The 144,179-nt window shown below is 48.2% G+C and overlaps 1 pseudogene; it reads left to right on the top strand.

The window, feature by feature from the left end:
- The first annotated feature begins 38,073 nt into the window (after positions 1–38,073).
- LOC125532810 lies at positions 38,074–93,158 on the top strand (annotated as a pseudogene).
- The last annotated feature ends 51,021 nt before the right edge of the window (positions 93,159–144,179 follow it).

Raw genomic sequence — 144,179 nt, forward strand, 5'->3', positions numbered from 1 at the left:
AGTTCGTGAGATCTTAGCTAAGTTACAACGTGGATCAATAGGGCAGAGATCTTCGCGCGCACCCTAGTGTTTGAACCTTAAGGGTTTTGCCGGAACCCGTGATCTAACATTTGGCACACCAGGTAGGGTTGCGCCGGAGTCTTCCTTCTGTCAGCTCGCACTCCACCATCTCCACGCCCGCTCCCCATGGCGGACGCCCCTCCAGCTGGATCTACCAGTGCCCACGGCAGCGCTCAGGGGATCCAAGCCCTTGCTCCCGCCTTGCGGCGGGTGCAGTGGCCACCCAAGTTCAGGCTGGAGATGCTGCCGCACTACGACGGCGCGGCGGACCCGTCGACTTTCCTGCTAGCATACGAGGAGGACGCCCTGGAAGTCGGGGGCGATGACAAAGTCATGGCCAACTGGTTCCCAATGGCCCTTGCGGGCATGCCGCGCGCTTGGCTCCTACCCTTGCCAGAGTCTTCTATCGCCACCTGGGAGGAGCTGTGCGGCCTCTTCGTCACATGCTTCGGGGAACCGACGGCCCCCATCGTCGCAGCTCTTCTCGCCGGTTCGCAAGCACCACCCTCAGATCGGCAAATCAAGCCGTACCTTCGCTAGATCGGCGTCGCTTCGAAGCGCCCGGGGGCTCCGCCTGGCTAGGTCGCGCCTGAGGCCAACCTCACCTTCGACTCGGAGGACCGTCCCGCCTCCACCATCGGTTCGGGTGCGCTCCCGATGCTGTGCGCACCCAACATCTGTCACGTATCAACACCAAGACACTCGTCGATGGCGGTGCCTTCCTCAATGTGCTCTCCGTCGAGGCCTTCAGCCCCTTCACGTACCGTTCGAGCGACTCCGCCCCAGCAAGCCCTTCTCGGGAGTTGGCAGGGGCCCCGCTCACTTCGTGGGGCAGATCCGCCTCCCTGTGACCTTTGGCACGCGCGACGACTATCACACCGAGCTCATCGACTTCGACATCGCTCGCATTGGCCTCCCATACAACGCCATCTGTCAGGGTATGGGGTCCCGGCAAACCCTTAAGGTTCGAACACTGGGGTGCACGCGAAGTCTTTCCGTCCAACCGATCTACGCTCTAGCTCACTAGGATCTTGCGGATGGACTCAATGAACTCACACCATAGAAGGACACAGGGTTTATATTGGTTCGGTCCACCATTGTGGTGTAATACCCTACTCCAGTGTGGTGGTGGTGGATTGCCTCTTGGGCTGATGATGAACAATACCAGGGAAGAATGGCCTCTTGAGGTTGAGGCGTTCTTGAGCTCGGTGAGCTTGTGTGTGGGGGGGTGGTCTCTCTAGCCCCGATCCTCTCCTTTTCCACTGTGGTGGCTAGTCCTCTTTAATAGTGGACCTGGTCCTCTTCCCAAATATCGAGTGGGAAGGGAGCCAACAATGGCGGGCTAATTTGAAGGGGGACAGCTAGTACAAGCTACCCTGACAAAAGTAGTCTTCGCCTGCACAAAGTTCTGGTGGTGATGCTGTTCTGGGCTCCAAGATGACCTCCATCTTGCAGTCCATGGTCTTAGTCTTGTTGCACCGAAATGGCAACCTTTTCCTGAGGCATTGGTACTCCGTGGCTGCGCTTGCCCCCTTTGCACCAAAGAGGAAATAAGGACGCTGTGCGCGTTGGCGCCCGCCTGGCGCCCGCCTGGTGTCGATCGTCACGGCTCACATCATGAGAGCCTCGTGAGGTTCGCCTTGCCTTGATATCTCCGCTCCTCGTGACCCTGCCTAGCTAGGCCACTCCTGAGGAGGTCTTGTGTCGACCGCCCCGCAAGCCATGGCCCCTCGCGAGGGTCTTGAATGCTTTGTTGGTGTAGATGGGTCGTACGGCCTACTGGCTCATCCACGCCGCGGGCCGCAGGAAGGCAAGTCTGGGGACCCCCATTCCCAGAACACCGACAGTAGCCCCCGGGCCCAAGGTGTGCTGGGGCTTGGCTTCGCGGCAAAGCCAAGGGTCAAGCTCGAAACGCCGCGGGCCCCCAAAGCCCGTGGCCTCGGTTGACGTGTGGCGGTTGATTGGACGTGGGCGTCTCCGCTTCCCCATGCTGCCTTTGAATCTGCCAGGCTATGCGGCCCCGCTTCTTGCACAGTTATTCTTCCCTCTCAGCGCCTGGCTTTTCCAAGCTTCCAATATCCCTGCTTCCTCGACGCCCTGCTCCACCTTCCCAGTCCATCCAGTGTTCCGTCCGCTTTTCTGCCATGGCGCCGAAACAAGCCGACAAGGGGAAGACACCTCTGTACTCGCCAAACGCACCTCCATCCTTCGAGCCGTCGCTCAGCCAGCCTCATGTGCTCAACGACGAGGCCATGGGCAAGGTGCGCCTGATGCTCGCCTCCAGCTTCAACGAGTGGAGAGAGACGCCGGCCTGGCCTGCGTCTCGCTCTAGCATGGTTCGGTCAGTCACCGAGATCCCGATCTTCATTGACGCCCTCTGGGCTGGCCTGCTTCCTCCCTTCTCCGACTTCTTCAACTTGGTGCTCGAGCACTATCAGATCCATATGCTTCATCTCGACCCTCAATTTGTGACCCTTCTCGTCGTCTTTGCCTTCGTGTGTAAGGCCATGGTGGGCATCGCACCCTCCGTGGCGCTCCTCCGCCACTTTTTCTCGCTATATCTCATCGGTGACCGGCAGAGCTCAGGGTGTGTGGGCTTTCAGGCCATGGTGGCAACGGTAGGCATGGGGATCGACTTCGAGCTTCCTTCATCCGCGAGCGAATTCCGCACGCGATGGGTGTTTGTTGATGCCAGCATGCTCAACCCTCTTCTCTAAGTTCCGGTGGGGCCTGCCATTCCAAACTCCGGCTGGGGTCACCAGAGGCTCGCGAGCCCCTACTTGGCCCCCGTCTGGGCCAGGCTACGGTGGTTGAAGGACCTTGGAGTGACTGCGCCCATGGTGGTGAGGGAGTTCATCAGGCGCCGAGTTGCCCCGCTTTAACGCCATTCCCGCCCGATGTGGGCCTTGCTCAGCGGGCAGGACAACATGAGGTTTCAGGAGGAGGGGCTTACTCTTGTTGCGGGGCAAACTATGCTCACGGTGCTATCCGGTGTCCCTCTGCCGGACGAGATGCCCAAGAAGAGCTGCATGTTGTACCGCAGTGAGAACAAGGTCACGTTTCTCGCGAACATGCCTTCCTTTGATGAGTGGGGCTGCGCCCACTTGGCTTGGTGGGGCCCTGCGAGAATCTCGTCATTGTAGTCCCCGTCCTCGCCGCTGTTGCCGAGCTCACCCCAGGTAATGGTGCGGGGGAGGGAGCTACAACAGGGGCCGGCAGCTCAGGTGCTGAGGAGAACCCGCCGAACAGTGATCCAGGGGTGTCATCCTTGGGAGCTTGCGACGGCCCTCCTAAGGCGCCAGTTGCTGATGAGACACGGCATGCGGCTCCCGAGGCCGAGGCTTCAGGAGCCTCAGGAGGTCGCTGCAAGAGAGAGCCGGGCTGTTTGCCGCAGCCGGGCTCCCCTGAAGCCATTTCTCTTGGCTTTTCTTCGGCTCCGTCATGCTCCTGTCGTCACGTCCAGCGCTTCAGTCCCCTTTGCATGGAATTCGAGGAGCTCCGCAAGAGGAAGGGATCCCCTAGCGGTGACAGCATCTTCGGACCGTTGAAGTGATGGAAGTTCATCGCCATCGACGAGTAAGTACCTCTCCTTGGTGATCTTCTATGTGCCGCCTTCCTTTCCTGACGATTGTCCCCTCAGATCCCCTTCTGCTAAGGCCACAAAATCTCCAGAGAAGCAGCTCCCTCTCATCCCATCGCACTCGCCAAGCTTCAGTGCCTCAGGCTCGGACGCTGCCCGCGGCGTGGGGTCAGCCTCGGCAGCTGGTCCGTCTTCAAGGCGCCCCGAGCTTACGCCTTCGCAGTCCTTCCTACGCGGCCTTGCTCTGAGCACAGCGGATGTGCCAAGGGATCCTCCCTTGGTCATGGTTGGTGGATGGCTAGCCTCGATGCTGGAGCCTCCTTCAAGCAGCGGCCTTGTTCGGTCCGGGCCCCTCACAAGGGTTAGCCAGTGTCTGGGGCCACGCCAGCCCCCAGCCCCCAACCGAGAGATGGCGCGCCACTTGATGCTCCACCCGCAGCACCCGAGGCGGAGGACGAGATGGGGCGAGCGTTCGAGCTCGAGCGCAGGCGTAGCGTGGTCCGCCACGTGCTCTTCCAGGAGGCGATGGGTGCGATGAACCGTCTTGGTGAAGAGCTTGCTGGCGTCAACTCGCATCTCGAGGCCGAAGGTCTTCGGTTGGTGGACGAACGGCGCAAGCTGCGAGTGGCCATCAACCTTGGCCGTTATCATCGCGACCTCGAGAATGCAAAGGCCAAGGCGTCCCTCATGAATGCGAATGAAGCCCACTCGCGGGCTTTGGAGGAATATCACGAGGCCGATCGCCGCCGCGAGGCTATGGAGGAGCGCGCGTGGGAGCTCCAGGCCTGGAGCACGTCCCTTGAGCTGCAAGTCGAGGCGTGCGGGGCCGCCCTTGCGTCGATGAGTGGTACGCCTTCGGAGGAAGAGGAGGTCCGGCGACGCGAGGAGGCGCTGGCCCTGTAGGCCGTGGAGGGCAGCCTCGAGCTCGAGCGACTAGAGATGAGGGAGCGTCAAGCCACTCAAGCTGAAGATGCTGTCGGGGCCCGCAAGGCCAGAGTCGAGGAAGAGATCAATCGCCAGGTGGCCATGGTTCGCGCCGATCTTGAGGGCAGGTACGGCTTGAGGCTGGAGCTCGCCGGACAGGAGGGCTCGGTTAGGGCTGCCGCCCTTAGGCCTAGGTTGGACGAGGCCGAGAGGCGTGCTGAGGCCACAGCTGCCGCCTTGGTTACGGTGCAGGCAGACTTGGCCTCTGCCCGCGCCGAGTTGCCTTCCCTCCGGAGACGAGTTGATGACGCTGAGGCCATTGCTCGGCAAAACAGAGAGGAAGTGCTCCAACGCCGAACCCTGGAGCGCGAGCATGCTCCTATGCTTCAGGATCTTCGGAACAAGGCCAACACCGCCTTGGGCTATATCTGCGACGAGAACGCCCCGACCCCTCACTCGAGTGACTATGCCAGCCACCTGACCTTCTTCACCGAGGTGGTGACGTGCCTGGAGGCTCAATCTGCTAGAGCTCGACAGCTTGTGGAGGAGAGGGGTCGCGGCCTGCTTCAGTGCGACTTCTCCCGTGTCTTCAGCCCCCTCCTGAATGCTGACCCCAACTTTGACATTGATGCCACCATTGCTCCTGTGCCCATTGCCGTCCGGGGTGACTTGGCGCGTTGGGTAGAGGATCATGTCGATGCGTTGGTCACGGCCTTCACCTCGGAGAACGATGGGGTGGTGGTCGTCACAGACGAAGGTGACGTGGTCAACAACGGCGATGGGGGCGTCACCGACGGCGGCGACGATTCCGATGAAGGTGATGATGATGCGAGCGACGCATCCCTGGATGACGCAGCGAGCGATATCTCTGGCTGATCCCATATTCTCCTGTTGTTTTATTCTACACGCAAAACTCGGGCGTGGCCCTTGCAAAACTTGTGAGAGCATTTTGAGAGGGGGAGCCCCTCGTGTAAGCAAATCGTAGTTTTTACTTTCCTATGCGATGTGGGTATGTGTCCTCGTGAGCTCGTGAAGCTGGGGTGAGTTCCCCGACATGAATTACCTTAATCAGCGCCTGCTTAGGTCTGGGTTGTGAGGCGATGAGTTCCTGAGAATCCTGCAGAGCTTATCACCCTGTTTGAAGGGGGGGCGGAAGGGGTGAGCACCAAGCGTAGTGCTAGCACGTGCTATGCGCGGTCCAGCTCGCGAGGAGCCTTGCGAGGGAGAGGCGACGGACATGAGTCCCGAACCAAACAGGATCCAGAAGGCGAGAAACGGCTCGAACGAGAAAAGGCACCCCCCGCACGCAACGATAAAACTTTAGTTTCAACTTAAGTCCAGAATCAGAAAGCAAAGCCACAGAAAGAGAGATCCAAAGCAAAAGGCCGCGTCCGGCACCTAGTCTAGTCTTCGGGTCTTCAAGTCTTCTCACCAGCGCAGAGCTAAGTGATGTCCACTAGGCGTGGGAGGGAGCCCAGGGCCTGAGGCCGGCGCTCCTGAGACTCCGGGGCATGTACAGCCCCAACTCATTATTACATGAGAGTGTCATGAGCAGCGAGCTTCACAGGCACCGGGCCTTCTTCACAGGTACTGGCCTTTCTTCATATCGCCAGACGAGGGCCCCGCCCTACGCCACTCTTGACCTCCTTTGAGCCGGCCGGAGACCAGGACGACACAAAGGAGGGAAAGAGGACGCCAGCGGTTCCCTCGGCAATAACGGGTCCTCTGCCGGAGGAAGGGTCATTGAGGCCACCACGACAAAGGGCCTACCTCCGGGTGTCCCCTGGTTTTGCATGCCTTGGGGAGGGGCCTTGCTCCTGGCTCCCTCTCGGCAGCCCCCAGCGTGTCTCCCTTGTTGAGATGGGTGCCGCTGTGCCGGGGTCGTCGATCGGTGCTACAACCTGATTCATCGGTAGCCCATGGTTAGCATAAGCCTGTTCTTGAGAGGTTAGTGGTACCCTGTAGTCACCGTCGCTGGCACGATCGCTGTTGTTCTCTGCTGGCTCTTGTAAGGCTTCGAATCATAGCACTCCTTCTCCCCAGTCTTCTCCAATGACTAAGCCAATGTCGTCCTCTGGTGCCTACCCTTGGTCCATCATGCGGGGCACGTAGGCTTCCGGGGCCGTCACCCCGAACACCTCACCGCGGTGCCCCACACTCCACATGGCTCCGCCCATGATGGCATCCTGGGATGATAATACGGCATCCAGCTGGGGCCATGAGGGGTGACGCTTGCGCTCCTGCTTCTCGAGGGCGGCATGGGGGGATTGGAGCCCCCTACACCGCCAGTCGTGCTGATGTTGGCGAAGCCCCTAGGCATAGTCGACGGCGCGCAGATGTGGTGAGGCTCGCCGCGCGACCTTGCATTGGCCTGGGGGGAAGTCGATAGCTGAAGGGTGGTGCTCCCGACACCGCTGCGTCCAGCAGCTCGGCAACACGCTCAAGTAGCGTGTCCCGTCCGCTCTCCATCAGCCTGCATCGCAGCAGCTCCATTCCCACTGTGAGTATCGCCCGCATGTTCGCTTGCTCCCGTCGTGAGTGTGGCGCCGTTACCGCGCCATGACTCGCTACTCTCGCCGCGGCTCGTGCTTGCCGCGGGGTGAGGGTGGACGATGCCTGGCCGCGCTGTCTACGACCGGCGGAGCTTGGTGACGCCCGCGCCGCCTGGGTGCAGGGTCGAGATCTTCATGGGCAGGTGGCGCCGTCCGGGCCGGCCAGGCTGCGCAGCGGTCGGATCCAGGTCTTGGGTCGCCAGACATCGTAGCTGGTGAACATCGGAGAGCTGATTGGTGGAGAAAAGGCTCCGGCGCACCCCTACCTAGAGCGCCAAATGTCGGGGTATGGGGTCCCGGCAAACCGTTAAGGTTCGAACACTGGGGTGCACGTGAAGTCTTTCCCTCTAACCGATCTACGCTCTAGCTCACTAGGATCTTGCGGACGAACTCGACGAACTCACAACACAGAAAGACACAGGGTTTATACTGGTTCGGGCCACCGTTGTGGTGTAATACCCTACTCCAGTGTGGTGGTGGTGGATTACCTCTTGGGCTGATGATGAACAATACCAGGGAAGAACGGCCTCCTGAGGTTGAGGCGTTCTTGAGCTCTGTGAGCTTGTGTGTGGGGGGTGGTCTCTCTAGCCCCGATGCTCTCCTTTTCCACTGTGGTGGCTAGTCCTCTTTATAGTGGCCCTGGTCCTCTTCCCAAATATCGAGCGGGAAGGGAGCCAACAATGGAGGGCTAATTTGAAGGGGGACAGCTAGTACAAGCTACCCTGACAAAACTAGTCTTCGCATGCACAAAGTTCTGGTGGTGATGTTGTTCTGGGCTCCACGATGACCTCCGTCTTGCAGTCCATGGTCTTGGTCTTATTGCACCGAAATGGCAACCTTTTCCTAAGGCCTTGGTACTCTGCGACTGCGCTTGCCCCTTTGCACCAAAGAGGAAACAAGGACGCTATGCGCGCTGGCGCCCGCCTGGTGTCGATCATCACGTCTCACGTCACGAGAGCCTCGTGAGGTTCACCTTGCCTTGATATCTCCACTCCTCGTGAGCCTGCCTAGCTAGGCCGCTCCTGAGGAGGTCTTGTGTCGACCGCCTCGTGAGGCTTGGCCCCTCGCAAGGGTCTTGAATGCTTTGTTGGTGAATATGGGACGTACGGCCTGCTAGTTCAGCAACGACGGGGGCCGCACGCAGGCAAGTCTAGGGACCCCCGTTCCCAGAAAGCCGACACCATCCTCGGGTATCCAGCTCTGGCCCAGTTCATGGCAGCAACCCATCCTGCTTACAATCTCATGAAGATGCCGGGGAGCCAGGGCGTCCTCACCATCAAGGGGGACGCCAAGGAGGCCCTGGCGGCGCTCAAGCTTGCCCTCAAGGCCGCGGCGACAGCACAACCCACTGACGCGGATACCTCCAAGGCCAAGGGAGCCGCGCCAACCAAGAAGAAGCAATGCTTCACTCAGGCCAAGGAAGAAACCAAGCAAGTGTTGGTCGAGGAGGATGGGTCCTCAGGGGCAACCTTTACCATAGGCGCCAACCTCGAGCCTGCTCAGAAGGAGGCGCTAGTGAAGTTTCTGCGTGCAAACAAGGGAGTGTTCTCCTGGGAGCCCGACCAGCTGGTAGGGGTCCCAAGAGAGGTAATAGATCGCCACCTGAAGGTGTGCCCCAATGTACGCCCTGTGAAGCAGAAGGTGAGGCGGCAGTCCGCAGAGAAGCAAGGTTTGATCATCCAAGAAACTCGCAAGTTGGAGGCTGCGGGTGGCATACGCAAAGTTTGGTACCCCGAGTGGCTGGCGAACCCCGTCATCATCCCCAAGAAAGGTGGGAAGGAGCGGATGTACGTCGACTTCACCAACCTCAACAAGGTCTGCCCCCAGGACCCGTTCCCGCTTCCACGCATCGACCAGATCGTCGACTCCACCACCGAGTGCGACTTTCTATGCTTCTTGGATGCGTTCTCAGGTTATCACTAGATCAAGATGTTGGTAGAAGATGTGGAGAAGAAGGCCTTCCTAACCCTGTGTTGGGTGTACTGCTACACCTGCATGTTGCTCGGGCTGCGCAACGCGGGCGCAACCTTCCAACGACTCAAGCACATCGTGCTGAAGTCCCGGGAGGCGGGGACCTTGATCCAAGAACTAGAGGAGACCTTTGAAAGCTTTCGTCAGGTGGACTTGCCGCTCAATCCGGAGAACTGCATGTTTGGCGTCCCATCTGGCAAGCTACTGGGTTTCCTGGTGTCCCACAGGGGGATCGAGGCCAACCCAGAGAATGTCAAGGCCATTGAAGACATGAGTCCACCACAGAGCCTCAAGGAAATGTAGAAGTTGGTTGGTCGAGTGACTGTGTTGGGGCGCTTCATCTCCAAGCTAGGAGAGCGCGCCCTACCCATCTTTAAGTTGATGAAAAAGAAGGGCCCGTTTGAGTGGACCCTAGAGGCTGACCAAGATTTTCAAGACCTCAAGAGATACCTGACCAGCCCTCCAGTGATGCTGGCGCCACAACGTCGCGAGCCCCTAGTGCTCTATCTTGCCGCCACCCCGTACTCAGCCAACGCAGCCCTGGTGACGGTTCAGGAAGAACACCAAGCCAAGGGCGCACCGCGCCATGCCATGCCTCCAGCAGAGACGGTGCAAGACCGGAAGGGCGCCACAAGGGCCGCAGCAGCAGCGGCAGACGATCAGGCTCAGCAGAACGACGCCCCCAAACTCACGGAGACTTTGGCAATCGACCAAGCGTCGGGGGCTCTACCCCCTCAGGAGACACCCCAGCTTCCAGAAGACTCAAACCTCGTCAGCACGCCTACCCTCGTCGAGCACCTGGTATACTTCGTCAGCATGGTGTTGCGGGATGCAAGAGCATGGTACCCCATGCCTCAGAAGCTCCTGCTCACGCTCCTAGTGGCCTCGTGAAAGCTGCGGAACTACTTTCAGGGCCACCCCATCAAGGTCTCCTCAGCTTACCCATTGGAAAGAGTGCTCAGGAGCCCCAACTCTGTCGGGAGAGTCGCAGAATGGAACATCAAGTTGCAAGCATTCCAGCTGGAGTCACTACAAAAAAATACACTTCCGTGATGATACGTGTTTGTCACAGTAGGTCGCGTTTTCTGTCATGCATGTACATCCATGACGATTTTATGACAGAATCAAGATAGTCATACCTGTGTTGCCGTAGAAGTGTTCCATGACATTACCAAAATTATCATCATGGAAGTGTCCACTTCCATGATGATAAATCGCGCGTCACAGAAGTGCTTTCGTCAAGGCTGACCAACACGTGGCATCCACCGTAACGGAACGCCGTTAAGCTATCGGGTCAGGTTTTGGATCCGATAACCCGTTAACAGCCCCGACCAATGGGGGATTTTCCACGTGTAAAATCATCATTGGCTGCAGGAGACACGTGTCAGGTCCGCGTTGGCACACGTGTCACTCATCCAATGGGCGAGACGCGCCTATGATATGTTGACACGTGGACCCACCCATCAAGTTTAAATGGGCTGGCCCAACTGAAGGCCCATAAGATTTTGCGGACCATAATGGGCTGGCTGAGCTAAAGGCCCACAAGATATTGCGGACCATAGTGGGCTGGCCCAGCTAAAGGCCCACAAGATTTTGCAGGCCATAATGGGCCGGCCCGGGTAAAGGCCCACAAGATTTTTCTGTGCCATAATGGGTCGGCCCAGGTAAAGGCCCACAAGATTCTTGTGGATCATAATGGGCCGGCCCAGCTAAAGGCCCACAAGATTTTGCCGACATTAATGGGTCGGCCCAACTGTAGGCCCACAAGATTTTGAGGACCCTAGTAGGCTGGCCCATTAACTGGCTGCCATGTTTTGGGCCAAATGCCGGCCCATATTTGATCCGGTGCATTAATGGCCTGCCACGCTCTGGGCCTATTAGTGGCCCATATGAGATCCGGCCCGTTAAAAGCCTACCACGTTCTGGGCCAAATTACGGCCCAGATTAGGTCCGACCCTTTAAGAGGCTTTGGGCTCAATTATGGCCCATATCAGATTCGGCCCGTCAACTAGACACTATGCTTTTTGCCCACTTGCTAAAGGCCCACTTAGTAATTCGTCCTGATATTAGTTTTGGCCTATTAAGGGCCCGTTTAACATTTCGGCCCTATATTAACTTTGGCCTGTTAAAAGCCCGTCATATAGTTGGGCCTAACTACGTCCCGGTTTGCATCCGGCCTGCTCGCAGCCGATATCTGATTGGGCCAAACAAGGACCGAGCCAATTTTGGCCTGTTAAAAGCCCGTGATTTGATTCACACAATCATGGGCTAGGGTTCATTTCGGGCTGCTGGCGGCTCGTGAGCTGTTCGGCAAGTTTCAGGCCCAACCTACATCGTGATTTCATGATGGCCCGATTATGAACCGTAATTTTACGGTTTGGCCAGTTTCCTGCGAAGACAGGATATATATACAGTAGAATAACTGCAGCACCATGAATAAGACAAACCTAGACTATACAATAAAGAAATTACGGCATATTAAATCGACTTGGCATCGAAGTTCGCCACTATGATAATAAAGCACAAGCAGACAGCAAATTACATACACTAGGCATCAAAGATCGCCACCAGTGCAAATAAACACACCGACAAAATAATATACAAAACCGACAGCACTTCAATAGAGTTCAAGAAAGTTTAGCCCTGCTTGGGAGCTGCAGCACAAGCAACTGAGCAAGATGATGCGAGCGTGCTTGTTCAACACTTATATCTTCCTCACTCTGAAAGATAAACAAGCAGACAGATGATAGGTTTTGCACATAAAAGTATCAGTGCTGACATTTCATCACATTTCTTACTAACGAATAAAGAGACATAGTTTAAAATTGCATTAACACAATATGGTATTGTTTAGGTCAAGACATGGCAGGAAATGACATTGTGAAGGAGTTGGCAGCTTCACGACACCACTGGATTATAGATCAAGAACTCATAAGTATCAATGGTTAGTGTGCTGTCAATTTATACCATTTCAGATTGGCAAATAAAGAGACGGTTTAAATAATAGTAGAATGATATGACATTGTTCATAGTTAAGACATTGCAAAATATGACATTGTGCTGTAGTGGGTAGGTTCACCACACCATTGGATTACGGATGAAGAACAGAAGCATACAGGCAGTGCAAAATAAGATCACTTGCTTTGTATAGTTTAATTTACATGGTATGAAGAAGGAACTTGGTTGTACAACTGAAAACTTAAATTGAGAAAGGACAAACTTTTGTTTATGAACTACATAATAAACTTTAAACAAGCATTTTGATGCAAACACCAAAAATAAACAGCTGTTGAAGTCATGCCTAACCAAATATATACAACAAAGTTTGAACTCTTGAGATGGACAAACTTACATTATTGGTGAAGACAGGCTCTATAAAGGCCTTGTCCATGCTGATGGGGGGGCAATTCAAGAATTTTACCACAGAATCTTCTTCAAAAGCATTGCCTTTATTCTACATTTTGTTAAGAGTAAATATAGACATGATAATATACGAAAAAATGGAGAATATTTAAGATAAGATGAAGAGTGATGCTACATAACCAAGTAGCTATAAATGTAAGTGCAATGATGCAGGAAAAAGGTACAGCCAAGAGCAATGCACAGCTAAACTTCTTCAGTACCAACCTTATGGTAAGAGTAAATATAGATCTGATGTGTAGAAAATGGAGGGCAAAGGAAAATAAGCTGCAAAGTGATGGTACATGAACAACTACGTGTCATTATAATTGCACTGATAAAGGATCGCATGTACTTACAAGAACAATGCAGAGCTAAAAAAACATTGGCATTGGATATATTCTACACTAATGTAACCATTCATACAGATCAGATAATTTGGAGCGAACAATTGATAAGCAAGCTATGATGCATACTGCTGTCACATAATGAACCAGGTATGTATGCAAGTACAGTGATACAGGACAACACGTACTAACAAGAGCAAAGCAGCGGGCAGCATATTTGCGATATCCTATCGTTCTTGTCAAACTGGAATTCTTCTTCGAGCAGATTTCCTGCAAAAAAGATCCGTAAGGCACATGCGGAAAAGTAAAAGTTCAAATTGTCATGTGATTTCATAGACAATACCTCATCCTGGGAACGAGACCAGTGCATAACAAGGTTTTTCCATTCAATGTCTTCTAAAGTTAGCACAGGAGACTTCACCAGAAATTCGTTTATAGACTTGCCATCAAAGTGTGATTTCCTCAGGTAACACCGATACTACTGCAATGCTTCCTTGAAAAGCACAAGCAAGCTTTTCTCGTCATGACTATCCAGATTGACCCTCGCCTAGTTATAACAATGTAATGTAAATCATTGATGTGTTCAATCAGCAGAAAACAGGAAAATAATAACCATGAATAATAGCACATACACGTAAGTTGGACAGGAAGATGTGAAAATGGTGTTTGTCTTCACAATAATCTTCCCATGATGGGAATATATGCATGTAGTCCCTAACAACATTGAAAGCATTGTCTTTTAAACTGGGAATAAATGGAATGGGGTTCCAATCTGCAGGAATTGGCCGTCTCTGGAGTTGGGATAGGTCTTCCGCCGGTGGACTTGTACTTTTTGTTGGAGTGGGATTTTTCTGTGGTACAGCTGGTGCTATGGCAAATGAAATCGGTATACCTTTTGCTGGAGTGAAGGTCCTGTGCGGTGGGGCTAGTGGTGTGGCTAGTGAAGTATGGGTACAGTCTGCTGGAGTCGGTCCTACGTTTTGTGTCACTGGTTGTACAACCAATATAAGTGGGGTGTTTTTTGATTTCTCCGGCACCACCATGTTTTTCAAGGACTTTGCTAGTGCTCCTTCAGGTTCGGCAATCACCCTCTTCCTTTTTGATGTCTGATGCACAAGAACAGCATTTGAGTGGAAAAACATGGTATGATGGTAGATGGAATATTTATTGATAATGGATGGGCATGGCATCTCGACATATATGATGAGTAAACTAAGTAGATGGCGGTGTAACAAAGTAGAAGAAATGCAAGACAACATATGCAAGATACCCGCAATCAATAAAACATTGCCAAATTAGAACAGGCATCCTGATGGGTGAACAGGATAGGCCATCTGCCTTTGACTCCTCGAGGTTAGAATATTCATTAGGATCATATTCTGAACAAGAATCAATAGGTGGGGAGCGTGTGAGTTTCATTGCATCCAGAATGGCACTCAATGCCTTGTTGCCAATTTTGTAAGTCATTGCAGTGTTTAGCTTCAAGAGTGGACTGCTGCTAGTGCGACACAAAGCAGCTACACAGATCATAGTGTAGATATAACGGGAAAACCTTAAGCATCAGAGTAAAATCAGCAAAGTGGAACTTGCTGGAATATATGTGCTAGTATTGCCGGTATGGCTAGAAAGGCTTCGGATACCAGCTCTCTTCAAGTGAAGGTGTGGTACTGTTAATATCAGTGTAACTCTCAAAGGCGACATAGCTCCCCGCATTTCCTTGCTATTCTTATAGTATTCAAGTGGGCAGGCCACTACAAATCCTATTCCTATGTTTACAAGATCCTACGAATCAAAGAGGCTCAAAGTGTCCATCACAACCGACCATATAGTCCTCTACACTGCAAATGTCCCTGCTCATCTTCAGTACAAGGAACATACTGTAGTACTATCATACTCCCTCCGTTCCAAAATATAAGTCTTAGTAGAGATTTCCACTATGGATCACATACAGATGTATCCAGATACATTTTAGAGTGTAGATTCACTCATTTTGCTCCATATGTATTCCATGGTGGAATCTATACAAAGACTTGTATTTAGGAACGAAGAGAGTACATATTAAAGAAGAACAGAAGAGGAACATGGTAAAGAAGAGCAAGCAGATTTTGGATAATAAAATGTGGTTGCACAGTGCCCACACATGATGAACCAGAGCGCATTAAGAATGCAACTCCCAGCTATCTCTCGACCATTTCAGGCGGTTGGATGAAGATCCTACGTCTCCTAACCCTTCTTCTTCCTTGTCTCTGATTCTTCCCATACAGAACACCGCACGGGCCGCCAGTCGGACCACCGGCCCCCACCGCCTGTGTTCCTCCGCCACCACCACCCCCCACCCCCGCCCCAAACCCCATCCGAGTCGAGTTTTCTTCGTTCGGAGAGGCCCCACGACCACCTGAGCCCCTTCGATTGCACAGGTGAACTCCGGCGAGCTCTGAAAAATCAACTGGCCCAATTTTGAAATTTAGTCTACTGAGATTTAACTAGTGTGGAATATAAAAGGGGAAAACCATAAGCATTGGGAGTATAGTGTTGAGAGTGCCATGGCGGATCTGAAGGTGCAAACTGGACAAAGGCAACTTCGCAACCAAGACAAGAAATCAGAGTAAAGCAATGGCGATCTATTTTCTTGCTGCGATAAATAAGTTGAGCAGATACGAAAGAGTACTGCCTCTGGTGCGGCGCCGTGTACGCATCTGCTAAGAATTTGACGGTGCTGCGGTAGCGATGGCTGTCGGTGGCGTGGAAGCAGATCTAGGAGGGTAGATGGTGGCGGCGGGGCGCGGTGGATGAGATGGTCGTAGGAGCGGCGCCGACAAGGTGGATGAAGCGAGAGGACGGGATGCAAGGATCCCGGTCCGAAGCCGTGGATGAGAGAGGTCGATCTCTTGTAATGGACGGCGGCGTCAGGGTATCAGCTCCGGCATGGTGGAGGATGGCGGTGGATGGGGTGGCGGACAGCGGCGGACGGAGGAGGGTGGGGTGGAGAGGGTGTTTTGGCGCCCACGGAGTACGAATGGGGAAAAGGGAGGTAGAGAGGAAGGGGGGAACCATGTATTCAGGGCGTGCTTGTCTCAAATGCGAGGAAATTTACAAACTTAGCCCCCGTTTCAAATTTCTACTACATCACAGCAACATTAGTTGGTTGGGGATAGGACGGTAATCTCGCATACACCGAATATTTGCCGACGAGAGTTTGTTTTTGGCGCCCACCGTGTATGAATATGAATCGGGGAGGGAGTCGATTTCGGTCGAGGACACACTTTGTTTTGGCGCCCACCGTGTATGAATCCGGGTGAGAGGCTGTTACGTCATGTTTGGGTGAAATTACAAACCTACCCCTATCGAAACCTATAGAAATCCAGCAGATAGGCTTTGCGTGGCAGGCATAGGCAGTAGTGATTTCCATCTCGCAGATTTTGGTTTCAGGCGGTTACTGCGACTTTCCCCGCTTCGTTCAAATTTTGCAGAGTGCATGTTACCATGCCAACTCAATTCGAATCTCGTTTGTACTCTATTTTTTTTGGGCGGGATCCATTTTCAATTGGAATTACATTCTATATACATCATTTTTTTAATATATACTTTCAAAAGCACAACACCATTTATACATAAATATGGTTTACAAATGGCATGATCTCAGATTCATAAGGTTGTATCCATCAATTTGGATTTTCAAATATTGGAAACCACTTTATGTTGAAATCCAATGTATGCATTGCTCACTAACTCTCTCCAATTAATGTGTGTTTCATGCGGGTTTTTTTACTTCTGAAACATGTATAATGTGTTTCACACACGCAACATATAGTGTAATCCCGTTTAGACATTAACTGTATATAAACCATGCATTGTTTGTAATTGAAGAATCTATGGATCACCAATATTGATAAACTATATAACATTACACGTGTGCCCAAATTCAAATGAATATGCATGTTTGATACACCAATTTGCGTTATGATATTATCAATGTCGTGATCTCTAGTTTAAATATTTGAATCCCCTTTAATCCAGATATTCATCTCATATAGCTATCACTCATGCTTATATAGGACTATCTCTCTGGACCAATACGCGTTCATCGTCTCTGAGGTATCTCTCGTGCTACCTGTATGTCGACAATGATCTTTTATCTTCGTAACACACTCACGGTACTCTCTCCCTCGACCTTCATCACTCTATCTCTCTCTAAGTATATCTCGCTCCCTGCTATGTGTCTCTACCCAGGATTCTCAATGTGGAATCTCTTTCTCTCACACAAACACAAAACTTTGTCTCCCGGGGTCTCATTTCTCTCTACTATTCCCATGTGTTCCACTCGCACACCCCTCATACAAAGATGTTTTTCGCTCCTTAGATATGAGAACCTACGACTCTTCCTCTTCAATATCTCTTTCTCACACACAAACACAAACTTTGTCTCTCAGGGTCTCATATTTCTCCATTGTTCTCCTGTATGTCGCTCACACACACCCTCTCTCCCTAGAGATATCTCGCGTTCCCTCGTATGTCTCTCTAGCTATCACTCTCATTGTGAACTATCTTTCTCTCTCGCAGACACAAAACTTCATCTCTATGGATCTCATTTCTCTCTGATATCTGTTTGTATGTGACTCACATGCACCCTCTCTCTATCTCTCTCACACCCACACACATAACCCAGCCTTCTGATCAAATCGACTCCTATCCCTAACGCACACTAGCTAGCATCTTTATCTTTCTATTTATCTGTTTCTCCATCAACCTTCTTTCTCGCCCTCACTCTTGATTCCTATCACGCACACTACATATGTTTCTCTCTACATGCAGTAAAGTGCCCTCTCACACACATATATAACTTCACCCTTTGAACTACCTGACGGTCATGTCCAACACCCAAACTAGTGGATGTCCCTCTAGCTAGCATCTCCATCTCTATATCTATCTACAGTTTCTCCGTCAACATTTCTTTCTCGCACGGAGTCTTGCTTCCTATCACCCACACTATATATGTCTCTCCATACATATGCATTTATAGGTTGGTCTCTTTTGCACAATCGTTGCACCTCACTCCCTCTGCTCGCCATAGATGCATGCTCCAGCCCACGCCACTATCTCTTAAAGACAAAAACGCATGCTCAATTGTCAGGCCTTCTTCCCTGCATTCTCACATGCATGCATACTGTCATACCGATCCGTCTCTCCCATGTCGTTGACCTTATGACTTATGTCTTCTTTCTTTTATCTCGATCATGCGCGCGCGCACACACACACATCCCATGTATACATGTATACCTCTCACACATGCACGTTCAAGGTCTCTATGTCTCCATACGTAGTTAATTACCCTCAATCCTAACGCCACATCGAATCGTTCTCCTCTTTTGTGCACATAACTTCCGCCTGGATGGGTAAACCACACACTCACACTTAACAATCTCCTTCTAGCTACCCCCCCCCCCCCCCCCCCCCCCCCCCCTCTCACTCTTCCCCTATATCCCCAAAACCAATAAGACCATCCCTTTGTTTAATTCCCGCCTACATGCACCATCGATATATAGTAGCCTTCCTCGGTGTCTCTCGAACAAACACGTTCTCTCGATGTCGACTCCTCTCACGCGCACACACCTTCTATTCCCTCCCTACGGGCAATTTCTCTCTCGCACCCCATCGTTGGTGGCCTCTGCCATACACATCACCTCTCTATGATGAAGCCATGCACACTTAAATTACATCCGCCACAGAGGACCCCGCGACACACACACACACGCACGCACCCCCCCACACACACACACTAAGACTCCATCTCACACACACATGCTCTAGGCGGAGCATTTGTTCCTACCACCCTTCATCCAACCTTACCCGTATGATAAACAATCACCTTTATTTACTTGCATAACGTGGACAAATTCCACTTTACTTTAGTAGTCAGCAAACTTATCATCTGTACCCTTATAAAAAACGAGTTGGCGGTGATGGTGTGCCTGCCATCTTGTAATACAGACCGTATGATCTATATCTGAGGATAGAAAGCAAACTATGATAATATTACAAAAGATACCCGCACCTCTCTCCACATCATTATCTCCTGCAACCTCATTGCTCAGCAATTAAGAAAGGAATAAGTCTCTGGAACAATCTAGCATGCATGGTGGCCGCTGCCACCTGCCGACGCCGTCCATCCCCATGCCTCCGCCCATTCCGACCACCAGTCACCACCACGCTCCACACCTCCTCGCCCTATCTCTCATCTTTCATTTTTTTCGATGACATTATCGAGATACCAGTTTTCTGATAAAATTCTCGAGATATCATTAGTTTTTACACATGGGATTACTCCTGCATGGGTCAATCACAACAGGTGTTTTGTAAAGAAATGCATATTGATGTTCCCTGCAATGCACGAGAATCTTGCTTGTAATTATATAACGCAAATCACGAGTAGGAAGTGACATTTTTTGACACAACCACGTTAACATGGCCACGTAAATCACTAGCTAAAGTAAATACCATTATACTTATATCCCGATGCAAAAGGTTGAGTACATGTCCGAAGAGTAGAGTCACAGACACGCACTCTGTCTCTCAGAATCTCTCTCTCACACACACCAGTTACGTGACGCCCACATAAGCAGACACGTATGTTACAATTTGTGCACCCGCGGGTACACGTGATGCTGCGCATTTATTTAAGCGGGAAGACAAACCCAAACAGTAGCTGCATTCATTCCCCTCCCGCCACCTCTTCTCTGGTCGCCATCGCCCGGTAGCCATGGGCCAGCCGAAGGTAACGACATACACCATACTCCCGTTGGAGTGGCGCTTTAATATGGAAATTTTAGTGGTCATGCCTGCATCTTTTTGTGCTAGCACTCTTATATAAGGGTTGACCGGTCACTTCCCGCGGACGTGCGCGGGCAGTGGAATAGGAAGGAGAAGGGAATCTGGCTGTGGAGTAAAGTTTTTTACCACAATTTCTTAGGAAACTGAGTGCAATAATTGAGTAGTTTTGCAAACTACCAGTACTACACCTGAAACGGTTCAAAACCTATACTCCCTTGCCAGCGCGCGCTTCCCGCATGAAACAGTCAGCATCTCCCTGGAGCGTCAGTGCCACATTAATGCCCGGCCGGAGTGGAGGCGACCTCTCACTGGCGTCGGCTTTGAAGTGGCGCGACGGTCGAGAGAGCGCTGCTTCCCAGTGCACGCGACTGCTCCGCGTCGAGACTGGCCATAGGCCCTATTTGGATCCATGGGTTAGAGTTAGTTTGAGCTAGTTGGGGCTCAAATAGCCCTAAAGTATCCAAGCATGAGGGTTTAAATTGGAGCAAGTTGCACCAAACCCACCAAAAAAAACTATCCCACCCAAGGGGTGCTAACTGAAGATAGTTCTCATTGGGACCACTGAAAAATCACTTTTATCTCTCCATGAAGTGCATTTATTGTCAATCTAACCCTGTCACCCAAACACCTCTTTGGCTACAGTTAGTTCAGGGTTAGTCATGAGTTAGTCTAACCTCTAGCTAAGTTAGAGTATCAAATAGGAGCAGTATAGGACATGCAACTGTCTCAAAGCATACAGGAAAATTTGTACGTGAAAGGATTTTTTTCTTTTTGAAAACGGAATGTGAAAGGAAATTTTTTTAGAATGCTCTTGGCATGTCGCTAACATGTGATAGTTAACCGACCTCAATAGACGGCAGAAACGCCAGCCCACCACACTTTGATAGAGATGAGGAGGGAGAAGCGATACAGGCTGCTGGATTACTAGAGATAGGTGTCGCACGGAAGCCAAGAAATTTGGTGATAGAATGGGTTAGCCATGTACTAGTATGATGTAACTACACTGGGCTATCATGTTTCATACTCTTCCAGTCCACTGTGGAGATGATTGGTTAATTTTATATAGTTGAATAATATTAAATATTATGAGTGCAGACGCTCCACCACGAGGTTCCTTGCTCCTACTCGGCTGTCCGAAATCTATGTTCTTCCACTCAATTTTTTTACGTGAGCTTTGTTCATCCTTTTGCCAACACGCGAGACATCTAGCATCAAAGTGCACGTGTTATGCAAGGATCGTTCCATCTATATGAAGAACACGTGGGACTCGAACTACGAGACGGACATGTACCGAGGAGTGGACGTACGAACCTGAGTAATGTAGCACAGTAAGTGAAGTAGAAAGGAACAAATGGTATGAACATGCGTGGCATATAGGGTGTGTTTGGTTGCATTCTCGTCTCAGCATAGTTGTTCCCTCTTCATGCATGCTCAACTCAACACCCCTATTCATGCATGCTTTCTTCATGCATGCTTCTAGTGTATTGGTGCTAAACTAGTGTGGACTCATGCACCCTCCATACACTCTACCAAACACCCAAAAGTAGGTCGAGAAGGGAACTCTTGGGCGGCATTTGTCTCTTACTACGTACTACCACTAAATGTTGTACGTCCAATGCACAGTGATGTTCTGGAGTAAGTGCCTAAGAACTCTACTACTACTATATTAGTTGGAGGCACATATTAAATTTTATATTTGTTTACGTGTATGCCCCGAGACCTTCCAACTAGACGTTTCTTTCTCTCCAGGTCGCACTTTGTATCGTTCATACCACTAAGTACTACTACGTGTGGTCTCCGACCCAGAAGTGGAAGAAGTGGAGATGCTCTACCACGTTGTTTTTTTACGCTAGGCTCTACCACGCTGTTCATGTCCCAGTCCTATCGCTGACGTGTGGGACATCCAGCACGTGCCGTGTTTGGTACCCTTTGTCGTAAGAGTTGAAACGCTAGCATTCATCAGAAATAAAAAATAATTATAAATCGGCAGCGATACTATTTTTTGTGAACCAATCAGCAGTGATACTATACCACGCGGTTTCCTTGTTGCTCGATATCAGAAAGAATACTTCCGTTCGCCAACATGTGGGACGTCGACCATCCTGGTCCACTTTCCATGCACGCAGAACTCTAAGGGAGAGTGACCTAGGTCATCGCGCCGCAATAACAATGACTAATGAGCCGTCAAATCACAGCCCACTTCCCACTTTGAAGTTGCTCGGACGAAGGAACCATCATGACTTCGTTGAATTCTGCTTCTTGAAGAAAACTACTGTACCAGCACTGCTAGCTACAGTAGTTACTCCAACAGAGGCCTCCTTTCGTTCATAGGATAGGAATATGAAAATCATAGGAAGTGAGATGACATGCATCTCAATTCCTATAGAGAAAGAGATGCCATTTGATGCTTAGGATAGGAATTTTTCCATTTAGTCTACGCTAATGTACTGGTAATTTTCTCTAAAAACTACAGTAGTAACTAGTAGTATTGGTACATGCTCGTACTCATACACAGACACACACACTAACTACTAGTACTACTACTTCTCACATGCTGGCCAGACGTCGTCATTCTCCTTCCCGGCTTTGTCGGCGACACCCCACCGTGCTTGGATCTCCGCCGACCTCTCCGCAGCAGCGCGTGCCTCCTTTTCTTTCTTGCGGTGGTGGGCCTCTCTTTTCTTGAGTGCTTTCTGACTTTTCCGCTCCCTCTGTGCGGCTTTGGCCGCCTCTTGCTCTACCGCCCATTCGGCCTTGGGATCTTCCAATTCCTCCCACACAGTTGTGAGGTCGCGAGCGGCGATGAACTCGGCACGGCGGGATGCCATCGCTTCCCTACCATTTTGTGTGCGGTCATGGGCGGCGAGGAACTCTGGGCGGCAGGATGCCATCACTGCCTTACCAGTTAGTGTGCGGCGCGATGGCAGAATGACGCTTGGTGAGAGCTCTGGGGTGGAGTGGTTGGACAACCGTATAGTGCATTGGTTTGTCAAGAGCTCAAGGACAGAAGACGAAGCAAATTTGGATTCCCCTTCAATCCTGGTCATTTATTACCGAGTAAAATGCATTGGCGGTCATCGAACTTGTCTTGATAGCTCACTTCGATCATTCTATACGAGATATGGTGATTATATGGTCATTGGCTCAGCGTATAGATCCGTATTTGTCTGGTTGACCAGTCAAACAGTCCGCATGCGCCTCATCAGCTCGTGTTCTTTATCTATCTACATGGGCCTACCTGTCAATGGAGAAAGAAATACTATAAAAACCAAAATTATGCGTATGTGGGGAATGAAACCACGGACTCGTCGCTGCAATGCACCCTCATCAGCCAAATGAAAATGAAATACTTTGGGCCAGACACTCACGCTCACGCTGTCAAAGCATGCTAAAGCATGCACGTCACCCTCTAAATCAAAGTACTGCTCATGGCGCAACGCAAATGGCGAGCCCAACACCTGCGCGCCCCGGCGGTGCCTGACATTACTGTTTAGACGTTTGATGGAGGCCTACGCGAACGCCGAGCATGTATTCACCTGGCTCAAAACCAATGGTCATACTCGGACCGCCTTTCTTATGTATATCGTCCATCACAACGACAATCTATAAAATAGCCTAAGCTAGAGAAGGTACTATGGTAGTATGGTACGGAGTATGTACTATCGTGAGCGACCGATCTTAGTGCCACCGCACACCGAAACCCCTTCCATCGCTAGCGCGTGCTTCCCGCCTGAAACGGCCACTGTCTCTCCAGAATGTCAATGCCGCATTCACCGAACTTAACTGCAGGTGCAATTGGTGTGTCACTGACATGCGGGCTAGATGCCCGTTGGGCCCACATGTCAGTAACCCAAACGCATCTGTAGTTAAGTCACTGAAGCAGCATCCGCATTCACGCCCGACGAACCTACTCCGGCGCCAGATGTCCATCCATCTGCCGCGGCTCATTGCCATTCACCCGCTATATTAACTTGAGCCCCAGCTCCCAGCCATAGCCAAAGACGCACACTTATTCTCCTCCGGTCCCTTCCTTCTGTCGGCACCACTTCAACCATGGCCTCCTAGTGCTCCGAAGCTCTCTTGGACGTACTGTCGCAGGAGCAGATGAGGGACATCGGCGGCTCCGCTCCGGGCGCGCTCCAAAGCTCTCTTCGACGTATTGTCGCAGGAGCAAACGAAGGAGATCGCCGGCACCCCCCCCCCGGTCGCCCTTCGCCGCCACGACCACGAAGCCAGCGCGCGTGCGCGGGCGCAGCCGACAGCGAGGAAGAGTAGTACATGGTAGGTCGCCGTCGCTCTGGTCCCGGGAAGGCCACTGCTACACCTCTCAGTCGCCGCCAAGCTTGGTGGGGTAAGCATCGGCGGCCGATTAGCCGCTTGACGGCGACGTGGAGGCGGAAATCTTCAGAACCTTGTGCTCTGTAGGAGGAGGTTATCGAGGCGGATGAGGAGGAGGCAAAGGCAATGGCCGGCTTTCTCGGGTTCATGGCCGGACATGGTGGTCAGGCGCCGGCGATCATTTAGATAAGGTTTACGGTAGGTTTTAGTACAGTTTGTGCGAAATATGTAATGAATTTCGTCCAGTTTGTAGGAAAAGTTTTAGAAATGTAATGTATTTCATCTGGTTAATTTGAAATTTGCTTTGTTTGCACAAATTTCGTCCGGTTAGTTCATATAGTTGTCGCAAGGTATGCGGGCAGCATCGGATGGCATCCATCAGTGTCCTTGGACAGATGCCGATGTAAATTTGTGGGCCAGCGCTGGAGATGCCCTAACTATCATGCTATAATCGCTAACAATCCTCCATTATTTGGCAGGGAACAGTTATCCCTTGATCAAAATCAGATCCGCGGTGTTTCGCACTCCTCCCGCGTAAGAGTGTAAACTCTTGCTTACATAAAAATAGAGCAAGTGGACGGCACTATAGCACGTCATATCACTCGAACTAGCCCGCCTAACGAGCGGGAAAGCACCGCCCTCATCATTTTGTTCTGGATTTCTATCGATCAATCGCGCGAAAATGTTATGCTTCGCAAGTTCTAAAGGAAAAGGCGGCACACTTACGACTCGTACGTGTCGCAACCCCGACAGTCCGGCTCGCACGCCGCTCACCAGAGGGGACACGCATCATCTTGCAGTTTCACTGACATGTGGGGCCATAATTGAATAAACCGTCGATAGCTGAAATATAATCACTCGGTGGGCGTCGACTGAGAAGAGAGAAATGGGGGAGGGAGAAGAGATCGCCCGCCCGCCGCACACGGACTCCAAGAAATATATGGTGATAATGTGAGGTGGGCCATGCTGGAGTCCGGACCGCTTCCAGAGCCCGCTCTCACCGCCCTGGCCCCTCAAGACGCCAGCTGCCCGCCGCATGCATGCATAGCAAGTAGTACTCCTTATGTGGAGGAGAGAGAGGCATTGACAAAGTAAAGGAGTGGGCTCTGCAAGATCCCGTCTCTACACGTGCTCCTAGGTATAAAAAAATAATTCTAAAAAAGGCATAAAAACAATTGTGTCTTAAAAAAGAAAGGTAAAAAACATTTGAGAGGAAATAGATAGAGAGAAAGTGAGAAAAAGATGTAACCTGGGCATTACATGAGGAAGGAGGGAGTGGTGCACATGCCAAGTTCACTGGGCTGCCGTGTTTCACACTCATCCGTCGTAACAGTGGAGACAATAACTTTCATCAAAAATAAACAATGAATACTCGTTGCTCATCCTCTATATCGGAAAAATACTTTCATTCGCCGACATGTGGGACGTCGACCATCTTGGTCCACCTGCCATGCAGAAAATTATCCTAGTCTACCCCTGTCGTATCGCAGGCCCGACCTTTCCCATTGTAAGTTGTTCGGACGAAGGAACCATCATGACTTCGTTGAATTCCGCTTCTTCAAGAAAACTTACTGTACCCACAAAACTGCTACCACACGCGAAGATTGGACGGCACTGTACCATGTCATATCACTGAAACTCACTAGGCCAAACTAGCCCGCCTAGGTCATGTATTTTGGAACGGAGGGAGTACGTCTCTGTACTGCTATGATTTTGTGTTGCACGTTCTCTGTACTTTTGCTATGATTTTCCTACCCTGTGAACCAAATGAGGCCTGAATGTATGTCGACTATTGTCGGATCGATCGCTAAGCCTAGAATTTTAGGAGCTAGGGCTATTGGTCGATCGACGAGGGATAAGTATAAGCATACCACGAGCTCATCAGCCCCAACATTTCTCTTCGGTGAGTGTTTTGCAAGTACTATAGCTTGCACAATAGCTAGCCTAGTAACACCGTGAATCATCAAACAATCCCTGCTGATATGATAAACAGTTCAAACTTACATCTAAGCATGCCACATATTACATCAAAAGCTGGTGAGGATACATCTGTTTCCATAACTCGGAGAGGGTTCGCATGATTCACTATCAAACAAAAGTAGCAAGATCCGCCCACACAAGACAGTGCACTAGTCCTAAGATGGTTTGATAACACGCATCGTTCTGGTAATTAAACACAGGGCAATGCAAACTACCCTGAAGGATTAGCGCGACCAACTATTTCTTGTCATTGATCTCTCGGGCAATGACGACAGCACGGACAGCGGCATGGGAATCGATTTCTGGGGCGATGTCCACAGGACTAACCGCGACATCGGAATCGATCTCTGGGGCGATGTCCACAGGATGGACAGTGGCATCGGAATCGATCTCCGAGGCGATGCCAACAGGACGGGCCACGACATCGGAATCATCAAGGACGTCCACCGGCACCTGCACAACCCTAACATATTTGCAAGCACATTGCAAATAATCAAAAACCACAACTATGGTAAAAAGCCATTATTTTTTACCTTGTGCAGCTCATCGGGGGATCTCATCCCTCCGGGGGCCATCTCCTCGTCCTTGATGGGGTCCATCACCTTGCCAGGGGAATACTGCTTCTCAACGGCAACTATCTCCTCAAACTCGGTCTTGAGCCTCACATAGGTGGCAATCGGAGTTCCTGGGGGAGGCACGGTGGGGCCCTTGCTGTTCTTCCAACTTTCTTTGAGGAGTTCGTCCGCTAACGTCCTCAACTCTTTGGCCAGTGCTTGTTTCTTGGAGTTCTTCGTCTGCATGGGTTGGCCCGCCAACATGGTCAACTCATTGGTCGGTGCTCGCTTCCTGGAGATCGCTATCTCCAGTGGGTTGTCCATCGGCAACTCTTTGTCGAGTGCTCCAGGATCCATCAATGAACTGACAAACAAAAAGCAATCGAAAGGAAACCACAATCGCGATGAAAACGGGAAAAGAATGGGATGTGAGAATCGGTTGGTGCTTCGCAAAAAGAAGATTCTTGGAATGAAAATATAGTAGCATAACTGATTCGCTCACCTTTCCTTCGTCGGTACAAAAGAAAAATGGCAGAAGTGAGTAGCCTAGAGTGAGGTTTTCTTCAAGAAAGTGAAGAAAGGGCTTGAACGAGCGTTCCAGTGAAATGATGGTTGCTTCATCCAGTCCAACTTGTAGGCCACCTTACCACTGCTAGTAAAGGTGTGGGTTTTGTGATATGATGGTTCATGATGGCCACACCAGGGTGACAGGTTTGTCTCGACTGTAGCACCTCGATGTGATTTGGTGGATGGCACACAGGCCCGGATGCTTTGAAATGTCCTGCATGTGCACCGCGACCAAGGCGGAGAGGAAAACGAGAGAACTACGTAATTAATGCGTCAGTTTAATTAGGGTAGTTTTGTAAAGTATGAGATACATTCCTCCAATCGCAAAATGCCTTGGTTCATGAGATTTGAGATTTGAGCCCTATAAACCGGAAGGGAGGGAGTACTGCACACGGTGTTGTCTAGTCACTTGTTGAAATCTCTAGAAAGGCAAATACTCCTTTCCGGTTTACAGGGCTATACAACTCCCTCAGTCTAGGTGTGTAAGTCATCTTACGAAAACCAAATAGTCCCAAAACATTTAGGCGCGGTGCATTAAGTTCTACCTTGTTTCTTGTTTCTTGACATATCAACCAATAAGAGATGAGAGGTGTGCATGCTTTTAATGACTTGCAATGGCTAGTTCATTGCATGCAATGCTATTAATTAGCAAATAAACATTGGTGACCCCAGGAGGAAACGGTGCTAAGCGCGCGGACCTATGCAGAATGAGTATCAACCAATGGATAATGGAGTTTAATTGTTAAACAATAGCAATTTTGTCTCATGCAAGAGCCTGGCTAGTACTCCAAGGAACCGCACCACACGAGCGTTCGCAACTGCCACGTTTGGGTTGTGCTTGGCTCTTCGCCTCTTCGAGAAGACGAACAATGATGTTACTCCTACTTCTACAGTATCGAATCCACTGCTGCATGTCCATCCACCTCGTGTGGGAGGGATAGCGTGTAGCGAAAGCTTCTACTTACTGCTCCTCCGTTTGCGTCTATGATAGGTGGGCCCAACAGGTGGTTGGCCCTCCTGTCGCGCAGCCAAAGGCAGGTTCAGTTAAGGCACCGGAGCTCAGTCCGCGAGGGAGAGGGCGTTGTAGTAATCAAATTTATTGGTCTTGTACGAGTTTACGCGACACATCAAAGCAATGCACTCGATATAAGTCTTTTTACACATTTCAAATGGGCTACTTCACATGTAGGAGTAGACATATTCTGCTTCATATATAGTCACTTGTTGCAATCTCTAAAAAGGCTTTTATTTGGAAATGGAGGGAGTACAACGCATGCATGCATGCCCTGACTTTCCTTTTGATACTTGCATGTGTTGATTTGATGCACCTTGCCAAATTTTGACTATAAATTTAACAAACCAAATTTTCATGCATGTCACAAAAAATTATGGGGCTGTTTGGATTGGTATAATGTCTGTCTTATGTTGCCACATTATTTTCCCACACTTGCCACACTTGCCTAACCTGAGTTGCTCAAATTTTTAGACACACTTTGGCTTGCCTAAGGGAATCTTGCCACAATTTTTGTGTCTATGATATGTGGGGTTCAGTGCTAATAAAAAAATTCTTGTCTTAGATGTGGCTAATAAAAAAGACTTATATTTAGGAACGGAGGGAGTAGAAAATATAAATAATAATGAATGTTGGGGCAACCCACGTTTTCGCTAATTTTAGCCGTGGGCTTGTTCACAATTTTTACGAGGGGGTGGTTGTTCATTTAATGGAGGGACTTGTAGTACCAGACTTGAACGATACAAAGTGCGACCTGGCACACCGTAACACCACTTGGAACAAGCGGGTAGCTATCCCAAAACACAATCAACAACTAAAAAACCGTGACCTGGCATGTAGTAGTACACAATTTTAAACGATTGTTTTGATGGAGTGAAAAAGGAAAACTACCCCACTACGTATATATCGGCCTGAGCCCCCGCGCTTGCTTGCTAGGGTTGCTCTATTCACACACTCTCATCCTCTCCAGATCTAAACAAGATGGGGGTAGTAACACTGTCTTTCTTCCTTCAAAAAACACTGGCTTTCTATCCTCACCGCTGGTTACAGATCCGGACATGTCCCCCTCCGCCGGTGAAGGGGAGGAGGGGCAGCATTTAGGCCATCATCGACAGCGAGGGAGGAGACCCACTGCCGGCCGCACCGTTATCTCTGGCCGAGCGCCGATGCGGGAGGTCCTCCGATCCCTTCGTCGTTGCCTGTGGGCGGATCCGGCTTCCCGCCGCCCACCTATCCACATCCCGACGACCTTCAGTTATATCTTCGTCCAAAACCGCCTTAGCTCTACTTCCCCAGCTCGCTACGTCGCTGCATGTGCATCATTTTCTACCTCTCAGCCCCTATTGATCGGATGGTCCAACATCACATATTTTTTTCTTCTATTGTTAGAGGTAAAGCTACTTCATGGAGTCGAATCTTGTAGTCCCTCCGTCAGAAAATACTTATCATTGAAATGGATGTATCTAGATGTATTTTAGTTCTAGACACATCCATTTTGATGACAAGTAATTCTGGACGAAGGGAGTACTTGGTTCAAACAAGAAATAAAGTGGGGGTGGGGGAATTTAGTATGTACATCGGACTTGGTACAAACAGGAAGGAAAGGGGGTGAAAGTAGTACAGACTGGTCATCCAACCGGTCTCTTGGTCGAAAAGGGAAATATAGGGGTAACGCTATACATAGTGGTATGACGAGGACTAGATTTGCTATCCACACATAGGAGTAGGTGGCTAGAGTGACCAATCCAGATATGTTTCTTGGATGTTTGTTTCTCGGGGCAACAAACTATGAATCACCACTTTATGCCCCTGTTTACGTACATGGTGCTAGACTGTTGGTGCACCCACCGTCCCATGCCCTTATACCAAATATTTAGGCTCCGTTCGGAATAAAGGGGTAGAAAACATAGGTATTGATGAAAATAGAGGAATAGGAAAGGAATGTAGGTATAAAACTATGGAACAACGAACTGGAGGAAACTCTCAAGAGAATGTGTTCGGATGGACTACGAAATGTACAGATTTGTTTTTTTAGAGTAGCATTCTTGGCAGTATGAGATGCTATTTGTTTATTCATCTACATAGTGACTACTCTTGTCCTCACCTCACATACCACACATAGGTTGATTTTTTATTCCGGCAACACAACACAGCAACCTGTCTAACGCATGGCAGCGAGCGCCTGCCTCGGGCTTCCGCCCAAAAAATGAGTAGCGCGTGGATGTTTCTAATCCTATGGAATCAGTACTACCAGACTAGCTTTCCTATGAATCACTATCCACCTTTCCCGTGTTTCGAACGGTTGGAAGGGAAAGAATACCATAGGAATTGTGTTCCTACAAAAATCCTGCACCAAACCTGTGAACCGAACGCAGCCTTAGTTGTTCTTAATCTAATGTCCCTGGTAAAAATGAATCCATGCCACTGTTATAAGCCATGACAAGTTTAGCCAAATGTTTTTTCCTGTAATTGTTTGAGACTCTGACTGTTTCCTTTGTGCCTTTTGGTGCACTGCAAAAAACTCTTCTTAAAAGAAGTGACTTTTGTGCTGTTTAACTGGAATTTCAGAATGGAACAGTTGGTTCATTTTGGTGGAACTGCACAAAGGGAGATCTGTTTTCCAATCCTCATCATCCATATTTGCGCCATAACCTTCCTTTAGGTAAGAATGATATTTAATGCATGTGTTCATCTCTATTTTCCGACTGCCATGAGAAAATAATGCTGTTTTTTACTAGTACACTTGTACACCCTCACGGACAAAACCAATTCTGAATTAGAAGGCCAATCATGTACTTAGTTTCACAAACTGGTGAGGAGAAAGAGAAACAGAGCATGAAGAGGAAGAAGAAGAATAAACAGTGCCAAGGCGATCTTGCTGAAGCCAGAGGCCTTAGTCGAGGCCATTCAAGGGCTTCGGCAACGACTACCTTACATGTGAGACGATCCTCCAGGGAGCCCTTCCACTTATGCCGTCTCACTTAATTAATTAGGAGTACTTAAGTACCACTAATTTATTATTGCCTAATTTTCCTGTTGGAGTTAAAAAAATCTTTAGTAGGACCCTATGCTGAATCATGTACGTGTGTATGTTTGTCTATGGAGGTGAATCATGTGATGGAGCAGGGAGGGAATATTATTAGTGTCATGACATAATAGTGCTATTTTTTGCATGTCAATTTATTGCCATTGGTTCAATGAGGCAATGTTTTGCGTATTGTCCATCATGAATTTGATGCTACTGTTTGAGTAATATGCTAATGTCTTCCTATCCTTTCTCACTAAGCTCATGAAGGTTTCACCTTGTTCCTACTTGTGCAAACAGGGATCATGTTGTGCCAATCATACATTTTAGTGGAACTACACAAGACAATACAATGAACTGTATCCCAGCCAGTGCTTTAACTCTGCTGGAAGTTCTTGATAATCTTTCGATATAATCTCAGCACTGGTAAACAAGAGTGATTTCAACCATACATTTGAAGGGCACAAAAATATATACTATTGTGTGATTCCAGTGAGTGCTTTATCATCTCTTATGGGACTACATGAATAAGCTTTTTTTCTTAGGTTGGTACAGGCCTAAGGCCTTCATCCATATTAGTTTGCTGTCATATCTATTTGTATCGTGCTACTGTCATGAGAAACTCCTTTATCTTTGCACGTTAAAGTTTTGCAACCTATGATAAATGGCAATGCTTTTAGTGTTTAGTTGAGCTAATTGGCACTGATTAAATAAACTAATACCTCTCTTTAAGCAAGACTACTATGTTGCTAACTTTACCCATTAAGATAATGAGGGTGCTTCTATTTGTTAGTGTATGTTTCATCAACTAGTCCCACTATTACAGTAATATCACTCTCTCAATATATGTGCCAACAGGGATGCTCGATTTTGGTGGAACTGCACAAAAACTTTGGGTGCTTCATTGCCTCGACAGCTTCCGTCCTTTCCTGTCAGTCGCTAATCTCCGCTTGCTTTCTTCCTTTGCTATCAGTCGCTTGGCTTATCTCGGCTTCCAGTCAAAGGAAATAGTAATTGATATGCTACCTCACATAGGTTGGTACTGGTCTTTATCCTAATTATTGTGCCTGTCATATGTATTGGTAATTTGGTATTGTGCTACTGTTTGCCGATTTCATAAAGGAGTAATTTGGAGCCTGAACTCGCAGGCAAATCATTACATCAGGTGATTTTAGTAGAACTGCACAAAATGATAAGATGGACAGGTACTTATGCTGCTGCTATGTACTCCAAAGTTCACTCAAGCAAGCATCGATGTTGACAAGAAGTGCCTATATTAATTCGAGTATCAACCGACGTCAACCAATTGTCAAACTCCATGTATTAGGAGAGCGAACGCCAAAAATATTGTTTGGTGCATAGCCCAGAAAAACGCAGTCCAGTCTTTGGTCCAGACAAGCTAGTTGATAGGTATATTCATCTGGCACCTAATCAGTCTGCACGCCAAGGATGCTCCATTTCAGTTGAACTGCACAAAAAATTTGGGTGGTTCATTTTCTCAACCGCCTCCTTTCTCGTCTGCAATGTAGAATTTTGGCGAGATACAGGACCAAGATGAGCCAGTAAACTAGTTGGATGAAAGTAGTGGCCAAGTTGCTCAAACCTCCCTCGGCACGAGGCCACTATTTGAGGATAAACCTACAAGCAAAGTTCAGATTGTCTGTGCTGCCTCTTATGTACTCGATAGTTTACTCGTACAAGAACTAATTTTAGCAAGAAGTACCTCCGATTGAACACCATTTACCTGACTGCTGCGACCCACCTGACGGGCCACCGTATTTCGCGAAAAAAACTTTCCCCCCGCTGTCATCTCGGACCCACCGAAAGGGCCTCCTTATTATGCACAAAAAATGAATACTCCCCCAACTAGCTGGGACCCACCTTGGTGGGAGGCTGACTTGTGGGCCTACTAAGTTGACGGGGACGAAGGGCTTTGTCAACTTAGTCAATATGAACGATTCTAGCTCTAGTGACTGTACGATGTCCATCCAACGGACATAGTGCTTCTTCAACCTCTGGTCTTCTTGCTCAAGCTGCCCAAAGCAGCGCCGGTCGTGTCGCATGCTCCTGCCTCCCGTGGCCGGCTGTGCTGCCGCGGAGGCCTCACCGCCCCTACTATTCCCACCGCTGGCCAGGCCCTGCGGCGACGGCAGCCTCACACCGTAGCCGAACCAGTGAACCCTCGTACTCCTCTCCACGCGGGCTTCCACTTCCGCGTCTTCCCTCGCTCCACGTCGTCCCCTTTCTAGGCCTCGCCGTCGTCCACCGTCGTGGTGCTCTCCGCACGGCGTGGTCAACGTGGTTAAGGAACGACTTCCATCGGAAGAGTATTGTACGTGGAGAGGCTGATAGCTGGGTCCACGGCCACAGCCCAGTTTTTTTGTGATTTGCCAAGTAAGTCGCTTTGTCAGGCCTGTTGGGCTGCAAATCTTTCAAGACGAGGAGAGCTTTCATTCGGCTGGCCGAGAAAATGGCCCATCAGTAATGAGAAATGGGTTGTACATTTTTAAAACACATCAAACCAGCAATTAGTTTCAAATATCTTTTTTTTCATTTCGAGATTTTAAATTACATTAATTTTTATGCGTGGAGAATTTGTTGGATTTTATATTGATATACATTTATTTTTATAATCAGTTTGAATGTGAGTCGAAATTTCAGGATTAAAAACAGTTCGGACCACACCAAAATATGCAAAATTTTGTATAATTTTTTAACCGTGGCCACAATATGGGCTGTAATGATAACAAAAAGAATATGGGCTCCAAAAAACCTTAAGAATTAGCAAATGGGCTGTAAATTATTAGAAATAATGGCAGATGGGTTGTATGATGTTTTCAACAGATTTGAGGCTTTCCTAAAAAGAGGTTGACGCACAAGCAGTGACTGTTGGATGTCCATCGAAGGACCGTCGTGCTTCTTCAATCTCTGCTCTTCCTCCTCCAGCCGCTCAAACAAGCGCCGGCGGGACTGCCTGCTCCCTCCTCCCCGCGGCCGGCTGTGCTGCCGCGTAGGCCTCACCGCCCCATCGTACTCCCATCGCTGGCCTTGCCATCCCTCTACTCACCCACACCTGCTGTTATTCTCCGGCGACGGTAGACAAACCAGTTAACCCTCGTACAGTCGTACTCCCCTCCGCGTGGGAAACAACTGCCGAGTCTTCCCTGCCTCCGTGTCGTTCCCTTCCTAGGCCTCGCCGTCGTCCACCGCCCTGGTGCTCTCGGCGTGGCCTAGTCAACATGGTCAATGACCGACACCCCCTGTTATTCTGCAGCGACGGCAGCCTCACACCATAGCGACCCAGTGAACCCTCGTACTGCTCTATGCGTGGGCATCCACTGTCGCGTCTTCCCCGGCTCCGCGTCGTCCCCTTCGTAGGCCTCGCCGTCGTCCACCGCCCTGGTGCTCTTGGAGCGGCGTGGTCAAGGAACGGCTTCCATCGGGCGTGGACTGTACGTGGAGAGGCTGACAGCTGGGTCCATGGCCACAGCAAGGAAGTGCCTCCTTATTACGTGCAAAATAATCATTCCTCCACCTGACAACGGGGACCCACCGAACGGGCCACCGTATTTCGCGAAAAAAACGGTAGCCCCTGACTGCTGGGACCCACCAGCTACATCTTCGCACACAAGGAAGTGCGTCCGGGCAAAAAAACGATTCGCCCCCAAGACTATTGGGACCCACCAGCTACATCTTCGAAGGCAAGGAAGTGCCTCACAGTCGGGACCCACCTGGTCGAAGCGTACATAGCATTATCATTCTGGTCGCGAACGTGTACATACATATATACTGATGGATGTAGAGGCGCGCATGTGTCGTAGTAGAGGCGCGTACGTGTCGTAGTAGAGGCGCGCACGTAGCATGTACACGTACGTACAACGGCCAGGGTGCAAGAAAGAAAATACGGCCACGTATGTGTACATACTGGCGGGGTCTCGAATGCCTACTCGCGCATACGTACGTCCAGGGCTCGTGTACATGGCTGGGTTGGAACGGAAAAACAGCGTCGTCGTCGTGTTCATGGGGAGGCAACAGAATGCGTCGTGTTCATGGGGGGGCAACGGAATGCGTCGTGTTCATCGGGAGGTAACGGAACGCGTGGGAGCCAACCGGCTGGGTCGGAACGGAATGCGTGGTCATGTTCATCGGGAGGGCTTGGACGAAACAGGCGATAGAAACGAGGCTTAGCGTACCGCACAATAGAGGAAACGGACCTCCTACGTTCGGAACGGGGTCCTGTTGATCAAGAGGGGTCTGGCATACCACAAAACGGAGGAAACGGACCTCCTACGGTCGAAACGGGGGTCCTGTTGATCGAGAGGGGTGTGGCATACCGCAAAATGGACGAAACGGACCTCCTATGGTCGAAATGGGGGTCCTGTTGATCGGGAGGGGTGTGGTGTACCGCAAAACGGACGAAACGGACCTCCTACGGTCAAAACGGGGGTCCTGTTCATCGGGAGGGGTGTGGCGTAGCGCAAAACGGGACTCCACGGGATACTGTTCATCTCCACCGTCGACCTCCTCCAGCCTCCACGGGCTCCTGTTCATCGAGCCTCCACCACGCGCTACTCCACCGGCTACTGTTCAACCACCCCTCCACGGGCACCCCTCCACCGTCTACTGTTCATCCAGCCCTCCACACCACGCGGTCCTGTTCAACCACCCCTCCATGGGCACCCCTCCACCGTCTACTATTCATCCAGCCCTCCACCACACCAAAGGGTCCTGCTCATCTAGAGGCAACGCCATCACTCACTGTTCATCCAACCCCCCCCCCCCCCCCCCCCCGCAACGTCACTGTTCATCCAGAGGCAGCATTGATCGGCTTCAGTTAGCAGTAGTAGCAAATGAATCGCTCGATCGGGTTTAGTTAACAGCCATCGATCGATCGCTTAAGTTCAGTAACGCGTAGCCTGCAGTGCAATCGCTCGGGTTCAGTTAGAGCCTAACGCCTCGCTCGGGTTCAGTTAGAGCCAACACCTCGCACACATGCGCGTACGTGTACGAGAGAAACGCGCCTCGCTCGGCCTCCGACCTCCCACCGTAAACGGGAACTCCCCGAAATTTTCCTTGCCCTCGATTCTACCATGGTTTTTTTTCGTTCATGGATGGCCCAAAGAATGTCATGCAGCTGCGTCTTCGGCCACCAGGATGAAAGCCCATTTTCTATCATGATTTTTTGTCATAGAAGTAGAGCCCCACATCTATGATGATACCGGGTTTTGTCACAATTATCGTCATAGAAGTGGTCATATGTATGACAGAAAAAAATTTCGTTCGGCCCAAATGTCACGGATGGTGTCTTTTTTTGTAGTTGTGTTCAGTAATACCAGGGTCATCAAGGGGGCCGCGCTCGCTGATTTCGTGGAAGAATGGACAGACGCACCGACGCTTGAAGAAGGTGAAGATCGGTCCCTCTCGCCGGGATGCGAAGCGCCTGACGGCTGGGTCATGTACTTCGATGGTGCCTTCGCGCGCCAGGGCGCGGGGGCTGGAGCAGTACTCATCTCACCCACTCAGGACAAGCTCTACTACGCCGTGCAGCTCTGCTTCCAGCAGGGCGAGAAGGTCTCCACCAACATTGCAGAATACGAGGGTCTCATAGCCGGCCTGAAGGCTGTGATGGCGCTGGGGGTGAAGCGTCTCACTATCAGGGGCGACTCACAGCTCGTCGTCAACTTCTCCAACAAGATATACGAGCTGAAGGACGAACACATGGAAGCATACCCCACAGAGGTGCACAAGATGGAGAAGAAATTCCTGGGCCTGGAGTTGCAGCACGTGCCCCACGGCACCAATAAGGAAGCAGACGACATCGCTAGGAGAGCATCCAAGCGACAGCCCCAGGAGCCTGGCGTCTTCGAGGAGCGGCTCTTCAAGCCATCAGCAACGCCGCCGCTTTCAAGAACAATTCAGCCTCGGGAGGAACTCCCACAGACGCCAACCTCAGGAGCCCCAGCCTGTGGCCCGACCTCAGGATCATGCCTACTCCTGGCGCTCGAGCCCCAGGAGGGATGCTAGACCAAGGAATTCAAGGAATACCTGATGCAAGGGACGTTGCCAAAGAAGGAAGAGGACGCGGAGCGCGTGGCCCGTCAGGCCATGGCATACTGCATCCAGGACGGTGAGTTATACAGAAAGCGACTAATTGACGTTACACTGCGTTGTATCTCCAAGGAACAGGGGAAAGAGCTGATAGCTGACATACATGACGGAGACAGTGGGCAGCACTCGTCATCGCGAACCCTCGTCGGCAAGGCATTCCGAAGTGGATTCTACTGGCTTACGTCGCTCAACGACGCGGCCGAGCTGGTGCACGCCAAGCAGTTCCATCAGCCAGCTCAGGGCCTCAAGACCATCCCACTCTCATGGCCGTTCGCGGTCTAGGGGCTGGATATTCTGGGCCCGTTCCCTCAGGTGCCTGGGGCCTATCGATACCTCTACGTTGCCATTGAAAAGTTCACTAAGTGGCCGGAGGTTGAAGCCGTCCGTGCCATCCCAGCTGCCTCTGCAGTCAAGTTCATCAAGGGACTCATGAGCCGTCTTGGGGTCCCCAACTGCATCATCACCAATAACGGCTCGCAGTTCACTAGTAATCTCTTCAAGTCATATCGAGCTAACCTTGGAATGCAGATCTGCTATGCATCCGTAGCACACCCCAGGAGAAACAGCCAGGCCGAACACACCAACGCAGAGGTCCTGAAGGGCCTCAAGACAAGGACCTTCAAGACGAAGCTCGAGGCCTGCGGCAGGGGCTGGCACGACGAGCTCCAGTCTGTGATGTGGTCGATCCACACCACCCCCACCAAGCCAATGGGCGAAACCCCGTTCTTCCTCGTCTATTGAGCATAAGCAGTCCTCCCTCATGAGGTTGAGCATCGCTCCGCACGGGTCCTGGCGTTTGATGAGATGCAGTAGGACGCCACGCGGTGGATGGACCTCGTGCCGGGGGAGGAACGACGCCGTGAAGCTGCATTACGGGCGACAAGATACCAGCAGGCGCTGCGGCGGTACCATTGCCGCAGCGTCCGCCCCAGGACTCTTGAGGTGGGTGACCTCGTCTTGAGGCGGGTGCTCTCTAGGGAGGGGCTGCATAAGCTCTCGCCCATGTGGGAGGGCCCGTTCAAGGTCGTCCACGTCTCCAGGCCAAGCACTGCGTGTCTGGAGACACAGGACGGGGTACCCGTCCAGAACACCTGGAACATCCAACACCTCTGGAAGTTCTACCCATGAAGAAAGGCCCGGTGCTTGTGAAGAAGGCCCAGTGCCTATGAAGAAGGCTCGGTGCCTGTGAAGAAAGGCCCAGTGCCTGTGAAGAAGGCCCGGTGCCTGTGAAGAAAGGCCCGGTGCCTGTGAAGCAAGGCCCCGTGCCTGTGAAGAATCGCCGCCCGTGACACTCTCACGTAATAATGAGTGGGGTTGTACACGCCCCGACGCCTCAGGAGAGCCACCCTTGGGCCTCGGGGGCAACCTCACACGCCGAGTGGAAGCACTTAGCTCCGCGCTAGTGAGAAGATGTCGAAGACTATACTAGGTGCCAGACGCGGCTTTTCATTTCCTTTCCGAAGTTGGCTCGCCCCTCTTTTAATTGAAATTTGCTTTCTGGTGTCTCTTGCTGGTCCCATTTTATCGCTTTCTGCCTCTGTTTCTGCCTTGGTCTCTTTGGTCGACATGTACTCTCCCTTGCGTCCCTCGCGAGGGGGCTGAATATGTACGCTTGTGAGCCTTCTTTTCATGAGGCACCCTCGTTCGAGCCCACAAGCCGGCGCACCTCTCCTGATCCGTGCCCCACGGGTATCGCGACGCGAAGCGCTAAGTCAAGGCCAGCGGCCCCTATGACCAAGCCCTGGGTGAGCAATAAGCCTCTTGACGAATTCTTTGCAGTTCCTAAGCGCATATCAGGTCAAGGAGGCCTCGAAAGGCACTAGAAGGAAAGCGCCTCGTGAGAAGGAGGCCACCTGAAACAAGTCGAGCTAGGTTATAACTACATAAAATGACGACATTGCGACACGACATAGGAACAACAAACATAACATAATGATTGAGATCATAGTTCGATACATGCCCCTCCGGGGCCCATTCTAGTTTCCTTCTGAAGCAGGAAGGAAAAGGAGAACAAAATAGAAGCGGCACCTACAGTGGTTCACGGGCGCAGGCCCCAACGCCCTGCTGAGCTCAGATGGACCCCTCCCCGTGCTTCACGGAGGCGCGAAGACTAGATGACCTGCCACTGTCTTCGAAGCGGGCACGGCGGCGTGGCGGCTGGTCATAGCCGCCACTGCTGGAGCTGTCGCTCGGGGAAGAGCTGCCATAGCCGGACAAGACGCGGTCGGCACGAAGGGCGGGTTCGCCCTCATCCTCGTCACGTCCGTCGCCAAGGCCGAGCACCTCCTCGACATCGTTCACCTCGGGGCAGCACCCGGCGCGGCGACCATCTTCCCCAAACACCCTCACATAGAGGGTCGCATCGCCGTCGTACTTGAAGTGAAGGGTGCACCGCCTTCCCAGGCCGCGTGTGCGGGTGAACGTCTGCCAACTGCGGGCCAGAGCTACATTCCCCGCGGCGGGAGACCGCGATCGCAACCCAAGAAGCCCTGCTGCAGCAGCCGTCCGCCTGTAGCCAAAGCCCGCCAGGACCTGAGGCCGGCAGCTCGTCGGCGAAGAAGCGCGGGAGCTGAAGCCAGTTGCCAGCCGGATCCTCTGACCAGACAACGAACTCCAGTAGCATCTCCGCCGAGTGGAAGCATGGCCGGGGAGGCCGCGCGACCATGGCACGTCTCCATTCGTCAACGGGACCGCCACAACCGGAGCGACCCCTGCACCACGAAGCGGCACCGCCACAGCCGCGTGGAGCCGTGGCAGGGGTTGTAGTGTGCTTGATGAGACGTCCGCGTCCATGCTTGGGCACCGGAGAGCCAGGCCCCTCACAAGGGGCCTTCCCCTTCTCCGCGGTGGTGAACCTCCTCGACGGCGCCATCGGTGGCATGAGAGAAGCAAAGAAGGAGAAGAAGCAGGAGAGGCAGAGGAAGGATGGGCGATGGGGGCTCTGCCCCCCTCCCATGTATACCAAGAGAAGGCCAACCAGCAGCACCCACGATCACAGGTAATGATGGTTTTCCTTGCATGTCGCAGGGACTTGTCATGTCGGGCAGTTGCCGAGGTAGCGTGCGTAAGCGGAGATGCCCACGTCCAATCAACCGCCACGCGTCGATCGAGGCCGCAGGCTATGTGAGCCCGCGGCGCTCGGCACTTCACCCTTGGCTTTGCCTCGAAGCCGAGCCCAAGCACGCCTTGGGCCCGAGGGCTACTGTCGGTGTTCTGGTAACGGGGGTCCCCAGACTTGCCTGCCTGCGGCCCACGGCATGGCTTTGCTAGCATGCTTGTACGGCCCATCTTCATCAACAAGGAATCAGGACCCTCGCGAGGGTACAAGCCTCGCGAAGCGAACGGCACAAGACCTCCTCAGGAGCGGCCTCACCAGGCTGGCTCGTGAGGGGCGGAGAGTTCAAGGCTGGGTAAACCTCACGAGGTTCGGGTGATGTAAGTTATGAAGATCGAGACCAGGCGGGCACCAGCGCGTGCAGCGTCCTTGTTTCCTCTTTGGTGCTAAGGGGGCAAGCGCAGGCGTGGAGTACCGACACATCAAGCAAAGCTTACCATGTTGGTGCAATGAGACCAAGACCAGAAGGACGGCAAGATGGAGGTCACCATGGAGCCCAAGACGGTGTCACCACCAGAGCCTTTGGCAGGCGAAGACTGCTTTTGTTAGGATAGCTTGTACTAGTTGTCCCCTTTCTAATTGGCCATTGTTGGCTCCCTTCCTGCTAAATATTTGGGTAGAGGACCATGGCCTCTATAAATAGGTTTAGTCACCATAGTAGGAGGCAACTCGTCCCAAATCCACCCGAACGACAACCAGTTCGCCAAGCACAAGAACAGCTCAACCTCAGGAGGTTGTTCTTCCCCTTGTACTGTTCATCCTCAGCCCAAGAGGCAATCCACCACCACCACACTGGAGTAGGGTATTACACCACAACGGTGGCCTGATCCAGTATAAATCTTGTGCCCTTTGTGTTGCGAGTTTGTTGAGTTAGTTCGTGAGATCTTAGCTAAGTTAGAACGCAGATCGATAGGGGGAAGATCTTCGCGTGCACCCCAATGTTCAAACCTTAAGGGTTTTGCCAGAACATGTGATCCGACAAGAGAGTCCCTAACTAGAGAGAGAGGGAGAGAGAGTGAAATAGAAAGAGTGAGTGAAAAAAGTGTGTGCGTGTGTGTGAAAGAGACATTGACCACACATGATAAAAGTAGAGAAAAGGCGTGTGTGTCTTATGCAAACATATCACACATGCATCTTCGACAACGGAAGCAAGGTGAGGAGATAGTGCGTGGTTGTGTGCAACTGAGAGAGAAATACCCCTAGCACATGGCCAACAGGGGTCTGACAAACAAGGGAGAGAGGTCGAGAGGGACGTACGGAGAAAATGCAGACATGGGGAGGAGAGAGTGTATGTTTGTCATACAGAGATGCCCTGCAGATCGTGATGGGACTACATGGGTGGGATATCGAGTGACAAGGTGTGTGCGCGATAGAAGATACCCCGAGAAATATCGAGATAGACGTATGGATGGAAGGAGAGAATACATGTGTACGAGATGGCTAGTGAGAGATAATCATACTTAGGGGGGAGTGCGTGTGTGTCACATCCCTAGTTCTGGTATGATCTAGGCTTGCTTTGTGCATCATGCTTATGTTTCAAATGAATTTGAAATGGGGAATGTTTCAAACCCTAGCACCAAAGCAAATTCAAATAGGTTCAAATTAAAAATGGAATTTCAATAAACCCAAAATGCTCTTCAAAAATTTTCATGGTCTTTGGAAAATGTTGCAAACAACAACCAGAGGTCATGCACATTTTTGCTAAACATTTTGGATTTTTGAATGAACCCATATATATTTGAATTGGAGCTGTTTAAAATAATATAAATATTTTAAAGGCTCCAAAAATGTTGGAAATTGGTGAGGGCCTCTAGTATATTATAACTAGTGGTCACAAGGAATCCCAACATTTTTAGAATTGTGCTAGTATTTATTTTAAGTCAAAAACAAATGTCAGAATTATAAAAGAAAACAAAAATGGGGAAAACTTACCTGGGCCACTTACCTGAGGCCTGGCACTGTGCGGCCCAGCTGGCCCTACTAGTCGTCGTCTCCACCACGCCGGGAGGACGCCGAGCGAGTGGCTGACGCACGCCGGCGCACGCCCGGCCACCTCCTGCTTGCCCTTCGCCCTGGCCTCTTTGTATGACGCCATGCAGCCTCCCCGACCCCCTCTCACTGTCCCTCGTCCCCGTCTCCTCCTCTGTCTCTCTCTCCCGTGATCGCCGCGACCGTCCGAGAACGCCGACGAGCACCTCCGTGGCCACCACCTCTCCCTCGCCCTGCCGCCAGGTCCAGAAGCTCCACCGTGTCTCCCTCAACCTCCACGCCGAGGCAGGCTTCGCCGGAGGCCCTGCAACACCGTCCCCGACGTCTTCTTCAACTTCGGTGCCCGGAGATCCCCGCCGTTGATTTGCGGCCCACCGGCCATCCCCGCGCCTGCCGAGTCCTCCGTTAGCCTCTTTGTGAGCTCCGCCGCCTTTTCCCCTCCTACCCGAGCTCGTTCCTCTCCTCTAGCCGCCTCTGCCACCGGAGCCGAGAGCTCCGTGTCGCCGGCCATGGCGCCACCATGGCCAGAGCCCGAACCATCCACTCTCGCATGCGTCATGGTTCTCCTCACCTCCCCAGGAGCATGTAGCCACCCTCAGCTCCTCCCCACATGCCCATAGCTCCAACCCGAGCATGCCCGAACTCCGGCCGCCGCACTCGTCGTCACCGGCGCCACTCCGGCCACTCCCCGGCCGTGCCACCACCACGGTTGGATGCGGACGAGCGTCCGCATCCCGTAGCCGCACTCCACGCGCCAAATGGCTCCCTGTAGGCAAAACCCGCAGCGCACCGCCGCGTCTGGACTCGCCGGCGGCTAAACGCCGGCGACCGCTGACCTTTGCCCGACGTGGGTTGACCCCACTGCCCAGTTTGACCTCGCCCTCTCACTCTAACTAACTTGCAGGCCCCGCCCGACTAATTACTCTAGTTAGCACTAATTAACTAGCTAGGTTAGCTACTACAGTCACTGACTAGTGGACCCGGCCTAGTTACTTAGGACTAACTAACTTATTTAGTTGACTGGGTCACTGACCAGTGGGACCCACTGGTCAGGTTTGACCTGGTCAGCCCCGTTGACTCGCTTACATCATGCTGACGTAGTGCTAACGCAGTTATTCTTTTTCTGGTATTAAAATAAATTAGGAAAATCCAGAAAATGATATAAACTTCTAAAATTCATAATAATTCAACTGTAGCTCAGAATGAAATAATTTATATATGAAAAATTATCAGAAAAATGCAAGGAATCCATTTGTGCCAGTTACATGCATGAAAAACCAACTTATACATGCTTTATAAGTGAAAACACAATATGGGCATTTTAAATGCTTCATTTTGAATTTGCATTTGAATCTTGATTCAAATGGGTTTCAACCAACTTGGTAGCATCTTGCATTAGCCCAAACACTACCATTTGCACATGTCATGTTCATGCATCATATTGTTGCATTTGTTTGTGTTTTGATTGCCGGCACCGTTTCTTCTCGATAGGTTCCACTCCAGAAGGTGTTCCCGAGTACCTGTCAGAGGAGCAGTACCCCTTCGTTGATCTATCAGGCAAGCAACCCCCGCGAGTACCTGTCAGAGGAGCCGTACTGGAGACTTCGGCCGGAACTCCTTGCGGATGGAACTCGAATAGGCAATAAACCTGGACGAGAGACTTGTGTGGTTAGTCAGGTCGTGGCCGACACCCTCGCCCGGCTTCCGCTTGAAGGTTGCTGAGGTACATGACGTGTACAGGGCGATAAGTGGCGAGAGCGTGTGTGAAGAAGTACACCCCTGCAGGGTTAACATTATCTATTCGAATAGCCGTTTTCCTCGGATATGGAAACTTGGAGGACTTATGTAGTACATAGACAACTTGAAGTGGGTACTCTAAAATACGCAAGATAAGCGTGAGTGCTATGGATGGCCTTCTCGTAGGGAGACGGGAATGGATCCATAGTGGAGTTTTGATATGGTGAATATGTGGACTCATGTGCGTTTCCTCACCTTAAAGAAGTTTCTGATACTTGTAGTATAGGTTAGCCACTCAGTCAAAGCTGGCTTGCTGCTGTTAAAACTCCACCACCCCCTTTGTTGATAATGTTGCATATGTAGATAGTTCGAATGTAAGACTCGCTGAGTACCTTCATACTCACGTTTGCTTATTTATGTTTTGCAGTTGGTTACACTAGTGACTTCGACGAGTATCTTGTATCCCAGCTACTATCTTGTACCCTTGGGAGGGTCTTGTAGATAGTCAGGCTTCTCAGCCTTTTTCTTTTGGTAGTTGTCTGTACTCAGACATGTAATGCTTCCGCTGCTTGTATGCTGTGAATGATGGGTCATGAGACCCCTGTGTGTATTCAATGCTATGTGGCTCTTCCGGGCCTTTATATATATGAGTTTGAGTTATGTTGTGATGCCATGTTGTACAACACATACTTGCATGTTATGCGTACGTGTAACGTGTATTGCTATGTGTGGGATCCGATAATCTAGTTGTTTATCCTTGGTAGCCTCTCTTATGGGGAAATGTAGTCCAGTGCTTCCACTAAGCCTTGGTACTCCGCTACAGCCCTGTTTACCGGAGTCCTGCTAGCCTAGCACTACTGCTCCAGAACACTTAGACTAGCCGGCATGTGATTCACTTCATTCCTGTGTCTGTCCATTCGGGGAAATGTCACCCGGAGACATATGGAGTCATGTTAGCCTGCTACAGCCCGGGTTCCCGGTGTCCTGTTAGCCCAGTTGCTATAGCCTGGATTCATATGCTGTTGACCTACATACTCGAGGTTGATTCATGTATGCCTGTCCCTGTAAGTTAGTGCCACTTTGGGTTCACGACTAGTCATATCACCCTGGATTCTTTGTCATATGGATGCTAGCGACACTATCATATGCGTGAGCTAAAAGGCGCAAACGGTCCTGGGCCATGGTAAGGCGACACCCATGGGGATACTATGTGTGAGGCCGCAAAGTGATATGATGTGTTACATGCTAGATCGGTGTGACTTGGGATTGGGGTCCTGACAGCGTTGATATCAGAGCTTGACTGACTATAGGATTACCAAGCCAAAATGGTCAAAGTTGAATCTAGAAATGTTTTAATTATATAAGGGAATTGATTCTGGAAGGGAATGTAAGGCTCTTTTTAGTCCTTTACCTCATGTCATTCTTCCTGAGTCAGCCTCTTCTTTTCTATGAGGGTTAAGGACTAGGCTTCTCCTCTATCTCTCAGGATGACGTGTTACTAAACCGTAAAGTCTTAGGATTGTTGGTTCGTGTCTTCGTACAGTTCTACTACTTTCGTGTGTCATCAGTTTGACCCAGAACCTTGATATTATGATGCTGAGTGATTATGCTATTCCTTTGATGAATGTCTCAAAATCCTTTTTGAGAATTTACAGCCGTTATGCTGCCGGAATTGTCCTAGGATTTCAAGAGTTTCCAATACTTTTGCATTACATTCCGCATCCTTATGTCGATGCTAATTCCATCCTTGCTTCCTTGGTTTCTGTTCCAGGATGTCGTCTGCTAACCGAGGTTTAGTTTCTCATAACAAAAACCACGGAGATGGTAGGGATGAGGATCCTCCTGACCAGCCTTTGATGGCAGAGTTCTTGTTAGCTTCCGAAAGGAACAAGCATGAGACTAACCGCTTGCTGGCACAGACTGAGCAGAACACCGCACATCAGCGTGAGAAGTTGGTTTCCATCACCGACTTCATTGGTCTGAAACCACCCACCTTCCATCATTCCATTGAGCCACTCGATGCAGATGACTGGCTCCGGAGCATCACTCACAAGTTGCATTCTGCAAACATAGCTGAAGGTGACAAGGTCACCTATGCTACCTATCACCTGGAAGGTCGTGCTAGTATTTGGTGGCAGAGCTATGAGGCTATGCTTCCAGCTAGCCAGATTCCTACCTGGAGGGATTTCACCGAGGCTTTTCATGAGCACCACATTCCTCGAGCTCTCATTGACCGCAAGAGGGAAGATTTCTGTAGTTTTACCCAGGGTAAGCTACATGTTGATGCTTACAGTAGAGAGTTTGAAAACCTCGCCCGCTATGCTACAAAAGAAGTGTCCACGGACGCCAAGAAGCAGGCTAGGTTCCGGAAGGGTCTCAACCCTAAGTTGCGTCGTGATCTCCACCTGCATCATTGTGATACTTTCTAGGCTCTTGTGAACAAGGCCATTAATGCAGAGACAGCTCAGCTCACTTACGAGGAGTATCGTAAGCACAACCATGATCTAGGTTCTTCCTCCTGCTCTGGCTCTCAGAAGCGACGAATTTGGATCCCGAACTCAGCTCTTCCACCTGGATATGCACCGAGGCCATCCGATGTGGCGCCTCACCCAACTTAGCAACGTGATCCACCCAGGCCTATTAGTGGACCACTTGCCAAAGTAGGTCCACGTCCTACCTCAGGAACTTGCTTCACCTGCGGAGAACGAGGACACTATGCACGTGACTGCCCTTAGTCTAGTTATACTCCACCCCAGTCTGAGAGGTCTGTTGGCCGTGAAAAGCCATCAGGCAAGATGATCGGTACCAAGCCAGCCACCACTGAACGAGCATGTGTGCACCACGTCTCAGCTACAGAAGCTCAAGATGATCCCGACGTCGTACTGGCTACGCTTCTTGTCAATTGGCACCCATCTTCCGTTCTGTTCGATACTGGAGCATCCCACTCCTTCATATCCGAAGTTTATGCTCGGTTGCAGGACATGTCATTTTGTGATATGCCAACTCCACTAATAATCCAGACTCCTGGTTCCAAATGGCAAACCTCCAAGGTAAGCCATGGTAATGAAATCCTTGTTGACAGGCTGGTAGTCCTTGCTTCTTTGATATCTCTCAAGTCTTTAGATATTAACATCATCTTGGGCATGGACTGGATGACAGCTCATCATGCCAAGATCGATTGTTACACTAGATCTGTTCAACTTACACATCCATCTGGCAAAATAGTCACTGTCTCCACTAGAGTTGCAAGGCGTCAACTCTATCCTCTTAATGCTCGCCCTCTTCCAGACCTTGAAGATATTCCGGTAGTCCGTGACTTCCCGGATGTCTTTCCAGAAGAACTGCCATGTGTCCCACCTAATAGAGATGTAGAGTTTGTCATAGAATTTATCCCAGGAACTGTTCCAATCTCTAGGAGACCATACAAGATGGCACCTTTGGAGTTAGCCGAGCTTAAGAAACAGCTTGATGAGTCCTTGCAAAAGGGTTTCATCCGTCCCAGTTGTTCTCCTTGGGCTTGTCATGTCCTCTTTGTCAAGAAGAAGGATGGTACGGATTGGATGGTTGTAGATTATCGTCCCGTTAATGTGGTCATGATAAAGAACAAGTATCCGCTCCCCAGGATAAACAACCTCTATGATCAGCTCGCTGGATCCTCAGTCTTTTCCAAGATGGATTTGAGGTTAGGCTACCACCAGATCAAAATCAGAAACGGGGACATCCCCAAAACGGCCTTTGTCACACGTTATGATCAATATGAGTACACCGTGATGTCTTTCGGCCTAACCAATGCTCCAACTACTTTTTTCGCTTCATGAACTCGATCTTCATGGAGTACCTAGATAAGTTCGTCGTGGTTTACCTCGATGATATTCTTATTTACTCGAAGAATGAGGAAGAGCATGCCCAACATCTTAGACTTGTGTTAGAAAAACTCAGAGAGCACCGCCTTTATGCCAAGTTCTCCAAGTGTGAATTTTGGTTGCCGGAAGTGACCTATCTAGGTCAAGTGATCTCTGTTAAGGGCATTGCTGTCAATCCCGAAAGAGTTAAAGCCGTTCTCGATTGGACTCCACCCAAAACGGTCAAACAAGTTAGGAGTTTCCTTGGTCTAGCCAGTTATTGTTGCCGCTTCGTTGAAAACTTCTCCAAAGTGGCCAAACCCCTCACGGAACTTCTCAAGAAAGATAAATGGTTTGAGTGGACCCCACAGTGTGAGCGTAGTTTTCAGGAACTGAAAAGACGCCTGACTTCTGCGCCCATACTCATGCCACCGGATTTCACTAAAGACTTTGTTATCTATTGTGACGCTTCTCGTCAAGGACTAGGTTGCATTCTTATGCAGGATCGTCATGTGATTGCCTATGCATCTCGACAGTTGCATCCACATGAGGAAAATTGTCCTACACATGATCTAGAGCTTGTAGCCGTAGTCTATGCACTTAAGACTTGGCAGCATTACCTTCTTGGTAACCGTTGTGAAATCTACACTGACCATCAGAGTCTCAAGTATATCTTCACCCAACCGGATCTGAATCTCAGACAGAGACGTTGGTTGGAGTTGATCTTGGATTACGACTTAGGAATCACCTACACCCCAGGAAAAGCCAATTTCATGGCTGATGCTTTAAGTCGTAAATCCTATTGCAACAACCTCATGTTGCAACAATGTCAACCACCCCTCCATGAGGAATTCTGTAAGCTTAACCTTCACATAGCTCCTCATGGTTCCCTTTCTACCTTGGTGGCGAAACCTACCCTTACGGATCAGATCATAGAGGCTCAGAAGCATGATACGGGAATCTCCTGGATCAAGAAAAATATTTCCAAGGGAGTTGCCGACTGTTTCTCTATGGATGAACGAGGTGTTGTTTACTTTGGAAACCATTTGGTGGTTCCCAAATGTCAACAGATGCAGCAACTGATCCTTAAGGAGGCCCATGAATCCCCTCTCACGATTCATCCCGGTAGTACAAAGATGTATCAGGACCTACGCCAGAGGTTCTGGTGGACTAGGATGAAGAGAGAAATCGCTCAGTATATTGCCAACTGTGACGTTTGTCATCGCGTTAAGGCAGAGCATCAAAGACCTGCTGGCACACTTCAACCTTTAGCTATTCCCGAGTGGAAATGGGACAAAGTTGGTATGGATTTCATCACCGGCTTTCCCAGGACCAAGAAAGGAAATAATGCTATCTTCGTAGTCATTGACCGTCTTTCCAAAATGGCTCACTTCCTACCTATTCGAGAGAGTATCACTGCTAGTCAGCTCGCTGACTTATATATCTCCTGAATAGTGTCACTCCATGGTGTTCCACTAGAGATCAATTCAGACCATGGCAGTATTTTCACCTCTCATTTTTGGGAAAGTTTCCAAAATGCCATGGGAACCCATCTTTCTTTCAGTACCGCTTTCCACCCTCAGTCATGTGGTCAGGTGGAAAGGGTCAACCAAATTCTCGAAGACATGCTTAGAGCTTGTGTTATCTCATTCGGTATGGATTGGGAGAAGTGTCTTCCTTTCGCCGAGTTTGCTTATAACAATAGCTATCAATCCAGTCTTAGGAAAGCACCCTTCGAGATTTTGTATGGACGAAGATGTCGAACACCTTTGGACTGGTCAGAAACCGGTGAAAGACAATTCTTTGGACCGGATAAGATCCAGGAGGCAGAAGAGCAAGTTCGCATCATTCGTGAGAATTTGAAAACAGCCCAATCTCATCAAAAGAGCTAGTATGACCGTCGTCATAAGGAAGTGGCTTATGAAGTTGGCGACAAGGCTTACCTTCGGGTTACTCCTTTGAAGGGTACCCATCGTTTCGGTATCAAGGGCAAGTTGGCTCCTCGTTTCATTGGTCCTTTTCGCATTCTCGCTAAACAAGGAGAGGTTGCCTACCAGTTGGAACTACCCCCACATCTTTCGTGAGTTCATGATGTCCTCCACGTCTCTCAACTCAGGCGTTGCTTCTCGGATCCCATCCGCGGAGTGGACCACGAAATGCTTGATCTCCAAGATAACCTCACTTATCGAGAGTACCCCGTTCGCATTCTGGATCAAGCAAAGCGTGTCACTCGACATCATAACATTAAGTTTCTCAAGGTTCAGTGGTGTCATCTTTCCGAGAGAGAAGCTACTTGGGAGCGAGAAGATCGTCTTCGACTTGAGTACCCCGCTTTCTTTCTGCCGACTCCTGAATCTCGGGACGAGATCCTTCCGAGTGGGGGCAATTTGTCACATCCCTAGTTCTGGTATGATCTAGGCTTGCTTTGTGCATCATGTTTAAGTTTCAAATGAATTTGAAATGGGGAATGTTTCAAACCATAGCACCAAAGCAAATTCAAATAGGTTCAAATTAAAAATGGAATTTCAATAAACCCAAAATGCTCTTCAAAAATGTTCATGGTCTTTGGAAAATGTTGCAAACAACAACCAGAGGTGATGCACATTTCTGCTAAACATTTTGGATTTTTGAATGAATCCATATGTCTTTGAATTGGAGCTGTTTAAAATAATATAAATATTCTAAAGGCTCCAAAAATGTTGGAAATTGGTGAGGGCCTCTGGTATATTATAACTAGTGGTCACAAGGAATCCCAACATTTTTAGAATTGTGCTAGTATTTATTTTAAGTCAAAAACGAATGTCAGAATTAGAAAAGAAAACAAAAAAGGGGAAAACTTACCTGGGCCAGTTACCTGAGGCCTGGCACTATGCGGCCCAGCTGGCCGGCCCAGCCAGCTGGCCCTGCCAGTCGTCGTCTCCACCGTGCGAGGAGGATGCTGAGCGCGTGGCCGACGCACGCCGGCGCACGCCCGGCGACCTCCTGCTTGCCGCTTCGCCCTGGCCTCTTTGGATGACGCCATGCAGCCTCCCCGACCCCCTCTCACTCTCCCTCGTCCCGTCTCCTCCTCTGTCTCTCTCGACCGCGATCGACACGACCGCCCGAGAACGCCGACGAGCATCTCCGTGGCCACTAGCTCTCCCTCGCCCTGCCGCCAGGTCCAGAAGCTCCACCGTGTCTCCCTCAACCTCCACGCCGAGGCAGGCTTCGCCGGAGGCCCTGCAACACCGTCCCCGACGTCTTCTTCAACTTCGGTGCCCAGAGATCCTCATCGTCGATTTGCTCCCCACCGATCGTCCCCGCACCTGTGAGCTCCGCCACCTTTTCCCCTACTCCCCAAGCTCGTTCCTCTCCTCTAGCCGCCTCTGCCACCGGAGCCGAGAGCTCCGTGCCACCGGCCATGGCGCCACCGTGGCCAGAGCCCGAACCAGCCGCTCCCGCATGCGCATCATTCTCCTCACCTCCCCAGGAGCATGTAGCCACCCTCAGCTCCTCCCCACGTGCCCCTAGCTCCAACCCGAGCACGCCCGAACTCTGGCCGCCGCACTCGTCGTCACCGGCGCCACTCCAGCCACTCCTCGGCCACGCCACCACCACGGTTGGATGCGGACGAGCGTCCGCATCCCGTAGCTGCACTCCGCGCGCCAAATGGCTCCCTGCAGGCAAAACCCGCAGCGCACCGCCACGTCTGGACTCGCCGACGGCTAAACACCGGCGACCGCTGACCTTTGACCGGCGTGGGTTGACCCCACTGCCCAGTTTGACCTCCCCCTCTCTCTCTCACTAACTTGCGGGCCCCGCCCGACTAATTACTCTAGTTAGCACTAATTAACTAGCTAGGTTAGCTACTACAGTCACTGACTAGTGGGCCCTGCCCAGTTAGTTAGGACTAACTAACTTAGTTAGTTGACTGGGTCACTGACCAGTGGGACCCACTGGTCAGGTTTGACCTGGTCAGCCCCGTTGACTCGCTTACGTCATGCCGACGTAGTGCTGATGCAGTTATTCTTTTTCTGGTATTAAAATAAATTAGGAAAATCCAGAAAATGATATAAACTTCTAAAATTCATAATAATTCAACCGTAGCTCAGAATGAAATAGTTTATATATGAAAAATTATCAGAAAAATGCAAGGAATCCATTTATGCCAGTTACATGAATGAAAAACCAACTTATACATGCTTTATCAGTGAAAACATAATATGGGCATTTTAAATGCTTCATTTTGAAATTGCATTTGAATCTTTGATTCAAATGGGCTTCAACCAACTTGGTAGCATCTTGCATTAGCCCAAACACTACCATTTGCACATGTCATGTTCATGCGTCATATTGTTGCATTTGTTTGTGTTTTGATTGCCGGCACCGTTTCTTCTTGATAGGTTCCACTCCGGAAGGTGTTCCCGAGTACCTGTCAGAGGAGCAGTACCCCTTTGTTGATCTATTAGGCAAGCAAACCCCCTTGATCATTTCGATAAATCCCACTCTCTTGCTCCTTCTCCTTATACTGCATTAGGACAACAACGATTCAACTGCTACTTTCTGCTGTGGTAGTTGAACCCATTCCTCTCCATGATCTATCATTGCCACAGTAAATAGTTGAAACCCACTAGCATGAGTAGGAGTTGTTTTAGCCTTGATGTGCCCGCTCATCCATGCTTGTTTTCTTTATGCCAGCTATGCTTAGAGTTGTGTCAGGTCTGATTCATCGTGATTGAATCGGAGTGGTGAGCATGTCCTACCGATAAAGGCTAAGAGTGTGAACACATTTTGGTAAAGGTAGCGATGAGAGGCCATGTAGGAGTACATGGTGGGTTATCTCATTGGAACCGTCCCTAAGCACTAAGTTCTATGTATGTTATCCAAGTCCAGTTACTACCACACATTGGGTTCCGATTATCCGGCCCCTCTCGGCTTACTAATCCACTTGATCTCTGTCCAGGAGTTGCAACTAGTTTCTGCCGTTTGTAGGTAGTGCTACTTGTCTACCAGGTGGTGTCCGACAGGACGGGCTTGGGACAGACTAGGCATCATGGCACGGTGTACCAAGTGGCACCCGGATGGTGGCCTTGGGAACCCTACACACATCGTTTGGGGCCGTACTGGAGACTTCGGTCGGAACTCCTTGCGGATGGAACTCGAATAGGAGATAAACCTAGACGAGAGACTTGTGTGGTTAGTCAAGTCATGGACGACACCCTCGCCCGGCTTCCGCTTGAAGGTTGCTGAGGTACATGACGTGTACAGGGCGATAAGTGGCGAGAGCGTGTGTGAAGAAGTACACCCCTGCAGGGTTAACATTATCTATTCGAATAGCCGTTTTCCTCGGATATGGAAACTTGGAGGACTTATGTAGTACATAGACAACTTGAAGTGGGTACTCTAAAATACGCAAGATAAGCGTGAGTGCTATGGATGGCCTTCTCGTAGGGAGACGGGAATGGATCCATAGTGGAGTTTTGATATGGTGAATATGTGGACTCGTGTGCGTTTCCTCACCTTAAAGAAGTTTCTGATACTTGTAGTATAGGTTAGCCACTCAGTCAAAGCTGGCTTGCTGCTGTTAAAACTCCACCACCCCCTTTGTTGATAATGTTGCATATGTAGATAGTTCGAATGTAAGACTCGCTGAGTACCTTCATACTCACGTTTGCTTATTTATGTTTTGCAGTTGGTTACACTAGTGACTTCGACGAGTAAGTAGCTTGTATCCCAGCTACGATCTTGTACCCTTGGGAGGGTCTTGTAGATAGTCAGGCTTCTCAGCCTTTTCTTTTGTAGTTGTCTGTACTCAGACATGTAATGCTTCCGTTGCTTGTATGCTCTGAATGATGGGTCATGAGACCCCTGTTTGTATTGAATGCTATGTGGCTCTTCGGGCCTTTATATATATGAGTTTGAGTTATGTTGTGATGCCATGTTGTACAGCACATACTTGCATGTTATGCGTACGTGTAACGTGTATTGCTATGTGTGGGATCCGACAATCTAGTTGTTTATCCTTGGTAGCCTCTCTTATGGGGAAATGTAGTCTAGTGCTTCCACTGAGCCTTGGTAGTCCGCTACAGCCCGGTTTACCGGAGTCCTGCTAGCCCAGCACTACTGCTCCGGAACACTTTAGACTGGCCGGCATGTGATTCACTTCGTTCCTGTGTCTGTCCCTTCAAGGAAATGTCACGCGGAGACATACGAGTCCTGTTAGCCTGCATAGCCCGGGTTCCCGGAGTCCTATTAGCAATTGCTACATCCCGGATTCATACGCTGTTGACTGACATGCTCGAGGTTGATTCATGTATGCATGTCCCTGTAAGTTAGTGCCACTTTGGGTTCACGACTAGTCATGTCGGCCCGGATTCTCTGTCGTATGGATGCTAGCGACACTATCATATACGTGAGCCAAAAGGCGCAAACGGTCCCGGGCCATGGTAAGGCGACACTCGTGGGGATACCGTGCATGAGGCAGCAAAGTGATATGATGTGTTACATTCTAGATCGGTGTGACTTAGGAGGGTCCCGACACTGCGCCTATGATGGAGTGAGGGATTATGGTACTTAGGGGGGTGCGTGTCACATAGAGAGAGAACAAGGGAGGAGAGTGTTGGATGTGTCTATATGTAGCGCAGGCGAGACATGTGTATGTGTGAACCAGGGAGATATAAAGTTCGAAAGAGATAGAGGAGCCCCGATAAGGCTGAGTGGTGCGTTAGATAGCTGAGAGGGGGAAAGAGATATTCCATCCGCTCGATAATGAAGTGCATGTAAATTGTTTATAAGTCGAACTTTGGAAACTTTGATTAGGTTTACGCAAATGTTATTTATATCTACAATACCAAAGATACATCATACAAAACTACATCTCATGATGAATCTAATGATATATGTTTGTCGTTCTAGATGTAAATGTTTTTCTCCACGTACATGGTCCAACTTTGTGATATTTGACTTTTCAATAAATCTATATGCTATGGACCGAAGAGAGTGACTAAGTCGAGAGAGATCAAGTGCGTGTGAATGAGAATGAGTGAGTGTGCAAAAAGAGTATGTGTGTGAAAGAGAAAGGGACAACAAACGATAAATTAGAGAGAGTTTGTGTTTTTTCATTTCTTATGCAAACATATCACGCATGCATCTCCAAGATAGAAAAGCGAGGTGAGGAGATACACGAAGGTAGCTAGTGCGTGATTCTTTGCAACGGAGAGAGACACCCCTATAGCACATGTCCAATAGAGGTCTGGCCAACAAGGAACAAAGGTCGAGAGGGACACATGGAGAACATGGACGCATGGGGAGGGAGAGAGGGTGTGTTTGTGATAGAGAGATCCCCTCGAGATCGTGAGGGGACTATATGGGTGGGAGATCGAGGGTGGTGCGTGCGCGATAGAAAGATTCCCCGAGAGAAATCAAGACAGACCATGCACATGTTTTTGATGGAGACTAAGATTAGCTAGTCATACACATATGGGGGGGACTGCGTGTGCCTACATTTGAATGAGAGACCATCATACTTAGCTAGGCATGATATTGTGTGTGTGTGCGTGTGAGATGGAGAGAGAACGAGGGAGAGAGATAGAGTTTTAGATGGGTCTATCGAGTGCGAGTGATATATGCATGTGTATGTGTGACCTAGGTAGATGGAGAGTTTGAGAGAGAGAGGGAAGAGCTCTGAGATGACAAAGTGGTGCATGAGAGAGTTATGGGCAACGAGCCATGGAATTTGTGTGCGTACGATGAGTGCACCCAAGATATTTAGCTTGGACTAGAAAATCATACATAGTGTGCGAGAGAGACCTATGGATGGAGTATATATTCATGCGAACTAGAAAGACCCCCCCCCCACACACACACAAAGAGAGAGAGGCGGAGAGAGAGGGATAGGGACCAAAAAGGTTTGTGTGTTGGATGCATGCGACGGAATTGAAGATTGTTGGCGATTGATAGAGAGACAGAGACATCAGGAGTTTGGAAGAGGGGGAGGTCGGGTTTTATGCATCAAAGACTGATATAAACCATGTTTCAATATATACTTGCATTCAAATATTTAAATTGGAGAACATGTTGTCTTCAATCCACACATGAACGGAGATATGCGTATATCAAACAAGTTCATTAATTTGACTTTCAACATGTTCATGGAGTACTATAATACTATACAACATGCTACTCGATTGAGGTGTTCAATTTTGGATTTAGTTCACTATTTTGACATGGTGAACGAGCTATTTCATTGAATCGAGATATTTCATTTTGGGTTTGATTCCCGTTTTTGACTGGGTCAACTATTTGTCATATAGTAAATCACTAGCAACGAGCATGTAAAAACACATTACTCCCGAGCATCATATCTCCATCTTAAAAAGAAGTGGCAAGCTAATATTTGAAAATTTCATTCGAATCGACTTGGTAAGGTAGACGTGGATGCTCGTTCTCCCAAAATTTTAACGAACCGTTAAACACCCTCTGCTCAGTGGAATTCGCCCGAGCAAATAAATGGGAGACGCGAAATTATCGGCCTATCTGGGACATGCATCAATTGGTCCGTTGTACATCGAGGGTAGGTTCGTAACTTCATCCAAGCATGCCTTCTCCTCAGCTGAAATGACATGTGCCGAATAATTCATAAACCATGGTCGGCAAAACACCCTCTCCTAGCCCGAAATAGCTCGTGCCCACTATTTCAAAAAACGCTCTACTAGCCCGAAATCGCTCGCACCCACTATATTTCAAAACACGCCCTCCTCGCCCGAAATCGCTCTCGCCCACTATATTACAAAACACGCCCTCCTCGCCCTAAATCGCTCGCGCCCACTATTTGGGAGAAGCAAAGTTACTCTACTATCCCTGACCCTCAGTATACAGACCCAAGCCGAGAAGCCTAAAGGCAGGGGTAGAACTGTAACCCCCCCCCCCACGCACACACACACATTTCAGACAAATGCGACCGTAAGACATGGTTCCCCCTCCCAATTTCCCATTCATACCTCATGGGCACCAAATCACCTTCTCCCCAGAAGCTCCCTTCTCCCGAGCCGCGAAACCTCAGCCCTTCCTCCATGGCACCCCCTACCACACCAAATTCATAGCCTCCCTCCTCTCTAATCCCGGAGACGCTGCCCATTTGTCGCCGTGCACTGGGCCGTGTGTCGGTGTCAAAACCGGCAGATCTCGGGTAGGGGGTCCCGAACTGTGCGTATTAGGTCGATGGTAACAGGGGACAAGGGACACGATGCTTACCAAGGTTCGGGACCTCTCTATGGAGGTAATACCCTACGTCCTGCTTGATTGATATTGATGAGTACGAGTATTACAAGAGTTGATCTACCTCGAGATCGTAATGGCTAAACCCTAGAGGTCTAGCTGGTATGGCTATGATAATGAATATCTCTCCTCCCAGACTAAGTCCTCCGGTTTATATAGACATCGGGGAGATCTAGGGTTACAAAAGGTCAGTTACAAAGATAGGAATCTACATATTCGGTCGCCAAGCTTGCCTTCCGCGCCAAGGAGAGTCCCATCTGGACACGGGTACAGTCTTCGGTCTTTGTATCTTCACAGCCCATCTGTCCGGCCCATGTCTAACAGGCCGGATGCCTGAGGACGCCTTAGTCCAGGACTCCCTCAGTAGCCCCTGAACCTGGCTTCAATGACAAGGTATCCGGCGCGTAGATCTGTCTTCAGCATTGCAAGGCGGGTTCCTCCTCCCGAACTCCAAAACAGTCTTCGGACGAAACAATCATGTCCGGACCTGTAACACAGACCACACACACAACCGCAGAGAGAATATAATTTTACACGAGTCCAATCTGCTGACAACTTTCCATAACATGACATCACATCTGTCCAGTCATAGTTTCGAACCATTTTTCGTTTGCCGCTCCACGTCTCTAGACGCGGTTACCATCAGCACGTCTTGTCAAAGCTGAGATCGTGTCCCCTTATTACGGGATTCTCATCAATACGGGCATGGATAACCCAATGGTGCCGTTTACACAACCCTTGGGAATAGGCGAGTTTTAAGGCGAGTAGGGAGGCGTTCGACATTCGTGGTCTTTATAAGGGCTAAGGATTCGTTCTCACTCACCCCTGCCTCCTCCTTCCTCTGCCCATCCATTCTTGAGCTCCAGCACCCAAGCTCTAGCTTCTCACGCCGGAGAAAGCATCCCAACCATGTCCGAATCCGGAGCTGGTGGCAAGTGGATGGCCTCCTCTGTTAAGAGGAAAGACATCAAGGAGCTCCGAGAGGCCGGATACTTGGCCAAGGAGATCGTTCACCGTCTCTCGGCCGAGGGACAGATCGTCCCTACCCCAGAGCCCCATGAGAGGGTTGTGTTTCTCGCACATTTCGTCCGCGGGCTGGGATTCCCTCTCCACTCGTTTTTCCGTGGACTGATGTTTTACTACGGGCTGGACTTCCATGATCTAGCCCCCAACTTTATCCTCAATATCTCGGCATTTATTGTCGTGTGCGAGGCCTTTCTCCGTATCCCACCTAACTTCGGCCTATGGCTGAAGACCTTCAATGTGAAGCCGAAGGTGCTGAGCGGCCAACAAGCAGAGTGTGGAGGCACCATGGTGGGAAAGATGCCCAATGTCACCTAGCCCGAAGGCTCCTTTGTGGAGATGGTGAAGGGGTGGCAGTCGGGGTGGTTCTACATCACCGAGCAGCGCAACACCAATTGGGTGGCGGCCCTCGAATTCCGATGCGGAGCTCCGATGCGGCTCACCTCCTGGGAAGAGAAGGGCCTAACTTGGGGCTCTTCGAGCAAGCTGACTGGGCTCCAGACGTGCGTCCAGAACATGATAACCAAGAGGATCAAACTCTTCAACGTGATCCAGGTTATGATCATTCACCAGATCCTTCCGTGCCAACACCGGACTTGCTATTTGTGGGATTTCGATCCGGCCAAGCACCAAATGCTACTAGAGCTCTTCGGCATGACGCATGAAGACATCTGGAAAATGCTCTTCAAGGTCGGCGAGACACCGCCGCCAATGACCGAGGATCGTGGGCTCAGCTTAAAACGTCAGGTCAATTCGGTAAGTTTTCATGTTTTCAAGGTATATACCCTACTGGCGTATTTTGAGGAAGGAGTTTAAGCCCTCCTATCGATTTTTCAGGCCTGGATCGATATAGCAGGGCAGATTAAGTGTCCGGCTCCGCTACCCGAAGACCAAGAAACCCCGCTTTTGACAAAGATGCTGTTTCCAGCACCTTATGAGGTGCCGGAGAAGAAGGCCAAGAAAATGGCCAAAGGGGCCAGGGGTGTCCTTCGCCACAAAGGTGCTTCGGACGTGACATCCGGAGACGAGACTCCTTCTTCAGCCGCCGAAGACGATGATGAAGAGGAGGAAGAAAACAACTCCCCCCTGAGGAGGGAAGGAAGAAAATGGGGGCCTCCCCAACTCTGGAGGCGAAGGCGCCCAAGAGGGGGAAGGGCTCCCTCGCGGATAACTCCGCGTGGGATGTCGATAGCAGTACGGAGAGAGACCCCCCCCCCGCCCGGTCGATAGCGGTCCGGGGCCGCCCCCCCCCCCCCCGAACCAAGCCTCAGGCTGCCTCATAAGTGCCCTATGCATATCCAAATGTCTCGCCTTTCCATTTTGTAATATTAATATGTTTTAAATTATGCTATTGCAGTCTGGCCCGTGACATCTCCCCGTGATCCTCGACAAAGGGTTCACTAGACTCAAAGGAGATGGCTAGCATGTCTCCGCCGCCCGCTCACTCTGTCTCACCCAAGGGTGATGACGAGGCGGTGTCCCAAAGGACCTTCCCCGACCGGGGGGAGGTTCTGGAGATCGTCAGGGCGACGCCCCAGGATGACTCCTCGGCCGATGAACACATGGGGGAAAATCCCCCATGGGGGCTAGTGATGGTGGCCAAGTTCCATTTGGCCCTCAGTCGGATACCATTCCGGAGACCTACACAGCTCCGGAGTCCAGCAAACGGCCTTCCCCGAAAGGAGGAGGTGTGCCTGTTCCGCCGGTGACCTCTATCCATCCAGAGGCACCGAATAATCTGCTGGAAGCGCTACGAGCCGCCTCCATTGTGGATGAGCACCGTATCCTTATGGGTACGGTGATAGAAAAGGTTCTGTCCACGAAAAGTGGACTGACTGAGGCCTGTGCTGGCCTTTTAACAGGCTTAGAGGTAATAGAAAGAATATCACAATGTAGACAGTAGCCCCTGATGCTCTGTTCGGTGTCCGAAAAGGAAAAGCCGAGCAGAGGATCAAAATAATTTTCGCCGGAGTCTAACATAAGATGTCTATGTGAATAAGCAGGCGTCGCTTCTGGCCGCTGCCGCTCATACTGCGGAGGTCTCCGCATTGAAGCAGAACCTGGAGCGGGCTGAGAAAGAGCTCGGCCTCGTGAAAAAGCAACTAGAGGACAGCCAAGGTATGGAGTAACCTACGTGTATATTTAGGAAAGATGAATGGTTCATGCTCACTAAAGTGCCATGAACTTTATTTGGGTCCACGACCGAGGTGGCAGCCCTCAAGAAGGCGTTAGCGAAGGCCGAGGACAAAGCGGCCAAGGAACCCGCTGTGCGCGAGAAACACGAGGCCCGGATCAGCGAGGTCGAGCAAGAGCTCCAGGACGCCGTCAAGAAGTACGAGTCCTTGGAGCGTGATTCTAAGACGCAAGCGTCCGAACTTGCGAAGGCCCGCTAGAGCGCACATGAGGCTTGAGCCGAAGCCCAAAGTGCCCTTCCGGAAATCCAGGTGGCCCGGAAGATCGCGGCGGGTAAGGCTTTCATTATGCAAAGCAAGTCTGTGAAGGAAGCGTTCCTTTTATTTACCCGAATTTGGAGCTCTCCAGGGGCATTTACAGATTTGCCACGCAGTGTATCAGACGCTGCCGAGTTCTATCGAGCCGAAGAAGGGAGTTCTACAGAGAAGTTGTTCTGGTCTCAATATCTTGGACCCGAACATTCGGTGTCCTTCAGTGACCAGCTGAAACAGCTGGTCGAACTGCACAAGGCGGCCGAGCTAGCCATGAAGGAGCTGATAGTCAGACTATGTCCTGCCATGCTGATACCCAGCAGCTACTTCATACTTGTGAAGCGGCTTGTTGATGCCTGCCCCAGGCTTGAGGTCATAAAGCGGTTGGTATATATCGAAGGTGTACGGATGGCCTCTGCTCGCATCAAAACGCACTGGGCGAAGATGGACGCCAAGAAGCTAATGATCGAGGGGCCGCCTGAGGGCAAGGAGCACCACTGACCCAAGTTGTATTCTGATGGTGTCTTGGAGGGAACCTGCATTGTTGCGGATCACTGTGTGAAACACACTATCTTTGAATGAATGTATTCGAGCTCCCTCTGCCTTGTATGATAAAACAAAGTGTTTATGCATTATAATGCTTGTTATGTTTTTAAATTTTTACTTCCTGTGCGGCCGTGTTGTATGAAATCTGAGGGTTAACCAGTCGTCGGCTTCTGCCCCCATGTAGGTACTACGGGGGTGTTCGGGGTGGAATCTAAACAATATTGATCCAATTAGATGGTCCTTGAAGGAGTTGTTTAGCGCAACGAACCAGGCAACCAGACTATGCGGCTTTAACGCCCTCACTTAGCCATAGGAGTGCGACAATAAAAACATGGGCGCAGCCCCTAGTATCCAAACTAGTGTGCTATAAGCGTCTGATCGGGAAGTACCAATCCTTCACGTAACGCGGAAGAAATCTCCAACGATTTGCACCTCCGAACAGTCGACCGGCTCTCGCCGCATCATGACAGTCAGTTTTCGGCTTTCTCTACTGAGGTGCTCCGTTGGATAAACCAAGGCACAATCATAGTAGTTCTCCCTTTACTACCTTAGCTGATGTAGTGGAACGTAAGGTAGCAAGCACAGGAGCCGGGAAACCCAACTTTTGACAAAAGACATGATTCGGAGCCAATGCATATAATGCTAAATTCGGGGTGCCGAACTATACTTATAAAAAGTGCTCGGACTTTTGTTGCCGTGAAGTGGGGCGCTATGAAGCCCCTGGCAAACATTGAACGTAACAAAGTGTACGGGTGCTACCTGATAAGGTTATCCACAGGGGAGCTGAAAAAAGAGAAAGAATACAGAAAAGGTACAAAGGTAAAAGGCTGGGGTCGTACAGCTCCAGCCACAAACTATTCTCATTGTAATTTAATTAGTACATCAAGGCACATTGATAAACATAGCGCGATAAGCAATAGGCTATTTGACATGCCGAAACCAAGGGAGAGCTGCATGTGGGTCCTGAAAAACAAGTTGAGTTATCGCTAAAGGAATCACCTAAAAAGTCCCTCATATGTCTGCGTTTCTCACCGTCTTGGTGTGTTTATCCTTCAAGAGGACCGATGACCAGACCACCAGATGGTGCCTGTGGGATTGAGACCTGAAAAGGAAACAAGTAAAAGTGAAATTGTGTGTGTATCCGATGTCGGTTGAGCCGTACTATGGACCACAAGATAGCTATGCCTCTATCGATGCCCATGGGATTTTGAGTGCGTAGTTAAGTACGCGCGGCACGAATGCCACCACTTGATCGTGACTGGGACGGAGGCCGGATTGTTAGTCAAGCTCCTGATGAGCCGAGCTCTCCTGCTGCAGAGTAGTTCGGACCCTCTTAACGGTGTTCGTGGACTCGGCAGTGGAATTAAGGTTCTGCTTGAGAAGGCCGCTCTGTACTTCTGCTGCTAAGGCAGCTATGTGCTCTTTTGTACGGAGGGAGAGTTCCGTATTTCCATTGACCGTTATGATGCCACGTGGACCGAGCATCTTGAGCTTGAGATAAGCATAGTGTGGTACCGCGTTGAATCGAGCAAACGCAGTTCGTCCAAGCAGTGCGTGATAACCGCTGCGGAAGGGGACGATATCGAAGATTAACTCCTCGCTTCAGAAGTTGTCCAGAGATCCGAAGGCAACCTCTAGTGTGATTGAGCCTGTATAGCGAGCATGTACGCTTGGTATGACTCCTTTGAAGGTAGTCCTGGTGGGCTTGATCCGTGATGGGTTAATGCCCATTTTTCGTGTTGCATCCTGATAGAGTAGATTGAGGCTGCTACCGCCGTCCATAAGGATGCGAGTCAGGTGGAACCCATCAATTATTGGGTCTAGGACCAGTGCGACTGAGCCACCATTAGGGATACTCATCGGATGATCCCCGCGATCAAAGGTGATCGGGCATGACGACCATGGATTAAATTTTGGAGCGACTGGCTCTATCGCGTAGACGTCCCTGAGCACACGCTTGCGCTCCCTCTTGGGGCTGTGGGTAGCGTATATCATGTTCACCGTTTTGACCAGAGGGGGAAACTTCTTTTGTCCCACTCTGTTCGGTTGCTAGGGCTCTTTGTCATCGTCCCCGCTTTGTGATCCCTTTTCCCTGTTCTCGGTGTTTAATTTGCCAACCTATTTAAAAACCCAGCAATCTCTATTTGTATGATTGGGTGGTTTGTCTGGGGTGCCATGAATCTGGCACAGAGGATCAAGTATGCGGTCCAAGCTGGATGGGCCTGAATTGTTCTTTTGGAACGGCTTCTTCCGCTGACCGGACTTAGAGCCCCTGAATCCGGAATTGACTGTCGTGTCCTCGATGTTAACACTATTGGTTCGACGCTTGTATCTATTGCGTCGAGACATGTCTTTGCTGGTTTTAGCTTCTAGGGTGTCGGCGTCACTTACATTGTTTTTTGGTACGGACCCGCCAACTTTCCTCGCCTGCACGAAAGCGGGTCATGAGTGTCGTGATGGCTGCCATGGATTTTGACTTTTCTTGGTCGAGGTGGCGAGCGAGCCATTCGTCATGGATGCTGTGTTTGAAGGCTGCTAGGGCTTCGGCATCCGGACAGTTGACGATTTGGTTCTTTTTAGTTAAGAACCTAGCCCAGAATTTCCTGATGGACTCTCCGGGATGTTGAACTATATGGCTTAAGTCATCAGCGTCCGGAGGTCAAACATATGTACCTTGGAAGTTATCGAGGAAGGCCTCTTCCAAGTCCTCCTAGATGCCAATAGAATTTGCAGGCAGACTGTTGAGCCAGTGCCGAGCTGGCCCCTTGAGTTTTAAAGGGAGGTATTTGATGGCGCGGAGGTCATCACCGTGGGACATATGAATGTGGAGAATGAAGTCTTCGATCCACACCGCGGGGTCCGTGGTTCCATCATATGATTCTATATCCATGGGTTTGAACCCTTCTGGGAATTCATGATCCAAGACCTCATCAATGAAGCAATGAGGGTGTGCGGCGCCTCTATATCGGGCCGTATCACGATGTAGCTCTGATGGAGTCCGTCTATGATTTTCAGCCCGCACATGACTAAGTTTGTCATGTCCGAATAGGTGGCCGTCGTCACGTGTCGAGGCACGTCCTCACGATCCGTAGATTGATCTGGTATGTCCTGCTTTATTGTTCAAGTTTTTCCTGAGGTCATATGTATGACCGTGAGCTAATTTAACTATACATGTGCGATGAGGTGGGTCTGGCTGTTGTTCGGCATGAGTTGCCGTTTTGTCCCGACCACGTGGTGGTCGGTCAGCCGCATTGTACGATGGAGTTATGTATTCCGGCGCCTCCTCGTCAAACTGAGGTAGCACTTTGCACTTTGGGTAGCTTTTGGTTGGGTGCTTGAGGTCGTATTGTTCGGCTACTAGGACATCGGTCCATTTATCATTGAGCAGATCTTGGTTAGCTTGAAGCTGCTGCTACTTCTTTTTCAGTCTCCTTGCAGTGGCGATTAGCTGGCGCTTGAAGACCTCCTTCTCAAGAGGTTCCTCAACCACGATGAAATCGTCGGTGCCGAGGCTCACCTCATCCTCAGAGAGCGGAAGATAACTTTTGTCCTCTGAGTCTTCATGCATGGCCTGCTTACCAAGGCTAGCCTGCCCATCTTCCCGTTCATCTTGTTCATGAGTTGTTTCAACGGGGTCTTCATTGTCTTCGACACCTTCAGGAGTGTTATCTTCTTCTGTGCCGGTGTTGTTGTGTTTGCTCCAGCGTGACTTAGAGCAGCGCCCTGACGCTGGCGCTTGGATTGTATTTCAGAAGGTTTATCCTCAGATGGATCTTCCTTGTCTTTGTCGTTGTTCTCCTTTGGTGCATCCATAATGTATACATCATACAAGGAAGTGGCTGTCCAGCGTCTGGTGAACGGCGGGTTCTGGGCCTCTTCTTCTCCGGCATTGTCGTCCATACTGTCGATGTCCTCGGAGTCGTAATCAAGTGTGTTGGTCAAATCCTCGACCGTAGCTATGAAGTAGGTGGCGGGAGGGAAGCGAAATTCTCCACCGTCAGCCCCTAGTTTGAACCGGATATCGTTCGATTGTGAGTCCTCCGCCAAGGACATGTTCTTTAACGAGTTTAGCACATCGCCCAAAGGCGAGTGCTGGAAGATGTCTGTGGCACTGAACTCGAAGATCAATAAGCAATCAAGTTCGGCGTCCGCGGGCTCACGTGGTTCGGAACTTACGGCCGGAGACGAGTCCGGAGTTCCGGTGACAAAGACGTCGTGAGATGTTCAGTCTATGTGCGGCTCCAACGCCGTGGAATCTGTGGCCTCCGTGGTGGGGTTGATCCTCCCATCCTCGGATGGCGCAGTCTGCTCCGGCTCTAAGGCCAGAGCAGTTACAGGAGCGATATCCTGGATGTGGTCTGATGACAGATTTAGGTCATGATCATCGGGGTGACCGGGAGCAGTCACCGCAGTCTCGAATCCAGCAAAGATTAAATCTCCACGGATGTCCGCCATGTAGTTCAAACTCCCAAACCTGACCTGATGGCTAGGGGCGTAGCTATCGATCTGCTCCAAGTGGCCAAACGAGTTGGCCCGCAGTGCGAAGCCGCCGAACATGAAGATCTGTCTGGGGAGGAAAGTTTATCCATGGACAGCGTCACTATCGATGATTGAAGGGGCCATCGAACCTCTCGTCGATGGCACAGTGGAGCTCTCAATGGAAGCACCAATGTCGGTGTCAAAACCGGCGGATCTTGGGTAGGGGGCTCCCGAACATTGCATCTAAGGTCGATGGTAACATGAGCCAAGGGACACGATGTTTACCCAGGTTTGGGCCCTCCCTATGGAGGTAATACCCTACGTCCTGCTTGATTGATATTGATGGGTACGAGTATTACAAGAGTTGATCTACCTCGAGATCGTAATGGCTAAACCCTAGAGGTCTAGCTGGTATGGCTATGATAATGAATATCTCTCCTCCCTGACTAAGTCCTCTGGTTTATATAGACACCGGGGAGATCCAGGGTTACACAAGGTCGGTTACAAAGAAAGGAATCTACATATCCGGTCACCAAGCTTGCCTTCCGCGCCAAGGAGAGTCCCATCCGGACACGGGTACAGTCTTCGGTCTTCGTATCTTCACAGCCCATCAGTCCGACCCATGTCTAACAGGCCGGACGCCCGAGGACCCCTGAGTCCAGGACTCCCTCACCGTGTGCCTCTTACTCCGTGCTGCCGGAGCTGCCCCGACAACGGCTGCGTGAACCGTACCGGAGCTGATTCATCCCCGCCGTTGTTCATGGCACAGGAGCGGCTCCAACTTTGGACCCGTCCAAAGCCCCGGCTCTGCTTCCCCGTAGCCGTCGACCATCGCGACATCTCTGCTTCCCTGCCACCGGTAGCCACCGCAACCGCGCCGGCCTCGCCGACTAGGCAGCTGGAGCTGCCTACTTCACCGAGCCGCCAGATAGGTCGCACCCTCATCTCAAATCACTTTATTTAGGCGCCAGTTATCTGAATTTTTAATCTGGGCCAATCGATTCCCAATGGGGAGCAGCACCCCTCGAGCCAGCGGAGATCCTAGGCTGCCGGTTGGCTGGTGTCTAACGTAAGGGTGTGTGGGCGCAAGTTTTCCGTGGAAACAACGCTTAGATGGCTATCTTAGAGTTGTGTGGGTTGAAGGTACTACCGCCATCGAATCTGGATGACGGCGAGTCTTTGTGGATTGGCCCGGGGGCGGCGCAACCACGACAGTGCCGTGGGGCGGGGAGCGGGGTTTTTGTCGGGGCCACGGACGATGGAGCCTGGCTGCTCTACCGGTGGTCGCTGATAACCCACAAGTATAGGGGATCAATTGTAGCCTCTTTCGATAAGTAAGAGTATCGAACCAAATGAGGAGCTAAAGTTAGAACAAATATTCCCTCAAGTTCTATCGACCACGGATACAACTCTACGCATGCTTAACGCTCGCTTTACCCAGAACAAGTATGAAACTAGAAGTACTTTGTAGGTGTTGTTGCATAGTTTTGCAAGATAATAAAGAGCGCATTAAGAAAAAGTGGAGGCTGCTTAGATGAAGACACAACTAAGTTAGTTTTAGTAGAGAGCTTGTTGTCACACAAGAAAGTTATTTGTCCCTAGGCAATCGATAACTTGACCGGTAATCATTATTGCAATTTTATTTGAGGGAGAGCCATAAGCTAACACACTTTCTCTTCTTGGATCATATGCACTTATTATTGGAACTCTAGCAAGCATCCACAACTACTAAAGATCATTAAGGTAAAACCCAACCATAGCATTAAAGTATCAAGTCCTCTTTATTCCCATACGCAAACAACCTACTTACTCGGGTTTCTGCTTCTGTCACTCACACCACCCACCATAAGCAAATCATGAATATATTGCAAACACTACAGCGGGGATCCCTCACGCTTGCACGACACGGAGAGCACCATAGGATGGCACCAATAATAAAACATGCAACTCAAACAAATCATGATCATCAATTAACCCATAGGACAAAACGGATCTAATCAAACATCATATAATAGCCATACATCATTGGGAAATAATATATAGCATTGAGCACCATGTTTAAGTAGAGATTATAGCACGTAAAAGAGGGGTTACACCGCTGCATAGAGGGGGGAAGAGTTGGTGATGACGGCGGTGAAGTTGTTGGTGTAGATCGTTGTCGCGATGATGGCCCCGGCGGTGTTCCGGCGCCACCGGGAGAGGGAGGGAGAGAGCCCCTCCTTCTGCTTCTTCTTCTTCCTTGACCTTCTCCTTAGATGGGAGAAGGGTTTCCCCTCTGGTCCTTGGTCTCCATGGCATGAGAGGTGTGGGAGCCCCTCCGAGATTGGATCTGTCTCTCTGTCTCTCTCTGTTTCTGCGCTCCCAGATCTGGCCTTTCACAGTTTCTTATATTCCCGGAGATCCGTAACTCCGATTGGATTGAAATTTGAACACGGTTTTTGTCCAGATATTAGCTCTCTTGTGGCGAAAGAAGGGCACCAACCGCCTTTCGGGGTGTCCACGTGGGTAAGGGGCGCGCCCCCTGCATCGTGGCCCCCTCGGGCATCGTCTCGCGTTGATTCCACTTCTTAAAATTCACATATATTCCAAAAAAAATCTCCGTCAGTTTGTATCCTGTTTGCACTCCGTTTGATATGGATTTTCTGCGAAACAAAAAACATGCAACAAACAAGAACTGGCATTGGGCACTGGATCAATATGTTAGTCCCAAAAATACTATAAAAAGTTGCCAGAAGTATATGAAAGTTGTATAATATTGGCATGGAACAATCAAAAATTATAGATACGACGGAGTTGTATCAGCATCCCAAGCTTAATTCCTTCTCGTCCTCGAGTAGGTAAATGATAAAAAAGATAATTGTTTTATGTGGAATGCTACCTAGCATAATCTTGATCATGTAATCTAATCATGGCATGAATATTAAGACACGAGTGATTCAAAGCAATAGTCTATGATTTGACAATAAGACAATAATACTTCAAGCATACTAATAAAGCAATCACGTCTTTTCAAAATAACATGGCCAAAGAAAGTTATCCCTACAAAATCATATGGTCTGGCTATGCTCCATCTTCACCATTCAAAGTATTCAAATCATGCACAACACCGATGAAAAGCCAAGCAATTGTTTCATACTTTTGATGTTCTCAAACTTTTTCAACTTTCACGCAATACATGAGCGTGAGTCATGGATATAGCACTATAGGTGGAATAGAATACGATGGTGGAGGTTATGTGGAGAAGATAAAAAGGAGAAAGTCTCACATCGACACGGCTAATCAACAGGCTATGGAGATGCCCATCAATTGATGTCAATGCGAGGAGTAAGGATTGCCATGCAACGGATGCACTAAGAGCTATAAGTGTATGAAAGCTCAAACTGGAAACTAAGTGGGTGTGCATCCAACTTGTTTGCTCATGAAGACCTCGGGCATTTGAGGAAGCCCATCATCGGAATATACAAGCCAAGTTCTATAATGAAAATTCCCACTAGTGTATGAAAGTGATAACTCAAGAGACTCTCTATATGAAGAACATGGTGCTAATATAAAGAACAAGTGTGGTAAAAGGATAGTAACATTGCCCCTTCTCTCTTTTTCTCTCATTTTTTGTTTTTTTTTTGTTTTTCTTGGTGGGCTTCTTTGGCCTCTTTTATTTTTTTGTGGGCTTCTTTGGCCTCTTTTATTTTTTTTGTAAAGTCCGAAGACTCATCCCAACTTGTGAGGGAATCATAGCTTCCATCATCTTTTCCTCACATGGGACAATGCTCTAACAATGATGATCATCACACTTTTGTTTACTTACAACTCAATATTACAACTCGATACTAGGACAAAAATATGACTCTATATGAATGCCTCCGGCGGTGTATCGGGATGTGCAATGATCTATCGTAGCAATGACATCAAAAAACGGACAAGCCATGAAAACATCATGCTAGCTATCTTACGATCATGGAAAGCAATATGACAATAAATGCTGAAGTCATGTATATGATTATGATGGAAGTTGCATGGCAATATATCTCAGAATGGCTATGGAAATGCCATAATAGGTAGGTATGGTGGCTGTTTTGAGGAAGATATAAGGAGGCTTATGTGTGATAGAGTGTATCGTATCATGGGGTTTGGATGCACCGGCGAAGTTTGCACCAACTCTCGAGGTTAGAAAGGGCAATACACGGTACCGAAGAGGCTAGCAATGACGGAAGGGTGAGTGTGTGTATAATCCATGGACTTAGCATTAGTCATAAAGAACTCACATACTTATTGCAAAAATCTATTAGTAATCGAAACAAAGTACTGTGCGCATGCTCCTAGGGGGATAGATTGGTAGGAAAAGACCATCGCTCGTCCCCGACCGCCACTCATAAGGAAGACAATCAATAAATAAATCATGCTCCGACTTCATCGCATAACGGTTCACCATACGTGCATGCTACGGGAATCACAAACTTCAACACAAGTATTTCTACAATCCACAACTACCCACTAGCATGACTCTAATATCACATTCTTTATATCACAAAACTATTTCAAGGAATCAAACATATCATATTCAGTGATCTACAAGTTTTATGTAGGATTTTATGACTAACCATGTGAATAACCAGTTCCTTTCATCTCTCTAAATAGATATAAGTGATGCAAGAGAGTTTAATTCTTCCTACAAAATATATGCTCACACTCTAACAAATATAAGTGAAGCAAAAGAGCATTCTACAAATGGCGGTTTTCTATGTGTAGGGAAACAGGCAATCCAAACTTCAAATGATATAAGTGAAGCACATGAAGCATTCTATAAAGCCATACTCAAAATATATAAGTCAAGTGCAATGAGCATTCTATAAATCAACCAAGGACTATCTCATACCAGAATGGTGCATAAAATAAAAGTGAAAACTAAATGCAAAAGATGCTCCAAGATTTGCACATATCGCACGAATGAAACGAATCCGAAAACATATCGATATTTGTTGAAGAAAGATGGCATGCCTTGGGGCATCCACAAGCTTAGACACTTGAGTCTACTTGAATATTTACTTGGGGTGTCTTGGGCATCCCCAAGATTGAGCTCTTGCCTCTCCTCCTTCTCCTCACATCGAGACCTCCTCGATCTTCGAACACTTCATCCACACAAAACTCAATAGAAAAGTCAGTAAGATCCGTAAGTATAATAAAGCAAATCACTACTCTAAGTACTATTGCAAACCAATTCATATTTTGTTTTTGCATTGTATCTACAGTAATATAACTTTTCCATGGCTTAATCAATTGGTAAAAATCAATAGTTTCATCAAAACAAGAAAACTATGCATCAAAAACAGAATCTGTCTTAAACAGGATAGTCTGTAGTAATCTGAACATTAACCATAACTCTGGTACTCCACAAATTCTGCAAAAATTAGGAAAAATAAACAATTTTCATAGAAAGATAGTGCAAAAAGTTTCAGAACCATTTGACGTTCCAGTAAAAAAAAGTAAAATCGTGCACTGCAGCAAAAGTTTCTGTCTTGCACCGCACAAACCAACAAGCAATGTAAACATACTAAAGGCAAATCTTGGCACATTATTTTATGTTACAATGGATTTTTACAAGGGGATAATTTTTTTAAGTTTCTGTAATCAAGGGTCACAAAGTTTCCATGGGCATGAACAAAGTTCAAGGCTAGCTCCTACTTTAACAATGCTCGTCTTTCTCACTTTCGCTTTTCTTTTTGAAAAAGTTTTAGGTTCCCCTCTTTATTTTTTTGTATTTAAACTTTATAAAAGCACACAACAGAAATAAATGACTCTCTAAAACTTCCGGGTTGTCTCACTGGCGGCACTTCCTTTAAAGCCATTAAGCTAGTCATAAGGTGCTCAAGTAATGGATCCACCCAGATCCCAAGGTATATCAAAGCCACTTTGAATTAGCAATGATTTGTCATTTAGTAGTGAGCACAAAGTAACATATATCATGTAATGACGAAGTCTAACTCTCTTCCTATGCATCGGCATGTCATAAAAGAACAATTCATGCACACAAAGTAAAAGGCCAATGCATAGCATAAGAAGTTTCTTGCAATTTTATCATATTGGAAACATAGAGAGGCGGAGATGTAGTTCCTCTCTCATAATAATTGCAAGTAGGAGAAGCAAGCACATGCATATTATATCTATGAAAGTCATCATGTGTAGTAGTAAAACACAACCCATCAATATAATCATTAATAAGGGCAAACTTCTCCGATATAGTGTAGTCAGGGAATTCAAAAAGATAATAGGACTATCATGTGTGGGTGCAATAGCAACAATTTCATGTTTAACATAAGGAACTATAGCAAGTTCATCTCCATAAGCATCATTCATATTGGCATCTTGCCCACAAGCATAGTAAGCATCAAGTTCATCAAAAGGGGATATTTCAAAGGAATCAACGGGATCATAGCAATTATCATGGCATTCATCCTTCGGTAAGAACGAAGGGAAATTAAAAATGTATGATTTGAAGAGTTACTCTCATTAGAAGGTGGGCACGGGTAGCTAATTCATTCTTCCTCCTTTTGTTCTTCTCTCTCCTCATCATCTTTTTCATCCAATAAGCCCACATTTTCATCAATTCCTTCTTCCATGGACTCTGAAAAATATTAGTCTCTTCTTGGACAGGGGAGGAGTCCTCAATATATGGTTTAACATAGGCATTAGAAGCATAATTATCATAACAATATTTAAGTATGGCAAAATTTTCAGATTTGTAAAGAGTAGCATCATACTTTTCAATCAAAGAAGCAATTTCATAAGCACCCTTAAAAGCAACATATTCTTAAATTTGCACCCTTAGCATACGAATATACGATTCCATTATTACTAAACTCACATTGGTAGGGAAGGTGTTTCTTAGGGTCTTGAGAACAACAGATAAAATCATATATTTCCCATAAATTCCAAGCATAGCATTGCAAACGATGAATTTGATGCAGTAAAAGTTTCCTTTTTCAAATATGCGGTGTCCCACATAACAAGCATGCTCATATAAAGATTTTCCCTCAACTAAGCTAGTTGGGGTTTCAGCACGAGCGCATAGGGATCGAATATGATCCAAGTAAAAAGCTTCAGGAGTGTGATACATTTTGAGTGGTTCTTCAACCATTGGTGTAGTAGGTACAACTATTTTTTTTTGGTATTTTGCATTTCCTACCCATAACTAAAGATAGAAAACAAGAGCACAACATAAAAGCTACTTAATGATAAACCAAACAAGCACACACGAGAATATTCACCCCACGCTATAACTCCCCGGCAACAGCGCCAGAAAAAGGTCTTGATAACCCACAAGTATAGGGGATAAATTGTAGCCTCTTTCGATAAGTAGGAGTGTCAAACCCAATGAGGAGCTAAAGGTAGAACAAATATTCCCTCAAGTTCTATCGACCACCGATACAACTCTACGCACGCTTAACGTTCGCTTTACCTAGAACAAGTATGAAACTTGAAGTACTTTGTAGGTGTTGTTGGATAGGTTTGCAAGATAATGAAGAGCACGTAAATAAAAAGTAGAGGCTGTTTAGATGAATACACAATTAAGTTAGTTTTAGTAGAGAGCTTTTTGTCACACAAGAAAGTTACTTGTCCCTAGGCAATCGATAACTTGACTGGTAATCATTATTGCAATTTTATTTAAGGGAGAGGCATAAGCTAACGCACTTTCTCTTCTTGGATCATATGCACTTATGATTGGAACTCTAGCAAGCATCCGCAACTACTAAAGATAATTAAGGTAAAACCCAACCATAGCATTAAAGTATCAAGTCCTCTTTGTTCCCATACGCAAACAACCTACTTACTCGAGTCTGTGCTTTTGTTAGTCACGCCACCCACCATAAGCAAATCATGAACATATTGAAAACACTACAGCGGGGATCCCTCATGCTTGCGCGACACGGAGAGCGCCATAGGACATCACCAATAATAAAACATGCAACTCAAACCAATCACGATCATCAATTAACTCATAGGACAAAACGGATCTACTCAAACATCATAAGGATAGCCATACATCATTGGGAAATAATATATAGCGTTGAGCACCATGTGTAGGTAGATATTACAGTAGGTAAAAGAGGGGTTACACCGCTGCATAGAGGGGCGGAGAGTTGGTGATGAAGGCGGTGAAGTTGTTGGTGTAGATCGTTGTCGCGATGATGGCCCCGTCGGCATTCCTGCGCAACCGTGAGAGAGGGGGAGAGAGCCCCCGTTCTTCTACTTATTACTTGACCTTCTCCCTAGATGGGAGAAGGGTTTCTCCTCTGGTCCTTGGTCTCCATGGCATGGGAGGGACGAGAGCCGCTCTGGGATTTGATATGTCTCTTTGTCTTTCTCTGTTTCTGCGCTCCCAAATCAGGCCTTTCACCATTTCTTATATTCCCAGAGATCCATAACTCTGATTGGATTGAAATTTCAACACAATTTTTATCCGGATATTAGCTTTCTTGCGGCAAAAGAAGGGCACCAACCGCCTTACGGGGTGTCCACGAGGGTCAGGGGCACGCCTGCCCCCTGGGGCGCGCCCCCTGTCTCGTGGCCCCCTCGGGCATTGTCTCGTGTTGATTCCACTTCCCAGAATTCACATATATTCCAAAAAAAATCTCCGTTAGTTTTTATCCCATTTTGACTGTGTTTGACATGGATTTTCTGCGAAACAAAAAACATGCAACAAACGAGAACTGGCACCGGGCACTGGATCAATATGTTACTCCCAGAAATAGTATAAAAAGTTGCCAAAAGTATATGAAAGTTGTGTAATATTGGCATGGAATAATCAAAAATTATAGATATGACAGAGACGTATCAGTCGCTGGCTCTTCGGGGAAGATTACGAACAGTGTCAGCCGGGAGGCACAAGACAGCCATCAAGCCGTCCAGCGTAGATCGGACAGTACCAAAATAAAATAAAATCGTGTGACCCCAGTTTAGTCTTCAGTCAATAGACATGTGACCACTCTCGTACCATGCTGTTGATCTCTTAGGGTATTTCTTCAGATCGGAGAGATGTGACGTTCTTAAATTATGTGTTTTCTGCATCTTCGGCCACACCGTCTTCTGACTCACTGCAGCTGCTCCAACAAGGGAAGCATACACCAGAAGGGAGCTATAGTCCCCACCTAGCAGTTCCCTGCATGGAATGCGCATGCCCGACATGGACAACCACAACAACTTCAGGGCCATCGACAAGTTAGCACATGATGCTCACTCCTATGGATGGAGGCCAGATAGATTGTACCATCATCTTACTTGTGTGCAACATTTATGGCTTTGTTATTCATCTAAGCATGGAAAATAGATTATCACATTTCACTATATATTCATGCTGATCTCTTACGGGTCTTGTTCAGGAGTTAACGCTATTCCATAGTTCAGCTAAGAGACTTGTTCTTTAGGTAACGTTGTTCCATTGTTATCATCCATCAGCCAAGGCTATCCCACAGGTTGGTGATTATAGTTTTATACCACTTCTAGTATAACCTATGTTGTTCCTTAATACTTTTGTGTGCCATCTAGTTAATCTCGAGTACAAATGATACATATTCTGTATCTTTCATTTGTGTTCTCCCTTTAGTTTTTGAGACCTGTTGCTGCTAGTTAACCCTAGTCCTACTATTTATGTCGTCTCCTACAGGCACTCATTACATAAATATAACTACTAGTTGTCTCCCATGCATGTTTGATATAATTGCACGCACTGATTTATCCACAAGAACCTCACGGAGCAATGTAACGACCAACAAACTTGACGTCAATGATACCCAATATGATGGAACATGTAAAGGCAGTTCTTCACAAGACTTGCAGAAAGAGATGAATCCTATTCACCCCATAAGGTCTTTGCTCTAACTTAGCCCTTGATATGGGTACAGCATGCATATAATGTCCTAGAGTGCATCTACTCTGTTGCAATGCCTTGTGCTTAGCCTGCTAATCATGCATGTAAATATGGCATGCCTTCCTGTTTTTCAGTACCTATTCCATTCATGATAACATGTTTTCAAATTCAAATACTGTCATTCTACTCTATTGCAATGCCATCTGCTTAGTTTGGACATCATGCTTCTCAATATCTTATGCATTGTTATTCATCAGTATGTACTTCATCTGTCTACCATACCATGTTTTCTTACATTGAAGTGTTGTTCTAGTGGTCTCTTGCAATGCCATCTAAGTTTCCCAATCATACATGCATATGTTGCCTTAGTGTTTTTCTGTATGTATTCCGCTAGCATACAGTTTTACATTCAAGTAGTGTTTTTACACTATTGTCCTGTCGTATCCCTAGCTCTTACATCATACTCCCTCCGTCCGGATTACATGTCATAGAAAAGGATAAAATTGGATGTATCTAGAACTGAAATATGCCTAGACCCATCCATTTATTTCTGGATGGAGGGAATACATGTCAATATGTCATGCCTTTCTATTCTTCAGTACCTATTCCATCTCTATTGTAGCATGTTTTATAATTGAAGTACCAGTCTTCTATATAAGGCATGCAAGGGGAAGACGTCTATGTTCGAATCTGAAGGGTTACAAACCAGGTCTTTGCAAAAGATCCAATCGCCGGGAGATAATAAGACAACTCCAGTTTTCATAGATACTACTCCAGCACAGAGAAACCCAACTCCCACTGATAATAAGCAGATTCAAGTGGCCAAAGAACTAGTCCGCTCCAGTCCAGCAAAAATATGTCAACTCCATTCTAAGAAGCATGTGCGTATCCTCGCATCATGAAATTTTATAGCATTCTGATCATATTTTCTACATGTTTCTTACCCATCTCTCTTTCAGAAAATAAGCTTACAGGATAGAAGACTTTCTGTAGTGGGATCGTATTTGAGGAAAGTATCTTGCGGGAATTCTCTGTGCTCCAATGCTAATGTAAGTACCTACTGTATATCACTATATTTTTACATCAGCATGTATTTTGTTAATTGGTGTGAATCCAACCTTTATCTAATCTAAATTCAGTTGTAGCAAAATGTTAAAGGCGAGAATGTTGATTTCTGTAAGGAAAACTACCTGGTAGTTTTCCATATTGAGTTGCATGAGTATACTATCTCATATCATGCACATTACTGAATTGTAGTGCTGCTCTGGTTGCCCATTAATTCATTTTGTCAATGTTTCTTTCGTATTACTTTACCTGGCTGATGATAGTTGTTCCATATTGTGTTAATTTGCTGTAGGCTAGTTGCCAAAATGTTCGTTGTGTCAATGTTGCTTTCCTATTATCTGACCTAGCCAATGATAGCAATGCTAGTGTTTTAATTTGGCGCAGGCTACTGAAGATAAGAAGACAAACTCTGAAAACAGCAAGGCAACCCCATTGTTTCCTTCCAATAAATCTAGGCCAGGTAATATGGCAATAACTCATGATTAATCTGGTCGGTTCCGCTCCTAATTTATGTTATGATGCAGTGGTCGAGACACTCTCCACTATCAATAATACAAGCCTGCCAACATCGCCATCTGAATCTGTTCAGTTTCCTTTTTCTCGAAAGCAACGGAAAAATGTATGTTTGTGAACCAATTAATGGCTAAAGCAATTGTGGAAATGGTGGAGGAATCAGAGGTGCACATTCATGCGCAACAACAACTGATCAATGTTTTCAGAGACAGTGTAGCAAAGCAGCGAGAACTTGCCCGCATGCTTATGGGCGTCATCCGCACTGAGTTGCAGATTGTGATGTTGTAGATCGTTAGGTTCTGTTCATTTAGTTGCACTGGCATCAATCTTTGATTTGACCAGTGGATGTAATTTCCTGTAATATATGCTGGATGTGCAACATTTTTCCCTGTATGTCATACCTTTGCTTGATCGGTTCTGGTCCTGTGCATAATTGCTCGTCCTAATGGGCTCAAATTATATAATTGGGCCTAAAGAGATGTACAAACTTTAGTGGGCCCATTAAGTTAATGGGCCGTTACCAGGCCGAAAGTTAATGGTTGGCCCTCTTACCTCCCGGGTCGTTAACAGGCCGACATCGAAGCGGGCGGCAGGTGGGCCCATTTGATTTCACTGGTCGTTAACAGGTCGTTACTAAGGTCGGGCTACATATGCCCCAACTATACTGTGGGCCTTTAGCATGCCGAAAGAGATAGCGGGCTCGTATTGGACCATGAAGAGAATGGGCCGCTAAGAGGCCGAAAGTCAGGTCGTACAGTAAATGGCCCAACTGTGTTGTGGGCCTTTAGCAGGCCAAAAGAGAAACAGGGATTGTTGGGTGGTAGGTGTGACATATGCCAACGGGTGGCTTATCATTGTGGGAGCCAGTAAGACATCGCCGGTGCCTGGAAACGGGATAAGGCGAAGACATGCACGCCGGCGGATCTTACCCAGCTTCGGGGCTCTCCATGGAGATAACACCCCTACTGCTGCTCTGCGGGGTCTCCGCATGATCACTAGATGGACAAGTAGCTACACAATGCTCCTTGAGCTGTTTGGTGGGAGGAGGAAGAAGGGCACGGCTAGCCTGCTTCTTCTCCTTGTGTGGTGTCTAGGACTAGCAGGGGGTCGAACCCTTTGCATGGGTGCCCCGGGGGGTTTATATAGGCCCACCCCCCGGGGGTACAATGGTAATCCGACTAGGCGCGGGGCCCAGCCGTCTGTGACTGCGCTCGCCGCCTTCCGCGCCGGCTGCTGGGGCCCGCCGACTGGCGGGTCCCGCCGGCTGCCGGCCCCTTGGTCGACAGGCAGGCCCCACTGTCCAGGGCCTGGTCGGCGGCTGGTTACTGTGGCTCCATCTTGGTGACGTGGGCTTCATCGTGGTAGGCGTGGCTACAGTGCCGCCGCCCGTCGGGAGATCGCTGTAGCCTCACCGCGTCTTGTCCCCTTAACGGGGTGTCTCCTTTGAGGGAGGTAGCAGGCTGGCTACGGGGAGCCGGCTCTGTCTTGGGCCGACTGGGGGGAGGCGTGGCCGCCTTCGGTTGTCTCTCTGCCCGAAGGGGCCCACCGTCTGTGGGCCGCGCTGGCGGCCCGTCGTGGGTGACATCAGGGTCAACATGGCAACAGTGTCGCGCCGGACGGGTCATGGCCACTCCGTACGGCGCACTGTGCCAGGCGTGCTCCAGGATTCGGGGGTGGCAAGCTTCACTGTAGCCATGCCCCGTCGCACCGCCGTTAGGTGGGTGCAAACTTTGAGGGTACGGTCTCGACCGCTTTATGGGAGCCGTCTTCTTGGAGTCGGCCTTCTCATGGCCGGCTTCCCGAAGTCGGCCCTCCCGTGGCTTTCTTCATGAGGGCTAAAGTCGGGCCGCCTTCCGAAATCCGGCCTGGATGACAGCCAGCAAGGGGAAGGCGGCCCCATGTCTTGGGCTCTCGAGAGCCGGACGGGCTCGTAATTTTTTCAGAAGGGCCAAGGGAAGCCGGCTAGGCTACCCATGGCTATTTACTCCGACAGTAGTCCCCGAAGCTGATCGAGCTCCGAGGCGGACAAAGGTACGAGAAGCTTGGTCAGCTTCCCATCCTGAAGAGCCGGCTTTGCGGGTGTATGCCGACTTCAGAGAGCTCCGCGTCTTGCAGGCCGGAAAGGAGTCGACCTGCGTGCTGACCACGGGCCCTCCCGCGGCCACGTGGCAGCGAGATCCTGTCAGCGCACGCGCGCGACGGGACGCCACCGCAGGCCCGGGCCCGCCACTCGCAGGCCTTGGTCCGAGCGCGGATCTTCCGTGGCCCACATGGGCCGCTCGCCTTCCCGTGGCGGTTTTATTTCGCCGTTAAGGCACAATAAGCGCGGGACGTGGGGGAGTGGGCACGATCGATCCCCACGTCTCCCCACGCCGCGCCTCCTCGGCTCCGCCAGGCAAGCCTATAAGTAGGGGGAGGAGGGGGAGCGACAGAGGTTCGCACGCTCTCTCTCGCTCCGCCCCTTCTTGTCCTCGTTTCTTCCTCCCGTTGCCGCCGCAGCCTCCCGTCTCAGCGCCGCCGCGCCTCCACATCGTCTCGCTCCCATGGCGCTGTCAAGCTCGTGGGATGGCTCCAACGTCCCTGAGGACCACGTTGAGTTCCTCCGCCAGACTCGGCGCCTGCCCGACGCCAACCTTGTGCGGGTCCGCCTGGCACTGAAGACGAAGATTTCACCGACGCCGGAGGAGGGCGAGTGGGTCGTCTTCCGCTCACACTTCCTGCGCGGCTTCGGCCTTCCGGCGAGCGGATTTCTGCGCTCCTTCCTCGAGTTCTACAACCTTTAGCCGCATCACCTCACGCCCAATGCGGTGATGCTACCGTCGGCCTTCGTCTCCCTCTGCGAAGGTTTCTTGGGGCTGCTCCCCACGCTGGAGCTCTGGGGGGAGTTCTTCCAGAGCAAACTCGGCACCGTCGTCGCGGGCGTGCCCGCACCCTACGGGGCCTTCATCGCCATGAGGAGGGCGAGCGAGAACAACCCATTCCCGCCCATCCCCCTGATCCAGTCACTGAAGATCTGGCAGAAATCATACTTCTACGTGAAGAACGTCGCCGAGCAAGGAGACCACGCCAACCTGCCGGCTTACGTAGCCGGCCCGCCGGCTGGGAGGCAGCCCTCATGGAGTTTCCGGTCCCGGTCACTGTCTCAGGCCGGGAACGCCGCCGTCTCCCGGCTTCGGGTGATGATCCAGTCGGAAACCTGAGCGGGGCTAACTTGGTGGTCGCCTTCGTGGAGCGCCGGATATCTCCTTTCCAAAGCCGGCCCCACATGATGTGCCAGATGAGCGGCCGCTTCGACCCAAGCCGGCTGAGCACCAGGGAGATGCCTCATGCGGAGGTGTCTTACATGGTAAACTATATCTCCAACTGCAAGCTCGCCGTGGACTGGCGATATGGCAAGGTGCCGTATTCTCGCGCCAACCCTCCGCCCGTGGTAAGTTTTCTTCTCTTCTTTTTGTTGGTAGCCGGCTTTATGATGGCCGGCTTCTAATCAGTCGGTCCTTCTTAGCAGAACCCCCTTCTCCCGCCGACGACCGGGACAGCGGGGATAGAACGCCAGTATGCCCCCGACCGCACGGCGGACGACGCCGACGATCCGGACTTGGGGGCGGCCACCATGGAAGACGCCATCGTGGGGGACGACACCGAGCCCGGGGGCTCAAGGCTCACCGCGAGCTTCGAGGACTGGCCGGATGATGCTGAAGCCGAAGTCGCCCCGCGTTGCCAGCCGGCGGCCGACCATCAGGGCGCGGGCTCGTCCATCGTGCCGGCTGCCGGCGGTGGCGCATAGAAGCGCCGGGCCGCTTCAGGCCTCTTCGGCAGTCGGCCGAAGAAGTCCAAAGCCTCCACCGCGGCGACCAAGCGAGACGAGGCGGCTGCGAAAGCGGCCCGCTTCCGCAAGGCGGTGAAGCAGCCTCAGGCGGTCTCAGCGTAAGTCGTCAATTGCCTTGTCGATTGCTCTTCATCATTTTCTTCTTGTTCGAGCATTCTTCTTAATTTCTTCCGCTTGCTGGACAGGGCGCCGCTTTCCCTTGAGCGTGGTCCGGGCGGCTCCGTAGTTGGGCCGACTGGAGGCTCTTCAAGCTCCCGCCGCGTGGACCCCCGCGCCGACCTCAGGGAGGCCACAGAGCGGAACGCCCGTGAAGCGCGGGAGGAGCGCGAGGCGGCAGAGAAAGCGGCCGCCTAGGCGGCGAGGGAGCAGGCCGACGCGGCAGCCAAGGCTCGGGCGGAGGCGGCGACCGCAGAGACGGAGGCGGAGGGTTCGCGCAACCAGCCTCCGCTGCTCGCCATTCCCCTCCGAGCCGTGGCCCCCGACACCCCATTGCCCTTGGCGGAGGAGATCGTCCAAGACCCGCCACTGATGGAGAGGGGGAAGGACCCCGTGGCCTTCGCGAGGAGAGCGCCGCCAGCAGCGCCAACCGGAGCGGGCCAAGGCGGCCAATCGTCAGCGGCGCAAGAGGGGTCAGCCCGGGGTGAGCCGGAGGACAGAGCCGGCCTCGAGGTGCAGCCGGTGACGGGCCGGCGCGCAGGGGGAGGCGCCGCTCCGCCGGAGTTGCGCCGAGTCGCGGGCGCAGGCCAGTCGGCGGAAGATCTGGAGGCGGCCAGGACTGCCACGTCTAAGTGGACTCCCAACGGGGGGACTGGCGAGCTTAATGTGGCGGCTCAAGGGGTCCGGAGCCGGCTGCAAGCTCAGGCCGCCCTGCTGCAACTGTTCACCCAGGAGTTCCTGTCGACGCGAGCCGCCATCCGGGTGAGTCCTTCATTCTTGGCCGCTTTGCTCTCTTGATTTCTTCCGTGGGGGCGCGTCAGCGCACCCACTGGGTGTAGTCCCCGAGATTCGGGCCGACTGCTGCGCAGTCGGGTCGGATCTTTCTTGACGGCTACCTTATTTTTGCCTCTTGTCTGAACTTCCAGGAATATCACAACCTCCATGCTGCCGCCTTCAACTCCCAGGCTCGGGAGTTGAGCCGGAGGACCGACGACCTGGCCGACAGCCGAAGTAAGTACTCGATCTTGTCTGTCTCCTGTGGGGGCGCGTCAGCGCACCCACTGGGTGTAGTCCCCGAGATTCGGGCCGACTGCTGAGCAGTCGGGTCGGATCTTTCTTGACGACTCTTTCCTTATTGGTTTTTCTTTTTCTTTGTCTTCAGGGACCAACACCGACTTGAGGAAGGAGCTCGGCGAAGCGAAGGCCGCCCTTGATACCAAGGATCCAGCTTTATCTGGTGATATCCTGAGTAAGCATCCAAGAAGCTCAACAGCTCGCATCCGGCTGTGGAGTCTATCACTTGGTCAATCCTTGGCAGGGCAAAGGGATCTTTGGGGCAGGCCTTGTTGAGGCTTGTGTAGTCTATGCACATGCGCCACTTGTTGTTCTTCTTTAGCACAAGGACCGGGTTGGCGAGCCACTCTGGAAAGAAAACTTCCATAATAAAGCCGGCTGCCAGAAGCCGGGCTATCTCCTCCCCTACAATCCTGCGTTTCTCCTCCGACAGTCGGCAAAGGGGTTGTTTGACTGGCTTTGCGTCTTCTCGAATGTGTAGTTTGTACTCGGCGAATTTCCTCAGAGCACCCGGCATGTCCTTGGGGGACCATGCAAAGATGTCCCGATTCTCACGGAGGAAATCGGCGAGCTCGCCTTCCTATTTGCTGTTTAGGTTTGCCCCGATGACGGCAAACCTCTCTGGGTGCTCGGGGTCAAGAGGTATCTTCTTCGTCTCCTTGGCCGGCTGGAAAGATCCTTGAGCATCATGCTCCTTGGGGTCGGGGGACATGGCCGACTGCTTGCCGGCTATGGCCACGACTCGGTCCAACATCTTCTTTTCTTCGGCAATCACAAGGGACTCGGCCAGCCGGCTGCTGGCTGCTGCGCACTCAGAGGACTTCTTGTAATCGCTGGCTACGGTGATGACGCCTTTGGTGCTTGGTATCTTCATCTTGAGGTATGCATAGTGGGAACTGCCATGAATTTGGCCAAGGCAGGTCGGCCAAGCAATGCATGGTAAGGGCTCTCCAGGTCCACCACTTCAAACCAGATCGCCTCCTGGCGGAAATGCTCCTTGTCCCCAAAAAGTACATCAATCTTGATCTTGCCAATGGGGGCGCAGGACAGGCCGGGTACGATGCCATGAAACACTGTCCGAGTAGGCATGAGCTGCTTCGTCTTGACGTTTAGCTTCTCCAGGGTGTCACGGTACAGGATGTTGATGCTGCTCCCGCCGTCTATCAACACACGGGAGAAGCGGGCGGCGCGTCTGTCCGTTGCAAGGGTGGCTTCCAGGACCATGGCATAAGAGCCGGGAGACGGCATCACCTCTGGATGGTCGGCCCGGCTCCAGCTGATGGGCTTTTTTGACCAATGCATGTGTCCGGCGGGGTTGGCAGCGACCACGCTGACTTCCTGGTGCTCTCAGTGTCTACTACGCCGGTCTTCGGGCTCGCTTGTAAAGACGATGTAGGTTGCTTGCTCGTCGGGGAATTCGTCGTGCACGGCTCCGACTGCGGGCCGAGCGGTCGGAGGCGGCGGGGCCGAAGGCGGCGGGCCGGCAGGCGGAGGCGGCGTGAGCCCCTCGCCTTTGGAGATCCGGGTGAGCCAATGGCACTTCCGGGTTGTGTGGTTGGACGGCTTCGCGCCGCTGTGGAACTTGCATGGGGCGTCGAGAGTTTGCTCGTAGGAGAAGGCCGGCTGCCAAGCCGGCCTGTCGCCCTTGGGCTTCTTGGGCGCGGGTCGCCCTTCAAGCGGCGCGTCTTCAACCGTGGCCACCTGCCGACTGGCGGGAGGCGGCGCGGGGCCCTTGCGCTTGTGGTCGTTCGAGTGTGGGCGTCGGCCGGAATCCCCAGCCGGCGTCTTGGGCGCCGGGTTAAGTACTTTCCCGGACGCGTCTACCCGAAGCTCGGTCTTCATCGAGGAGTGGGCGGTGGCGTACTTGTCCGCTATGTCCAGAAGCTCGTCGAGGGTAGTCGGCTCGTCGCAGAGGAGCTTGTGCTTGAGGAGGGTGCCTTCTCGGCATCCGGCTGTGAAGTATTCTATGGCTTGCACCTCGTGCACCCCTTCGCAAGAGTTGCGGAGCTCGGCCCAACGCGTGAGGTAGTCGCGACTGGACTCGGCGGGGCCTTGTACGCACAAGGAGAGCTGTCTGGGCTTGGGAGCCCGCTTGTAGGTGCTGGTGAAGTTGCGGATGAAGGCTTCTGTGAAGTCCAGCCAGCTGTTGATGCTGCGCGGCTTGAGGCTGTTGAGCCAGGTCCACGCCGTGCCTTGCAGCATGAGGGGCACGTACTTCACGGCAACGCGCCGGTTGCCGTTGGCTATGCTAACCGCCGTGGAGTAGTCGATCAACCAATCTTCCGGCTTCACGGAGCCGTTGTACTTGGGCGTGTCTCTTGGGAGCGAGAACCCTTTGGGTAAGGGCTCGTCGCGGATGCGGGGGCCGAAACAAGGCGGGCCAACATCGTCTTCTTCTTCCAACGCCAGGGATCACGCCAGGCGGTCGATCCGATGGCGGGCGTCGTTCTCGCTGACTCCTTCGCGGCGACCTAGCTGGCCGCTGAGAGTCGGGTGCGCCACTGGCGGCGGGGCGGGATATCTCTCTCCACGGGGTGGAGGTGGAGGCGGGTTGCCCCGCCATTCCATGGCTCGGGGATGGCCGTCCGCGTCTCGCTCGATGGAGATTCGGGTCCGGCTGCGGCTGGCAGCCGGCTCTTTCTCGCGCCGCGCGCGGGTGTTGCTCGTAGTCGGTGTCCGAGACGTCGCGCCGTGATCTCGGCGCGGGGGAGGGATTTCCGCGCGGGCGTCGGCTTCATGTCGCTGCGCGGCTGCATCAATCAGTTGCTGGATGCGCCGGATCATGTGGGGGAGGTCTTCGGCCTCCAAGTCGTCCAACTCGTCTACGGCCGCCTGGGCGGCACGCAAGTTCTCGAGCGGAGTGGTATAGACCGGGCGGTCGACTCCCAGCATGTCGGCGATGACGGCGCCGCGTTGCTTGACAAGGCCGGCCCGGCTTGGCCCGCCCGGGGCCGGCGTGCCGAAGGCGGCGCGGTCAGCTTCGCGCTGGTAGGCCTCAGTGAGGCGTCTTACGGAAGCCAGCCTCCGGCCCTCTGTGAGGAGGGCGAGGCGGCGTGCCTCGAGTGCTTCGTCGTCGGCATTAGCCGGGAGGGGGTGGACAAGTCGTGGGCCGCCGCGTGCAGGGCGTTGTGGTCGCTCTCGTTGGCCGGGCCGCCGTGGCCGACAACCATCACTTCGGTGGTGACAGCGTCGCAGCCACCGGCTCGGGGAAGCGGGTCGTTGTAGATCGTGACGTTGGTGGGGAAGGTGTCGTAGGAGGCCGTGTCGGAGTCAACTGGCATCGGATCGGTGGAGCCAACCGACTCCAGATCCACAGCGGGCTCGCTGGAGACATGGAGCTGGCCGAGGAGGTTGGCGAGGTGGTCAGTGCCCGCATCGTAGGCGAGCTCGTCGGAGATGAGGGTCTTGTCGAGGAGATCAGCGAGGCTTCTCGCTGCGCAGGCGTTGGTGACGCCTTGCAGCGCGTCGTGGCAAGCGCCATCGGGCGTGCCGGGCTGGCTACGCTCGCGGGGGAGGAAAAGGGTTCCCGTCCAGAACAGGTCTCCGGACGACGGTGCACCTGGCCCCACGGTGGGCGCCAAATGTCGGGTGGTAGGTGCGACATATGCCAACGGGTGGCTTATCATTGTGGGAGCCAGTAAGACATCGCCGGTGCCTGGAAACGGGATAAGGCAAAGACATGCACGCCGGCGGATCTTACCCAGCTTCGGGGCTCTCCTTGGAGATAACACCCCTACTGCTGCTCTGCGGGGTCTCCGCATGATCACTAGATGGACAAGTAGCTACACAATGCTCCTTGAGCTGTTTGGTGGGAGGAGGAAGAAGGGCACGGCTAGCCTGCTTCTTCTCCTTGTGTGGTGTCTAGGACTAGCAGGGGGTCGAACCCTTTGCATGGGTGCCTCGGGGGGTTTATATAGGCCCACCCCCCGGGGGTACAATGGTAATCCGACTGGGCGCGGGGCCCAGCCGTCTGTGACTGCGCTCGCCGGCTTCCGCGCCAGCTGCTGGGGCCTGCCGACTGGCGGGTCCCGCCGGCTGCCGGCCCCTTGGTCGACAGGCAGGCCCCACTGTCCAGGGCCTGGTCGGCGGCTGGTTACTGTGGCTCCATCTTGGTGATGTGGGCTTCATCGTGGTAGGCGTGGCTACAGTGCCGCCGCCCGTCGGGCGATCGCTGTAGCCTCACCGCGTCTTGTCTCCTTAACGGGGCGTCTCCTTTGAGGGAGGTGGCAGGCCGGCTGTGGGGAGTCGGCTCTGTCTTGGGCCGACTGGGGGGAGGCGTGGCCGCCTTTGGGTGTCTCTCTGCCCGAAGGGGCCCACCGTCTGTGGGCCGCGCTGGCGGCCCGTCGTGGGTGACATCAGGGTCAACATGGCAACAGTGCCGCGCCGGACAGGTCATGGCCACTCCGTACGGCGCACTGTGCCAGGCGTGCTCCGGGATTCGGGGGTGGCAGGCTTCACTATAGCCACGCCCCGTCGCACCGCCGTTAGGTGGGTGCAAACTTTGAGGGTACGGTCTCGACCGCTTTATGGGAGCCGGCTTCTTGGAGTCGGCCTTCTCATGGCCGGCTTCTCGAAGTCGGCCCTCCCGTGGCTTTCTTCATGAGGGCTAAAGTCGGGCCGCCTTCCGAAAGCTGGCCTGGATGACAGCCAGCAAGGGGAAGGCGGCCCCATGTCTTGGGCTCTCGAGAGCCGGACGGGCTCGTAATTTTTTCAGAAGGGCCAGGGGAAGTCGGCTAGGCTACCCATGGCTATTTACTCCGACAGGGATGGTATTGGACCATGAAGAGCATGAGCCGTTAAAAGGAAAAAAACTCAGGTCCGACTACAAATGGCCCAACTCATTTATGGGCCGTCAACAGGCTGGAAAACACACCGGGCAGGAATTGGCCCAACACTTAAATGGGTCGCTAAAAGGCCAAAAAAAAGGTCTGACTACAAATGGCCCAACTCATTTATGGGCCGTCAACAGGCTGAAAGACACGCCGGGCCGGAAATTGGCCCAACACTTAAATGGGTCGCTAAAAGGCCGAAAGATGTACATCCTAAAAATTGGCCCATCCCTTGAATGGGCCGTTAATAGGCTGAAATCAAATCAGGCCGATATTGACCCCAAATATATAGCGGGTTGTTAACGGGCTCGAACTGACGATGGACTGCAATGGTGTCAAATCGTTAACGGGCCATTGACGGGCCGAAGTGGCACATCTCGTATGGGCTGTGGGCTTAAATGGATCTGACACAAGTAGGCCTTATATGGGTCGGCCTGCTAATTTTTACTAGGGCGGCCTTTTTCACCGGAATGGGCCACTATTGGGCCGTGCCACATGTCGACCTATCATAGGCGCCTCCTATCCAATGAGTGGATGACATATGTCCCAATGGTGAGCCAACACGTGTTTCCTCCGGCCAATAAGCATTTTACATGTGGAAAATCCCCATTGGTCTGGGCTGTTAACGGGATATCAGATTCGAAACCGGACCCAATAGCTTAACGGCGACCCGTTACGGTGGATGCCACATGTCAGTCACCCTTGACGAAAGCACTTTCATGACGTGCCATTTATCGTCATGGAAGTGGACATTTCTGTGATGATAATTTTGGTAATGTCATCGAACACTTCTACGACAGTACAGGTATGACTATCTTGATTCTGTCATAAAATCATCATGGATGTACATGCATGACAGAAAACATGACCTACTGTGACAAACATGTATCATCACGGAAGTGTCTTTTTGTAGTGAATGATGATTTTCTCCTGCATGCAGTGGTGTCTTGTCAAATCAGACGGTTGCCGAGCCAACATGGGGAAGCAGAGGCACCCACATCCCATCGATCGCCATGCGTCAACCAAGGCCGCAGGCGGTTGGCCCTGCGGCACTCTACACTTGCCCTTTGGCTTCGCCTCGAAGCCAAGTTCGAGCGCGCCTTGGGCCTGGGGGCTATTATCGGCGTCCTGGGAACGGGGGTACGCAGACTTGCCTGCCTGCGGGGCGTGAGCGTGGCTCCACCAACGGCCTGGTATGGCCCAGCTTCAGTAGCGACCACCCAAGACCCTCACGAGGGTCCAAGCCTCACGAGGCGGATGACACCAAGACCTCCCTGGGGGTGGCCTCACTAGGCCGGCTCCCGAGGAGCAGAGATATCTATGCAAGGGGTTTCACATGACGTGAGACATGACGACCAAGGCCAGGCGGGCGCCAGTGGGCGTAGTGTACCAGTTTCCTCTTTGGTGCTAAGCAGGCAAGCGCAGGCATGGGGTCCCGAGGCATCAGGAAAAGGTTTCCATATCGGTGCAACAAGACCAAGACCGCCAGGACGGCAAGACGAACGTCATCGCCGAGCCCACAGCAGAATCACCACCAGAGCCTTTGGCAGGCGAAGACCACCTTTTGTCAGGATAGCTTGTACTAGTTGTCCCCCTCCAACTTGGCTGTTGTGGGATCCCTACCCGCCTAACATTTGGGAAGAGGACCAAGGCTGCTATAAATAGGACTTAGCCACCACCATAGAGGGGGGTCGGATTCATTCCACCCTGACGAGCTCACCAGCTCACCTAGCTCAAGAACACCTCACCTCCCGAGGCTGTTCATCCTCAGCCCCTCGAGGCAATCCACCCACAAACTGGAGTAGGGTATTACACTGCAAGGTGGCCCGAACCAGTATAAACCTCCTTATTCTTTGGTTCCGTCGAGCTCCGCCGTGGAATCGTTGAGCATGCGAGTCGGGGAGAGAGTGTTCTTCGCACACACCCCAGACTTTGAACCTCACGAGGGTTTGTCGAACCCGTAATCTGGCAGCGACCTTATCTATATGCATATGCAAATGCTCATGAAATGCTTATACAATGCTCTTGAAATGCTCATGCATGCATGCAACTTGTCGGAGGCCCCCAGCACTTCGTTCATTTCTCTGTTGCTCAGGGTCTGCTCATGGCTTTGTACAAGGGGTTACACGCAACTGATTCAAGGCCTGTACAAAAGGGTGGCTGCCAGGGAAAACCCGATAGTCGCACCTTATGGGTAGACCTTGCGGAGATGCTCAATATTCCATGAGTTTTGCAATTGAATGCCATCTTCGGTCTCCAGACAAACTGCGCCAGGTATGGTGACTCGAACTACCCGGTAAGGGCCTTCCCACTTTGGTGTCAACTTGTTTGTACCCTTGGCGGACTGAACGCGCCTAAGGACAAGGTCGCCTTCCTCAAAACATCAGGCATGAACCATGCGGCTGTGATAGCGATGCATGGCTTGCTGATAGCGTGCAGCACGTGTAGCAGCCCGGAGACGGTTTTCCTTGAGTAGCATAGCGTCGTCACTTCTGTGATGATCTTGCGCTACTTCATTGTAGGCAAGCACTCGAGGGGACCCGTAAATGAGTTCTATGGGGATAACTACTTCTGCCCCATAGACTACGGAGAACGGAGTCTTCCCGGTAGCTCGGTTTGGTGTCATTCTCAGGGACCAAAGAACTACCAACAGCTCGTTGATCCACCGTCTGTCATGCTTCTGCAGTGTATCAATGGTTCTTGTTTTGAGTCCTCGTAGCACTTCAGTGTTCGCCCTCTCAGCTTGTCCATTGCTTCTGGGATGTGCGACAGAGGAAAATGAGATCTTGCTTCCAAGGGCATGAACATATTGCATGAAGGCGCGGCTCGTGAACTGGGTGCTGTTGTCGGTAATGATCCATGCCGGTACTCCAAAATGGCACACCAATTCCTTTAAGAACTTGATAGCTGACTGATGTAACACCCTGGTTTTTGGCCCTTTTCTATTTCTTTTTGATTTACTAGCACAAATGCTCATGCATTACAACGGGACATCACCGGTTCCTATGAAGCATGTTTGGCCAAGTCTGAGAAACTATGAGAGTCACTCATGAGAAAAGAAAAGATTACTCGAGGGTCGCGACTTGACCTCGCGACAATGGGGTATGATTCCAAGTAAATTTATCTACGTGAAGAAGAAAAATAGCAATATCAATAAATTTGAAATAATAGCTATAACAATCAAACCAACCTAGAATAACAAGTGCAGTAGTAGCAAGCAAACCAACTATATATTACCTTAAAAATTCCGTATAATTAAACATATATTTTTTGCTAAATTCAACTCAAGGAAGCAAACCCGAAGAATTTCATAGATAATCAGTCATAGACTTCACATGGAATCAAACTGCATATGTACGTGAATTATAATTGCGGTGAATATAATTGCAATGCTACTTAAATAGAAGGAGCGGCCATTAAGTGAAGCATGTACTCCCTCCTTCCCAAAATGTAAGAAGTTTTTTGACTCTAGTGTAGTGTCAAAAAACATCTTACATTATGGGACGGAGGGAGTATATATTTTTCTCATTTGAAGAGAACTGCTTACAGACTTGCAATTGAATTACTCAATGTATTGGCAATGCAAGACAACATTCCATCAATGCTTAGATCGTCAAAGCTAGCGCAACTTCCTAACATAACTATTCTTCATTTTTTGCAAGCAAACGCATCCAAATAAACTATACTTCCACTACACAATGATAAAAGCAAATAACTTTCTACACAAATTACTCAAGGAAGTCAATTAGGAACTTCTTCCTATTAACCAACTCTTCACATGCAGCAACAGCTATCATGTCAAATATGCTCAGGCTTGTGCATGTGGCAAGCATAGAATACTCAGTCTCATTCTTGTACGGAACAATTAAATGCTACAACATGACCAACTTCTGTTATCGAAAAATGCTTTTGCCCCATTATATGTATAAAGCAACAGTCGCTGGCGTGCAGTGAGATCGCCATGCTCTCCACTCCCTCTATTCTCCTGCGAGCGAGCGGCAGCGGTCCGGCTGGCGCGGGCTTTGCTCGCTCCCTCTCCCTGTGCCGCCTCCGTGCAATGCCAGCCGCTTTTGGTGCAGATTGAGCTGACTCCTCACCCTCCTCTCGGCCATAGCTCTCAATCGGCGCGTGACTCTAGCCGGAGGACAGCTGGATCTTGCGGCGGATGACACGAGGGAGGGAGGCACTAGGACAGTCTCTCTATTTCCGCCTGGCAAGATAAGAGTGAAGAGCTTATGAGAAAGCATCGACTACAAAGTTGAAATCTATAGGCTTTCAGCAAGTGCGAACAACTAATGCAGCATCTCTGTCCACTGCTATTCTCTTTGCATGCATCCTGTATGCTGAAAGTGCCGATTTGAACTACGACAAACAAGCTCTTCTTGCATTTGCTGCATCCCTGCCCCATGGAAGGAAGCTCAAATGGAGCTCCACGACACCTGTCTGCACTTCTTGGCTGGGAGTGACATGCACACCGGACAATAGCCGTGTACACACACTACACCTACCTGCTGCCTGACTCTTTGGCCCAATACCCTCTGATATGCCTGGCAAGCTTGATTCCCTAGAGGTGTTGAGCCTCCGGTCTAATCGCATGACTATTGGCCTCACTCCTGATGTAGGATCTATTCCTTCTCTTCATTCCCTCTATCTGCAGCATAATAATCTGTGTAGAATCATACCAACTACACTTTCATCCAGCTTGACATTCCAAGACCTCTGCTACAACACTCTCGATGGGGAAATCCCATTGAGCGTGCAAAATCTCAATGGACTTATTGCAATCCTTCTCCAGAACAACTCTCTTTCTGGACCCATCCCTGGCCTACGTCTCGCCAAATTGAGGCATTTGAATGTGAGGAACAACAACCTAAGTGGTCCAATACCACCTTCCTTTGTAGAAATTCCCGACTAGTTCCTTCTTAGGGAACGCTTTCCTGTGTGGGTCACAATTGGAACCCTGTCCTGGAACTGTGCCTTCTCCTTCACCGACACAACTGCCATCAGTGCCTAGCAAATGCAAGAAGAGCTTCTGGAAAAGGATCAGGACATGTGTTCTAATTGCAAGGGTGTTGTTGCTTTTCTTGATTCTTGTACTCTTGATATGTATTTTCAAGGGAAAGAAGCACACAGGATGTAATGCCCCATATGTAACTTGCCATATTTGTATTCCAGCTCTTGCCATTTCCGGCACTAAGTTATGATATTCCCTCGTGGTTGGGTTTTGTCTTCATGTTGCTTTTGTCCATTTCATGCATCTCATATCATGTCATCATGTGCATCGCATTTGCATACGTGTTCGTCTCATGCATCCGAGCATTTTTCCCCATTGTCCGTTTTGCATTTCGGCACTCCTATGTCCGCCGGCGTCTCCTTTTACCTCTTTTCGTGTGGGGGTGTTAAATGTTCTCGGATTGAACCGAGACTTGCAAAGCGGCCTTGGTATACTACCGGTAGACCGCCTGTCAAGTTCCGTGCCATTTGGACTTCGTTTGATACTCCAACGGTTAACCGAGGATCCGTAAAGGCCTCGTGTGTGTTGCAGCCTAACACCTTTCCAAAGTGGCCCAAAACCCAGGTAAACCCCCTCCATCATCTCGGTCGTTTGATCATGATCGCATGGCCGAAAACCGCACTCCATTTGGAGCCTCCTAGCTCCTTCTATGTATAAATAGGACTCCCCCTCCGAAATTTCGGGCAAAATCCACCCTAACCCTAACCTCTTCCTCCTCCCGCCGCCGGACGCGTCCGGATCGGACCGGACACGTACGCCCGCTTCGCCCGGACCAACCGTGAGCCGCCACGTGGGCAGCCGCGCCCACATCACCGTCGGCCCGCCCGAGCCCGGGAAGGCCCTCCCGGCCCGATTCGACCTCGCCGCTCGGCTCGTCTCCTCCACCGCCCGAGTCTTCGCCCCGCCGCCCCCGCCGCCAAGTCCGGGTGCCGCACTGCCGGAAGTTCCTCGCCGGTCGCCGCATGCGCCCAACGCCGTCCTCCTTTCTCCGCGCCGCCCGCTGCTGTCGTCTCCAGCGACCTCGCCGCCCCCCCCCTCACCAGCGCCGGCGACTCCAACTCCAGCGGTCACCTTCTACTCCGGCAAGAGAATCTGGCCGCCTCGGGAAGAGTGCCCCGATCTAGATCCAGCGCTACAGTAACCCTAGGTTGACTTCAGATTTTCCCTAAGTCCCTAGTTTGCATTATTTTTTAGGCAACTTCATCATGTCATATCTTTCCATCTGTAGCTCCGTTTTGGGCGTGTAGCATATCAAATTGTTCTTCTATATGTGCACTTCATTTCATTCCATTGCACCATGTTAATTTGAGTTCATCTTGATGCCCTAAATGCTGTTGCAAGAGTGCTATGTGATGTTAGTTTCTGTTTCTTAACAGATTATGGACATTTGTCATTTTTGCCATGATTAATGTGTGCCTCCTATGAACTTGAGCCCTACATGTGTTTCGGGTTATGCCATGCCATGTTTACAGGGGTGTAGGCCATGTATTTTTGTGATCAATGTGGTGACTAGCACAAGCATGCAAAGTAGCTCTCGTGATGTTGCTGATTTCAGGGACTTAGAATTCTTCCAAGTCATTTCCCTGATGATATTTTTATGCCATGTATTCATGTTGCTACAGAGTGAACCATGCCTCTTTTGAGCATGTTCAGTAAGTATGATTTTGAGATATTGTTATGCTCTATCCATCCATGTATTTGTTTGCAATTATGGAGTACCCTAGCATGACTCAATATTACTCTACTTTTGCTATAAAATGTTCCTCGCAGATTGTTTACGTGTTAAGCAGTTTTGCCGAGGTTGTTGTATTTGATCCTTGCATGTTATGAGGTTGTTCTTGCCATGGTTAGCTTATTGATCATGTCTTCTTGCTGGGTGTATGCTTAGCTTGTCATGAAATGCCTTGTGGTGAGTGCATCGAGCTCGCAAACATGCCTACATAACTCTGTTTCTGCCATGTCCAGTTTTCTGCTAAGTCTGAATCTATTAACGAAACTTGCTATGTTTACATGGTTTCCATTGTATTTTCTGATCACTTTTGGCTTATGGTCAGTAAGGGACTTTCGTTACATGCTTTGAGTAGATTCATTACATGCCTTGCTTTGCCATGATATGTTCCGGTAGCATGTTGTTATCTTGCTCTAAACATTGCTTCCTGATGTTAATTCCTGACATGTTATTTTCACTAAGTCTGTGAACCTGATATCTTTTGCACTTTTGCCATGCTCGTTTGAACCTGCTATTGTGTGATTTAGCCGCAGCTCAGTGTTCATCTTTTGTCAAGCATCTTGAGTGGATCACTGCGATGTGCTTTGTTGCTATGTTAGAGTGCAGTAGCTTATTTTTCTTGATGCATTTAGATGGCATCGTGCTGTTAATCGTAGCTTTGTGCCATTATTGTTTTGCTTGCCATTTGCAAACCGTGCATCCGATTCCGGTGATCTTTATATCGATTTTGACCCAAATCAACCCATCTTTCCAGCGGCACTCTTAGTTTTCCAAGTTGAGGCCTGGTTCAATCTTTTCCTTCCGGAGCACGCATATGCATTGCATATCACATCCCGCATATGATGCCATGTTTTGCATCATGTTGCTTGCGCATTGCACCGTGGTTCCCTTTTCTTGTGTTCTTGCTTTGGGTAGAGCCGGGAGACGAGTGCGTGATCGAGGAACCCATTGAGTACGCTTATGAGGATCAAGCTTACGTCAACTCAGAGAACTTTGCCGGCAAGATGACCATACCCTCGAAATCACTTCTATCTTTGCTTGCTAGTTGCTCACTCTATTGTTATGCCTATGCCTCGATACCTACCACTTGCTTATCATGCCTCCCATATTGCCATGTCAAACCTCTAACCCACCTTGTCCTAGCAAACCATTGTTTGGCTATGTTACCACTTTGATCAGCCCCTCTTATAGCGTTGCTAGTTGCAGGTGAAGATTGGAGTTTGTTCCTTGTTGGATCATGTTTATTGTTGGGATATCACTATTATATCTTGTCTACTTTAATGCATCTATATACTTGGTAAAGGGTGGAAGGCTCGGCCTTATGCCTGGTGTTTTGTTCCACTCTTGCCGCCCTAGTTTCCGTCATACCGGTGTTATGTTCCTTGATTTTGCGTTCCTTACGCGGTTGGGTTATAATGGGAACCCCTTGACAGTTCGCCTTGAATAAAACTCCTCCAGCAAGGCCCATCCTTGGTTTTACCATTTGCCACCTAGCCTTTTTCCCTTGGGTTTCGCAGACTCAAGGGTCATCTTTATTTTAAACCTCCGGGCCAGTGCTTCTCTAAGTGTTGGTCCAACCTAGAGCACCGTGCGGGGCCATCCCTTGGCAACTTGGGTTACGTTGGCTCCCGTACGCTTAACTTATCCGGTGTGCCCTGAGAACGAGATATGTGCAGCTCCTATCAGGATTTGTCGGCACAGTAGGTGGTATTGCTGGACTTGTTTTACCATTGTCGAGATGTCTTGTAACCGGGATTCCGAGTCTGATCGGGTTGTCCTGGGAGAAGTTATATCCTTCGTTGACCATGAGAGCTTGTGATGGGCTAAGTTGGGACACCCCTGCAAGGATTTGAACTTTCGAAAGCCGTGCCTGCGGTTATGGGCAGATGGGAATTTGTTAATGTCCGGTTGTAGAAAACCTAAAACTTAACTTAATTAAATGGATCAACAGCGTGTGTAGCCGTGATGGTCTCTTTTCGGCGGAGTCCGGGAAGAGAACACGGTCTCGGGTTATGCTTGAACGTAAGAAGTCTAGGATCACTTCTTGATCATAGATTCTCGAACGTGCTTTGTCTTCTCTTCTCGCTCTCATTTGCGTAAGGTAGCCACCATATATGCTAGTGCTTGCTGCAGCTCCACCTCATACCTTTTACCTACCCATAAGCTTAAATAGTCTTGATCGCGAGGGTGTGAGATTGTTGAGTCCCCGTGACTCACAGATTACTTCCAAAAACCAGATGCAGGTGCCGATGATACCATTCCAGGAGATACGACTGAACTCAAGTGGGAGTTCGATGAGGACTCAAGACAATACTACATTTCCTTTCCAGACGATCAGTAGTGGAGCCCAGTTGGGGCGATCGGGGACCTTATGCATTTGGGGTTGTCTTTATTTTGGTTCCATAGTCGGACCTTGATTGTATCTCGATGATTGTAATGCTATATTTATGTATTGTTTGAAGTGGCGATTGTAAGCCAACTATGTACCTCTTTCTTATTCAGTACATGGGTTGTGTAAAGATTACCCCTCTTGCGACATTGCCTACAATGCGGTTATGCCTCTAAGTCGTGCTCCGACATGTGGGAGATATAGCTGCATCGTGGGTGTGACAAGTTGGTAATCGGAGCCATCCCCAACCTAGGAGCCCCCTGCTTGATCAAATCGCTGGCGTTGTTGAGTCTAGAAAAATGTTTTGAGTCTTATAGGATTATATATATCGGAGAGTAGGATTCTTTTTACTGCTCAGTCCCTTCGTCGCTCTGGTGAGGCATCCTGACATAGAGTTTTGACTCTTCTCTTCTAAAATTTCACTAAAAAAATTTAGGATCACGCGGGTATCTTGGAATCGTTCCGATGGTTTTGTGACGAGAACATTGTTCTTGGTGCCTCCTGACATTTAGGGGTTGTGGCAGTGTCCCGAGGAGTTGAGCTCCAATGTGTTGTCGTCACAATTTTATCGTTGCAATTCTGGAATACCTGAGTTTCGCCGACATCGAAAATCTCTTTTATGCAGTTGTTGGTGAGATAACCTCGACGCCACCCAGTACTGGGGCGGGAGTTCGGGAGTATTGCCATAACTCGTATAACGGATGCTTTTTGAAGGTTGAGGTAAATGATTTCCGAAGGTTTCTTGGTTATGTGTTGAAGGATGGATACAGCTGGATGTAGGATTTGCTAGTTTTGGGTGAGATATTATGCTTCCCATGTATCCCCAACACACGATTGCATAACCGGAAAATTTCGGGAGTTTCATAGGTGGGAATTCATGTAGCTCTATTATTTCTTCCATGGATATTTGGTTTGTGATTGGGTAATCCTTACCAAGTATTTGTTCATGTCCGTACCTTGTTGTTTTATTCATCTACCTCTATCTAAGTGGCTTCTCAATTTATGGAAGTGTGACCATTTAATTTGGAATTCATTCGTTCATTCTTGTTCGAATGTTAAGACTATATGTTGCAATTTCGATCCTTTTGATTCAGCTTGAAATATATGTCTTTCAAGATGCTAATGGATGTCACCCTCTTCAGGATGGCGCCTCCAACGCGTCTGAATACGGAACCACCACCACCACCTCCACCTCCGGAGGCATGGCAAGCTGTGATGGCCGCTCCCAACACCAACACGTAACTTATTATGCAACTCTTGCAAGAGCGCAACCAAGGAAATCAAGGCAATGGCAACAATAAAACTCAGTTTGCTACACTCAACCAGTTCCTCGCAAACCAGCCAAAGACTTTTAGTAACTGTGTCGAGGCCACATACGCTGATGATTGGCTCGTGGATATCTGAAAACATTTCGAGTGCAGCAACGTCAAGCCTAAGGACTTTGTCAAGTTTGCTTCATTCCAACTCAAAGACCAAGCTGCAGAGTGGTATCAACAATACAAAGATTCCAGAGGAGGTCGTGTGATTACCTGGGATGATTTCTGCCAAGACTTCAGAGCTCACCACATCCCTCAGAGTGTTGTTGAGAGCAAGCATGAGGAGTTTCGCGATCTGAAGCAAGGCAGCTTGTCTATTTACCAATACAACATCATGTTCCAGAAGCTCGCTCATTCGCTAAGCAAGACGTCCCTGACGAAAAGAGCATGATTTATCAGTTCAGAGGTGGCCTCAGAGAAGATCTGCAACTAGCTCTTGTGCTTTTTGAACCGAGAAAGTATGATGAGTTCTACAATATGGCATTAAAGCAAGAGGCCGCTCAGCTCAAGTGTGATGCTTCCAAGAAGAGAGTCAGGGATGCAACTCCTTATTCTTCTTCAACTCAAATGGCAGCTAAGCAGCAAAAGTATTGGTTGCCTCCTCCTCCTCCATTCCATCAGCCTTATCAGGAAAAGAGCAAAGGTGGCAATGGATCTTCCCACCCACCCAACCCAGGCTTTCAGAACAAGGCTTTATCTCATGCTCCAAGATCAAGTGCTCTGTATCACCGTCCGCTTTCAGAGGTCACGTGCATCAAGTGTCAGCAAAAGGGTCACTATGCAAACAAATGCTTCAACCAGAGGCATCTTCCTCCTCCTCCTGTGAGATCTGCTAGCAATGCAGTGGTCAAGCATAATCCCAAGTTTGCAAAGGTCAACATGGTGAACGCAGCTCAGGCAGAGGACTCTTCAGAAGTGATCATGGGTAACATTCCAGTTAACTCTACTCCTGCAAAAGTCCTTTTCGATACTGGTGCATCGCATGTTTCATGTCAAGATCACTTGTTTCAAAGCATGACTTCGTTTCAGAAATGTTGGGTAAACCTATGGGAGTGGTTTCTCCGACCAAGTCTATGAGGGCTACCACGATGGTCCCGGATGTTACTATCACGATGGGCGACTATAAGTTTCCGTCTTCTCCAATGGTCCTTGGTGACTCGGATATTGATCTAATTCTCGAAATGGAATGGCTTTCTAAGCACAAGGCTCAACTTGATTGTGCTGCTAGGCATATTAAATTGACACACTCGTTTGAGGATGTGATCATCTATGCAGCTCGTGATGATACCATTCGACTGTTTTCTCTCAATGAGAAGGGAGAGTTGGATGCCATCTCTCACATTCCAGTCGTTTTTGAATATCAAGACGTCTTTCCAGAAGAGCTTCCAGGAATGCCTCCTCACCGGCCAGTTGAATTCGTTATCGATCTTGAGCCTGGCACGGAACCTGTTTGCAAACGTCCTTACAAGCTTGGACCTAAAGAGTTGAAGGAGCTGAAGAAACAACTCGATATTCAAGAGCGTATGGGTCTCATCCGACCAAGTTCTTCTCCTTGGGGTTATGGTGTTCTTTTCCTCAAGAAGAAGGATGGAACGGACCGACTTTGTGTCGACTACCGTCCATTGAACAAGAAGACCATAAAGAACAAATACCCACTTCCCAACATCAACGAGCTTTTCGAGCAACTCAAAGGTTCTCAAGTATTCTCCAAGCTTGACCTCCGTATGGGCTATCATCAGATTTGCATTCGTGAACAAGATATCCCCAAGACAGCATTCAGAACAAGCTATGGTTCATATGAATACACTATCATGTCTTTGGGCCTTGTCAACGCTCCTCCAACTTTCTCTCGCATGATGAACTTCATCTTCAACCCTTACACAAATGACTTCGTCTTGGTCTATCTCGATGACATTTTGGTCTTTTCCAAGAACAAGGAGGATCATGCCAAGCACTTGAGATTGGTGCTGGACAAACTCAGAGAACATCAGTTCTATGCGAAGTTTTCAAAGTGCGAGTTTTGGCTCGATGAGGTTCTCTACCTTGGGCATATCATCTCCGCCAAGGGCATATCTGTTAATCCTGAGAAGGTGTCTGCAATTGTGAATTGGGAACCGCCTCAGAATGTGAAGCAACTCCGCAGCTTCCTTGGGCTCGCAAGCTATTGTCGAAGGTTCATTGAGAATTTCTCTAAGATCGCGAAGCCTCTTTCCAACCTCGTCCAGAAGCATGTGAAGTATGTCTGGTCGCCTAAATGTGACATCACTTTCAACACCCACAAAGAGAAGTTAGTCACAGCTCTAGTTCTGATTCCTCCTGATGAATCCAAACCATTCGAGGTTTTCTGTGATGCTTCCCTGCAAGGTCTCAGTGTTGTGTTAATGCAAGAGAAGAAAGTTGTCGCCTATACCTCTCGCCAGTTGAAGCCCAACGAAAAGAACTACCCCACTCATGACCTCGAGTTGACGGCAGTTTTCCATGCTCTTTTAACATGGAGGCATCTCTTGTTGGGAAGAAAAGTGGACATCTTCACTGATCATAAGAGTCTCAAGTATATCTTCACTCAGCCCAACCTCAACCTCAGGCAGACTCGTTGGGTCGAAATAATTCAAGAGTATAATCCGAGTATTGAATATACTCCAGGCAAGGCCAATGTAATTGCTGATGCATTGAGCAGGAAGGCATACTGCAACAGTTTGATTCTCAAGCCCTACCAACCAGAGCTTTGTGAAGCTTTCCGCAAACTTAATCTCCAAATTGTTCCTCAAGGATTCCTTGCCAACCTCCAAGTCTCTCCTACTTTGGGAGATCAGATTTGCGAGGCTCAACTTCTTGATGCTATGGTGAAGAAGGTGAATATTGGGATTGCCAAGAGTCAACCCAAGTACAAGTGCTATCGCCTTGATGACAAAGATACTCTTTTCTTCGAGGATCGAATTGTCGTTCCTAAGGGTGACCTTCATAAAGTCATTATGAACAAGGCTCACAATTCACTCCTGTCTATTCACCTTGGAAGTACAAACATGTACCATGACCTCAACCAGTCGTATTGGTGGACTCGAATGAAGCGCGAGATTGCTCAGTTCGTGAATGAATGTGATGTCTGCAGAAGAGTGAAAACAGAACACCAACGGCCAGCTGGTCTCCTCCAACCTCTTGCCATTCCAGAATGGAAGTTTGACCATATTGAGATGGACTTTGTGACTGGATTTCCCAAGTCCAAGCGTGGCAATGATGTTATCTTCGTCGTCATCGAAAAGCTCACTAAAGTGGCTCATTTTCTTCCTATCAAAGAATCTATCACAACAGCTCAGTTGGCAGAGCTATATACCTCCAGGATTGTCTCTTTGCACGGCATTCCACAGTTGATATCTTCAGACCATGGAAGCATCTTTTCCTCTAAGTTCTGGGATTCCTTTCAGAAGGCCATGGGCACCAGCATTCGCTTTGGCACAGCTTTTCATGCCCAAACTAGTGGCCAAGTTGAGCGAGTCAATCAAATTCTTGAAGATATGCTCAGGGCATGTGTCATTTATTTCAGCATGAAGTGGGAAGATTGTCTTCCATATGCCGAGTTCTCCTACAACAACAACTTCCAAGCGAGTTCGGGCAAGGCCCCGTTCGAGATTCTCTAAGGCAGAAAGTGTCGTACTCCTCTTAACTGGTCAGAGACTGGTGAACGCCAACTTCTTGGCAATGACTTGATCACAGAGGCTGAAGAAATGTGCAAAGTCATTCGTGAAAATCTCAAAGCCGCGCAATCGTGTTAGAAGAGTTACTATGATAGCAAGCATCATGACTTCGCTTTCGAGATCGAAGACCATGTCTACCTCCGCGTCTCTCCAATGAAAGGTACTCGTCCCTTCGGTATCAAAGGGAAGCTTGCCCCTAGATACGTGGGTCCTTTCAAGATCATTGGCAAAAGAGGCGATCTCGCCTATTAACTTGAGCTTCCATCCAAGTTTGCAAACGTGCACGACGTGTTTCACGTGTCTCAGCTCCGCAAGTGTTTGAAGACTCTTGACCGCACCATCAACTACGAAGAGATTGATCTCCAAGAAGACCTATCTTATCATGAGCATCCCGTTGCTATTCTTGAAGAAACTGAGCGCAAGACTCTCAACAAGTCTATCAAATTCCTGATAATGAAGTGGTCACATCATTCCGACCGTGGAGCCACCTGGGAACGCGAGGACCACCTCCGTTCTGAATATCCGGAGTTTTTCCTGTCCTAGATCTCAGGACGAGATCCTTTCATAGTGGTGGAGTGTTGTAACGCCCCATATGTAACTTCCCATATTTGTATTCCAACTCTTGCCATTTCCGGCACTAAGTTATGATATTCCCTCATGGTTGAGTTTTTTCTTCGTGTTGCTTTTGTCCATGTCATGCATCTCATATCATGTCATCATGTGCATCGCATTTGCATACGTGTTCGTCTCATGCATCCGAGCATTTTCCCCGTTGTCCGTTTTGCATTCCGGCACTCCTATGTCCTCCGGCGTATCCTTTTACCTCTTTTCATGTGCGGGTGTTAAACTTTCTCGGATTGGACCGAGACTTGCCAAGTGGCCTTGGTATACTACCGGTAGACCGCCTGTCAAGTTTCATGCCATTTGGACTTCGTTTGATACTCCAACAGTTAACCGAGGAACCGTAAAGGCCTCATGTGTGTTGCAGGCCAACACCTCTCGAAAGTGGCCCAAAACCCAGCTAAACCCCCTCCATCATCTCGGACGTTCGATCACGATCGCGTGGCCGAAAACCGCACTCCATTTGGAGCCTCCTAGCTCCTTCTATGTATAAATATGACTCCCCCTCCGAAATTTCAGGCAAAATCCACCCTAACCCTGGCCTCTTCCTCCTCCCGCCGCCGGACGCGTCCGGATCAGACCGGACACGTCCGCCCGCTTCGCCCGGACCAACCGTGAGCCACCACGTGGGCAGCCGCACCCACATCCCCGCCGGCCCGCCCGAGACTACGGGAGGCCCTCCCGGCCCGATTCGACCCCGCCGCCCGGCTCGTCTCCTCCGCTGCCCAAGTCTTCGCCCCGCCGTCCTTGCCGCTAAGTCCGGTCGCCGCGCCACCGCAATTTCCTCGCCGGTTGCCGCACGCGCCCAACGCCGGCCTCCTTTCTCCGCGCCGCCCGCTGCCATCGTCTCCGGCGACCTCGCCGACCCCCCCTCACCAGCGCCGGCGACTCCAACTCCGGCGGTCACCTTCTATTCCGGCGAGAGAATCCTGACGCCTTGGGAAGAGTGCCTCGATCTAGATCTAGCGCTAAAGTAACCCTAGGTTGACTTCGGATTTTCCCTAAGTCCCTAGTTTGCATTATTTTTTTAGGCAACTTCATCATGTCATATATTTGCATCTGTAGCTCCGTTTTGTCATTTTTTCCATGATTAATGTGTGCCTCCTATGAACTTGAGCCCTACATGTGTTTTGGGCTATGCCATGACATCTTTACAGGGGTTTATGCCATGTATTATTGTGATCAATGTGGTGACTAGCACAAGCATGTAAAGTAGCTCTCGTGATGTTGCTGATTTCACGGACTTAGACTTCTTCTAAGTCATTTCCCTGATGATATTTTTATGCCATGTATTCATGTTGCTACGGAGTGATCCATGCCTCTTTTGAGCATGTTTAGTAAGGATGATTTTGAGATATTGTTATGCTCTATCCATCCGTGTCTTTGTTTTCAATTATGGAGTACCCTAGCATGACTCAATCTTGCTCTACTTCTTCTATAAAATGTTCGTGGCAGATTGTTTACGTGTCAAGCAATTTTGCCGAGGTTGTTGTAGTTGATCCTTGCATGCTATGAGGTTGTTCTTTCCATGGTTAGCTTATTGATCATGTCTTCTTGCTGGGTGTATGCTTAGCTTGTCATGCAATGCCTTGTGGTGAGTGCATCGAGCTCGCAAACATGCCTACGTAACTCTGTTTCTGCCATGTCTAGTTGTCTGCTAAGTCTGAATCTGTTAACGAAACTTGCTATGTTTACATGGTTGCCATTGTATTTTCTGATCCTTTTTGGCTTATGGTCAGTAAGGGACTTTTGTTACATGCTTTGAGTAGATTCATGCCATGCCTTGCTTTGCCATGATATGTTCCTATAGCATGTTGTTATCTTGCTCTAAACATTCCTTCCTGATGTTAATCCTGACATGTTATTTTCACTAAGTCTATGAACCTGATATCTTTTGCACTTTTGCCATGCTTGTTTGAATGTGGTATTGTGTGATATTTTGTCAAGCATCTTGAGTGGATCACTGCCATGTGCTTTGTTGCTATTTTAGAGTGCAATAGCTTATTTTTCTTGATGCATTTAGATGGCATCGTGCTCTTAATCGCAGTTTTGTGCCATTATTGCTTTCCTTGCCATTTGCAAACCGTGCATCCGATTCCGGTGATCTTTATATCGATTTCGACCGAAATCAAACCATCTTTCCAGCAGCACTCTTGGTTTGCCAAGTTGAGGCCTGCTTCAATATTTTCCTTCCGGAGCACGCATATGCATTGCATATCACATCCCGCATATCATGCCATGTTTTGCATCATGTTGCTTGCGCATTGCACCATGGTTGATCGTGGTTCCCTTTGCTTGTGTTCTTGCTTTGGGTAGAGCCGGGAGACGAGTACGTGATCGAGGAACCCATTGAGTACGCTTACGAGGATCAAGCTTACGTCAACTCGGAGAACTTTGCCGGCAAGATGACCATACCCTCGAAATCACTTCTATCTTTGCTTGCTAGTTCCTCGCTCTATTGCTATGCCTATGCCTCGATACCTACCACTTGCTTATCATGCCTCCCATATTGCCATGTGAAACCTCTAATCCACCTTGTCCTAGCAAACCGTTGTTTGGCTATGTTACCGTTTTGCTCAGCCCCTCTTATAGCCTTGCTAGTTGCAGGTGAAGATTGGAGTTTGTTCCTTGTTGGATCATGCTTATTGTTGGGATATCACTATTATATATTGTCTACTTTAATGCATCTATATTCTTGGTAAAGGGTGGAAGGCTCAGCCTTATGCCTGATGTTTTGTTCCACTCTCGCCGCCCTAGGTTCCGTCATACCGGTGTTATGTTCCTTGATTTTGCGTTCCTTACACGGTTGGGTTATAATGGGAACCCCTTGACAGTTCGCCTTGAATAAAACTCCTCCAGAGAGGCCCGACCTTGGTTTTACCATTTGCCACCTAGCCTTTTTCCCTTGGGTTTCACAGACTCAAGGGTCATGTTTATTTTAAACCCCCGGGCAAGTGCTTCTCTAAGTGCTGGTCCAACCTAGAGTATCGTGCGGGGCCGTCCCTTGGCAACTTGGGTTACGTTGGCTCCCGTACGCTTAGCTTATCTGGTGTGCCCTCAAAACGAGATATGTGCAGCTCCTATCGGGATTTGTCGGCACAGTGGGTGGTCTTGCTGGACTTGTTTTCCCGTTGTCGAGATGTCTTGTAACCAGGACTCCGAGTCTAATCGGGTCGTCCTGGGAGAAGGAATATCCTTCGTTACCATGAGAGCTTGTGATGGGCTAAGTTGGGACACCCCTGCAGGGATTTGAACTTTCGAAATCCGTGCTCGCGGTTATGTGTAGGTGAGAATTTGTTAATGTCCGGTTGTAGAAAACCTGAAACTTAACTTAATTAAACGGATCAACAACGTGTGTAGCCGTGATGGTCTCTTTTCGGCGGAGTCCGGGAAGAGAACACGGTCTCGGGTTATGCTTGAATGTAAGTAGTCTAGGATCACTTCTTGATCATAGATTCTCGAACATGCTTTGCCTTCTCTTCTCGCTCTCATTTGCGTAAGGTAGCCACCATATATGCTAGTGCTTGCTGCAGCTCCACCTCATACCTTTTACCTACCCATAAGCTTAAATAGTCTTGATCGCGAGGGTGTGAGATTGCTGAGTCCCCGTGACTCACAGATTACTTCCAAAAACCAGATGCAGGTGCCGATGATACCATTCCAGGAGATACGACTGAACTCAAGTGGGAGTTCGATGAGGACTCGGGACGATACTACGTTTCCTTTCCAGGCGATCAGTAGTGGAGCCCAGTTGGGGCGATCGGGAACATTATGCATTTGGGGTTGTCTTTATTTTGGTTCCGTAGTCAGACCTTGATTGTATCTCAATGATTGTAATGCTATATTTATGTATTGTTTGAAGTGGCGATTGTAAGCCAACTATGTACCTTTTTCTTATTCAGTACATGGGTTGTGTAAAGATTACCCCTCTTGCGACATTGCCTACAATGCGGTTATGCCTCTAAGTTGTGCTCCGACACGTGGGAGATATAGCCGCATCATGGGTGTGACACAGGACTACCCTCTGTTTACCAGCTATATAGAGGACATATGTGTCATCAAGTACACCTGTATTGATCAGAAGGTAATAATGTGAGAATACATGAATAGGAAAAGACTTGTATAGTTGTAAGAAACCATGCAAAAGTTTTACCATATCTGTCTATTGCACTCAATGTGCTGGTCTTAACTGCATGCCTACGTCACGATGCATGTTCCCCATCATAAGTTCATAACTTACTGTATATAAACCATTCTGATCAATATTAAGTTTAATCGAAAAATAAATTTTCTTTTGAAACTCTAAGAAGCTCTGACAAATTGAAATCCTCATGTTTTCCACAAAAAAATAACTTTTTCTAAACTGAGTATGAACAGCAGCATAGTGTGATGGGAATTGGGAACCACCCACTGCCCAACTTCTTCAGACCCACTTGACAAGAACTGTGTCTGCAAGTGACAAGACTAAAAGATGTTGAGAATGCCACAGTCCAGAACAAAAGTTGAGAACAATGATAAAACATGCATAGTTGAAAAGGATTTTACGAGTGTCCATGCCCAACCTGCTCTAGCTCTTGCTTTCCATCCAATTCGTATTCCATCATTTTTTGAGAGGACAATTTGTTTCTGTCATCTCAAGAATTTTTCCTGGACAGTAAAACTGTTGGATTCAGGGTCAACCCTACTCGATCCTTCAATTCCACCCAAAACAAAAAATGCAAACATAAAAAACTCATACAGCTTTACATGTTTCGCCTTTTTTCCTCAATATGGCAATCATAATACAAAAGGAGATAGGCCAAAAGATCAACTAAATGCATATGTAATTGCTATTTTTGGCTAGCAATGCTAATCGCTTCACAAGAGGGTATAGATTTGCCACTATATTAAAAAACAATATGACAAAAAGAACTGGGAATTTCCTACCTGGGCCGAGAGATGTGTATATGCACACATCCCACCGATATTTCAACTTCGACATATGCGGGCGGTTTGAAGGTCCACGTTGAAGATGCCCTTATGCGACATAAACAGAGGAACATTTTGGACAACGAAAGCTGATTCTGAGAATCATTCTTGTGGACACATGTATTTCAAAAAAAATACAAAATTAAAAAGAAAAAAATATTTGAGGAGTGCCCATTATTGTAGTAAAGATACATTCTCTATAACTAACAAACACCAGAAACATTAAATATTAATCCCTATGCAATATTAAAAAATGTATGTTGGAATTTCCATTTTCTTACCTTGTATACTAAGCCAAGCAAAGACGTGTGTTCTGTGGAAATAATTGTTCAGCTGATCCTGCAATTCATCAAATAGATAAGATGTATTTTTTATTTTGCCATCCCCAAAAGGATGTAGTTACTAACCATCATTAGGTAATACGACAATTGTGACCAGATGAAGTATCATATCCCCTCACATGAAAGACAAAACCTCTAGAAGTGGGATTCTGGCTTGGACATTATGTTCTTATTAACAATCTATTATTTCTTATAATGTAAAGCTTCTCTGTTTTCTCTTCGGAAGCAAGAAACAATATTATCTCTGTACTGAAAAGAAGTACAAAATCTAAAAGGATTCACCTATTGGTGCTTGAAGTCATCCAGTTAGATGACTATCAAGCATAATGTGGTATTAATGTGGAAAGTTTCCACTTATAGGACACTTTCCATGACACATAAAAAATCTTGATGTAATATTAAAATTTTATAATGTGAAGCAAAATTTAAGATTATCAGGCCCAATGGAATCTCATATGTCAATAAGTTACATCTAGTTGAATTGAACACAATTATAGGGCAAGCTTTATTAGCAGACCATACAAAGAACACAAGATATCATATTTTGTCACCAAGACAGTAGGGCAGTAGGCACTCAGGGTGCATAAGAGAAAGGAATTAAGAAAACTACACGCTTTATGCATTGCATTACTACAATACAACGCAAGTAAGGTCATTCTTAGATCCTTACCTAACCCTTAGGAACATCCATGGGCATGGTGTTTATCCTGCAGATCGCTTGGCCGCATGGACAAGGATACTGCTGCAATGTGCTACATTGTAGAGTGTGAGGAGGTTTGTTGATAGATGATGCAAGTGGAGCTTGGTTGGAGTTTCATTGAGCTTGGGGTGGAGTTTCATGAGGCAACCCACTGTTGTTGTAGGTACATTATATAAAGTATGTACTCCTTTCCTCCCATTATTGTTCAGCTGCAGATGCAAATCATATTTTTTCACCAACAAAGTAGCTAGGCATCAATTCAGAGTCCATGGGAGAAAGGGATAAAACAAACTGCATGCATTATGGGCTATATTACTACAATAAAGGGCAAGCAAGACCATCCTTACATCCATACCTCTTAGGAACGCCCAGCGGCAAGATCGTTGTCTCACCATTCGGAGCATGTTGCCAAGAAACAAAACAACAAATTGAATTGAGCATCATCCTATAGTAGTAAGCATATTATAAATCAAAGGGGAATATCTTACTATCACAGTAAGATTGGAGAAGATCAAGGTATAATTTTTGAAGAAAAGCTCACTCCAATCTTCCACCAATAAACTATAGCAAATTGAGGGATTCTTAGGCGGTCAGATTTTGTTATGAAGAGGTACAGTAGGAAGAAAAAAATACCTAGGAAGAATCAAGCTGTCGCTAAGAAGAACATCACCTCATGTCATAGTAGGGTGGCGGCGATGTTCACTGTGGGAGCCAGGCGAATGGATCTGATCTCGGGCGGAGTGCGCTATGAAGGAGTGGCTGGTCGAGAAGCCGACGGGGTTGAGGGAGCCATCAATGCCCGAGTCGTCCACTGCCGTCGGCGATCGAAGTCCGCGAGTGTGGGGGAAGTTGGGGTAGGGAGGGTTAGGTGCGCCGGTAGGGTGGGCAGTGTCTGCCAGCAGCCAGCGGCGGCGGCCGGCGGCGCACAACGGTGCGCGGTGAGGTAGGGTGGGGCATGCCAGGAGGTGGCGGCGGTCACATCCCTAGAATTCTTTGTAATTAGTTGCATCAGTGAGTGGCATCCATGCATCATGTTTAAATTGCATTTAAATGTGAATTGGGGAAAGTGGAAAGCCACAGAGATCATTGCTAAAAATGATCAACATTAAAAATTGCTTCAAATAAACCCAAGAAAATGTTCCTGTTAAGCTATAAAAATATTGGCAAGAGGTAAAATTCAAACCAATATTTTTGGAGTCTCAGGGATATTTATTTTGGGCCTTTGAAATTAAATCAATAAGTATTTGACTTTTGGATTATATTCATTTTATATAGAATTTCAAAAGGCCCTAACATTATTTATGTGCCTTTGGAAAAGTCCATCATGGCAACATACAAATATTCGGAAGGTTTTTCCCTGCTTTGATTTATTTTTGAATTTCAATCAGTGGCAAAATGAATAAATAAAAAGAAAACAACACAGAAAATAAAACAGAGCAGAGGCTTACCTGTGCAGCCCACTTAACTGGTTGGTGGCGTGTAGAAGGATGCCACGCATGTAGCCGGCGTGTGCGAGCACGCGCCCGGGAACCTCCTCTCTGCCTGCTTGTGCCCGGCCTTCCCTGAGATGCCACGTGACCCCCTGGAGCCATCCGGATCCCCCTCTCTCACTCCCTTGAGCTCCCCCCTCCCCTGCTCTCTCCCTTGCACGCTCCCGACCACGCACGCCGCTCCCGTTCGCTGCCACGCGGCCACAACCACCCACTTCCCCTCTACCATTCCCAAGAGCTCAGCGCCGTTGTCCTCCTCATCTGCACCGAGCCACCATCTTCGCCACCATCTTCCACCTCGGGAGCCGATCACCATCGCCGTCGATGCATCGTCGTCCCTACCTCTCCGAGCTTGAAGCATGTCTCATTTGAACCATGCTGAGCTACTGACTGTTTCCCCCCTCCCCCTGCTTTCTCCCGCCCTCTAGTCACAGCCCCGAGATCAACCGAGGCCGCCGTCCACCCTGACCAATGAGCCCGTGCTCCCAAGCTTCTCCTGCTCGCTCCAGGGGTACTAATACGCTCCTAACGCCTCCAAGAGACTGCCTAGCCACTTAGTAGGGTCGCCCGAGCACTGCAGCCTCGGACCCACTTGAGCCGAACTCCGGCGAGCTCCGACGTCCCCGCCGCCTCCCACCTGTTTCCCTGGATGCGGGAGAGCATGGGCTACGCCCCGGTGCTCTCAGCCGCCGACCCCGTTGCCCGTAACACGGACACCGTCATGCCCCGTGGTAGCCGGGGACGACCTCGCCGGCCTGACAGGTGGACCCCGCAGGTCGGGAACCTAATAAGCACTAACCCCCCTGTTTAACCTATGACATTGACGTGTGTACCCCACACGTCAGGTTTAACTACAGTCAGCACAGTTGACCTACTGACACAGGCATGACGCGGTGCTGACGCAATACGTGATTTTCTGGGTTTAAAATAATTCAGGAAATTCCAGTGAATGTTCAAAACTTCAAAAATTCACAGAAATTCAACTGTAGCTAAGACTGAAGTAATTTATATATGAAAAATTATCAAAAAAATGCAATCTATCCATCTATACCACTCCCATGCATGTTAGAACAACTTTTGGCTACTGTTTAGGACAAATCAAATGAATGGCATTTAAATAACCACATGTGGAATTTGAATTTGAACCTTTGGTTCAAACCAACTTCATTTAATCTAGTTGCTAGTTGCATTAGCTCAAATCATAGCATATTGCCATGTCACGATCATGCGTCATACTGTTGCATTGCATTGATTGTGTTCTCTCTTGTTTTCCAATGTTTGTCCCCTCTCAGTAGATGTTGTTCTGACGATTAGTTCGATGACACCGATGAAGAGCTATACTATCTTCAGAAGTGCCAGGCAAGCAAACCCCCTTTGAGCATCTTGATACAATCCCACTCTCTTGCTCCTGCTCTCTATTACTGCATTAGGACATCAGCGATTCTACTGTTACATGTTGCGGTAGTTGAACCCCTTTCCTCTGCATGACCTGTCTTTGCCATAGTAAATAGTTGAAACCCACTAGCATGAGTAGGATTTGTTTGAGCCATGATGTGCCTACTCATTCATGCTTGCCTGTCATGCCTGCTATTGCTTAGAGTTCTGTCAGGTCTGATTCATCGGGGATGAATTGGAATGTGGTGAACATGTCCAACTGTTGAGAGCTAAGTGTGTGAACACGATGTGGTAAAGGTAGCGGTGAGAGGCCATGTAGGAGTACATGGTGGGTTGTCTCATTGAAACCAACCTCAGGAACTGTGTTCTGTGTCTGTGATCCAAAACAGTTACTACCACGCATTGGAATGATGAAATGCCCCTCTCGACTTATTAACCGCCTCGATATCTGTCCAGGAGTTGCAACTAGTTTCTGGTGTTTGTAGGTTGCGTTAGTAGTCTACCAAGTGGCAACCGGTACAGGTGGGCGTGGGACAGACTAGGCACCGTGGCCGGGTGTACCAAGCGTCGCCCGTTTGGTGGGCTTGGGAACCTTGTACACATCGTTTGGGGTCGTGAGTGATACCCCGGCCGGATCTCCTTGCGGATGGAACCCGAGTAGGCGATAAACCTGGACTAGTGACTTGTGTGGTTAGTCAGGTCGTGGACGACTCCCTCGCCAGGCTTCTACTTGAAGGTTGCCGAGATACATGACGTGTACATGGCAGTAAGTGGCGAGAGCGTGTGTGAAGAAGTACACCCATGTAGGGTTAACATGATCTATTCGAATAGCCGTGTCTGATGTAAAGGACTACTGGGTTGCTTATACAGTTCATAGACAAGTGAAAGTGGATACTCTAAAATGCGCAAGATAAGCGTGAGTGCTATGGATGGCCTTCTCGTAGGGAGACGGGAGCGGATCCATAGTGGTGTATTGATATGGTGAATATGTGGGCTCATGTGCGCCACCTCAAAAGAGTTACCAGCAGTCCTAGTATAGGATAGCCACTGATGTTAAAGCTGGCTTGCTTTAGTTATATACTCCACAACCCCCCTGATGATACTGATGCATATGTAGCTAGTTCTGATGTAAGTCTTGCTGGGTACATTTGTACTCACGTTTTCTTAATTTATGTTTTTGCAGAGAGATTCTAGTCTCACTAGTAGTTCCGCGTGGACTTCGAAGTTTAGCTTGTTACCTCAGCTACGATCTTGTACCCTTGGGAGGGTCTTATAGATAGTCAGGCTTCTCGGTCTTTTTCGTTTGTAGTTGTCTGTACTTAGACGTGTATATGCTTCCGTTTGTGCTGGTGGTTTGTATGACTTGAATGTTGGGTCATGTGACCCATGTTTGTAATATCTGACTCCTCGGAGCCTATGGAATAAATACTTTGAGTTGTAGAGTTTTGTTGTGATGACATGTTGTATTTGCACATATCGAGCATATTGTGTGTATGACTTTGAAATTCTTGGTATGTGTGGGATCCGACAACCTAGTTGTTTATTATTGGTAGCCTTTTGCTACCTCTTGAGCTTGCGTTGGTTTTCCCTTGAAGAGGAAAGGGTGATGCAGCAAAGTAGCGTAAGTATTTCCCTCAGTTTTTGAGAAGCAAGGTATCAATCCAGTAGGAGATTACACGCAAGTCCCTCATACCTGCACAAACAAACAAGAACCTCGCAACCAACGCGATAAAGGGGTTGTCAATCCCTTCACGGTCACTTACGAAAGTGAGATCTTATAGAGATAATAAGATAAATATTTTTGGTATTTTTGTTGTATAGATTGGAAAATAAAGATTGCAAAATAAACGGCGACAGAAATAGCTTGTTGACGGGTGAATAATATAATGGAGAATAGACCCGGGGGCCATAGGTTTCACTAGTGGCTTCTCTCAAGATAGCAAATTCTACGGTGGGTGAACAAATTATTGTCGAGCAATCGATAGAAAAGCACATATTTATGAGAATATCTAGGCATGATCATGTATATAGGCATCATGTCCGCGACAAGTAGACCAAAACGATTCTGCATCTACTACTATTACTCCACACGTCGACCGCTATCCATCATGCATCTAGAGTATTAAGTTCATAAGAACAGAGTAGCACATTAGGCAAGATGACATGATGTAGAGGGATAAACTCAAGCAATATGATATAAACCCCATATTTTTATCCTCGATGGCAACAATACAATATGTGCCTTGTTGCCCCTTTTGTCACTGGGAAAGGACACCACAATGTTGAACCCAAAGCTAAGCACTTCTCCCATTCCAAGAAAGATCAATCTAGTTGGCCAAACCAAACTGATAATTCGAAGAGACTTGCAAAGATATTAAATCATGCATTAAAGATTTCAGAGAAGAATAAAATATTGTTCATAGATAATCTTGATCTTAAACCCACAATTCATCGGATCTCGATAACACACCACAAAAAGAATTACATCGAATAGATCTCCAAGAGTATCGAGGAGAACTTTGTATTGAGATCCAAAGAGAGAGAAGAAGCTATCTAGCTAATAACTATGGACCCGAAGGTCTGTGGTAAACTACTCGCACATCATCGGAGAGGCTAGGGTGTTGATGTAGAAGCCCTCCGTGATCGATTCCCCCTCCGGTGGAACGCCGAAAAAGGCCCCAACATGGGATGTCATGGGTACATGAGGTTTCAGTGGTGGAAATAGGGTTTCGTGGTGCTCCTGGATGTTTTCGGGGTATATGGGTATATATAGGAGGAAGAAGTACGTTGGTTGAGCTGCAAGGGGCCCACGAGGGTGGGGGCGCGCTTGGCCCCCCTGGGCGCGCCCTCTTGCCTCATGGCCTCCTCGCTTCTTTCTTGACGTCCACTCCAAGTCTCCTGGATCACGTTTGTTCGAAAAATAACTCTCTTGAAGGTTTCATTCTGTTTGGATTCCGTTTCATATTCCTTTTCCGCGAAACACTAAAATAGGCAAAAAAACAGCAATTTGAAGTGGGCCTTTGGTAGTGGGTTAGTGCCAAAAATAATATAAAAAGGTATACTAAAGCCCATTAAACATCTGAAACAGATAATATAATAGCATGGAACAATAAAAAATTATAGATACGATGGAGACATATCAAGCATCCCCAAGCTTAATTCCTGCTCGTCCTTGAGTAGGTAAATGATAAAAATAGAATTTTTATGTGGAATGCTACCTAGCATAATTCTCAATGTAATTTTCTTTATTGTGGCATGAATATTCAGATCTGAAAGATTCAAGACAAAAGTTTAATATTGACATAAAAATAATAATACTTCAAGAATACTAACAAAGCAATCATGTCTTCTCAAAATAACATGGCCAAAGAAAGTTATCCCTACAAAATCATATAGTCTGGCTATGCTCTATCTTCATCACACAAAGTATTTAATCATGCACAACCCCGATGACAAGCCAAGCAATTGTTTCATACTTTTGATGTTCTCAAACTTTTTCAATCTTCACACAATACATGAGCGTGAACCATGGACATAGCACTATAGGTGGAATAGAATGGTGGTTGTGGGGAAGACAAAAACGAGAACATAGTCTCACATCAACTAGGCGTATCAACAGGCTATGGAGATGCCCATCGATAGATATCAATGTGAGTGAGTAGGGATTGCCATGTTATGGATGCACTAGAGCTACAAGTGTATGAAAGCTCAAAAAGAGTTATAAAGGTGGCTTTGCCACAAATACGATGTCAACTACATGATCATGCAAAGCAATATGACAATGATGAAACATGTCATAACAAACGGAACAGTGGTAATTTGCATGGCAATATATCTCGGAATGGCTATGGAAATGCCATAATAGGTAGGTACGGTGGCTGTTTTGAGGAAGGTATATGGTGGGTGTATGGTACCGGTGAAAGTTGCGCGGTACTAGAGAGGCTAGCAATGGTGGAAGGGTGAGAGTGCGTATAATCCATGGACTCAACATTAGTCATAAAGAACTCACATACTTATTGCAAAAATCTATTAGTTATCAAAACAAAGTACTACGCGCATGCTCCTAGGGGGATAGATTGGTAAGAAAAGACCATCACTCATCCCCGATCACCACTCATAAGGAAGACAATCAATAAATAAATCATGCTCCGACTTCATCACATAACGGTTCACCATACGTGCATGCTATGGGAATCACAAACTTTAACAGATGTATTTCTCAAATCCACAACTACTCAACTAGCATGACTCTAATATCACCATCTTCATATCTCAAAACAATCATCAAGTATCAAACTTCTCATAGTATTCAATGCACTTTTTATGAAAGTTTTTATTATACCCATCTTGGATGCCTATCATATTAGGACTAATTTCATAGCCAAAGCAAATTACCATGCTGTTCTAAAAGACTCTCAAAATGATATAAGTGAAGCATTAGAGATCAATAATTTCTATAAAATAAAACCACCACCATGCTCCTAAAGATATAAGTGAAGCACTAGAGCAAAATTTTCTAGCTCAAAAGATATAAGTGAAGCACATAGAGTATTCTAATAAATTCCGATTCATGTGTGTCTCTCGAAAAGGTGTGTACAGCAAGGATGATTGTGGTAAACTAAAAAGAAAAGACTCAAATCATACAAGACGCTCCAAGCAAAACACATATCATGTGGTGAATAATAATATAGCATCAAGTAAAGTTACCGATGGACGAAACGAAAGAGGGGATACCTTCCGGGGCATCCCCAAGCTTAGGCTTTTGTTTGTCCTTGAATTTTACCTTGGGGTGCCTTGGGCATCCCCAAGCTTAGTCTCTTTCCACTCCTTATTCCAAAATCCATCAAATCTTTACCCAAAACATGAAAACTTCATAACACAAAAGTCAACAAAAAATCTCATGAGCTCCGTTAGTATAAGAAAACAAACCACCACTTCAAGGTACCGTAATGAACTCATTATTTATTTATATTGGTGTTAAACCTACTGTATTCCAACTTCTCTATGGTTCATACCCCCGATACTAGCCATAGATTCATCAAAATAAGCAAACAACACACAAAAAATAGAATCTGCCAAAAACAGAACAGTCTGTATTAATCTGTAGTTTTAGAATACTTCTGTAACCCCAAAAATTCTTAAATAAATAGGTGGACGTGAGGAATTTTTCTATTAATAATCTGCAAAAATAATCAACCAAATCTCATTCTCGAGTAAAATATGACAGCAAATCTCATGAGCTCTAAAATTTCTGTTTTTTACAGCAAGATCGCAAAGACTTCCCCAAGTCTTCCCAAAGGTTCTACTTGGCACAAACACTAATTAAAAACATAAAACCACATCTAAATAGAAACTAGATGAATTATTTATTACTACATAGGAACAAAAAATAAACAAAAATAAAATTGGGTTGCCTCCCAACAAGCGCTATCGTTTAACACCCCTAGCTAGGCATAAAAACAAGAATAGATCTAGGTATTGTCATCTTTGGTATGCAATCCATAAGTGGCTCATAATATATTCATAAGGTAATTTTATTTTATTTTTAGGAAAGTGTTCCATGCCTTTCCTTAACTAAAATTGGAATCTAATATTTCCTTCTTTCATATCAATAATTGCACCAATCGTTCTAAGGAAAGGTCTACCAAGAATAATAGGACTTGTAGCATTGCAATCTATATCAAGAACAATGAAATATATGGGCAGATAATTCCTATTTGCAACAATAAGAACATCATTAATCCTTCCCATAGGTTTCTTAATAGTGGAATCCGCAAGATGCAAATTTAAAGAACAATCATCAAATTCAGAGAAACCTAACACATCACACAAAGTTTTTGGAATCATGGAAACACTAGCACCCAAATCACATAAGGAATAGAATTAATGATCTTTAATTTTAATTTTAATAGTAGGTTCCCACTCATCATAAAGTTTTGTAGGGACAGAAACTTCTAATTCAAGCTTTTCATCATAAGATTGCATTAAAGCATCAACGATGTGTTTGGTAAAAGCTTTATTTTGACTATAAGCATGAGAATTTAGCACGGATTGAAACAAGGAAATACAATCTATCAAAGAGAAATTATAATAATTAAATTCCTTGAAATCCAAAATAGTGGGTTCAGTGATATGTAAAGTTTTGACCTCTTCAATCCCACTTTTACCAATTCTTGCATCAAGATCTAAAAACTCTGAATCATTGGGATGCCTTTTAGCTAAAGTGGACTCATATCCAGTCCCATCATTATCAAGATTCCTATTGCAAAACAAAGATTTAATAGGATACGCATCAATCACTATTAGATCTTCATCCTTATTATCGTGAAAACTGGAAGAACACGCTTTTATAAAGCAATCTTTTTTAGCACGCATCCTAGCGGTTCTTTCTTTGCACTCATAAATGAAAACTCTCATAGATTTGATAGACCCATTGGTATCATTCTTAGTTATATAGATTTAAGTTTTAAAGAATCAACATCAAGAGAAATTCTATCCACATTCCTAGCCAGGTCGTCAATCTTAAGCAATTTTTCTTCAAGCAAAGCATTAAAATTCTTTTGCGAAATCATAAATTCTTTAACACTAGTCTCAAAGTCAGAGGGCATCTTATTAAAATTTCCATAAGAGTTGTTGTAGGAATTACCATAATTATTAGAGGAATTACTAGGAAACAGCCTAGGATTAAAGTTTCATGTATATGCGTTGTTACCAAAATTGTTCCTACCAACAAAATTCACATCCATAGATTCATCATTATTCTCAATCAAATTAGACAAATGCATATCATTAGGATCGAAAGAAACACTCTATTAGCAAACAATTTCATAAGTTCATCCATCTTTCCACTCAAAACATTAATTTCTTCTATAGCATGAACCTTTTTACTAGTAGATCTTTCGGTGTGCCATTGAGAATAATTAACCATAATATTATCTAGGATTTTAGTAGCTTCTCCCAAAGTGATTTCCATAAAAGTGCCTCCCGTGGACGAATCTAAAAGATTTCTAGAAGCGAAATTCAATCGAGCATAAAAATTTGTATGATCATCCATAAATTTAATCCATGAGTAGGGCAATTACGTATCATTAATTTCATCCTATCCCAAGCTTGTGTAGCATGCTCATGATCAAGTTGCTTAAAATTCATAATATTGTTCTAAGATAGATGATCTTAGCGGGAGGAAAATACTTAGAGATAAAAGCATCTTTGCACTTATTCCATGAGTCAATACTATTTTTAGGCAAGGATGAAAACCATGTTTTAGCATGATCTCTAAGCGAAAACGGAAATAGCTTTAATTTAACAATATAATTATCCACATCTTTCTTCTTTTGCATATCACACAAATCAACAAAGCTGTTTAGATGGGTAGCGGCATCTTCACTAGGAAGGCCAGAAAACGGATCTTTCATGACAAGATTCAGCAAAGCAGTATTGAATTCACAAGATTCAGCATCGGTAAGAGGAGCAATCGAAGTGCTAAAAAATCATTATTGCTGGTATTGGAAAAGTCACACAATTTGGTATTATCTTGAGCCATCGTGACAAACAATCAATCCAACACACAAGCAAACAAGAGGCAAGCGAAAAGAAGGCGAACAGAAAAAAGAGGGAACGGAAAAGAGGGCGAATAAAATGGCAAGGGCGAAGTGGGGGAGAGAAAAACGAGAGGCAAATGGCAAATAATGTAAAGCGAGGGATAAGAGTTTGCGATGGGTACTTGGTATGTCTTGACTTGAGCGTAGATCTCCCCGGCAACGGCGCCAGAAATTCTTGTTGCTACCTCTTGAGCATGCGTTGGTTTTCCCTTGAAGAGGAAAGGGTGATGCAGCAAAGTAGCGTAAGTATTTCCCTCAGTTTTTGAGAACCAAGGTATCAATCTAGTAGGAGATTACACGCAAGTCCCTCATACCTGCACAAACAAACAAGAACCTCACAACCAACGCGATAAAGGGGTTGTCAATCCCTTCACAGTCACTTACGAAAGTGAGATCTGATAGAGATAATAAGATAAATATTTTTGGTATTTTTGTTGTATAGATTGGAAATAAAGATTGCAAAATAAACGGCGACAAAAATAGCTTGTTGACGGGAGAATAATATAATGGAGAATAGACCCAGGGGCCATAGGTTTCACTAGTGGCTTCTCTCAAGATAGCAAATTCTACGGTGGGTGAATAAATTATTGTCGAGAAATTGAGAGAAAAGCGCATAGTTATGAGAATATCTAGGCATGATCATGTATATACGCATCACATCCACGACAAGTAGACCGAAACAATTTTGCATCTACTACTATTACTCCACACATCGACCGCTATCCAGCATGCATCTAGAGTATTAAGTTCACAAGAACGGAGTAATGCATTAGGCAAGATGATATGATGTAGAGGGATAAACTCAAGCAATATGATATAAACCCCATATTTTTATCCTCGATGGCAACAATACAGTACGTGCCTTGCTGCCCTTGCTGTCACTGGGAAAGGACACCGCAAGATTGAACCCAAAGCTAAGCACTTCTCCCATTGCAAGAAAGATCAATCTACTAGGCCAAACCAAAATGATAATTCAAAGAGACTTGCAAAGATATTAAATCATGCATAAATGATTTTAGAGAATAATCAAATATTGTTCATAGATAATCTTGATCATAAACCCACAATTCATCGGATCTCGACAAGCACACCGCAAAAAGAATTACATCGAATATATCTCCTAGAGAATCGAGGAGAACTTTGTATTGAGATCCAAAGAGAGAGAAGAAGCCATCTAGCTAATAACTATGGACCCAAAGGTCTGTGGTAAACTACTCACACATCATCGGAGAGGCTATGATGTTGATGCAGAAGCCCTCCATGATCAATTCCTCCTCCGACGGAGCGCCGGAAAAGGCCCCAAGATGGGATCTCATGGGTACAGAAGGTTGCGGCAGTGGAAATAGGGTTTCGTGGTGCTCCTAGATGTTTTCGGGGTATATGGGTATATATAGGCGGAAGAAGTACATCGGTGGAGCTGCGAGGGGCCCACGAGGGTGGGGGCGTGCCTGGCCCCCCTAGGCGCGCCCTCCTACCTCGTGGCATCCTTGCTTCTTTCTTGACGTCCACTCCAAGTCTACTGGATCATGTTCGTGGCCTCCCGAAGGTGTCATTCCGTTTGGATTCCATTTGATATTCCTTTTCTGCGAAACACTGAAATAGGAAAAAACAGCAATTTGCACTAGGCCTTTGGTTAGTAGGTTAGTCCCAAAAATAATATAAAAAGGTATACTAAAGCCCATTAAACATCCAAAACAGATAATATAATAGCATGGAACAATGAAAAATTATAGATACGTTGGAGACGTATCACCTCTCTTATGGGGAAATGTCTCCTAGTGCTTCCACTGAGCCATTGTAGCTTGCTACTTCTCCGGAACACTTCCGCTGGCCGGCGTGTGTCCTTCTTCGTTCCTGTGTCTGTCCCTTCGGGGAAATGTCACGCGTTGTTCCTTTAAGTCCTTGTAGCTTGCTACAACTTGGGTTCATATGTTGATGACTGACACGTTCGTTGCTGGGTCATGTATGCCTGTCCGTGTAAGTTAGTGCCACCTTGGGTTTATGACTAGTCATGTCGGCCCGGGTTCTCTGTCATGTGGATGCTAGCGACAGTATCATATACGTGAGCCAAAAGCCGCAAATGGTCCCGGGCCAGGTAAGGTGGCACCCATGGGGATACCGGGCGTGAGGCCGCAAAGTGATATGATGTGTTACATGTTAGATCAGTGTGACTTAAGATCGCGTTCCTGACAGCTTTGGTATCAGAGCTTGACTGCCTATAGGATTACCAAGTCAAACTGGTCGAAGTCGAGTCTAGAAATGCTTTAGACGTAAGGATCTTTTTACTCCTTTACCTTATGTCCTTCTAATCCGAGTCACCCTCATCTTTTCTATGGGGTTAAGAAATTAGGCCTTCTCATCTATCTATCAGGATGACGAGTTACTATGATAGAGACTTATAGGCATGATTGATTCGAGTCTCAGTTCAGTTCCTAGTACTTCTGTGTGTTAATAGTTGGTCTCGGAACCTTGATGTTGGATGATGAGTGGTTAGGCCACCATTTTACAGGATGTCTCAAATCTTTTTGAGCATTTACAGTCATTATGCTGTCTGAGTCATCCCAGGTTTCCAAATAATCTGATGCATTTGCAAATCTTTCCTCTCTGTTCTCGATGTCCTTTCAGGCCAGATTAACCACACTAATTGTTGAGTTGAGGTACTCCATTGCCTCGACATATATGTTGAAGCTATTATTATGACACCAGGGTATCTTAGAGAACCACCCAGTAATCTAGCTCTGATTTGTATTCCCAGTGGGATGATTCTGGTCGTCATTCTCAAAAGCATCCCGTGATGCCATTTAGTTAGTAGGTATTCCATCTTTGGGTTCTTGAACCCAAGATTCACTCTACTTACTTCGTGTTGATAGTGTTTGCTCGTACCTTTAGGATATTGATAAACTTTGTGATAGTCCTCAAGGTCCATGGTATATCATTCTTCCAATACCATGAACCATCATGACAAAAATTCTCCTGAACCAAAGGATCACAATGAGAGTGCTCTTGATGAGTTCTCCATTCCATATTATGACTCTGCCAGTTCTACCTTTCGCCATGGGTTATCCGGAAGAAATAAGTTGAGCTTGCTCGACCTACTAACTCATGCATCCACAACTCAGAAAGTTATATGTTCCTTTGAGTTGTCCCTCTTCACCTATATTCCGATCATCGTCTATCAATTGATAGTCGGAGTATTTGTGCATCAGTGTTCGTCAATGCCTATTATTCTTGTGGTCCGTTAAGCCATTCTATTCTGGAATGACTAGGAGAAACAAAGACTAGGAGAAACAAACTCTAGTACCTCATCCATTTCTAGGATTGGGTCGACATAGTTGTATTCCGCGGATCAAATTGCCAATCCAACTTTTGTTATGTTCTACCTTGGAGTGTTGCCCTCTTTATGTCAGGAATGTCATGAGAATTGCACCAACTCTTATGAATTCTTGATGAAGTGATACATCTCGCCATCATCATTCATTTCTTGGCCTCTGTTTTTTTGTAAACGGAATGCTGACAAGTGAATCGTGATGTGTGAAATAAATACTCCCAGCAACTCGGTTTCTCGGTAGTTAATGGACAATAATTTCATTCTTAGCGTGTTGTTTACAGAATCACCATTCTAGGATTGATCATGCTACATAGTCCATATTTCCCGGTGCACCCCTCGATCAATGAGTTAGAGTCCTGTCAACCCCTCACTTTGTTGATCATATCGTCTTGCCCTGAAAAGCAAGATTGTTCTCAAGCTTAGTAACATATTGGTGGTTCATGATTTTCCGAATATCTTCTCGGAAATGTCACCAGGTTTTTCCTTGACTGTTATGCTCATCTCGTGATCAAGTTAGTTTCTTGTAAACCACCCCTTCTCCAAGAATCTGTGTTGGATACCCCTGAGCTGGTTGGTTTAGATAAACAACAACTTGGAGAGTTGGAAGATAAAAGCTTTCCTAACCTAGTTCGTTCCGAAGGGATATCTTTGCATTTGTGTGTGTGTTGAAGTAAGATGCTATCTTCATCGAGTGGTCCTCGTGATCAGTTGTTGGACCTATTATCTTATCCAATCTTTGATTTGACTATGGTCTATCATCAAATCAAATCAGAACCAACAATGTTCGTAGTGTTGTCTTACTCGTGGGTGTTTTCCTCGAGCATACACCATTATATATTTTGGGTCTGACCAATGCTATCACTTTGTTCACATAGTTGTGGAACTCCATCTTCATGGAAAACTCGATGATTTGTTGTTGATCCCATCAATAGCATGTTATCTTCTCCCTGATTCATGTTGAACATTAAGCTAGTGTTGGAAACTTGTGTAAGCATTTACTTCGTGTCCCTTTCATGAAGCATATGTTTGATGAAAGAAGTGACTTCCTCTAATTCATGTACATTTGGTGCAAGTTGCCGCCATGAATTTGAGAAAGCTTGTTTTTGTTTCCTATCGAACCATCCCAAGTCAGTCATGCATGTGCGAAGTATGCTATGGTTTGACAGGCTCGTTACCTCCATTCCATATGTATCTTCTAGTACACAAAGCGACTGATTGATTTGTTCAAGGATAAGAAGTTCAAATGCTATTGCCGAAGGGCCCAGACGGACATGCACAAGACTTCGTTATCTTCAATGATGGTTCCCCACCTGAACTCGGTAGTGTTTTGTTGTAAAACTACCATGTGGTCATGCTTGTCTGGGACATTGTGTTCACATGTGTGTAGCAGAACCAGCTCATGTTTTGGAGCTTGCTACCGCAGTCCATTTCCCGAGAATCTTGCAACGTCATCTCGTCGATTTGTGTTGCAACATTTCCTTTTCATACATGTTGTTTGGAATATCCTGTTACCAACCAGATCTGAATCTCAAGAAGATCTGATGGTTGGAACATTCCCAACATTTGCATTTTGTTCCCAGCTTGCACCGCCATTGTGCCAATTTCCCATGGGCTGCCCCTCTTAGTAATTGTTGTTCAAGATCATCTTCAAAAGTGGTCCCACCATGGGTCCCATCCATTTCCGATGATAAGCAAAGATCATCCATTGCCTTGGCTTCAACAAGGTAGTCCACATCATCCATTTAGTCTGAGTATGTCATTCTTTCAAAGTCCTTCGAACGACCGATTGTGATTTGCCTTAGGCTGCTATAGAGAGTTTCAATGATCTTTTTACCAAAAGTAACTCTTTTTGCCACTTAAGGGTGTATTCTATGAGTAATCTTCCCTAATGTGTCTCGTTATGGAATCATGGCAATTGCTTCCTTACTACTTTGAAACCTATGCATCGTCTTACTTAGGCGTGGGATTCTTGCCTACCAAACTGAATGTTGTCATCTAGCTCTTTCCATTGCTCCTGATGTGTGTTTTATGCCTCAACTCAAGAGATGTTCTTACCTCTCACTCCATGAGTTGATCTTGAATGCTCGACCTTCGAGGAGATCGTTTTCTATAGAGTTTCCTTCTGTTGTCGTTGTATTGGATGAAGATGTCGAAAGCAAAGACGTCAAGATCAATTGGAGCAATGAATCAACATCTTCGAGAAGGCAGTTGGATCAAGAATATCGTGTTAGCTTTGTGTCCCCTATGTCTTCTTACCTCATGTCTTGAATGTCGGGACAAGATTCTTATTTAGTGGGGGTGAGTTGTCATAGCCCTGGAATTCTGCTTTGTAATAGGTGCATCAGTGAGTGGCATCCATGCATCATGTTTAAATTCCATTTAAATGTGAATTGGGGAAATTGGAAAGCCTCAAAGATCATTTCTAAAAATGATCGACATTAAAAATTGCTTCAAATAGACCCAAAAATGTTCCTGTTAAGCTATAAAAATATTGGCAAGAGGTAAAATTCAAACCAATATTTTTGGAGTCTCATGGATATTTATTTTGGGCCTTTGAAATTAAATCAATAATTATTTGACTTTTGGATTATATTCATTTTATATAGAATACATTTCAAAATGCCCTGAAATTATTTATGTGCCTTTGGAAAAGTCCATAATGGCAACATACAAATATTCAGAAGGTTTTGCCCTGCTTTGATTTAATTTTGAATTTGAATCAGTGGCAAAATGAATAAATAAAAAGAAAACAACACAGAAAATAAAATAGAGCAGAGACTTACCTGTGCAGCCCGCTTACCTGGTCGGCCCACTGGCCCGGTGCCAGTCATCCCTCTCCTCGGGACAGAAGGACGCCGCCTGATGTCTACTACACAACCTTCTTCTTGTAGACATTGTTGGGCCTCCAAGTACAGAGGTTTGTAGGACAGTAGCAAATTTCCCTCAAGTGGATGACCTAAGATTTATCAATCCATGGGAGGCGTAGGATGAAGATGGTCTCTCTCAAATAACCCTGCAACCAAATAACAAAGAGTCTCTTGTGTCCCCAACGCACCCAATACAATGGTAAATTGTATAGGTGCACTAGTACAGCGAAGAGATGGTGATACAAGTGCAATATGGATGGTAGATATAGGTTTTTGTAATCTGAAAATATAAAAACAGCAGGGTAACAAGTGTTAAAAGTGAGTGTAAATGGTATTGCAATGCTAGGAAACAAGGCCTAGGGTGCATACTTTCACTAGTGGAAGTTCTCTCAACAATAATAACATAATTGGATCATATAAATATCCCTCAATATGCAACAAAGAGTCACAACAAAGTCACTAATAGTGGAGAACAAACGAAGAGATTATTGTAGGGTACGAAACCACCTCAAAGTTATTCTTTCTGATCGATCTAGTCAAGAGTCCGTAGTAAAATAACACGAAGCTATTCTTTCCGTTCAATCTATCCTAGAGTTCGTAATAGAATAACACCTTAAGACACAAATCAACCAAAACCCTAATGTCACCTAGATACTCCAATGTCACCTCAAGTATCCGTGGTATGATTATACGAAATGCATCACACAATCTCAGATTCATCTATTCAACCAACACAAAGAACTTCAAAGAGTGCCCCAAAGTTTCTATCGGAGAGTCAACACGAAAACGTGTGCCAATCCCTATGCATAAGTTCACGAGGTCACGGAACCCGCAAGTTGATCACCAAAACATACATCAAGTGGATCACGTGATATCCCATTGTCACCATAGATAAGAACATGCAAGACATACATCAAGTGTTCTCAAATCCTTAAACACTCAATCCTATAAGATAACTTCAAAGGGAAAACTCAATCCATAACAAGAGAGTAGAGGGGGAGAAACATCGTAAGATCCAACTATAATAGCAAAGCTCGCGACATATCAAGATCGTGCCGAGTCAAGAACATGAGAGAGAGAGAGAGATCAAATACATAGCTACTGGTACATACCCTCAGCCCTGAGGGTGAACTGCTCCCTTCTCATCATGGAGACCGTCGGGATGATGAAGATGGCCACCGGAGAGGGATTCCCCCCTCCGGCAGGGTGCCGGAACGGGTTTAGATTGGTTTTCGGTGGCTATAGAGGCTTGCGGTGGCGGAAATCCTGATCTAGGTTATTTTCTGGAGGTTTCTATATTTATAGGAATTTTTTGCGTCGGTCTCATGTCAAGGGTGTCTCCGAGTCCTCCACGAGGGTGGAGGGCGCACCCTACCCCCTGGGCTCGCCCTCCTATCTCGTGGATGGCTCGGGACTCTTCTGGCCCAACTATTTTACTCCGGGGGCTTCTTTTGGTCCATAAAAAATTATCAAAAATTGGCACGTCAATTGGACTCCGTTTGGTATTCCTTTTTTGTAAAACTCAAAAACAAGGAAAAAACAGAAACTAGCACTAGGCTCTAGGTTAATAGGTTAGTCCCAAAATCATATAAAATAGCATATAAATGCATATATACCATCCTAGATGGATAATATAATAGCATGGAACAAACAAAAATTATAGATACGTTGGAGACGTATCAAGCATCCCCAAGCTTAATACATGCTCATCCTCGAGTAGGTAAATGATAAAAACAGAATTTTTGATGTGGAATGATACCTAACATATTTATCCATGTAATTCTCTTTATTGTGGCAAGAATATTCAGATCCGAAAGATTCAAGACAAAAGTTTAATATTGACATAAAAATAATAATACTTCAAGCATACTAATAAAGAATCATGTCTTCTCAAAATAACATGGCTAAAGAAAGCTATCCCTACAAAATCATATAGTGTGGCTATGCTCTATCTTCATCACACAAAATATTTAAATCATGCACAGACCCAATGACAAGCCAAGCAATTGTTTCATACTTTTGATGTTCTCAAAAATTTTCAATCTTCATGCAATACATGAGCGTGAGCCATGGACATAGCACTATAGGTGGAATAGAATGGTGGTTGTGGAGAAGACAAAAAGGAGAAGACAGTCTCACATCAACTAGGTGTATCAACGGGCTATGGAGATGCCCATCAATAGATATCAATGTGAGTGAGTAGGGATTGCCATGCAACAGATACACTAGAGCTATAAGTGTATGAAAGCTAAAAAAGAAACTAAGTGGGTGTGCAGGCAACTCGCTTGCTCACGAAGACCTAGGGAATTTTGAAGAGCCAATCATTGGAATATACAAGCCAAGTTCTATAATGAAAGATTCCCACTAGTATATGAAAGTGACAACATAGGAGATTCTCTATCATGAAGATCATGGTGCTACTTTGAAGCACAAGTGTGGTAAAAGAATAGTAGCATTGCCCCTTCTCTCTTTTTCTCTCATTTTTTTGTTTTTTTTTGTTTTTTGGGCCTTCTCTTTTTTTATGGCCTCTTTTCTCTTCTTTTTTTATTTTTCGTCCGGAGTCTCATCCCGACTTGTGGGGGAATCATAATCTCCATCATCCTTTCCTCACATGGGATAACGGTCTAATAATGATGACCATCACACTTTTATTTACTTTCAACTCAAGAATTACAACTCGATACTTAGAACAAAATATTCCCTGATTTGCCCAACCATGCTCTGCTTTCAAGTTGGTGATATTTACTCTTAAAGCTTGTGGTATATGTTTCTAAGATGCCCCGATGAGTTGAACCTATGCCTTCCTTAATCAGGGTGAACCCGAAAGTTTTGACGGGTCATACTCCTCTAGTAATTCACCAGGTAGGTTTTCACACTCAAATTAGTTTTAATAGAGCAGTGAATGAATGGTCATGCATTAGAGAAGTGTGAGTCGACCTTGAACCTTGTGTTCATGCCCATGGACACGATGTAGATCTTATCATTAAAGCTTCTCTTCAATTAATTATTCCCTTGGTATAAGTTCATCTTATATCTCGGATCTGGCCTTTTGCAATCGTGGTTCCGACCATGTTCTCCTTTAAATACCATTTCTCGTGCAAGTTTAAACACTTGTCTTCTGCAGAGCGATACCCCATTCCAACCTCAACTTTGATCTGTCGTCGAGTATTACCCCCTAGAATCTCTAGATTATCACGGGACTGCATAACATCTTATGAGTTCTTCATCAACTATTATTTCTCACCGATTCCAATTTTTCATAGGTTCTGAGTTGTTAGTCGCTCAAGAACACCGATATGTGAATTGATTCTGCTTTCCGATTCGATAACTCTAAGTAATTTCCATGGCTTATGAGTTTAATAATTCTTCAAGTCATTCCTAGCCTGATCGGCTATATCATTATCGTGCTAACTTTTAACTGTGCTATCTGGTCCTTCTTCCTGGAGCACAATTTTTGACGATAAGCTAAGCTTACGTTGATCTTCCTCGTCATAGCATTTCACCTTGAACATCAAGCTTGATTTCGAGTTTGTGTTGTACCCGTGGTTCCAATAACCTTGTGCTTCATCATTCCTTTGACTTGTTGTCATCGCCAGTCGATTACATCTTCATGAAATCCCTTGACAAATTTGTCGTGATCATCATCAACATTCTGAGCTCTTCCAGGATATCAATCGACTCCATGATGAGAAATACGATCCTTGCCCCTTGATGATTGTGTTATCATCAACAACATTAGTGCCTTCCCTCCAACACAAACTTGTTCATGTTATGGAGCTCCTTGCTATCCAGCTTATGTTATGTTCTACCTTGGAGTATTGTCGTCTTTTATGTCAAGAATGTAGCGAGAATTTCATCACCTAATAAGAATTCTTGATACAAGTTAAACTTCTCGCCATCTCTGTTCATTCCTTGATCACCGTGTTGTATCTAACCGGAAAACTGACAATTGAACTATGACGTCCGAATTCAAAACTTCTAGCAACCCTATTACTTTGAAGTTAATGGTCGACAGTTCATTCTTAGACTATTGGTAATTGTATCACCATTCTAACATTGATCGTGCTACCAAGCCCATATTACGGGTGCATCTTTCAACCAATTTTTAAATATGTGTGTGTTTCCTCAAGTATACATCATTATATCATTTGATCTGCCAATTGTTATCTCCTTGTTCACATAATTGTGTAAATCCATCTTTTTGGAAATCTTGATGAGTTGTCGCTGAGTCCATCAGCCACCTCCTCATCCTCTCCTTAGTTTAATGATGAACTCTTGTTTCGGTACTCGCTCCCATAGTTCATTTCCTGAGAATCTTACATTGTTGTCTCGTCAATTTGTGTTGCACATTTTCTTCTCCGGCATCCTAAGTCTAAGGTATCATGACACCAATTCGATCTGAACCTCGGTCAGATATGATGGTTGGAACATATTTTCCAAGAGTTATAACATTGGTCTTTATATCACTCGGTAAGGAGATGTCATGCCTAGCACACCTGACCGGAGGACCTATTGTTATAGTTTCCTTTTTAGCAAGGCTAACCATTCTTCCCTGAGGAACTTGTAAGACTTATTCTATCAGTTGTTCCTGATGAATCCTTTGTGTATCCAAGTCCGACCTTTGCTTGATGACCATGTCAATGCTATCTCGAAGCATGTCCATGGTACTCCGATTTTCAACAAGAACATTTGAAGCCCAATGCTAAATGTTTCTTGCTCGATTATCCAAACACCGTTGTATGCGTAATATCATGAAAATTCTCTCCCCTACATAAAGAGTTTACTACATTATATCCTATCATGGATATCATGCTCTGCTTGTCCTTCCGAAGGATATACCCTTGAAATATGTGTTTAAACACATTTTCCTTTCCATTGTTCTGTTTAATCTGATAATCATATTTTCCTTTTCAATTGTTGGGTTAACGTTTCTGGTGATCTATATGATCTAAGCAGTAATATTCTCCTGCTTATGTAAACACCTCGGTGTACAATTCTGTCAGCAAGACCCTGTTACTATTGTTGATGACATTCTGATAGCCACCGACGGATGAGAACTTTGCCTATTGGTCCGCCTCGTTCAACATGCAGGAACATGGTTCTCTTCGTCCCTCGCCCTTGGTACCAATGTTGTTGCCGACATAACTGACAGGCTATCCTCTGACATGCCTTGCTTACATGATCATGCAAGACGTCACCGTCCTTCCTACTTTTAACCAACATGGTGGGCCCATAACCCATAGTTCCACAGGATCAAAACCTAACTCTCCTGTACATTCCTGTCTTCCAAAAAATTTCCTCACGCTTGCCTTCGTATGTAATTCACGAGCCACCTTCTTGTGATCTGTTCTGCTATCAGATGCAATACTTATTGCACCTTCTAGCCTTGCTCTCGATGACTTCCTTGAATTTCAACTCGAGAGATGCCTCGGTGCCACGTTTGCGAGATAGCCCTTAGGTACCTATCTTGTGTTGAGCCCCGCCCTTCCCGAGTCTTTCTCCCTTACTCCACCCCTTAAATCTCAGGACTAGATTTCTTGTAGTGCAGGAGAATTGTGACGCCCGGATAATTAAGCTACAGTAATCCCCCATTAATGGTGCCATGTCATCACATTACTGTTGCTAATCCTCGCTTGATCCAAAACATAATTCGATTCAAGTTCAAATTAAAGTCCAAAATTCAAATTTCTCAAACCTGCAAAATAAAATGTTCAAAGTGTGGCAAATATTTCATAACCAATTATGGTGTTGTCCCAACATTTCTGTAAAAGTATTTAAATGCTCTTTTCTGAATAAAACAGTGCCAAAATAGCAATATCTATCCCATTTATAATTAATACAAATCCAAATGAAATCATCTTGCCATCAAACCTTTTTCTAGCAGTGCTAAATATTGCATGTAATTTATCGAGCCAAGTCTCATATTTTATAAATGTGAATGCATGGTCTAACAATTTGCAAAACAAAGAAGAAATAAAAGAAACAGAGAAGAAACATAAGGGAAGACCTAAACTTATTGGGCCACTTGGCACCTTTAGCCAACAAGGTCAGGCCCAACCACCGTCCTCCCACCTCCTGATCACGGGGAGGGGGTCGTGGCAGCCATCCACGGCTCCTTACCATGGTGGCAGCCATCGGCCGGCTCTGCCCTCGCCTACAAGACCGCGTCTGTCCGCCCCTCTAACCCTAGATCCCCATTTCTCCTTCTCCCTGCAACCTCTCCTCAATCTGGAAGGACCCAAACCGCCGTTGTGACGCCCGGGTAATCGTGCTACAGTAATTCCACGCTAATGATGCCACATCACCACGGTTACTGTTATTAATCTCGCGATGGTTCAAAAACGGTTCGAATTCAAATTTAAAATCAAGTCAAACAATTAAAGTTTTCAAAAGTCAAAACTAAAATGTTCTTAATGTGACAAATAAATCATGGATATTATTGGTGGAGTAACAACATCTTTATAAAATATTTAAATACCCTTAAGTGATTAAAACAACATCAAAACAATTAGTTATACTCCTAATATATTTTACCAAATACTAAACTATTTTTATTCTGGGGTAAAACTTCTTAGAACAGTGGATTAATTTGACACACTATTTTTGGAGCTGTTTTCATATTTTACTAAACCAAAAATATAGTGCAACTAAAATAAAAGAGAAATGGAATCAAAGGTAAAAAAACAAAAGAAAGAGGAAACCCCCTTGGCCAACTGGGCCGAACGGCCCAACTGGCCGCCGAACCAGGCTACCCGACCGGCCCACCCCACCCCTGCTTAACCCCCCACTCCCACCGAACCCTAGCCCATATCCCCACTCCCCCCCCCCGCTCGGTCCACTCCCTCCCGATCCGATCTGGATCGGGATCCCGTTGACGCCGCCGCCGATCCCCGCGGCCACTACGCCGGAGCTGCCACCGTCGCCCTCCGCCTCGACCCCCCCCGCCGGACCGCTTCATCCTCGTCTTCCCCTCGCCCCTCTCCCCCTGCGTGCCCGTCGCCGCCTGGACCGCGCCGGCGCCAGGAGCTCCCCCACCGGCCTTCCCCGTCGCAAGTCGTCTCCGTCCTTCCCCCCGACACGCTGCCCTAGACCCTACGTCTCCGGTGAGGCTACGGCCTCCGCGCCCCTCTCTCTCTCCCCCTCGCTCGCTCACCGCGTCGTCCGCGCTCCGGCACGCCCGCGCCTCGCCGGCGCCCGCGCGCGCCGCGTGGCCACAGCCGCAGTCCCGCCCTGCCCACTGTCGCGCCGACCGCACGCCCGCGCCCCGCCCCGCTTCTGCTGCTCGCCCGCCGAACCGCCGCCGGAGGCACTCGCTGGCGCACCGGACGCGCCCCGCCTCTGTCCCCGTTGGCCGCGGCCACGCTCGCCGGTGCCCGCTCTCGCGCGCTCCGTCCCAGGACTCCTCTCCGCTGCGGTGGCCGCCGGCGCTGCTGCCCCCACCTACGCGGCCGTCGCCGCCGGCTATGGCCCGCGCTGGTCGCGCCCGCTCCGGCCCCGAACCGGCCTCGCCTCGCTATCGGGCAGGGGTGCGGCTTCGCCCGCACCAACCTGCCCGTATGCCCGTTAAGGGCCTTGGCCCTATGACAAGTGGGGCACACCCCCCAGAACGTTATATTAAAAAAAAAAATTAAATATATAATATAATTAATTAAGAGATTAATTAAGTTAATTAATTATAATTAGATTAACCTAATCACTAATTAACCTAATTAACTGTTAGTTAATTAAAACAGAGTATGACGAACGGGACCCACCTGTCAGGTTGACCAAGTCAACTACTGACGTCATGCTGACGTCATGATGACGTCAGCAGACACTATTCTGGATAATGTTGATTAAATTAAATAAATAAATCCTAAAAATGATTTAAATCTTTTAAAATTAATATAAAATAAACCGTAGCTCGGATGGAAAAACTTTGTACATGAAAGTTGCTCAGAACGACGAGACGAATTCGATACGCAGCCCGTTCGTCCGCCACGCATCCCTAGCATGCAACACACGCAACTTTCCCCCGGTCATCTGTCCGAAAACGCAAACACCGGGGATATTTTCCCGGATGTTTCCCCCCTTCACCGGTATCTCTCATACCGCGTAGGGCACCCCTAGCACCGCTACTTGTCTTGTGTCATGCCTATGCATCTGTTTGATTATATTTATTGTTTCTTCCCCCTCTTCTCTCGCTAGACACCGAGACCGACGCCGCTGCTACCCAGTACGACTACGGAGTTGACGACTCTCTCTTGCCAGAGCAACCAGGCAAGCCCCCCCCCCTTTGATCACCAGATATCGCCTACTCTTCTCTATACTGCTTGCATTAGAGTAGCGTAGCATGTTACTGCTTTCCGTTAATTTCTGATGCATAGCCTGTCCTTGCTACTACTGTTGTTACCTTTACCTGCAATCCTATGCTTAGTATAGGATGCTAGTTTATCATCAGTGGCCCTACATCTTGTCCGTCTTGCCATGCTATACTATCGGGCCGTGATCACTCGGGAGTTGATCACGGGTATATACTATATACTTTATACATGATACATGTGATAAAGACGGGTCGGCTTGAGGAGCACCCGCGAGTGGATCTTTGAGGCGGAGCGACAGGGCAGGTTCCGACCACCTAGGAGAGAGGTGGGCCTGGCCCTGGTCGGCGTTCGCGGATACTTAACACGCTTAACGAGATCTGGGTATTTGATCTGAGTCTGGCCATTTGGTCTATACGCACTAACCATCTACGCGGGAGTAGTTATGGGTATCCCGGCGTCGTGGTATCAGCCGAAGCCTTCGTGACGTCAGCGACTGAGTGGCGCGCGCCGGATTGGACTGGAAGGCCACTAGGCTAGGTCTGCTTTCGGCCGCGTTCGCAACGTGCAGGTGTGCTAAGGGCGATGGGCCCAGACCCCTGGGCGCTTAGGTTTAGACCGGCGTGCTGACCTCTCTGTTGGTCTAGGTGGGGCTGCGACGTGTTGATCTTCCGAGGCCGGGCATGACCCAGGAAAGTGTGTCCGGCCAAATGGGATCGAGCGTGTTGGGGTATGTGGTGCACCCCTGCAGGGAAGTTAATCTATTCGAATAGCCGTGATCTTCGGTAACAGGACGACTTGGAGTTGTACCTTGACCTTATGACAACTAGAACCGGATACTTAATAAAACACACCCTTCCAAGTGCCAGATACAACCGGTGATCGCTCTCTCACAGGGCGACGAGGGGAGGATCATCGGTTAGGATTATGCTATGCGATGCTACTTGGAGGACTTCAGTCTAATCTCTTCTACATGCTGCAAGACGGAGGCTGCCAGAAGCGTAGTCTTCGAAAGGACTAGCTATCCCCCTCTTATTCCGGCTTTCTGCAGTTCAGTCCACATATGATAGCCTTATTCCAGTTGATACCAATGCATACATATGTAGTGTGGCTCCTTGCTTGCGAGTACTTTGGATGAGTACTCACGGTTGCTTTCTCCCTCCTTTCCCCCTTTCCTTCTTCCTGGTTGTCGCAACCAGATGTTGGAGCCCAGGATCCAGACGCCACCGTCGACGACGACTCCTACTACACCGGAGGTGCCTACTACTACGTGATGCCCGCTGACGACGACCAGGAGTAGTTAGGAGGATCCCAGGCAGGAGGCCTGCGCCTCTTTCGATTTGTATCCCAGTTTATGCTAGCCTTCTTAAGGCAAACTTGTTTAACTTATGTCTGTACTCAGATATTGTTGCTTCCGCTGACTCGTCTATGATCGAGCTCTTGTATTCGAGCCCTCGAGGCCCCTGGCTTGTAATATGATGCTTGTATGACTTATTTTATTTGTAGAGTTGTGTTGTGATATCTTCCCGTGAGTCCCTGATCTTGATCGTACACGTTTGCGTGTATGATTAGTGTACGATTAAATCGGGGGCGTCACAAGTTGGTATCAGAGCCAACTGCCTGTAGGAATCCCCTTTCCAACTCCTTGGCCGAAGTCGAGTCTAGACATTGAAAACTGTTTTACTAACATGGCTGTGCGGCCCATGGTCCCACGTCGCCATTAGGGTGGTATTAGGATCTTTTACTCCTCGTCTATACTCTGGGATTCTGATCTCTCTTCTATTCGGGTTAAATGATTTTGCTAAAATCTAACTCTAGGTTCTCGCTACCACTTCCTGCCGGAGAACCCTTTCATTACGGATGGTCGACTGCTTCAACGGAATATTCTGACAATACTCTCCGATATTTTCTCGAGACCTTATGCCTATTGCTTTTGCAATTCCCTACCACCGAAAAATCCCTATGGATAAATACTTACACCTGTCATTTTTACTTTTATTCCCAGTTGGTCTTGTTATTACAAGATACCCCGAAACACTCGTCGTTGTTTCGATACTCCTTTGAGCTTACTGCCTTGCAGTTCTTGACACATGAATATCCCTACGGATAATTTCTCACACTTACCGAGTATCCACTCATCCCCAGTTGATTCATGTATGTCATCAATCTTTGAAATACCATTCGATCTTCCAAAAATCCTCAGGAGCCTATTGCCCTTGAAATTCTTGCTTGCTTACATTTTGGTTAATCCCATAAATCTAGTAATCTTATTGGCATCCTTTGTCACTATCATTTAAGTCCGTTGATTCTATATGTGTGCGAATGCACGCAATCATCAGTTGATCCTTATAAATTATCTTTCCGCTCAGACGTCTTTCGAACATGAGCTGGTTCTCGGCCAATCAGATTGCCATCGATGGTACCCCTAAGTCTATTCAACTTATCCATCCTTGATCAGAGCGTTGCTCCTGATCCCTTGATTTAAAAAAATCATAATTCCTTTGCTATTTAAACGTTGAATTATTCAGATGTCCTATAAACCAATGCATTTGCATTCTTTCCTCCTCTGATTGGGTATCGATACTCACATCAGCTCCATTGTGGATCGCCATATCCACTGTTGGATTATTGTCCGACAGTGTCCTTCATAACTAATCACCTTGTGAGTTCTTTCTCCGATACATAATGCCTTTGGTAAATTGTATCCTCTCCTTTTGCCAACCATGCTCTGCTTTCGAGCTGGTGATATCTACTCTTGAAGATTGTGGTATATGTTTCCACGATACCCTAACGGGTTGATCCGATGCCTTCCTTTATATGTGTGAACTCGGAAGTTTTCACGAGTCATACTCATCTGGTATTTCACCAGGTAAAACTTTCAACACTAATGCCTTTATCAAAGCGAATAGTGAATGGAAGGTTATACATTGAAGAAGTGGGAGTCGACCTTGAACCTTGCGTTCATGCCCAGGGACACGATGTATAACTTATCATGGAAGCTGCTCGTAAAAATAATTATTCCTTTGGTATAAGTTCATCTTATATATGGGATCTGGCCTTTTGCAATCGCGGTTCCGACCATGTTCTCCTTTAAATAACATTTCTCATGCAAGTTTAAGCACTTGTCTTCTACGGGGTAATACCCCAGTCCAACCTCTACTTTGATTTGCCGTCGAGTATTACCCCCTGGTATCTCAAGATTATCACGGAACTGCATAACTTCTTATGAGTTCTTCATCAAGTGCTACATTCTCATTGATTCCAATTTTTCATGGGCTCTAAGTTATTAAACACTCAAAGACACCGATAACTGAACGGAGTCCACGCTACGGTTCAACAACTCTTAGTAATCTTCTTTAAGTACGAGTTTGAACTCAATCACGTCATTCCGAGCCTACTCGACTATATCATTATCGTGCCAAATTTTAACTGTGCTACCTGGTCCTTCTTTCCGGAGCACAATTTTGACGATGGGCTAAGCTTACGTCGATCTTCCTTGTCTTATCGTTTCACCTCAAACAACAAACTTGATTTCAAGTTTGTGACGTACCCATGGTTCCAATAACCTTTCGCTTCATCATTCGTTTGACTTGATGTCATCGCCGACCGATTACATCTCCATGAAACCTCTCGACAGAAATTGTCATGATCATCATCAACATTTCGAGCTCCTTAAGGATATCAATTGAATTCCTGATGAGAAATACCATCCTTGCCCTCGATGATTTGTGTTATCATCGACCACTCGATTGCCTTCCGTTCAACACAAACTTGTTCGTGTTCTGTGTTATACCTTGAGATCCTTGCTATCCAGCATTTGTTCTCCTTTACCTTGGAGTATTGCCATCTTTTATGTCAAGAATGTTGTGAGAATTTCACCACCTCTTAAGAATTCTTGGTATCGTGATACTTCTCACCATCACCATTCTTTCTTGGTCCTCGTGTTGATTCCAACCGGGGTACCAACAAGTGAACGGTGTTGTTTGGATTCTGCACTTCTAGCAACCCTATTGCTTTGAAATTAATGGTCGGCCGTTCGTTCTTAGACTATTGATTATTGAATCACCATTCTGACATTGGTCGTGCAACCCAACCCATATTTTGGGCGCACCTTTCAACCAATGTTTAATTGTGTATGTTTTCCATGAGCATACTTCCTTATATCATTTGATCTGACAAATGTTATCTCCTTGTTCACTTAATTGTGGAAATCCATCTTTTGGAAATCTCGATGAATTGCCGTTGAGTTCACCAGACACCTCTTTGTCCTCTCCTTGGATTAATGATGAACTCTTGTTAACGGAAATCACTTCATAGTTCATTCCCGAGAATCTTACAATGTCGTCTCGTCAATTTGTCTTGCACCTTTTCTTCTCAGGCATCTTGAGTCTGAGGTTTCCTAACACCGATCAGATCTGAATCTCGGTCAGATATGATGGTTGGAACATACTTTCAAGAGTTATAACATTGATCCTCATATGACCTGGTAAGGTGATGTCATGCCTAGCACACCTGGCTGGAGGCCCAATTGTTATAGTTTCCCTTTTCAGCCAGGCTATCCTTTCTTCCATGAGGAAATTGCAAGACTTATTCTATAAGTTCTTTCTGATGGACCCTTTTTGTTTCCAAAGTCTGAACTTGCTTGAAGACCATGTAATGCTATCTCGAAGCATGTTTGTGGTACTCCGATTGTCAACAAGGACATTTGAAGCCAATGCTAAATGTTTCCTGTTAAATTATCCAAACACCGCTGTATGGGTAATGTCATGAAGTTTCTCTCCCCGTTTCTAAAGGGTTTTCTACATTATATCCTGTCATGGATATCATACTCTGCTTGTCCTTGGGAAGGATATACCCTTGAAATGTGTGTTTAAACACATTTTCCTTTCCATTGTTCTGCTTAAAACCTGACAATCACTTTTCCTTTCCATTGGGATTGTTTAAACCTTCTTGTGATCTATATGATGTAAGCAGTAGTTTTCTCCTACTTAGGTAAACACCTCGGTGTACAATTCTGTCAGTAAGACCTTGTTTCTATTGTTGATGACATTCCGGTAACCACCGATGGATGAGAACTTTGCCTATTGGTCCGCCTCGTTCAACGAGCAGGAGAATGGTTCTCTTCGTCCCTCGCCCTTGGTATCGATGTTGTTGCCGATATAACTGACAGACTAGCCTCTGACATGCCTTGCTATCGTGACCATGCAAGATGTCACCCCTCCTACTTTTATCCCACATGGTGGGCCCATAACCCACATTTCCACAGGATCGAAACCTGACTCTCCTATACAACACCTGTTCCTAAGGTTGTTCCTCACGCTCGACTTCGTATGTAATTCACGGACCACCTGTCTAGTGATCTATTCTGGTATGAGGCGCAATACCTATTCTCGTTGCCCTGAAACCCTTTCACCTTCTGATTAGGCATCGAACGATTGCCTATCCGTTTGAAACTTCTCATGGTACCTTCTTACTTTGCTCTCGATATCTTCTTAAGTTTCAAATCGAGAGAAACTTATGCTTCTTCCCTGAGTTAACCGTCTGATGCTCGATCTTGTTAGAATCCATCCATATACAGTTTTCCCTTCTCACCCTTTCGTAAGTTCGGTGATGGTCCTGAAGGAAGGACAGTGACTTCATCATGACGACCTGAAGCAGAGGACCGAAGACATCAATGTAATGGATCGACCTTTTCGAGAAGAGCAACTATGACTGAGAAGAATCTTTAGAATTTCGTAACCAGATCCCTTCCCCTTGTAACCGCTCCTAAATCTCGGGACGAGATTTCTTGTAGTGGAGGAGAATTGTGACGCCCGGGTAATCATGCTACAGTAATTCCACGCTAATGATGCCACGTCACCTCGGTTACTGTTATTAATCTCGCGATGGTTCAAAAACGGTTCGAATTCAAATTTAAAATCAAGTCAAACAATTAAAGTTTTCAAAAGTCAAAACTAAAATGTTCTTAATGTGACAAATAAATCATGGATATTATTGGTGGAGTAACAACATCTTTATAAAATATTTAAATACCCTTAAGTGATTAAAACAACATCAAAACAATTAGTTATACTCCTAATATATTTTACCAAATACTAAACTATTTTTATTCTGGGGTAAAACTTCTTAGAACAGTGGATTAATTTGACACACTATTTTTGGAGCTGTTTTCATATTTTACTAAACCAAAAATATAGTGCAACTAAAATAAAAGAGAAATGAATAAAAGGTAAAAAAAACAAAAGAAAGAGGAAACCCCCTTGGCCAACTGGGCCGAACGGCCCAACTGGCCGCCGAACCAGGCTACCCGACCGGCCCACCCCACCCCTGCTTAACCCCCCACTCCCACCGAACCCTAGCCCATATCCCCCACTCTCCCCCCCCGCTCGGTCCACTCCCTCCCGATTCGATCTGGATCGGGATCCCGTTGACGCCGCCGCCGACCCCCGCGGCCACTACGTCGGAGCTGCCACCGTCGCCCTCCGCCTCGACCCTCCCCCCCGCCGGACCGCTTCATCCTCGTCTTCCCCTCGCCCCTCTCCCCCTGCGTGCCCGTCGCCGCCTGGACCGCGCCGGCGCCAGGAGCTCCCCCACCGGCCTGCTTCCCCGTCGCAAGTCGTCTCCGTCCTTCCCCCCGACAACCGCTGCCCTAGACCCTACGTCTCCGGTGAGGCTACGGCCTCCGCACCCCTCCTCTCTCTCCCCCTCGCTCGCTCACCGCGTCGTCCGCGCTCCGGCACGCCCGCGCCTCGCCGGCGCCCGCACGCGCTCGCGCGGCCACAGCCGCAGTCCCGCCATTGCCCACTGTTCGCGCCCACGACCGCACGCCCGCGCCCCGCCCCACTTCTGTTGCTCGTCCGCCGAACCGCCGCCGGAGGCACTCGCTGGCGCACCGGCACACGCGCCCCACCTCTGTCCCCGTTGGCCGCGGCCACGCTCGCCGGTGCCCGCTCTCGCGCGCTCCGTCCCAGGACTCCTCTCCGTTGCGGTGGCCGCCGGCGCTGCTGCCCCCACCTACCGCGGCCGTCGCCGCCGGCTATGGCCCGCGCTGGTCGCGCCCGCTCCGGCCCCGAACCGGCCTCGCCTCGCTATCGGGCAGGGGTGCGGCTTCGCCCGCACCAACCTGCCCGTATGCCCGTTAAGGGCCTTGGCCCTATGACAAGTGGGGCACACGCCCCAGAACGTTTTAATTAAAAAAAAGAAGAAAAGAATTAAAAAAATATAATAATAATTAATTAATTAATTAAGGAATTAATTAAGTTAATTAATTATAATTAGATTAACCTAATCACTAATTAACCTAATTAACTGTTAGTTAATTAAAACAGAGTATGACGAACGGGACCCACCTGTCAGGTTGACCAAGTCAACTACTGACGTCATGCTGACGTCATGATGACGTCAGCAGACACTATTCTGGATAATGTTGATTAAATTAAATAAATAAATCCTAAAAATGATTTAAATCTTTTAAAATTAATATAAAATAAACCGTAGCTCGGATGGAAAAACTTTGTACATGAAAGTTGCTCAGAACGACGAGACGAATTCAGATACGCAGCCCGTTCGTCCGCCACGCATCCCTAGCATAGCAAACACGCAACTTCCCCCTCCGGTTCATCTGTCCGAAAACGCGAAACACCGGGGATACTTTCCCGGATGTTTCCCCCCTTCACCGGTATCTCCTCATACCGCGATAGGGCACCCCTAGCACCGCTACTTGTCTTGTCATGCATCGCTATGCATCTGTTTGATTAAATATTTATTGTTTCTCCCCCCTCTTCTCTCGCTAGACACCGAGACCGACGCCGCTGCTACCCAGTACGACTACGGAGTTGACGACCCCTCTCTCTTGCCAGAGCAATCAGGCAAGCCCCCCCTTTGATCACCAGATATCGCCTACTCTTCTCTATACTGCTTGCATTAGAGTAGCGTAGCATGTTACTGCTTCCCGTTAATCCTATACTGATGCATAGCCTGTCCTTGCTACTACTGTTGTTACCTTTACCTGCAATCCTATTGCTTAGTATAGGATGCTAGTTTATCATCAGTGGCCTACATCCTTGTCCGTCTGCCATGCTATACTATCGGGCCGTGATCACTTGGAAGTTGATCACGGGTATATACTATATACTTTATACATGATACATGTGGTGACTAAAGACGGGTCGGCTTGAGGAGCACCCGCGAGTGGAGTTTTGAGGCGGAGCGGCAGGGCAGGTTCCGACCACCTAGGAGAGAGGTGGGCCTGGCCCTGGTCGGCGTTTGCGGATACTTAACACGCTTAACGAGATCTGGGTGTTTGATCTGAGTCTGGCCATTTGGTCTATACGCACTAACCATCTACGCGGGAGTAGTTATGGGTATCCCGGCGTCGTGGTATCAGCCGAAGCCTTCGTGACGTCAGCGACTGAGTGGCGCGCGCCGGATTGGACTGGAAGGCCACTAGGCTAGGTCTGCTTTCGGCCGCGTTCGCAACGTGCAGGTGTGCTAAGGGCGATGGGCCCAGACCCCTGGGCGCTTAGGTTTAGACCGGCGTGCTGACCTCTCTGTTGGTCTAGGTGGGGCTGCGACGTGTTGATCTTCCGAGGCCGGGCATGACCCAGGAAAGTGTGTCCGGCCAAATGGGATCGAGCGTGTTGGGGTATGTGGTGCACCCCTGCAGGGAAGTTAATCTATTCGAATAGCCGTGATCTTCGGTAACAGGACGATTTGGAGTTGTACCTTGACCTTATGACAACTAGAACCGGATACTTAATAAAACACACCCTTCCAAGTGCCAGATACAACCGGTGATCGCTCTCTCACAGGGCGACGAGGGGAGGATCATCGGTTAGGGTTATGCTATGCGATGCTACTTGGAGGACTTCAGTCTACTCTCTTCTACATGCTGCAAGACGGAGGCTGCCAGAAGCGTAGTCATCGAAAGGACTAGATATCCCCCTCTTATTCCGGCATTCTGCAGTTCAGTCCACCTATGATAGCCTTATTCCAGTTGATACCAATGCATACATATGTAGTGTGGCTCCTTGCTTGCGAGTACTTTGGATGAGTACTCACGGTTGCTTTCTCCCTCCTTTCCCCCTTTCCTTCTTCCTGGTTGTCGCAACCAGATGTTGGAGCCCAGGATCCAGACGCCACCGTCGACGACGACTCCTACTACACCGGAGGTGCCTACTACTACGTGATGCCCGCTGACGACGACCAGGAGTAGTTAGGAGGATCCCAGGCAGGAGGCCTGCGCCTCTTTCGATCTGTATCCCAGTTTGTGCTAGCCTTCTTAAGGCAAACTTGTTTAACTTATGTCTGTGCTCAGATATTGTTGCTTCCGCTGACTCGTCTATGATCGAGCTCTTGTATTCGAGCCCTCGAGGCCCCTGGCTTGTAATATGATGCTTGTATGACTTATTTTATTTGTAGAGTTGTGTTGTGATATCTTCCCGTGAGTCCCTGATCTTGATCGTACACGTTTGCGTGTATGATTAGTGTACGATTAAATCGGGGGCGTCAACAGCCGTTGCCATGGAGACCCTTGCCCGCATGGCCACCGTCGCCCCCTTGCCATTAGAGGCTATCCAGCGGAAGCGCCGTCGTCGACTACATCGTCTTGGAGGAGCCGTTCAAGCTGGAGATCCCCGCGGTGCCCGATCCGTCCTCGTCCTCCCCATTCCCCGCCGCCGTGTCGCCCTCCGTCTCCTCCCCGACCGGCCTCGTCGAGCCTCGCCGCCCCTGTTCCCCTGCTCATGGGCAAGCTCACCCTCCCCTCCTTCGTTCGCCTTTCTTCCACTCGTCGTAAATGCCATAGGTCGCTGTCGGTGTCAAAACCGGTGGATCTCGGGTAGGGGGTCCCGAACTGTGCGTCTAAGGCGGATGGTAACAGGAGGCCGGGGGCACGATGTTTACCCAGGTTCGGGCCCTCTTGATGGAGGTAATACCCTACGTCCTGCTTGATTGTTCTTGATAATATGAGTAGTACGAGAGTTGATCTACCATGAGATCGAAGAGGCTAAACCCTAGAAGCTAGCTTATGCTATGATTGTTCTTGGTCCTACGGACTAACCCCTCCGGTTTATATAGACACCGGAGGGGGCTAGGGTTACACAGAGTCGGTTACAAAGAAGGAGATCTATATATCCATATTGCCAAGCTTGCCTTCCACGCCAAGGAGAGTCCCATCCGGACACGGGACGAAGTCTTCAATCTTGTATCTTCATAGTCCAACAGTCCGGCCAAAGGATATAATCCGGCTATGCGAATACCCCCTAATCCAGGACTCCCTCAGTAGCCCTTGAACCAGGCTTCAATGACGATGAGTCCGGCGTGCAGATTGTCTTCGGCATTGCAAGGCGGGTTCCTTCTCCGAATACTTCATAGAAGATTTTGAACACGAGGATTGTGTCCGACTCTGCAAAACAAGTTCCACATACAACCGTAGAGAGAATAATATTTTCACAAATTTAATCTGCCGACGCATTCCGCAGTGTGACATCACACCCCAGCCAGGTCACCATTCAAATCGTTTTTCACAACCAACCTTAGTGTGTTTCGCGAGGCGGTTTCCTTGGCACGTCTTGTCGAAGCAGAGATCGTGTCCCCTTATTACGGGATTCCCATCAATACGGACGTGGGTAACCAAACCACGCCATCAATTACTGTTCTTAGGGGATAAGCGAGTTTTACCAGGCTGGTGGGGGTACATAGTTTCGTCTGCCCTTATAAAGGTATAAGGGTTCACCTTTTTCTACCCACGCCTTCTTCCTCCTTGCTCATCCATTCTCGCGCACTCGAGCTCCAGCGCCCAAGTCCACATCCTTCTCCTCAACCCTCTCTAAACATGTCCGGAGCAGGAGGCAAGTGGATGGTCTCCTCCGTTGCGGAGGGAGACATCAAAAAGCTACGCGGGGCCGGATACTTAGCCGCGGATATTACGCACCGGCTGCCAGCCACGGGGCAGATCGTCCCTACCCCGGAACCTTACGAAAGGGTGGTTTTCCTCACACACTTCATCCGCGGATTGAGGTTTCCCCTCCATCCATTCGTACGCGGCCTTATGTTCTATTATGGGCCAGACTTCCATGATCTAGCTTTGAATTTCATCCTCAACATCTCGGCGTTCATCATCGTGTGCGAGGCTTTCCTCCGTGTCCGGCCCCACTTCGACCTGTGGCTGAAGACCTTCAATGTCAAACCGAAGGTATTAAGCGGCCAACAAGCGGAATGCGGTGGAGCCATGGTGGGCAAAATGCCCAACGTTACATGGCTCGAGGGCTCCTATGTGGAGACCATAAAGGGGTGGCAATCGGGATGGTTCTACATCACCGAGCCGCGCAACACCAACTGGGTGGCGGCCCCCGAGTTTCGATCCGGAATCCCCACGCGGCTCACTTCCTGGAAAGAGAAGGGCCTGTCCTGGGGCTCGTCGGTG

This window comes from Triticum urartu, chromosome 1 (genome assembly GCF_003073215.2).
Source record: "Triticum urartu cultivar G1812 chromosome 1, Tu2.1, whole genome shotgun sequence".
Lineage (NCBI taxonomy): Eukaryota > Viridiplantae > Streptophyta > Magnoliopsida > Poales > Poaceae > Triticum > Triticum urartu.